The sequence below is a fragment of the Ochlerotatus camptorhynchus genome, unplaced genomic scaffold, assembly GCF_037179485.1.
Source record: "Ochlerotatus camptorhynchus isolate MF236.1 unplaced genomic scaffold, CSIRO-AGI_Acam_v1.1 ptg000221l, whole genome shotgun sequence".
Classification (NCBI taxonomy): Eukaryota; Metazoa; Arthropoda; class Insecta; order Diptera; family Culicidae; genus Ochlerotatus; species Ochlerotatus camptorhynchus.
In genome coordinates this window covers 221,830-366,008 of record NW_027040711.1, presented here as the reverse complement: position 1 = coordinate 366,008, position 144,179 = coordinate 221,830, and the positions used below count along the sequence as shown (strand labels likewise).

Here is a 144,179-nt window from a genome sequence, read left to right as displayed (position 1 = left end):
TGGACGGTAGCTAGAAGCTTCATCTGGATTTTTATCTGGCTTCAAAATTGGAACAACTTTTACATGTACAATTTCTCCCAAGGCCGAGTCCAGTGAAATCTTCGGGAAAGTTGGGAAAAGAGAGAGTGTGGCTACACCCGACTTTGAACGAAGGACCAGCGATCAGAATAATCTCTCGCATTACCGATCTCGTTCGAAGAAGTTCGCGGGAAAATCGAACTTCCGTTAAGTTCGGCCGAGGTCACCTTCCCTAATCTGAGGTCACGGTTTCGCTTCACTTTCGTCCGAACCGCAGATTGCAGTGGAAGTGTTTCATTTTGTTCGCGTGATTGTTTCGTTTTGTAAAGTGAGTTAAAGCAACGTGGTTGTACTTTTAAACTTCAATTCTAATTTCTCCTCGTCGTTTGTTTAGTTATAGTTATAAATCTAAACGTAGTGTGCGTCTTAGGCTAGACTTTGTGTGTGCGAAAAATAAGCTAGACCAGGTAATGTGCTCGTTAAAGGAAATCTGTGCATTGTGCTTAATGTTCTTTTCATCAGCCGACGGCTACGTTTACGCTTCCAACGTCATCATCTGCATCCCCGGGGCGAATAATCCCGGCAACCGTCACCTTGTCCGGTGGACAGCGATCCGTATCTACATCGCTGAGCGGGGAAATCGTTGGCCGTTCAACACCAACGGTCGAACGCGCATCGATTGAAGTAGCATCGTCGCCGCGCCAGTAACAGCAGCGCAGCAATCATCAGCAGCTAAATCAACTGGGGTGAGTTTTTTTCGTCGAGTGTGGCGTCCGGCGAGGGCGCCACGGAGGACCTTTTTTTGCCGACCATAAGGTCGAAGAGCATGAATTGCTAACATTTGGAGAAGTCCAAGAATTGTAAGGTTGGGTGTCGGCAAGACAAACGTGTGCACGTAACGTCATACATGGATGCCCACCCAACCCATCAATGTTAGACACCCGGGTGCCAAGCTTTGCCGTTCCCCGCTTGCTGCATCGTCGTGGGATTCGTCAGGAAGAAACACAAGAGCACAGCACAGATAGAAGGTAGTTACGCACACAAGGATAGGACTAGATAGAGAAATAGAATAAAGAGGAGTAGGAAAAATACAAGCAATGGAAATTTCGTAAAAGCATGTTTTAGTTAATAATAAAATCTCAACTTACCGTTTTCCGTTGTGAAACAAATGTTTGATTTGAAATTGATGTAATGTTGTTGATCAGTCCTATCAAAAATTAGAATGAGAGGAAAAAAGTATCTTAACGTTGTTTTCGGGTCCGTGTACTTATGTTGTTGTCTTCCGCGTGGTCGGAATTTTACTGTTATGTTGCGTACCTCTTTTGCTGCAGCTGCGCCTCTGGCGGAATTTAAGGGAAACTACCGATGAGGAGAACTTGACGTGGGACGTTTCTCAATAGAGGTTTCTAATCGATCAAATTCGGTAGTAGTCAAGCCTGGCTCGATCTCTTCTTTCTAGGAAGATTTTCACTTGGACTCGCCCTGGGGCAGTCTTATCCGGGCAAACTCAACGTGGCCTGCGGTCTCCTTTACCGGACTGGTGCTTAAGCCGCAGGCTTAACCGAGATCGGCCAGTGTCGACTACAATATTTTCCCGAGATGTATTCAGATAATCTCGAGCAACCTGATTCTCAATAGGACTAGTATGACACAAACTGAAATTATGGGAACTCTCGAATTGCTTAGCAAGTTTCTGAGCTTTTTCCGAATTTGTGATCAAAATTTTACCACCTTCTTTAAGCGCTGGAATAGGCTTTGAGGTTTTTTTTTCAAAAAATTTCTGAGTTTCCAATAGGATTCAGAACTTGGTTCTAATTTAGATTATTATTTTCAAAAGTTTTGATCCTCAGGGCAGGATCACTCTTTAATTTTTTTTTGTAAATCCCGCCAGATAACTTTCATGGCAGGATCGCGTGTTCTTTGATATTGTCTCCTACCCAAGTAACAATTTTGGTTTTATGAGGGCTCTGTAGACCATTATTTAGACTTCTAGAATGCTATAACACCTCTATAAAGCTTGCAATGTTACTTGGGTACGGACATTTTAAAGACGGATCAAGAGCTGGAGATCGTCGTCTATTATAATTGAATCGAATTTAACCTCGCATTTTGGTACAGATGCAACTCTTGCTTCAACTATAGAAGCAGTCAGAGTTTCAAGAGCATAATTAACATCATCTTTGGTTTGCAAAGGAATGTTTGGATCGAAGTTATCGATCGACATTGCTCCCAATCAGCTCTATGGTAATTGAAAATAGAACTGTTGGGATTATAAATTATTTCTTGGGATGTTTCAAAAGTTACTGCAAGGTGATCAGAACCGAAGTCAGCATGGGTAAACAATTGGCTACACAGTTGACATGAATCAGCTAAGACCAAATCAATGGTTGAGGGATTTCTTGCTGAAGAAAAGCATGTTGGGCTGTTTGTATATTGAACCGTGTAATAACCTTCAGAACAATCATCAAACATAATATTACCATTGGAATTGCTTGGAGCATTATTCCATGAGCGGTGTTTTGCATTAAAATCACCAATAATGAAGAAGTTAGACTTATGTCGGGTAAGTTTCTGAAGGTCACCCTTGAGAAAGGCAGCTATAGACGTAAGTTGTCCAAATTTTGTTTCAACAGAAACTCCCAAAGTTTCATAAACTTTGGTTTCAAATGTAGAAAGAATTTTATGTTTGATTCGTCTTTGAACAATGATGGCAACGCCACCACAGGCTCCATCAAGACGATCATTTTTATAAATTAAATAATTTGCGTACTTTTTAACCTTATGGTCAGGTTTAAGGAACGTTTCACTTATAACGGCAATATGCACGTTATGAACTTGCAAATAAATAAATTAAATAGCTTGCCATCTTTAAGAGATCGAGCATTCCAATTTAAAATATTTAATGATTTGAAATCCATTACTGAATTTCAAAGTCATGACAATATTGTTCGCAAATTTTACTCCAGTTTGAATAGCATCAAACATGCTGTGACAAAATACTAGCAAATTGATAAAACAGATGAACACGATTGCACATAGAGAAATACATTTGAAACTATTCCAACGTGTTTTACAGGTATTCAATAACAAAAAAATATACTGAGTACAGTAGGTTCGAGCAACAACAAGTGAATTCAATTCTGCCAAATAATTAAATAAAGATGAAATTTGGTTTGATTAGTAGAATTTGAAAAAAAAAGTGCCGAAAATTTAAATTTAACAAGTAAAGGCCTGTATAGGGATCGATAAAACGTTCGATTTATCATTTTCTCAAATTACTGAGTTGAAAAAACAAATCATTAGATAAAGATGATCATAATCTCGGACATAAAAAAATCCAAATTCTAGGGAAATGTGATTGTTCCTTCTTTAAAAACATTTTCAGATTTGTTTGTCACTATTGGAACTTGATTTTTTGTATTTTTTGACTTGTAGAAATGACAAAAAACACAAAAAAATCAAGATTCAGGATTTAGAGATCTTTTAAGTAGATTAATTTTTTAGAAATTAAACTTCATTCATTTTTCAAGATTTTGAACATTGAACAAACTTTTTCTGAACTTTGAATGAACTCAAATGAGATTTACGAAGCTTACAGATATTATACAGCTGGTAGCCACATACAAATTTCAAAGATTTTTTACGGTGATAATACAGATTTAAATTGGAAATAAATGTGGCAACACTGGGACAGGGCCTCGTCTTTTCTCTTCGAATCGTTCGCTGATGGTGCTCGGTACTTCGGCCATACACGCGGTTTTTCGGATGCCGAGAGAAGAAAATGAACGGAAACCTCGTGTGTGAAAAATCTCTCCATTTGCCGAAGGCAATACAAGAATGAAAATAATCGTAGGCAAGGTGTGTAGGCAAGGGAGGTGTTATTTTTAGTGTACTGGTTTTCAGAGAAGGTTCTACCTGATACTACTAATGACTGTAACTTACTGTATAAAGTCAATTTAATCTAATAATCTTATGAATTTTTCACTACGTCTATAGACAAAGGTGATCCTTTCTGCTAATACGTGACGATTGTAAACAATTCGAGCTTATATATGAAAGGTATGAACTAAAACTTATAAACCTATATTTGGGAGTTACTCAGTGCCAACTGTCGATAATTAATAAAGAAAACCATGCGTTTCCATTACAAAAATAAAATACAAACCGAACTACAAATTATAGTTATTTAACGTCATTAATTCTATAAAATACTCACATCACTGATATCTTGCTATGTAGAAACCTGCTTCCACATTTTTGCGAAAAAAGAGGCCTGTCTCGCTCGCGTGTACATATACCTATAGTATTCCGATTGGAATCGGTTGTAGCAAAAATGAGAAATGCTGCTCTGACTTCTGAGAGGAGAGCCCCTCTTATTAACATTGCAAAGAAATCGAATCCAAGTTAGTCGATACCCGAGTGCCGAACAAAACTGATGTGTCTCATGTGAACCTATTGCAGTTTCGACTCGTCCGGTTGTACTTAACCGACTGCCAATTTCCTTCCTGTCTGTCTAGCACCAATCGAACAGTGGCATTAGTGTCCTTAATTTGGCATCTAAGTGATTGTTGCTTTTAGCATTGGTGATAAAAGTGAAACATTTGGAAGCAGGAATCGCCAAACGGGTGTCTTGTGCGTACATCCTGATATCATCGAGCGAGTATTCTAGTGCAGTGATAAGATGAGAAATCTACGAGTTCCAGTTGCTTTTGCAATTCTACTTTTAATTGGTTATGTCACAGCTCTCGAATGGGGTAAGCAACCAACCGAAAAAGTAGCCAAATCATGTGGTCTTTGCGAAAAATGCTTATCTATAAATAATACCTTTTTTTTTATCTTACGTGAGCACATCGAATGTGATCGGTCATAGAAAACGAGTGAAACTCTGTCAAGAAGAAGTGATTGTAGTTGTTCGCCTACGTCAGTGGCCAAGGATATGAAGAAACAGTCCATTTGGACCACATCTTATCATATGAACGAAATTTTCACCATGAAGATCGTAAATTTGTTACCACCACATGATTGCGACAGCAATGTGACGACAGTACGACGTACGAGTTATAGCTTTTTTCAGTGTCTCTAAACAATACCCACGGCAAGTGTTAAAGAGGTTATGAATTACGATGTAATCGAAAAACCGAATCTATCGACGAGTTCTATTTAGTGACGTAAATGCTATGACAATCTGTCAAAAAGTTGCGGATATCCAATAAATGTTCGATAGTAAAAATATTAATTTGATGTATTTTTGTTATATCCCGTTTCGATGGCTATTGGAATTCAGTAATCAATATGTATTTGACCGCATTAGTGTAAAATGTCATCAAATCATATTCATATTCAAATGAAAAGCATACACCAAAAAGCTGCGTATTTTTGTGACCGGCGTTTTTGGTGCGCAACAAAAACACTTTCACCGAAATGGACAATAACAGATTCGAAAAAGACTACACCCATGCGCCATCGTAGCATAGCGAGAAGTCACGTAGACTGAAATCGTGCAGAAACTATGTTGAATGCTTTCGGTGCCGTTTTTCATACGAGTTTGGAGTAATATTCCCATAAAATCCAAACTTGATAAAATACGTCACCGGCAAGGTAACTAGTGCATTCGTGAACAGTAGGGGAGATGGGGGAAACTTTTCCATGTTACGGTAGATCTTCATTTAATCCACAAAGTGTATCGGAATTTAAGTGCAATACCGTCCAAATGTTGTATTAGGCTATTAGCAATCCCCCTTATTCTGCGAGTCACGTGACTATCTGTCACCGGTGAGGTGACAATTGTCACCTCGTGTGAGGTGACTCTCCGTGCAAATCAAATGGAGAGTCACCTCACACGAGGTGACTATTGTCACCTCACCGGTGAGAGAGAGTCACGTGACTCGCAGAATAGGGGGGAATGTATTACCATTGATATGCTTAGAGAAAATTGCAAATTATTGAAAAGATTGGAAAAATAAAAAAGGCCACCTGTCTTCCAAATATTGCGGGATAAATTGCGCATTCTGATTTAATTTTTAGAAAGTATTCCGCATAAACGCGAACCATACTTGTAAAAAAAAGAACCATAGAGGTACAATGAAATGTACTGTAACCATACAATATAATTTATGGTATTTACAATAAATCGTTCTGTCCACAACGATAAAATAATGTTTCCACAATAGAATCTATGGTACATGGAGAAATCATCAATAGAACAAGGGGGTTGATATGTATCGCAACCATACAACAAATCACTTTTTCCCAAACAAACTTGAGCCATTTACCATTAATTTTATTGTTTTTATCGAAGGGCGAACAACTTCATAAAATACGTAAATGTGTATACACGTTGAAACTAAAATACCATAGTAAAAATATTAAAAAATAACTCGAAAATACATTGTACACGAAAAATACATTTCATAATGAATTGAATACACATTTAGCACCTTTTCACTTCTGGTTTGAGAACTTTAATGGTAATGGTTATGGTAGTCAGTAAGGTCCATGGATAGTTTTGTATTGTCGGTTAACTTTACGTGGAATATATAGCGAATTGGTAAACATTAATTAACAGGCACCTATTCGCGATATATTCCACATAAAATTGATCGATGTTACAAAACCGTACATGGACCTTACTGACTACCATAACCATTATCATTAAAGTTCTAAAACCATAAGTAAAAAGGTTCTAATATAGTTTTCTTTCCGAAAATGTATGGAGGAAACAAGAATTTTGAATGGTAATGGTTCTTAACAGCCCATAATGTGTAAGGTTCACTTCCAAAAAATCATAATACGTAAGGTTAAAACTTTATCACTCAAACGTTCATGTAAAGTTCCATAACCGTTTCAAATAAAGTTTAGCAGGGATTATAAACAATTTTTAACCATTTTTCGTAAGGTCAAGCAATGGTTTGCATTTATGTGGGATAACTTTAGGTTTTTATCCCTATTTTCTATTCCGTTCGAAACGGATTTCCCATACAAAAAAAAAACTATGAGAATCCATTTCGAACGAATAATAAGGGTGATTACCAATGTTCTTCCTCTATTGAATTTTCAAATGTTCACGGTTATGCTTTCCACAATACATTTCACACGGCGCATTATGCCCCAAATACAGTACTATTTTTCTAATAAACTTCCAGTTGAGCAGCAATTTTTAACCGCCATATCAACTAGCACTTAAGATATGAGGAGGTGCATTTTTATTCATTTCTTTATTTAATTTGAGTTAATTTTGCCCGCCATGGGCATTTTACCCCCATCTCCCTTAATTTTGTAACAATGCATATAAGCTGTCAAGTGCGTCAAGATCAAACATTGGTCATCGTAAATAGAATTATGAAATAGCTGATCTAGAGGCTGGTGCATCTTTAGACTTCTTTTCTAGTAGGTATTTGTTACGTAATTCAATGGAAGCGGACTTATTTCGTTTGTATTTACTGAATGCAAACATCCTTAAATAACGGTTTAACTGACGTTTGTTGGTTCAACGGGTTCAACCGACTACACAAATTAAGTTCAATTAACTACATGGCATGTCTCACCATCATAATGACAGTTGAAAAGCTCCAATTAGTCCCAACATCATCCTCACAAGTCACTTCTGTTTGCGTTTTTATTTCACTCGCGAAGGAACTATACCTACCAAGAAGTGCAAAACCAATCGAATATATCCATGGCTGAATAATTGGCGGGTTCAATTAATGGAAGCCGAATTGATTGACCAGTCGATTGGTAGTTTTGTCTGTCTTGGTGCTGCTGTATGTTTGAAGAATGATATATAGAACCCAAACGATTCAGTCTACGAGCCTACAAGTGTTTTACGAAAGTTTTTAAATGTAATTCACTAGCCTCCGCAGTCCGTCAGTTTTCAATGTTGCAACGGTTGACTGCTCTGAGCCAGATCGGTTTGACTTTGACTGAGAGTGAGTTAAGCTGTCGAGGTGCTAATGGTTTCGCAAGAGGCTTAACACCGCTTCGTAAAATAAAGGAAAATTTTCAGAAAACACCTGACACTACTTGGAAATTGCTCCCATTATAATAAAAAAAAAATTCTTGGCTACCAGCCACTTACATAATATTATTATGTAAGTGGCTGGTGGCCAAGATTTTTCTTGAGATGGGGTGAACCATTCTCATCTTAAGATTTAATTTCCGTCATACTAAGCATCCGCACTTTAGCACTCCTTTTTCGAACGGATTTGTACACTGAGGAAATAATTCGTACGAATTTCATACGAAATGCTTATGGAATTTAACCAAAAGAATTTATTTTGTATTTCATAGGATGACAATAGGAACGCAAACCTCTGTTATCATTCAATAATTCGTACGAATTTCATACGAAATGCTTATGGAATTTAACCAAAAGAATTTATTTTGTATTTCATAGGATGACAATAAAAACTCAAACCTCTGTTATCATTCACTATTTTTGCAATAGAATACCTACCATAGATTTCATTGAGTTGTCGTATGAAAATGATTCGTAATGAGTATAAAATTTATATTTCATTCGTATGAATTGTAAACGCGCGGAATACGAAATGCAATCGAAATGAACATGAACTTTATTGTAAATATTCCTGTGCATCAGATGTTTGTCTATTGGTAGCAAATTAGTTATATTAATAAATTAAAACAAAATTAACTTAATTCGAATTGTTTGTTTTATTTTCATTAAACAAAATTAAACATACATAAATTTATATTGATTATGCTGCCGTTCTACGCATATCTGTCCCATGTTACTTTTGGACGTTTTTCACTTTTGCTCATAAAACAGTACTTTCGAATGAAAATAGAAAAACTTGTTATTTGTTGTGGGCTTATTTTAAAACAACATCAAGTCTAATTGTCCTATGTTGAAATTCTACGCATAACTGCCCCACATTTTTTTTTACTGTTTTTATTAACGATTTGAGTGCACGAATGATTGAAACAGGATTTATATGATCAAAAGAAACTCAATGAGTCATTTCGGGAAGTAAAAGCTTTATTTTATGATGAAAAACGGGAATTCATATTAAAACACCAGATTATAGTTTTGATTTCAAACTGTTCATTATTAGAGTAATGATAATCAATTGATAAGAAGCAGTGTAATGATCTTAAAATAAACCAAACACAATATAGCATGATTTAAAATTCATTTGTATGTAGCAACGATGTATAAACATCTTCCAATATTGGCATGATTAAAAAAGTACGTATTATTATCTAAAACAACTCGAAGCAACGCAGTTATCAATGATGGCATTTTCTGTCACTTGATGTGCACAGCAAAAAAAAAAATGTAATATCGATCAACGTAATTCAAGCTGATGTATGAAATAACGATGTTATAGCAAAAACCAGATACAATATTACATCAATGGATGTAATTTTGTTCGCAAAATCGATGTACATCGTACAAAGTAATATTACACAACCGATGGAATGATCTCTGTGCAGCTGTTTCAATGTAATATTCAACAACTTTTTTTTTCTGTGTGCTACCATATTTTGTAGTTAAAATAAGGTTCCTGTTGACTGATTCAGAATATCCGTTGTCGTATAGTCCTTTCGTACATTTAGTCGTTAGAATGTTCTCAATATACTGCCGTGGATGCATTTGGTTGAATATAATGAAATCCTTATATGTTAACTTTTTCAAAGTATTTCTTGAAATCATCGAAGTCCACGATCGACAATCTTATTGTCTTCTACACATCATTTGTTTCTAGAGATGTCTATACTTCTAGGCTTTATAGATGTAGCAAACTACGATTGCAGCAATGTCAACTCACTTATTGTTGGTTTTAGTTAATGATGCAAACCTATGCAAATTATCCAGTTTCACGGAGAACTCAAGTACGCTCATGTAAACACAACCACAAGAGTAAAGACGTCAAACGCAACGTGGCCATCAAAGCAACACGGAAAGTAATAGTTCTGGCCCACGCACATTAGATCCGGATCGGACGCGTTGCGGCAAAGTGAAAACTAAATCTATTGTCTAACTGTCAAATTTACGTCAACGCAACGCAAACGGATCTAATGTGGGTGGCCCTTTAGTGGGACTGATATGCGTAGAATTTCCTACTTCATAACAAATTTCTCGGCATAACAGTCTCACTGAATTGTTTTCGTATAAAAATAGGCTTGACTAATTTCATTGAAGGTAATTTCTGTAGTTTTTTCTATTTGTTTTAACAAATTGATTCTGTTGAAATGTGAACAATGCACTAACTTATTTTAACTTATAGGGCAGAGAACTACTTCGGTCTAATCGCCCATTTTAGGCCTATCGAACAGAAAACTTAAAATATATCTATGATTTCAGAGTTAACAAGTCAATTTTGCGTTTGGTACGATACTTTAGTTAATAAGCTACGGAACGAAGTGAATGAGAACGCGTGATATGAAGGTTTGCACCCATTATTTCCAAAAACAAAAGAAGCGCTCCAACCGAATCAATTTTTATCTTCATCCGATAGGCCGAAGTGAATTCATTGGCGTTTCGATGCGTTAGGCCGAGTTTAGAATCCGTAGGCCGAGTTTGGCGTCAAGAAGCAGTGTTAGACTGTTGACAATATCTCAACGATTGGTTTCTCTTTATCAAATCTTAAAGGTAAATAAATTTGGAAGCCATCAGTAATAATAACATTCCGTTTGGAGCTAAACTGCGCTAGATTAAGAAAGACTAAGTTCGGGTTGTGCTTAATAGGCCGGAAATGGGGTATGAAGATCACAAAGACAATTATGATTTTTACAGTTATATTTTACAACATTTATTGATATTAATCTACCTGAGAATTAAATTTACAAATCGATACAACTGATAGATATCGATAGAGCTGATTGAAACATAGGTTTGTTTTTATTTTGAATAGATGAAAACTTATTGATAACATTTTTTGATTTTGAATCTTAATATCAACCCATAGATTTCAAAACATTCAGATTATTAAATTTGATATCATGATATCAAAGTAGTAACTAATTTTTTTTTTGTTTTCCTTATAATTAGCATATAGATTACTTATTTTGTTTATAATTTATGAAATTACTGATAGCAAAACGTATACATGGAGTGGTTATCAAGAAAACATGATTGAAAACATGATTTGTTATCTTTTTAATATCCTTCATTTACCATTTAGATCTAATTTTTGTTATGATTACTGTTAACTCGAACGTTTATATCCTCTGCTCGGGATGCTATCTCTGTTCCGCAATCTAGTGCCAACCACCGACGGACATCGATTGCCATCCATTGACGGCAATCGAATGTGCAGGAATCCCACAATCCAATCGTCGTAGTTTCTTATACAAAAGATGATCATCCGAACTTTAAGCAGCATTTAAAATACCGTGAATTTCGGTTTTGTTGGAATTGAGTGAAATTTTTGGTCCAATGTTACATACATAGCTGGCAATATAATTTGTTCCTGCTTTTATCGAACACGCTACACAGGTTTCGTTATCAGATATAAAATATAAGGCACGTGTTTCTCTTACTCGGAGCACTTGTAGCTACGTGTGGGTATAGCCTAAGGTGTACCTATGTGAGGGTTTGTTTTCACCTGGTGTGCTGCGGCAGTTTGACTTTGAAACCATGACAAGGAAAGTTGTGATTGAATGATACGATTCCGGTTAATAAGTGCGCTGCAATTGCTTTGCAAGTAGAGTTTGGTAAAACTAGCTCCATTGAACGTTTTCTTATAGCTAGTTTCTACATGTTTCCACGTGTGGTTTTGTTATCGCTTGCTCGTGTTTTCGTACGAACGTTACTTATGTTTATTTTCCTGCATAAAGATATGTAGTTGACTTTTGTAAAGTTGTTGCATGTTGGGTGCTCATGTTATTGAATGGACCTGAAAGATAAACTATAATGTAATTATGCTATTGCTTGCCCGTACAAACAATAACCATAAGAAGTGCTTAACCACCAATTCGGGGCATCATCCCAACTCCATACGGTATAGTTTCACCATCTATGATAGCGTTTGTACATGGTACCCATTTGTTAGGTTGTGTATCATTTATTGATAAGCTGTGGAGTCTTCATTTATAATAATTCCACATCTCTAATTTACTTAGTATGCTCTCACAAAAACTATCTTCAATGTATATGTTTGTATAAGAAATTCTGAATGAAAGTGTGTAATTAATTTCAAAAGCTTGTGTTAAGATTTATTGTTTATACATTTTACGTTTTTATTAGCCATATTTTTGCTTCTTTAAAATATATGTTCAAGTACACCAAATAACCGCGTCTTCAAACTTCATGATACAAAGTTCTAGTGTATAATATCTGAAAGTGAAACAGTTTCCGCAAATCTCTATATGTGCTATTTGTTGCGGAAATAAACTACCAATCCTTCTCACAGGTGCTCATTCCCCAATACAGAAACATTCCACCTAAACGGAAGAGAAAAAGAACTTCATTTGAATACAGGTTTGTTAATGGAATCATGTAACTTGTACATCTAGATCGGAGAGTTAACGTCCACCTAAAACGCACGACTTCATTAATAATTCGCAGCATTTGAGCTTTCAGTAAACCGTATGTAAAAGTCGTGAATGAACATGTCTCCGCAAAGCGCACCTTTCAATTACTGTAATGAACATGATGTTTTTTCTCTCTCGGTTCCATTGAATAACAGTGCCGTTGAACCGGCAAAGTTTCATTTGGATACTTTGCACTGGATTGGACTGTTGATGCTCTATCTATAACGAGACACAAAGAATCCACAAACTTGGGGGCTCGTATCTTACCAGTTGAGTAGAGCTCAACAAGTGCATCAGTTTAGACCACAAAGAAACAACAAGAAACTAGTTTACAGCAAACAAATTCAGGAACCGGACCTGTGCATAGAGTGGCGGTAAAATGAATGCGGAAGTTTATGCGATTAAAAGAAGAACGATGTTTCTGCGTGCCGGTGGTTCGGAGTCCTCTACGCTTCCCCGTTTCTATTGAATGGATTCAATACTACAGTAATGGCCCAATTTTGTTAGCCGCTCAGCGCATCAGATTTTTATATTTCAATAATTTCACATAACCGTAATTGCAAATCTTTCTCATTGATCTTCTAGATGGATGTTTAAGGTATACTTGGTGCAGTAATACCTTTGATAAGCCCACTGAAAAAGCTCACGGGTTTCGTAGAACATTATAACAGATTTTCAAAAAAAAAAAAACAATGATGAAAAATTCAGGTCATTACTGTATTACCATTCCCAGATGATTGGTCACGAAATTGGTATGATCAGGTGAACGTAGTCTATATAGATTCTTTTGATCTAACCGGTCCAATTCATTTGATGCGGCTTATTTAGGATTATAAAAGGTTCCTTTTCGTTCAACAAAAAACGTGTGCTCTGTCACTCACCGGTGCTGTCCGGTTCGGAAGTCACTTTAACTACACACTTAGAAATTTTTACAGAAATCTGTAAAATTTTACCGAAATCTCAACAGCTGAACGTTCGGTAAACAGTTTCACAGATTTCCTGTAATTTTTCACAAATATCTGTGATTTTTTCACAGATATCTGTAAATAATTACAGGAAAACTGTAAAATTGTTTACCGAACGTTCAGCTGTTGAGATTTCGGTAAAATTTTAAAGAAATTTGTAAAATAATCTTAGTGTGTAAGCAGCCTGAGCAAGTTTTTTGCTAGTACGTAGTATCCTTGATCATGAATTGCTAAATCTGTAGAATGAATAAGCTTCACATTGCGCAACGGTGATTGCTTGGATATTGCGGGTGAGCTTGTGGCACTTAAGTTATATCTTATCGTCCATAGATAATGGTGCGTGGCACTCTGATAAGATAGCTTTAGTTAAGTGTGATGAAATGCAGAAATATTCGATTGAGTTTCTTGGTTTTTACTGCCCATACCAGTCCCATCTTTACTTGATTTCCTATCCATGTATTTGGTTAGGGGGTTAGGTTTGTATGAACTTGATATGTGATGTGATTATGGTTTTGATACATTGTTATGTTAACTCATGCATTACTTAACTTTAACATTGTTAACTCAAGGCTAAATAAAGTGAATCATTATTATATAACTCTAAAGGTGCTCGAACTGAAAATAAACTTTAAAAATTTAGATCAATAGATCCAGTCTGAACGAATGCTGTAAGAAGTGAATATGAACCCGAGCAAAAACTGAGATCAAATTGAAAACTAAGTTTGATATTGATTATTTAGGTTCCTGCGTTCCCTCCCCATGGACATAGTGGTTGACGGTACTGAAGTAAAGGGTTCCCGAGTAAAGTCTGAGATCAAATTGAAATCTAAATGTGATGTTGTGATTTCGCTGATAATGATTACACAGGTTGCTGTCGTTTTGGTCATTTTAACGGTTAAAATATCAAAATTGAGGGCAAAAAAAAATCTTCCTGTGACATCACATTGAAAACTATTTCTGCTTTTAGTGAGAGCAAACTGAAAACTCAATTTGATATCAATTTTTCCTGTTGATAACAAAACAAGTATTCAATTTGATGTTATGCTAAGGCAATGAAAATAAACCCGGAACAACATATTTTTGAAGAGCAAATGTACAGCAAAATGAAAACAAATTTTGGTATCAAATTTGTCAATTGCATAAACTGAAATCAAATTAGGATTTCAGTTTGATGTTGATATGAAAACTTGAATTCAATTTGCTGTCATTTTGATGCTGGACTTTCGTCGGGTTATGTTACACACTTAGAAATTTTCACAGAAATCTGTAAAATTTTACCGAAAGCTCAACAGCTGAACGTTCGGTAAACAGTTTCGCAGATTTCCTGTAATTTTTCACAAATATCTGTGAATTTTTCACAGATATCTGTAAATAATTACTGGAAAACTGTAAAATTGTTTACCGAACGTTCAGCTGTTGAGATTTCGGGAAAATTTTACAGAAATCTGTAAAATAATCTTAGTGTGTAGTCTCTTTATATCTGCAACTATGGTGATTTCCCATAATGAAACATATCACCTTCATAATGCTTCCGTATGCCTCAAACGATTAATTCTTGGTTGTTAATAGAACTTCAATGATGAAATCGGCTGCTTCATGCAGACTGAACAATTCTGATTATAGAATCACACACTTAGAAATAACTATTTTTACACGAGATGTAATCCATCTTTGACGTAAATAATGGAACGTAAACAAACATGTCATGTAAAATTAAGTGTTCCCAAAACGAAAAATACGCAACTCGACGAAAAGTACGTTTGATTGTATTGATTTTCTCGTTTCTTTCAACTGATTCTTATGTCATTTGGGCCGCTTGCATGTGTCGGTCTCAGGGCACGGAAATTTACATTACTTTTTCGTAGTGTGCAGATTTGTTCGGTATACAAAGGAACTGGGAGGGCTTATTAAAAACTTCTCACCAATAAATTTGTGATCTTCTAGTCAAATTTTTACATGACATTTTATTAAGGTTCAATTTACTTTGATGCTTTTTGGAAGATTTCAAAAGCAGTTTTTTCCGACGTATTATTTCAGATTGCAAAAAGCTCGCACTATTCGATTCCTTTTGATATTTTGCAATCTAAAATAATGCGTCGAAAAAAATTGCTTTTGAATTTTTAAAAAATGCATCAAAGTAAATTGAACCTTAAAATTTTATTTTATTTTTGCATATTATTTTTGTTACAGACAATTAGCATACGATACAAGAGATATTCGTTTTCGCGAAAAATAATCTTTTTTTTTTCTTTTCATTTATTAGTTTTCATGTGAATTTGATGTGAATTTGATGTGATTTTTAGTTTTTGTTTTCTTTTGTGATCTGTTGTATTTCTCAGTTTGGTTAGAAGTTTCGAAGCTAACGCATGTTTATAGGCCTAATAGAAAGATAGGTAGAAAAAAGTGTATCCTGAAGAATAGCTACGTGAAATACTTTGGTGAGAATATCTTGTTGAGACCATGACTAAGACTTGTAGAATGCTTTAAAACCTCCATAAAACTTGCAATGTTACTTGGGTGTAGTCACATTTTGTTTGCAGTCAATAATTTATTTTATGTTTTCCTGTAATTATCGTAAATAATAGTTATTCAATAATAGATAATTCAGCCATATATAGGAGTAAATTCGAACATTCGTGTGAGACCCTTCCTTTTTGTTTGTTTATATTTTATTAAACAGGATTGAGATTAAAACTGAGGAGCTCGACCAGCTTGATCGCTACCGCTTTTGCTTACTGAGTAGAAGATCGTGGGTTTATGCCCAAGCTCCTCAAAAAAAAAAACAATTACTATGGTCACATCGCCTGCTTATGCGAATCCTGACACATCCACCAACCCAACTATCTAACTCCGTATACGTTAAAGTAGATACATGACAGTTGCCAGTATGCAACCTAAGAATTTCTCCGTTAAAATTAGGAATTAACTACTCAGAACTTCTGTAAATGGATTCTTGAACCATTTTTCGAATTCATGTAGAAAAATAGGACCAGGTATTAGAGTAAATGAACGTCATTATGTTAAAATCAAGGTTGCAAATGCTATACAATTTTTTTCGGAGGTGTAAAATCATCAGATGATGATATTTTGTGCTTGTCAGTTACATGCAGGTATGTAAATTACATTCACTGAAAACAATAACACGTTCTGCCTGCTCTAGTTCGTCATGCATAAGAGATACAGACTTCAGTAACGAACAAAAGTTGCAGCTAATATTAAAACAGGTTTTATGTGTCAAACACATACTTTATAAGCTGAAGTAAAAGCCAATCTGCTTCCTGCATGGGTTAACTTAAACTTTTGTTTCTGTTAAACTTTATGTTTGCAGTTTTACCAACCGGTGGAAACTAACGATTTTAAATTGGCTCACTACTTGACTAGCCTATTGGTCCCAAGCAAATCGATTAACGTACCCCATTCTAGTCGAAATTCTACTACTAAACTAAGTTTGTTTTGATTCGCTATGAAAGTTTGACAGATAAAATGAGGGGTTAGTGGATTTTCCTATAGTTCGAGGGGTGAATCGATTAGCTTGGGACCGAAGATAGTACCAGTGCTGAGCCAAAAAGTTGAGCACGTTTCTTCGGGACCTACTAGTCTTAGAGTTACCTCTATGATTTTACACGATTTACATTTATATTTTACTTCTATATTTTATCGATTTTGGCGCCCGGAAACGTGTGTTAAAATATGCTGTGTTTGAGAACAAACTAGTTGGTATTTCAGACGTGGAATTTGGTGAGATTTATCTGATTATTCATTAATTATTGCTACCGTATTCAGCCAGCAACGTTTACCAAACGTATCCTGAGACTTTACCTTCCCCTCTAACAAGCCCTTAACACTTATGAAAGGTCATAGAGTATTCTACATCTCTCTTAAGTAAGTGTTCAACTAAAAACCCTTTCCCATCCTAAGTAGTTGTAAGGACGTGGCCAGGACAGTTCTCAATTGCTCTATCCGGTAACGGACGGAGGTGGCACTACTCTCATACAATGATCTAGAATTTGTACCACCTGCGAATTTGTGAAACTAGCTCAATTTGAATGGGAATGCGAACACATGCTTTAGAACTTCTTCTGGTAACTCACAAGTAAAAAATATCATCATACGATTTAATGATTACATAATCCCGTAACACATTTTTATAAGTAACATGAGTATATGCAACCTTGCTTAAAATTATGAACAAACAAACATATTTTTTATTCTATTAGTCGATAATTCTATAACTTGATGATCCCTTCAATATCGAGTTATGGATAGTTGACTGTACTTACAAATTGTATGTTTATACATAAACGGTGATATTTTACTATTATCAACACCAAATAACTGTAACTGTAATAACCATCTATTGTAATGCATGATTACACACGATTACAACATGCAGGAAAACATATATTTGATTCAAGGTTTTGTTGATTCAACAATATTTTTGTTGAAATAATGATACGATATTTTTGAATTAGATTAGAGCCTACTTGGAAATATAACAGGAAATCAATAAAACCTTGAAAGAGAAAACGTAGTCTTAAAATTTTATTTTACAATATACAATGTTGTTCCACATGAATGGCCAAAAATGATTTTTCACTTCTATCCGTCTTTTATCATTCTAGGTATATCTTACATTCATCTTCAAGATGGATGTTTAAGGTATACTTTGGTGCACTCAAAAACGCATGGGTTTCGTAGAAGAAAAAATATTTCCAAAAGGAGAGCTGGCAAAATCAGATCATTACTGTGTTTCAACGACCAGGTAAGGTCAGGTTTATGATGTAATGTAGAGGCGGCTGAGCGAATCCAATCTTTATTACGAACTCCCCGATAGTGTTTTTTTTTTGTGTGTGTCTATCAACCATCAATCTATCTGTTTCAGTCAGTGGTCAAAGTGGCAACTTTTTGCGTCGTTACGTCTCACGATTGAAGTAGAGACGCAAGTGCCGAAACTAAAAATAATCCCCTCAAGGCATCTGGCTAGACACTTCCAATCGCCAGGAAATTTTATTTACCAACAAATCACACTTCTCTACTTCGGTTGTTTAAGTTTTTGACGGGTGTTGTAGTCAATAAAATTCTTTGGAAACTTTGTTTGATCCTAGGTTTGATCGCAGCATCCTGTGCTTCTATCAATATACCGAAAGCTTTTCGAACCAATAGAATGCATCACGCAATGTTTGCATGCGAAAACTTGATCCGGTGTTTAATTTTTGCGTGTCTCATTTCGTATTCGTCATCACCATTCATTTCGGATCTGAATTCCGTGTGAAAAATGTCTACGTGACTCCACGCGGCATATCACCATTATCTACAACGATTCCGATTGCGTTTGTTTAGCAAAGGTTGTAAATTTCTTGGAGATTTGATTTTTCCTCGTCATAGTCTTGCCTTGCCGAGACAGTTGATAAACTTTAGTCGTTTTGACGCTCGTGCTCGGGATTGTTTTCAGATACCGGATACCTTCCTTCTGTTGGGAAGACTTTGCGCATTTTTATTCAATCAACATTTGAATCGTTTGCTTATGTAAGCTATAAATTAATACAATTACAGAAATTTACTAAAATATCACGCTCCAATCCGTTATTTTATTGTTCTTAGTTTATTGATTTGGTTGCAGATTGTTTCTTTTTCAATGGATCAATGTGATTGGGAAATCAAACATACAAACGATTCAATTAGAATTGGCTTACTTAGAGCAGGCAATATGCTTAATTTTATAAAACGTTTCGGTCTCCACTTTAAAGATCCTTATACAATTAAATCACTTTACGTTGCTTATGTGAGGTCAATTTTAGAATATTGTAGCGTTGTTTGGTCACCCTATATGAAAAAGCATGAAGAACGAATAGAGTCAATCCAAAAGCAATTTTTATTATATGCATTACGTAAGTTAGGTTAGACGGCTTTTCCTCTCCCGTCATATGAAGCACGTTGCTTGCTGATCAGCATTCAAACATTGAAAGAACGTCGGGATTACGCAAAGATTTCTTTATTAAACAATATCATTTCGCAACGCATTGACTCAGCTGATCTATTGTCAAGGTTAAATTTGTATGCACCTTCCCGACAATTACGCAATCGACAGTTGTTCGCAGTAGATCGCCATCGGACCAATTACGCTAAATTTGGACCGGTAAATCAGATGATGACTGTTTATAATCATCATTGTGAAATGATTGACCTAAATATGCCCTCAACAGAATTAAAAATATATTTCAGAACCCTGCGAAGTCATAGAACATAAGTCTTAATGTTAATATGTAGTCTACGATTTGATTGATTGACGAATAAATAAATAAATAAATAAATAAATAAATAAACTTTATCGTTTAAAGTGGCAGTTCAAATAATAAGCATTTTGACTAAACGTGTCGTGTATTGTTATTGCTTTACTTAGTAATCTTTTTATTTTATCTTCTCCTCTAGATGCCGTTATCACCACTGACAGTGGCATTTTGTTTTTTGATAAAAAATGGACCCAAATTTCTTCTGGAGGACACCAGTTTCATCACATTTCAGCCTTCGCATACGATGAGGTGAAACGAAAAATATACTTCAGCGATCTAAAAGATCCGAATTTTAGAATATTTTCGATGGATACAAATCCCGAGGAGGAGTACCACAAGATAGCAAAGCTACTACCAAAATCGGACCAAACTGGCTATATAACGGGGCTGGCGTTCGATCACCTCGAACGGAAGCTATACTGGACCGAGAAAGGGACACATTCAGTTTACTCAGTCGAAGTTGATAAGCTGGGATCTAGTACAAACGCAACCGACGGCCTTATCAACTTGGTAGCACAGGTCGAAGAAAATCACGACCTGGCAGCCTTGACAATCGACGAATGCCGTAGGCACCTTTACTGGACTAACAGCTACCTTCAATCATCTAATATCGTTCGCGCAGCGATGAACGGCACAGTGCTTGATTCTCATAAGGAGGCCGTCTACGAGCCGAGGGGCATTTCGGTCGACCATTACAGTAATCGCATCTACTGGGTAGAGAAAAAGTACGGTCGAGCATTTTCTGTCGAGAGCGCTAATCTAGAAGTACAAGACAAACAAACATTTCTCAGGGGTGACGATAAAACTCCAACGCACGTGTCACTTAACAGTCAATATGTCTACTGGATAGACCAAGAAGATGGTGAAGTTCATGAAACTTTGAAATCCGACTCGAAAGTGACACGAGTCGTTTACAAAGGTAATCGTCCATCAGCAGTCATAATCCGTTCAAGCCTTCTGATGGAATATCAGAAAAATAATCCAAGCTGTAAAACTGTTATTTCCAAGATCATAGACAACGTGAGAATTGAATCCAGTGGAGAACTGTCGCAGGAAGACAAAGCTGTAGAATCTAAACCCGAAATGATCATCTGCTTAAACAAAGGCATCCTCAACCACAACACCAATAGCTGTATCTGTTTACCCGAATATCAGGGTACATTCTGTGAAATTCCTATTTGCAACAATTTCTGCGTTCACGGTGAATGTGTGGTGGGTGTTGATAGCCGACCTATGTGCAAGTGCCATGCCGAATTCGATGGAGAGCGATGTGATCGCAACAAATGTGATGGCTACTGTTTAAATAATGGACGATGTACGCTTGGCGCTTCCGGTGACAGGTCTTGTACTTGTTCAAAGAACTTTAGCGGTGCTCGATGCGAGACCGCAATCTGTACGTCAGACTATTGCTATAATGGAGAGTGTTTTGTGGAGAATGAGGTACCAAAGTGCAAATGCAACGTTGGCTACCGAGGAGACCGGTGTGCGGAATACACATGCAACAATTACTGCCTCAATGACGGTAAATGCGTTCTCAATAATGACACGATGCTGGTGGAGTGCCGGTGCAGCTCAGAATATACCGGGAAGCGATGCGAGATTCCGAAGCGATTCTGTTCGCTCGACAACGGCAATCCAGAGTTACAGCAGTATTGTGAGGGGTGAGTTGCCTTCCTTATTGTTGCGATCCGATTATTTGAAAAGGATTGATCATAACGATCGACATACAAATTCTTGTGCGTTAGAGAGAATTACTGATGAAAACAATTTAAGTTCATGTCTTTTTGTGTTATTTTGGCACGTTCTGCTTCATTGTATTGAGGAAAACGGATCAAAATTGAGTTATCTAATTTTGAAAAATTTATCGGTTCAGCACGGAAAACAAATCAAGGAAAAATAGCGTTTAGCATACAACGCCTTCGCATAAGTTTCATGATCTTTAAATAAAAAAAAGTTTTGAGACTGGAAAATTTTCAATATCTCGTTGAATTACCTCAATTCTGGAACTCAACCAATTTGGTGCATAACATTTCTTTAAGATTCTTCCTTAAGTGTTTAGATTCGGAACATAACGTTCTAATAACCCTTTTTTTATTCACAGAGTCCTCGTTGCAAAGCACCTCGTAGAACCACAGGTTACGTACTGTAAGAATTCCTTCAATCGCACTGTCGTATACGTGTCACTGGCCTTCACCGCATCGTTGGCCATTCTAGTGGCAATTCTGTGCACAGTTCGCCGTATTTACGAGCGGAACCGACCACGCATTACCAAACGATTCAAAGTGACGAACAACACGCAGATGACTTCTCGACCTGCAACGCAGTGTGAGATTACGATAGAAAACTGTTGCAACATGAACGTTTGTGAAACGGTAGGTTTCGATTTTTGAATGTGTTGCTGAAGAAATAATGCTTAATTTCTCATTACCTACTTGCAGCCATGTTTTGACACTAAAATGCTGCAGAAATCGTCATCAAAGACGGAAGATAAACAATTCCTCCTGGACGATATCGAGAGCATAGCGGGTTCGTATCGTAAGCTTCCGAGTTGCGTTGCCGACAAAAACTAGCCTTTTTCATCGCGTGAGACTGAAACTGCCACCACCACGTGGTCAACACTCCTCTCTAGAGCGGCAGCTGTAAAAGTGCGATTAAAAGAATGTGTAAATAATTCGTAGGTACAATGGTGACGAACCATTGACAAAACTGAAATCTCTCCAATAGCAATATGTCCTAGCTAGTTGTGAACTAAATTATGTGATTAGTTTTATGATAAATTAGATAGTATCGCTGCTTGAGAGCGCACCTAGCTGAAATATTAGTCCGTTTGGTTATCGTTTTCGTCTAGAGGTGTTTTGTACGCGTTTTTGAAATTGTATATTTTAATGAGTTTTGTGTCTATTTGTAGTCAAATTAAGCAGCTATGTATATTTTAAAGTGTTTTCAAAAAGTTTTCGAAATTCGTAAAGGTATACACATTTTGTTGCAACCAGAACACTTTTTTAGACACGATAGAGTGTCAAACCGAGAATCAGATGCTAGCAGGTACCGTGATGTAACGAAAACAGACCGTACACAAATGCAGCCATACCACATAAAATCAAATTTTGCCCAGACGTTACCGATTTCAAGTTTAAATTAACCGAAAGATGTTTTGCCTCAGCAGCCATCAACACCAAATCATCAGCAATGTAAGTGTAACAATTATAAATCTACACGAAAAGTTTCACTTGCTGTTAGTAGAGAGCTTAAGTGCATAGCAGGTGTTAGTTTCAGTTTATCTGATAGTTCCTTTAGTTTGTTAGTGTTTTGTTAATTTGTCTAGTTGCCAATCAGATGCCGCATTAGCTGTGCTCGATACGATAAATATCAAATTGATATTACTTCAGCCAATCAAGATCCAGATTGTGATTAAACATTAATTCAGCAGTCCAATAAAAACCTGATTTTGGAGAAAATATTACTTAATACTATTAGTCATCAAGAAATTGCAAAAGCCATATGATTAAAAACCGGTCATGAATCTACTTAAGTAAAACCTGAACAAACACATTTATTTATGAGAAGAGACAAATCTTAGAACATGTAACCTCTGTTGATGCGGCTCAATCTGTTATTTAACACTGCTCATTGATTTTTAAGTGTACCTTCATCTATTGTTTGCTTTCATTATATTAGCTTTTTAAAATGGAAATATAAAAATGGCAAAATTGTCAACTCAGCGAATATATAAATAACTTGAAAAGGCAACAAATTTAAGTTAAGGCAGAAGCCGAGAAAGTACTAGTAGTTTTTATATGTAGTCGTAAGGAAACCGTTGAGACTTTATATTTAATATCCACATAAGAAATGTGATATTAATATAAATTTTACTAAGAGCCATTCATCGAATGAAATCTGTTGTTAGCGAAGTGTAAATAGTATGAAAGAAGGAAATATATTTATAGTAAGATGTGTACGGTGTACATGTGTCGACTAAGAACTGACGTGTTATCTTTTGAAATCCGAAAATTAATTTACTGATTACTAAATAATTACTGCATTTTTTCCAATTCGTTTATTAAAAAAAAACTTCACAGAGTCGAGTTACATCGAATTGGCGTTGACGGCACCGTCTCTTCTGGAAAAGATTGACAGTTTCTTATGGGATTTTTCGGTTGAGTGAAAGGATAGTACAAAGTTCGCCATGTTTCACGCACAGCCTGACGTTTGCTTATGGATTTTACCGTAGGAGTAAAGAGCTACAGAGTGACGGTGACGCCAATAATAAATATATACCATCAATGAACCAGTCTCCGCTCATGCTGCATATAGGTACCGCTCACTATTTTTCGGATCAATTGCAATTGCAGGTGGGTAAATTTGAATGTAGTATGCATGCCTCAAACAATGTTTCTTGAGAACCACAGTGCTTTTACTTGTTTCTGAATCAAAATTTGTTGGTACACTGCAAATGTGATGTGTACCAATTACCGCTCATTTCATCACCTTTTTACTTTGGTCTTATTTAGGATTAATGTAACTGTAAAGGGTTGTCCACAGATCATGTGGACAGATTTTGAGAGGTTTTGGACCAAACCACACCCAGCCCGCGCCTTGCGTGGACAATCATTCATACATGTTTTTAGAATTCGTATGGACAGTCCACATCGTGCTCTCTTCCTTTTTGCTGAAGGAAGTGTTACTGCTACCTAAAGCTTTAACAAATTTAATAGCACTTTTCAGCGCTACTTCGTCGTAATCGCCCATTTCCGTTCTATCGAGCCGAAATCAGCAATAATATCCATGATTTCACCGTACAAAAAATAAATAATACGTTTGTTTCGATACGTTAGCTCATAAGCTACAACACAAAGCCTATACGAGTGCGTTGTATGAATATTTAAACTCATCCATTTCTTCTGTCTTCATTCGTAGAACGAAGAAAAACCAATGGCGTTTCAATGCGTTAGGACGGAATTGAAACTCGTAGAACGAATTTGCAAGCAAGAAGCAGTGTTAGATTTCTTACAATATCTCAATAATTTGTGACTCTTTAGCAAGTCCAACAGTATACCGTATACGTATAGAAAGTTAAATAAATTAGGAAGTCATCTATAGGATAATTACTCCATTTTTGAGTTCATATCCGTTCGAAAAAGAGAGGTTAAGTGTGGGTTATGCTTTGTAGGACTGCGTTCGTCTGCGAGAATGCCATACCACTCAATGATGAGTTAAATGAAGCATGCTCGAGTTCGACTGAAATCACCACGTCAGAGATTCTCGCTGCAATACGAGCCAGCGCATCCCGTAAATCCCCCTGCTGTGATGGTCTCCCGAAATAATTTTACTACCGCATGTTCGACGTCATCCACCGAGAACTCAATCTGGTGTTGAACGAAGCGCTCACTGGCAACATTCGTGTATCATTGTGTTGGTCAAGAAGAAGGGTGGCGACGACACAACCCGCTCGTATCGTCCCATATCGCTACTAAACACGGACTACAAACTATTTTCTCGCATTCTCAATACCCGGCTGGAGGGTGTGATCAAGGGGGGTAGGTGGCTGTCAAATACGAACAATCGTCGCCTACCACGCATAACTGGTTCCAAACGTAAACAAGCCATAAGAAACCTACAGCGTTTGTTTACGTTTGGAACCAGTTTCATATAAGAATGATCAGTAGGCTGATTTGACAGCACGTTCTCCCCCAGGGTGTGATTCGAGCGCACCACATACTAATGGGGCGTTTACATCTGTGCGGATTTACTCGCGCTAGTGTACTCGCCAACTAGCACGAATTTCAGTTGCTCCTGCAATGTCATGCTAGTAGACGCTGATGCCCTGTTTACATTATGTTTGTGAGCTTTTTTGCTAGCAGCTAGCTCATTAGCGCTAGTGAAATAGCATAAGGTAAACACCCCATAATGGGGTGTTTCAAGGGGTAGGTCACTCCGCACACCAATCTTGGGTCAACTTTTTTTTCAGTGTGCCGCAAGTGTGCCGATTGTGCCGGTCATAAAGCAAGCTGCGATTGTTTGTAAAATACCCATCCCGGTAACCCGGTATTTCTGACACCTTGAATGTTTTAGTTAGAAATCGCAAGGTCTAGCGGCATTTCGGATTTAAATCCACACATAAGTGAACCGAGAAGTGAACTACTGTTCTGAGTTCCTCTGGTATATTTAATTAGAGAATGTTCTTGAATACACAGCCAAACAGCACGTAATGTTGTGAACAACCTTAGTGACCAGCAGTGCTCACAAATGCCTACGAGATTGTGCCGAAGGTGTGCCGATGGATGTGCCCAAACTGTACCGAACCTAATTGCGGCATAATGTGCTGAGTGACTTACCCCTTGGGGTGTTTACACTTATGCTATTTCACTAGCGCTAATGAGCTAGCTACTAGGCAACTACTGTACTCTCGCTCTTAAAGATCGGATAGCTAGTCTCTGTCATCATCTTAGCGCCGGGAAACTCATCAGCTTTGACTTAGATCACGCTTTCGATCGGGTCCGGCACTCTTTCCTTTTCGAAACCATGCGCTCGCTTGGCTTCAACCAGCATCTCGTCACTCCGAGATCGCTTCCCGCTCCACCTCTCGACTGCTCGTGAACGGGCATCTCTCACGGCCGATCGATATCCAGCGCTCGGTGCGGCAGGGGGACCCGTTGACGATGCACCTCTTCGTGCTGTACCTTCATCCGCTTGTGTGCAGACTTGAGCAAACATATGGACTTGATCTGCTGGTGGCATATGCGGACGACATCAGTGTGATCGTCACATCAACTGCACAAATCGATTCGATTCATGGGCTATTTACGCGTTTCGAAATAGCCGCCGGCGCCAAGTTGAATGTACGCAAAACTGTTGCCATTGACGTTGGATTTTGCGAAGGCAATCAAATCGACGTCCAGTGGCTGCAAACAGCCAGCACGCTTGCCAGCACGGTGAAGATCCTGGGAGTGATTTTCGCCAACTCGATCCGGCTGATGACGACGCTGAATTGGAATGCGATGGTTGGCAAGTTTGCGCAACTGATGTGGCTCCAGTCGTCTCGAATCCTGACCCTACTTCAGAAGTTGACTGTGCTGAATACGTTTGGCACATCTTGGATTTGGCAACTTTCGTCCATTCTACCTCCACTAGGCGTACACCTAGCGAAAATTACGTCAAGCACGGACAGAAAATTGTTTGCATTGAACCAAAAAAAAAACTTTAGTTGTATTTAAACAAACAATTCCGGTTAAAATTATATTGCATTTTGTTGTTTCAATAATACTTATTCATATTAATTCAAAATATGATTATTTTTATTTTAATAAGCCACTTTTCAACTGCATCTATTGTAAAAATAACAATATTCTATTATTAATCCAACAATAGTTAATTTTAATTCAGCATTTATTTGCTGTGTCCATTCCCCAGGCCATAAATGCAAAAATAACTACCAACCATTCCCTCGTTTTCACCCGGAGAAAAATGTATACAATAATAAAACTTTTCTCGTTTGATTCCGCTCTTTTCCGCGTTTCACGTAAGTATTGTTTTTAATTGTGAATTTCGGGAAATAAGTGCAAAATTTCCTAAAATCTTGAGACTTGAGGTAAGTAAGTATGCTGCAGTTTGAGCTGCTTTTTTCCTTGAATTGTTTTCCGTCGATCTTGCTTTCCTTACTGAGTACCAATGCTCCCAACGCCAAGAAGGCAGCTCCCACACCTGGACCCTACATATCGACCCATCAAATAATGAACCGGGGACCAACGGCTTTACTTCCCTTCCGAAGGAAGGCGTGATCAGTGAAACAGAAAACAAAACATAAAAAAAAATTGGCCATATTATTTTTAAATCAATAAACATATTTTTATTTCTACTGCGTGAATTGTCAGACTTCATAAAATAAATATGATTGAATCAACAAGAAATCTCTTTTTAAAACAAACATATTTTTGTTGTTGACCTAGCTGCCAAATTTTTAGCTAACGTCAAAACCATGAAAGCTCTTGTAAATTCGAAAAGATTTTCTTTTTGATTTAACAATCCATTGGTTTTGAGGAACAAAAATACTGGATTGTTGAAACAAAAATGATTGTTTTTGCAGCCAAAACAAAATTAAATTCTTATTGATTTTACGTCAAATATTATTACGTTTAAAATATTTTTTTTCTGCGTGAGTATAGGTGCCCACCTTCCTGTGGAGTGGTATAGTCGCCCGTGTACCATTGATACAAATGGCGCGCAGCCGGGAGCATGGTGTTCTGAAGCTGCAATTACCGGTGTTTAAGTGTAAGTCGCTCACCATTCACCGACATTTGCGAGAGATCGATTCCCTACCTTACTATAGATCCCTCCTTTTCTACGATAATCACCGCCCAGCTATTTCTATAGATCTTCCTATCCTATCAAATTCATCCCACCTCCCCCTCCAAATCCGATATAACCCCTCTGCCGATCAAATCCACCAGTATTTTGTCCCACAAGGTGCCAAAGGTGGAACACAACTGTCCGGCAAACGACTGGCCACGCACGTGGCGAAACATTGCAGCAAAGCAGTTCTCTTTAACGCAGCGGAAACTCTACCTGGTCGTGAATGGTAAAATCGAGCGCCGAAAACTACTGTTTGTAATGCAGCGAGTACCGGACGATAGCAATCAAACGGGTGAAACTCTTCTCCATAAATTTTGTGCTTGTGCTCGTGTCGGCCCGGCTTGGACGGTTCTACAGCAGAGGATAGAAGCCATCATGAATGGATGGAAACGGCTCTCTTTTGAAGACTTGGTGAGACCTGCCCTAGCAGGTGTACACAGAAAAAGGCGCGTGGAAGTGCTTAGTGTTTTTATTAAATACATCTGTATTTAATTGTTTGTGACTGTAACGATATAATGGATGTAGATGCACTGAAATTTCACCTAGATCTAGAATAGCAAATTGTTAATATTGTTAACAAATGAACTGACAAATAAAACCTACTTATTTACAAAAAAAAAAAAAAAACAATATCGTCATGACTTTGAAATTCACTAATGGATTTCGAATTATTAAATATTAAGACGAGCTACATACATATTGCCGTTATAACTGAAACGTTCCTTAAACCTGACCATAAGGTTAAAAGGGACGCACATTATTTTATTTATAGAAATGATCGTCTTGATGGAGCCTGTGGTGGCGTTGTTCATAGACGAATCAAACATAAAATTCTTTCTTCATTTGAAACCAAAGTTTATGAAACTTTGGGAGTGTCTGTTGAAACAAAATTTGGACAACTTACATTTATAGCTACCCATTTGCCATTCCAATGCATTGGCCAGCAAAAGAATTTTCTCAAGGGTGACCTTCAGAAACTTACACGTCATTGGTGAATTTAATGCAAAACACCGCTCATGGAATAATGCTCAAAGCGATTCCAATGGTAATATTCTGTTTGATGATTATTCTGCAGGTTATTACACTATTCAATATCCAAACAGTCCAACATGTTTTTCTTCAGCAAGAAATCCCTCAACTATTGATTTGGTCTTAACTGATTCATGTCTACTTTGTAGCCAATTGGTTACCCATGCTTTCTTCGGTTCTGATTACCTTCCAGTAACTTTTGAAATATCCCAAGAAATAATTTCTAATCCGAACAGCTCTTCTTTAAATTACCATAGAGCTGATTGGCAGCAATATCGAACATTTATGGAATATAGCTTTGATCCAAACATTCCTTTGGAAACCAAAGATTATGATAATTATGCACTTGAATCTCTGACTACTTCTATACAAGGTTGCAAATACTCATTTTAGCTAAAACAATGTTTTTTTTTATTTGAAATAATTAGATGCTATGATCATATTTTGAATAGGTAAGATACAAGAAGAGGTTGCAAAGAATGTGTTTGACATATTAAACCTGTTTATTTCACTTCATGAGAGTCACAATCAGCGATTTTTCACACACTCACTCACTCACTCAGCGATCAGCAAATCGCTGATTGTGACTCATAGAAAGCAAAATTTACAGGTTTTATGTTTCAAACAAACTTTATAACCTCTTCTTGTAAGTTACAAGTAAAACATGTCATCATACCATCTTTTGGTTTTATTATTCTAAAAACATTATCTTAGCTGAAATGAGTATTTGCAACCTTGCTTCTATAGTTGAAGCAAGAGCTGCCTCAGTACCAAAATGCGAGGTTAAATTCGGTTCAATTATAATAGACGACGATCTTCAGCTCTTGATCCGTCTTAAAAATGTCCGTAGGAGGCAATATCAAAGAACACGCTATCCTGCCATGAAAGTTATCTGGCGGGATTTACAAAACCAAATTAAAAAGCGATTCTCTGCCCTGAGGAATAAAACTTTTGAAAATAATGTTTCTAAATTAGACCCGAGTTCGAAACCCTTTTGGAAACTCACAAATTTTTCGAAAAAAAAACTCAAAACCCTATTCCAGCGCTTATAGAAGGTGGTTAAATTTTGATCACAAATTCGGAAAAAAAAACTCAAACTTGCTAAGCAATTGAGAATCAGGTTGCTCGGGATCATCTGAATATTTTCTCTCGGGAAAATATTTTTGATGATTCCTGGGGGACTGATTTGGACAAAATAAGGTCTACAACTAAAAAGTTTCATAATATGAAAGCTCCAGGTGATAATGAAATTTTCTATATCCTCTTAAAAAACTCCCAGAGGGTACCTTGTCTTTCTTGGTAAAATTATTTAACAGATGTTTCCATTTGGCATACTGTAATTGTAATTGTAATTGTTCAGTGTATAGGCTGTGCCAACCGCTGAGTTGGCTTATCTACACACCCATTTTTATTGCTGGAATTCAGCAATATTTTGCTGGATTTTGCCGAGCTGGAAGTTCAGCAATCTAACCAGCAAAATACTATTTGCTGAACCACCAGCAATTAGGCCCAAAGTCAAACTGACAGCACTTTGCTGTAAAACCAGCAATGTATACGGATTATCCAGCATTGCGTAATGCCAATCATTTTGCTGGAAGAGCAGTAATTCTCAATCGTTTAAATTGTTTATAACATTCTTGATAGAATTTTAACTGAAAAACACTTTATTACACTGCTTTACTGTATTAGAATCGTACAAAACTTTATTATTCTCATATGAAGAGACAATTTTTGAACAAACGATAAAAAAAACGACTTATTTTGAGCACATTCCAGTGGCCATTCTATAGTTTTATTCAGATGTAAAGGCTATGAATAAAGAGAAAATAACCTTTTAAACTTAGTCAGCGAGACTTAAAGTTAAAAATACTTACTCCATGATTTTTTTTTCTTTATTAAAGAGACTTTCAGCCTTGGGCTGGTTCGTCTCTGGTAAACTTACTCCATGATAAAAATACCATTCATGTAATTCATAGGATGATTCAAAAGTCGTACACTTCTTGACTCGAAAAATAAAAAAAATGAACTGCAGAGAAGTGAACGATGACCCCGGTCGACTTTGACGTTTCAAACAAATTACTGTAAAAATCCAGCATTTTTATGGATTACTGGTTGTTCAGCAAGAAATGTTTTTGCTGGAAGCAGTTCAGCAATTAATTTTGCTGGAACTCGATTCAGATTTTTGGTGTGTAGGAACTAACCCCCTAGTCTACACACCTACTGTCCTTCCCGTTGCACTCGTCAGCTCGTGCGATACTCTAGACACACATGGGTGGTCGTATCCGGGTCCTCCCCTGGGTAGGCTCGTGTCCGTCCAGGTTCTGGTACATTAACTTATATCTATGCATGTTAATTATATTTCGCAACTCACCTTTTGATTATAAATGTCGATAATGCTGAAACTATATGAATGTTAGTGATCATTATTAGGTGTGTGCTGCAATGGAGTAGTAATTGAAGGAAATGAGGTTCTCATGTGGCTTATAGGTAATTCTAAAATAGGTAAATCATGCAAGCACACACCTTTTACAATTCTTATCCTACTTACCAGTTCCGTCCAGTATAAATTGGCTGTTTCCAAATGGCCTAATCCTTTCTGACTGCTTACTCTCTTACGTTTTCTCGCTTTTTTCCTTCTTCCTATTGAAAATCTGGCCGTGTTCCCATTTGTTCTCAGGTAGGTAATATTGGTACATGAAGGGAAGAAAGAAATAGAACAAGTTAAGTGTGAGCCGCATGCGTTGGTTAGTCGTTTGGGTCATGGTGTTGTGTTCCCTATTTTATTTGCCTCTATTCAGCTCTCACAAGAAAAAGAACCCATATTTGGTAACCTCTCGCGAGCTGCAATGCATAAGATATGAATAACAAACAAATCTAGAACGGGGCTTAAACATATATAGTATAATATAGTATGAATAATGAGAATTGTATGAAGAAAAGACGATCCCAAAAGAAAGTTCACTAGCAATAAAACTATTACTCTGTGCTAATATGAGTTATTTCAAAATGGGCATCCATACTCAGAAACTATACCCTCAACAAACTGTACCGAAATCAGAACAGCTAAACTACTCGGTAAGATTTTGGCATTTCTATTCAATTGTATTAAGCTATCTCACAGAGACCAGATGTCCAAGTTCGGTCAGAAACTTGTGTAAAGTTAAGTGGAAACGTTGCCGTTACGTAGCGCTAGCATTTCCTCTATAAATTTATCTCTTCCGACCAATTTGGCGCTAGTATCGATAAATTATCTGCTGAAAATTGCCACTTGGCGCTACCAACACTTAGTGTCTAGTGTTAGTTTTGCAACGCCAGGACCATCATGTTGTCAAAGAGTTTTTTTAAGTGGGGAAGTCGCCGTTAGTGGCGCTTAAGTCGAATAGGAATCTTTACACAAGTTTTTAGATAATTTTTGGAGCCTCAACGTCTGTTCTCTGTGGCTATCTTATATCGAGCTCTTTTCAATAATTGCAACATGTGAATAATGCAGAACAAGTTTAACATTGTTCTAGAGCCAAATTGGTTTTGAAGGAAGGCAAAACTACAAACGAACAGCTCAGCCGCTCTGAACCCTATGAAAATTATGCTTTCCCAATATGGTACATTCTCTCACTATAAACCTGTCATTTCTAGCCTATCTGAACTATTTAATAAATGCAAACCATAACATGGGTTACGCTCATCCTTAGCGGGCCCTCCGCATCCTATCTCTGTCTTATCTCAAATGCCAATGGTGTGAATGTATCAATATATGTATACATTGGACAGTGCGCTCACTTGGCCAGGCTTCAGAATCGTCCAGTGGGCAGTGCGCTCTACACTCCAAGTTCTCTTTCTTTCAAATTTACCCCAAATTTTATATTTTACCCCTTTGAGTGTTGATTAATCACAATGAAACATTGTGACAGCGCACGGACTTCAGGTTGCTAGAGTATTAAATAATCTAGGCCCTATTTACGATTATATCTGAAAAATCCAAATTTGGTCAACGCCCACCAACAGTTTGCTTTCTTCAATAAGTAAACTTTTTGAAAAGATAATAATCAACTCTTAAGAGTTACCAATTTAATTCGTTCAAACAAATCTGAAGGCCACTCAACTGGAGTTGCTCTTCTAGACATAGAAAAAGCATTCGACAGTGTTTGGCATGAAGGTTTGATTGCTAAATTGAAAAAGTTTAATTTTTCACTTTATATTATTAAATTAGTTCAGAATTATTTAACTGATAGAACTCTGCAGGTAAATTACCAAAATTTCAAATCCAATCGACTACCTGTTAGTGCAGGAGTTCCTCAGGGTAGCATTCTTCGGCCTATATTGTATAACATTTTCACTTCAGGCCTCCCTGATTTGCCTCAGGATTGCCACAAATCTTTGTTCGCTGATGACACAGGCATTTCCGCTAAAGGTAGAAGTCTTCGTGTTATTTGCAGCAGACTGCAGAAAAGTTTAGATATTTTCTCTTCTTATTTACAAAAATGGAAGATTTTTCCCAACGCTTCCAAAACTCAACTTATAATAATGCCACATAAGCCTAGAGCTTCGTTTTTGAAACCTAGTAGTAGTCACATAGTCACTATGAACGGAGTTCCAATTTCCTGGTCAAACCAAGTGAAATATGTTGGATTAGTACTTGACCAAAAATATATAAAATTTTCGTATCCTCTTATAAATAGGAAATCCATGCTTTGCCTGACGAATAAACTTCTAATATTTAAACAAGTTTTTAGACCAGCCATGCTTTACGCTGTGCCAATATGGTCTAGTTGTTGCACTACTAGGAAAAAAGCACTTCAAAGGATTCAGAACAAAGTTCCGAAGATGATTTTGATGTTGCCTCTCTTGTACAGTACTACCGAAGTACATAGAATTTCGAATGTTGAGACTTTAGAACAAATGTCCAACAAAATAATTAATAATTTCAGGCAAAAATCGTTGCAATCCTCAATTGCAATGATAAATTCCCTTTATACTTAGGTAAGATGTAGTGTTAGTTTTTAGTTTTAAGATGTAAATTGTCGCAGGTTTAAAAACCTGTTTAAAATACTGTATTGTCAACACAGCAAAAAAATAATTTTGATATCACATCAAAGTGGATGCACTACAATCATGTCGAAAATTTCATGTAATTTTTATGACCACATAAATAAACAAATGCAGTAAAAGCTGCGTAATGTCAGTTCATGCATTGTATTAATGATAATTTTGTCCTTTTTAGCAAGTAATATTACACCATATTTTCGACATGATTGTAGTGCATCCACTTTGACGTGATATCAAAATTATTTTTTTGCTGTGAAGGCAGGAACAATGTAAAAACACTTAGATAAATATCATAACAATTAAGGCTTGTAAGTTACTGTAGTAGCTGGAGCACCTAGGTTAAAATGAAATGTAATTTATTTTGAATTTGGAGGAAAATGTATGGACCATGAATTTGCCCCTCCCCCTAGAGTGGCCTCGTGGAATATGAACAGCTTAAAAGAAGAATGTACACACTTAGAAATTATCGCCGACTTCGGTAATTTTTACCGAAAAAAAAAGATCTTAAAATTTATGCAATTCAATTAAATTGCTTTTCAGCTACTTTGAAACTAAATCTCCACTAAAATGACAAGATTTGATCATTTAAACAAGGTTGAACATGCTTTAAAGTTATTTTTAAATTCAATAGCTTTTAAAGGTCACAGTTTTACCGAACATTTAGCTGTTCTGATTTTGGTAAAATTTACCGAACACGGAACCAAAATCTTAGTGTGTATATTCTGCGAAGGCAATCTATATTGTAATGCACGCAGCAAAACGTGGATTGTCAGTGCTACATGCTGCTACCCACTGCTGTGATCTGGCCGGAACATTGAGAGATAAATTGCGGAGTAAATATTGAAATGAAAACCCTGGACCGTTGACTGTTTTAACTCCAGATGAAGAAGTTTGGATTTGATGAATTATGCCACCCACACAGTTAAGCATCTTAAACTGAACATTGTTCTCGACATTGTTCGAAAAATAAATAAAAAAGTTGAGAAAAAACAACAGTCCTCGAACATAAGTTGAAAAAATAACTATTAAAAGGACAATTGTGTCGATAATGTAACATTAATATAATAAAATTAAGTGTTACAAAACACGCTAAATATTTTTCCGTTCAAAACAATATCAAGAAATACAATTAGAATCAAATAAATATGAGAGGAAAATTTGATAAATAATGAGCGCTAATTAGAACACATCATCAAAACTATAGATACTATAGATTCCATAGATAAGCGGTGGATAAGGTTAATGTAGCCAAACAAGCATGACGTCAACATGGTGTTGTTTGACGGAGAAGTATTGTAAAGGGTTATACCACAAACGAAGTGACAGACGGAGCGGCTCGAAAACTTTGGTGACTAACCTGCTATTTCAATTTTTCAGTGTATCACATGGCAACACCACTACTACTGGATTGTACCACATGGCAACACTACTACTAGATTGAACTAGCATTTTCACCAAATGTACTGGAATGTTTTGGTTCTATCTCTTTCACTCTACTCAAAACTGAAATGCATAAAAAAATGACAAAATGATACGCACTCTTTGCACACTGTCAAAGAATCATTGTACACAAAATCAACTTTGTTCAAATCAAAACAAAAAAACTAATCCATCTGGTGGATGATGGCACAAGCTTCCAATATAATTCTATTACAGTGAACCACATTATTTTAATGGATTTCTTCGCCAGTTAGTCGTCTGTCACTTCGTTTGTGGTTATACGGTCAAAATTTGGTCAATATCAACTTGACGTATTTCTTTCAATTTTGCATTTAAAAAACCTGAACACCCCTCATTTTGAAGGTGTGTGTGTGTAGAATGTTGCTCCTATTTTGATTTTGGAATTCACTCTTCAGTTGTCAAAATGCCGTCCAAGCAAGAAGAGCAGCGTATCAAAATTTTGCTCGCGCATCGCGAAAATCCGAGCTACTCGCACGCAAAGTTGGCAAAATCGCTAAAAGTTGCCAAATCAACCGTTACAAATGTAATTAAAGAGTTTGGGGAACGTTTGTCGACAGCCAGGAAGTCTGGATCGGGGGGAAATCGAAAACCGGAAGCCGCTGAGACGACAAAGAGAGTTGCCGGTAGTTTCAAGCGAAACCCTAACCTCTCTCTCCGAGATGCCGCAAATAAGCTGGGTGTATCGTCTACAACCGTGCATCGAGCCAAAAAACGAGCCGGACTATCGACTTACAAGAAGGTAGTGACTCCAAATCGCGATGATAAACAAAATACGACGGCCAAAGCACGATCCCGGAGGCTGTACACGACGATGCTGACGAAGTTTGACTGCGTGGTAATGGACGACGAAACCTACGTCAAAGCCGACTACAAGCAGCTTCCGGGACAGGAGTTTTATAGGGCAAAAGGAAGGGGAAAGGTAGCAGATGTTTTCAAGCACATGAAACTGTCAAAGTTCGCAAAGAAATATCTGGTTTGGCAAGCCATCTGTACCTGTGGCTTGAAAAGCAGCATTTTCATAGCTTCCGGGACTGTCAACCAAGAAATTTACGTGAAAGAGTGTTTGAATAAACGTCTGCTGCCTTTCCTGAAGAAACACGGTTGTTCCGTACTGTTTTGGCCGGATTTGGCATCTTGCCATTACGGTAAAAAGGCCATGGAGTGGTACGCCGCCAACAACGTGCAGGTGGTTCCCAAGGACAAGAACCCTCCCAACACGCCAGAGCTCCGCCCAATTGAGAAATACTGGGCTATTGTCAAGCGGAACCTAAAGAAGACCAAAAAAACTGCTAAGGGCGAGCAGCAGTTCAAGGCAAACTGGCTTTCTGCGGCGAAGAAGGTGGACAAGGTGGCTGTACAAAATCTGATGGCAGGGGTCAAGCGTAAGGCCCGGCAATTCGGATTTGGAAAAGCGGAAGCCTAACTGAATATTTTTCCTGAATTTTATACTAATTGAACTTGAAAAAGAAATTTAATTTGATTTTTTAAATAAACGATTTCACCGATTTACACGCGTTTTCCCTTGACCAAATTTTGACCGTATCACCCTTTAATATATGAGTACAAAACGCTTTCCACACTCCACATTCCGATTTATTTCGTGGACAACGGAAGAAGAAAAGATAAAGCAAACCATTCCTCGATACATTGTTGCAAAGATTTGCTTTGCACTTAATTTTGAACTTTTACGCACGAATAAAAAAAAACTGCACAACGAAGAGCTCTATGATGGCATGAACTTTTTTCACGGATGCCAGTAAGATCATTTATTTTTCATTGCTGCCAAAACAACTTTTTGTGTCTCCGCTTATCTATGGAATCTATAGTATCTATCAGTGGCGTCTCGTGAGAAAATTCACTAGTTGTGCACCTATTTTATTTATATTTTGTCTGTAACAGTAGAAGCCAATTTTGATGCAGAATAAAAAAAATGGGATACAAATCTTTCGACGGGGGTACCTGTATAAAAAATAAACGAAATGATGATGGGAAACAGTTCTGCTACCAGTTTCGCTTACTCTTGCATAGAAACATTGATTTTCTTTTTAAGTCTCATGTTTATGATATTTGTCATCGTTACTCACCGTTTCCTAAGCAGTAGCGTAGAGTTGACGCCAATTGCGATTTCCTCGAAATGCTCCACTTCCCACGCAATTTCCTCGAGCATGACACAACCAACAATTTCCACTTGTCCATTTTCGGCAAAGTTCTGCGTTATGATTTTACCATTTCTTTTACATGTCGTTTTCAAGTTGTCCAACTTTGGCCGTGGGACGTCCATTCTCGCAATAAGCATTTTTGATCTTCTGGAAAACGGTCTCTTCAGGAGGTCATCAACAATATCCTGTTCCATGATTCCTATTTAATTTTGCACTATGTTATGAACAATATTCCATCAATGCGCTGAGGCTACTGAATAAAATGCAGTCAGGCAGTGAGAAAATTTAAAAATTTAAAAATTCTATGTGTGCGTGTAGGTAGGTATACAACGAATGACGGCTCTCCAAGATTCAATCAATTCAGAGAGAAACTCAAATGCGACGTAGCCTATACGTGCCAATTTATTCTCTTCTCTTTAAACTGTGCAAAGATAGAAGTGCACAAAATAAACACTAACACATCGGCAATTATGCTTACGGGACTTCAATACATATACAACTGATCTGGTTGTAAATACGAGCGTTTCTGGTGCACAAGCAAAAGTGCTCAGACTGGGAGAACTAAGCATGCGGTGGCTTTGGTAGAACGAAGGCATATATATTTATTTATTTTCCTTGCTTGTTTTGTGTCGCTCATTCTCCACGCCATAGAAGTCCAAAATGAGTTGTCTGCACGTGGTAAAATCCCAGCGTACCCGTACGTGAAAACAAGCTCGCTATGCCTCGCTTCTGTTTTTACTTATAGCGAATTCGTTTATTATCGGGGTTGGAACCAGTTCCAACCCAGTGCGAAACCGAACTTTTTGTCAGTGCGAACCTCAACCTGAGCTGGGTTTTAAAAACAAACGATCAAACTGACGTTTGTCAGAAAACAAGCAGACCCAATCTTGATACCCGATCCAGGTTGGAACTGAATAATAAACGAATTCGCTATTACTTTTCTTTCAGTGGCGGGTAAAACGGAGGTTGAGCAGCAAAAGCTACTGGTAAGCAATTCAGCTACTATCCAGTGATGTGGTGGACAATTCAGTTACTATCCATATGAAACCAATAAATAGGGAGGACAAAAATGGTTTTGATTGAGTATTAAATTTTTGCCTTTTAAATATTATGAAATATAAATTTTACTTTTTGAAAATTCGAGACTGTGCAGTGCACGAGGTGCACATATGGACGAGACGCCACTGGTATCTATAATCAAAACGTGATCGGTAATTGGTACATGTGACTGAATTTAGTTTTCAATTTGTTATTGCTGTTCATTTTTTTCTTTTTTTTTTGTCACGACGCATTGAGCGAAAATCCAAAATATTATAACTTTAAAAAATATAACTCAACAACGAAAAGAAAAACATCATGTGTAAAAAAGCCCTAATTTTCAAGGATAAATATAAAAAACATATTGTGCCCTTTGTTTTTTTTTTTTTTTTAATTCTTTATTTAAGAGATTTTTAGCCTTAGGCTAGTTCATCTCTATTGTGCCTTTTGTCTTAAAACCATGAAAACCATAAAAACAAATACAATCAATTGTTTTTCTCAATACAATGTCTCAATTTTTTAATATCATCATGTGTTTCCTAAAAAGTATTTTTAATTACCACACTGAAGGATTTTTTTTTGTTTAAGTGTTATTCTAAAAAACACATCGTGATCAAGGATGTCATCAAATATGATTGAAAGCTTATATTTTTATTTGTGAATATCTTCAGCGGGAAAATATAAATATGTTTTATTTTATCTGGGTTCCTTAAATATCTTTTAGATTGTATTCACTCTCAATGATCTGCACTAGGTACAAAAAAAACATGTCTTGATGAGTAATATTTACTGTACAGTACATGTTCGCTAACTGGGCGTTCATTATACGTCAAAAATGGACGCCGTATTTAGTTTAACATTTCGTTTTCATAATTGGTGAGGGACATTCGAATGGAATATTAGGTGTTAATAGAAATAAAATTGAAATTATTATTATTTCGCACTGAAATCAAAACTTGAAAACGTTTAAAAAAAAAGCGCGTTAAACATTTCTAAACTCGCGGGTGAAAATAATAATAACAAATTTACACTGTTTCAAATCAATGCACGTGAAATTTGTTTAAGATCGAACAAGTTCCCTCAGTATTTTTAGCCCAGTTAATGAACAAGCATGTAGTTCTAATGTATTATTTTCAATATATATTTATAATTTGGGCATCCATCACTTAACCGAACTCTGCGACGAAACTATTAAGACTAGAGTAACCTCTCAAAAATAAAAATAAAAAATAACATCAAATTAAAACTGAAATAAATTGTTTACTATAATGGAGAACACAGAAAACATAACGGATTGATAATTTAATTTAAATCTATCCACAAACTTTCCGAAGACGAACGATCACTTCAATGTTTTATATTATTTTGATTTATCAAACTGCACCACCATCATTAATAGCACGGTGTCTCTGGCAGATCAAAATTAATATAAAAAAATCAGTATCGCTAAAACACCTATCAAACGAAATCTTAGGAGCTCCTCTTTCATTTGAGGCTAGTTTTAAAATGTGATTTACATATAAAAAATACGAAAAAATAGCATTTCGATACTAATTAGCCTCATATGAAAGGGCAAGCCTAAGCTACCGTTTGGTGGGTGTTTACGATACTCATTATTCTCTAATAAGGTTTTCGTTCATAGACACCGTGAATAGTTAATGATTAAATATAAAGAAATGTTGGAAGGTACGGTTCACAAGGTACATGTTCTAATGCGTTTTGTCATAGGTATTTTTATGAGAGTAACCGGTCACGTATCCCGAACCTTCTGGCTGATCCTTTCGCCCGGCAATCCCTTTTCCCTTTCCGGTCTCGTCAAAGCGTTGCTTATGTGAGCCCGTGTATTTCGATGTATCCGTCAACCGCGCTACCGTCTCGCCTGCTTTCCCGGGCTGCAATCAATTGAATGTAATACGAAAAATTTCCTGTCAAAAGTTACAATGCTACCTACCGTTGCGTTGTGAATTCCTGGAGCTCCACAATTAGCCATTTTACTCTTAATTTCATCCAGCTCCACTTTTTTGGTTTTGGCAAGATCTTCCAAAAATTTACTGTAGTCTAGGAATGACAGTTTCATTGATTTAAGTTTCTTGAAATGAATACCAGTGTCTGTGGTTGTGATTTTCTTGTCGATGACCTGTGACGAGTTAAGAGAATGTGCTTTATTGTAAAGGACATTTTTTATAACTATTCTTATCGTGGTAAGCTTCAACGCGGATTAACTTTTAATACCGACCCTGTCCCATGATTTTAAAAAATTCAGAAACTAATTGAATTTGGGACATTTTTACATAACATACATAACTAATCTAGCTATTAAATCATATGTAAGAAAATATATATGAAATGTTGAAAGCCCCCTTACCCATCTTCCCTTACATAATTTGTGGATTGCCCCTAACTAAATTAAATTGTATTGAAAAGGATAAGTAGTGTGTTATGAACAAACATTTTGAATATTCACTAATACTTTTAACTAGCAATTGCTTTGAAAAATAACATTAGCAATAGGGTAAATCATTTACCCCAAATATGATTAAAGTATTCAAGGTAAATATTAGTTAATGTAATTAACATTATTCCATCAATCAACTTTTCTGAATGCCCAGATCTTAGTGTAGAAGTTGTGGTTTGTCCAAACTATAAGTACAATAAAACCGAGAGCTGACCCCTAGCACTCACTATCATGCATCACAAATCATTTATATTCATTTCGTGCATTCATTTAGAGTAGGATGGTGCAAAACGCACCGTTTAAGCAAAATCGTCAATTGCTGGCGAATGGAAGCTAAAATCAAGAAAAAAGTAATGGCGTTTGGTTTATTACCATGTTTTCTACGAAGATCGAGTTATTTAGAACTACAAAAGGATGATTATCCATGACTTTCAAGGTATTTTATAAATTGTTTCCAAAATGATAGCGGGGCAAAACGCCTGATTCATGATGCAATATGCACCACAACATTGGGGCAAGACGCACGACAACAATGGCCAAAACGCACCACAACATTGGGGTAAAATGCACCCCATGGTAAACAAACCATAACCCCTGCAAGTAGATAATGCAAAGGGATGCGGTATTTCAAATGATTATTTCTTTATGTTACATCAGAAATAAGGTCTCAAAATCTCAATAGAATGTTAAACTGTGATTCATCAAGTAAAATATCTAAAAAATATACGAAAAGTAAATTCGTCAAATTTTTTTGTGATATATGATGTTAAAAGCTTAATTTTCAGTCGATGATTTTAACAACTGTGTCCTGTTTTGCACAAAATGCTATTTTTTTAAAGGAATCAATAGGTCAATATATGATTTTATGATCAAGAATTATTTGTGAAACCTCCAGTTGAAAACAATCACAAACCGTTACCCGGAAAACGCATCTGAGGAAAAGTTATCGATGTTTTTCAATAAGTGGGCATTTTACCCCAGGGGTGCATTATGGGCTGTTCTCCCTTACATTCATTTGCCTCTAACTTTTTCCATCAACAGAATACCGTAAAATTACTTTTGTAGGTTTTAATATTAAGTACAACTTTTGTTACCAGCTGTACCTCTTATGCGTTACGAACTAGAGTGGGCAGAGCTTGTTATTATTTTTCAGTGAATGTAATTTACATTCACTGAAAACAATATTGGGTTCTGTTCGCTCTGGTTCAGCATGGATAAGATATACAGGTTTGAGATATTGATAAAAGTTGTAGCTAATATTAAAACCTACAAAGACTTCATACATCATTCCACGGAATTCTGTTGATGAAAAAAGTTAGAGGCAAATTAAAGGTAAATTAATGCATGAAATGAATGTACATGGTTTTCCATGCCTGCGTCACACTTAAGCATTCAACCGGGCATTCAACAATCGTCTGAGAAGTCTATAGGATTCAAATCATCATTTAACCCAGAGATGAGATTTGCATAATCGGTGCAATAGCCCCTAATGCTATGCAGAAGAGACAACGGCAGGACAATTGGCGAATCCAAGCAAAGCTAAAACTGGTCATGCGACACATACTTAGTTGTCAGATCCGCAATTGCAAAAAAATTTATATTTTATTAAAATAAAATCCTTGCAATTTGAAATGCGACTCTAAATTATAAGTGCAAGAAACCGTGTACATATACGCACTTATACTTTGGAGAGTTGCATTTCTTGCACTAACACTTGGGCATTCAGAAATCTCTATATATACTCTCTCCACACAATTATAATAATGTAAAAATGGTAATAGTAGAGATGCAACAAAGCCAAAGCAGAAGAAGGGTCACAATCTGCAATTTTATGTTTCAAGAGCGCTCACTTTGAGTGAAAGCTGACGAATCATTAAATCGCTGGTTATGACTCTCTTAAAGTGAAATTGACAGATTTTATTTGTCAAACACATACTTTTACAGCCTCTTGTAGAATTTTTGGTTTTAATAGAACATGTACCATGAATGAGATGTGAGCACATACACACTTAGTCTTTTTTTGCCAAGATTGTCACCGTCGAGCAGCTCGGCATTAATTTTTACTGAGATCTCAGCAAAATTCTCGTGGGTAGATAGCACAACTATTTAACTTGAATTGTTGTACCATATAAACTCGATCTGCCTTTTCTTACAATCTTCCAGTGTCATGTCGCACACATATGTACCTACTTGCTCAAAATCTCACAGATTTCTTATGAAAGTACAAGTGATTCAATGCCATTTCATAACATATTCAAACAATTTTTCATAACTCACATTTGCTAGGCTTTGCTGAATAGTGACAACCCTCGCTATACTCACCTTGGCTTGTTTCATCCACTTATCACTCTGCGAAAGGGTTAAGTGTTTGCCATCAGATTTGGTGTCACCAAATTTTGAAAATGCTTTGAATTGCTCTTTGAAGGCAGCATTCGAAGCAGGTGCTGTCTTTGGAGTACCATTCTCTTCTTTTTTAGTAGCCCCTTTGCTGCCAGTAGCTTCTTCTGTTGCTGCCGTTGAAGTTTGAGTATCCTTGGGGTCAGCCATCGGAGCCGGTTTGGTGTCGTCTTCGTCTTTCGTTTCCAAAGCCATTTGAGCTACTTCCACCGCAGCTTTGTCGACCACATCGGTACCATTCTGCTTGTCGTCGGCCATAATGATCGACCTAAAACATATGATAATTAATATAAATAATGAAAGTACATTTATGGTTCCTATGATTATGATCACCAACCGATGAACTGCGACATGAGAGTACATATTTTTTAGAAAAATTAATGCAACACACACCGGTGACCGGTTCCCAATTTCAAACTAGTAGCAAAAAGCTGCTTTACGACGGGTACGTGATGTGAACTTGAATGTTTTAGCACTTAGTACACTGTCAATATGAGCGTCATCACATTCAGATATGAGATCATACATAAACGTATTCTGTTTGACTTATTGCCACCTTGGTGTTAATTCAAAAAACGGTTAGCTCTGTTACTCTTCTCGACAAATTTGCGTCCTCAGATATATAGAAAGCTATAGGCAACTGATAAAATTGTGCAAGTTCAGCGTGGGGTTTTATTTGTTATTGTCAAATTTTGCTTTATAAATAATGAGTGGCCCCTTCCTTATCAAGTTGAGACGACATAAAGTATATGTGAGTTCGCTTCAAATTTCAAAGGGGAAATGTGTAACAATCACCATCGTAGATAACTATACATAGTCAGTTATATGAACATGATTGAACCTTATAAAGCACATAGTCTCACGGCAAGCTGTCGATCTACGTTCCATATTCTAAAGCAAATGACAAACTGTGAAGCATGTAAAGCACGAGAACTTACCGCGCGACAAACGGATTCCATTTTTCGCCTTTGCCATAATCTACTCCCTGTGAGACTAATTTATCGTAAGGGAAGCAAGTGTATCAGTCAGTGCAATTTATTACATAATTTATATCACCAACAGAGTCATAGATGGTCTCCCCTGCATCCTCCGAGCATGGCATCGGGTATACGTATAGACTAGGGTGGTTCATGTATATGGGCACACTCAGATTGCTATTTAAATTTTATAATGGATAAAGTTACTTGTTTGTTACAGTCTGAAGACATTTTTTGTAAGCAACATATACAAAGGATCTAAGAAGCAGATCCCCATACCTAATGCATGTTCAGTTTAGCTTTGCCGTTAAGTTTGAAGTTTTAAATCAATCTATTATATACACAGCTAGGTATACCTCCAGTGCATCAGATATCGATGACGGTGACGGCATGCTTGTTGGTTTATTGCTTGTTGGTTTATTGACACTCTGTGCATTCACTTTGCTAATTTATGAGATAACACACTCATATGTCCTCTAAGGATCCTTCTTAGTGCAGGTGAGTGAGATAACACATCTTGTGTCAATTAGTGCCTAACACGATTGGTGGATACTAAAAGTCGCTTGGTTACCAAAAGAGAACAAAACGATCAACTTAAAATACCGTAAACCATTGCCGCTCATTCACTTTCGCTAGATGCTTAGGATTTAGCTGTGTATGTTTTCGGTCATACAGTATATCGTCATCTTTTAAATTTAATGAGCATTCTGAAGTTCAAAATAAATCAAACAAATTTAGACGTTACTTCATGTTTATATACGCACCACATGATGTTTGGCTACCAGCTTGAATAGCGTTGGATGAAAATTTTCGTATACCCGTCATCCATTGTATTAGATTGCATGCATGTATGTACATACTTCTAATGTTTACTAACCAGCCAATGGAGGTGCGCGATGGCTGGTTATTGCGCATTGCAAGCCATTTTTTTATTCATAAGCTGTGCCCAAACGCATATAAATCTACGGTTTAGTGTCTTCGACGCACTTTTTCCTTATGAGCCAAAAAATAAATGCTCCGATGACACCAAAAAGATTTAACGTAAAACCGTAGTTTAATAAGCGTTTGCGCAAAACTTACAAAATTAAATTTTGCTTACAGTGCACAGCATTACAGCTGTGGGAGCTAATGAGATATGGTGTGGCATAAGAGAGTATTTGTTGAGTTAAGCACGTTTCTTCGGTACCTTCTAGTCTTAGAGTTACCTCTATGGTAGTGGCGTAGAGGTAACTCTAAGACCAGAAGGTCCCGAATAAACATGGTCAACTTTTTGGCTCAGCTCTGGTACTCTCTTCGGTCCCAAGCTAATCGGTTCACCCCTCGAAACAGAGGAAAATCAACGAACCCCTCATTTTATCTGTCAAACTTTCATAGCGAATCAAAACAAACATAATGTAGTACTAGAATTTTGACTAGAATGGGGTACGTTAATCGATTTGCTTGGACCAATAGGCTAGTCAAGTAGTGAGCCAATTTAAAATCATTAATTTCCATCGGTTCAACCGGTGGTAGCTGAAGCTAACATCAACGTGCAAGCCAGCGCAAAGACTAACACGAAACTAACGATTTTAAATTGGCTCATTACTTGACTAGCCTATTGGTCCCAAGCAAATCAATTAACGTACCCCATTCTAGCCAAAATTCTAGTACTACACCGGGGCGACCCCGGCGTAGTGGTTAACATCCATACCTCTCACGTCAAAGTCACGAGTTCAAATCTCACCCCCGGACAAGTCACGAATGACCCAAGAGTGTTAAAGTGACTATAATAAAAAAAAAAAATCTAGTACTACACTATGTTTGTTTTGATTCGCTATGAAAGTTTGACAGATAAAATAAGGGATTCGTGGATTTTGCTATGTTTCGAGGGGTGCATCGATTAGCTTGGGACCGAAGAGAGTACCAGAGCTGAGCCAAAAAGATGAGCATGTTTCTTCGGGACCTTTTGTTCTTAGAGTTACCTCTATGCTACCACCACTTCATCTGGGTGCAGTTTGGACGTGTGGTTGACAGAGACATCGACGAAGATCCGCCGCTTGACACCGTAGATGACATCAACCGGGCGTTGGAAGGACTCCAATAGGCCATATCCGTGGCTGATGAGGCATGCTTTCGATAACTTCCTGTGAGGGGTAAGTTTGTTGCTATTGATTCCCACACGATTACTGATTCGCTTAAGAAATGTGCGTAGACGCCAGTTTCAGAGGACTGGAGATCTGGACAAAAAAACGTGAAATGGCCGATCTGAACATCGATTTGATTGCTTTCACACCGAAATGATAGTTTCGGGCATGTTGTCCAGAATCTGGACGACCGCTCCAGACCATTCTGGAAGGTAGCCAAGGTCCTGAAAACTCATCCCAATCCCGTTCCACCTCTCAGAGTCGAAAATGATGACAAACCGGTTTTAATCACCCCACAGGAGAAAGCAAGTGCGATCGGAGAGTATGTCGCTTCATCGCATTTGCTTGGCTCGACTATCCAAATACCGCTCGAAGATCAGGTTGCGCAAAGCGTTCAACACCTAGATGCCTCCCCTTGTTTCATGCCTCCGGCGGATAAGATTACAGTACAACAGATTTGCCCAGCGCTGAAATGTACCAAGAATATGAAGGCTCCCGGGTTTGATGGTATATTCAACTTGATCTTGAAAAGACTCAGCATGAAAGTGCTCCAAGCGTCTGGAAGGTATCAAAAATCATACCAATCGGCAAAACCCGGTAAGGATCCAACATTGCCTTCAAGCTACAGACCAATCAGCCTCCTTACAGCGCTGAGCAAATTGTTCGAGAAATTCATTCTCAATCGTTTGCTCAATCAAGTTTGTCGAGGAAAACAACATTCTCCTTCCGGAACAGTTCGGATTCAGGAAGGGGCACTCCACCAATTACCAGCTAGTACGGGTGATGAATAACATCCGAAGTAACAAAGCTGTATCCAAGTCCACAGCCATGGCATTGGTAGACGTTGAAAAGGCGCTTGACAATGTTTGGCATGACGGACTTGTGTACAAGCTTTGTAACTTCAACTTCCCATTACATCTCGTTAAAATCACTACCTCCAGTAAAGGTCGTTCAAGGTATTGTTGAATGGTTGTCTTTCGAACACGTTTTCCATCCCAGCAGGTATTCCGCAAGGAAGTTTGTAGGGCCCTTTGCTTTACAGCATCTACACTTCCGACATTCCTCCCCTCGGAGACGGTTGCTTGTTTTTCCTGTTCGCGGATGTGTAATTTGTTTGAAAATTTTTCAGGTTCTATAATTGATTTTGTCTCCCAGGAGCTCCAGTATCGACATGAAATTTTTCACTTCTGAATGAAAGTCATCCGATGCTAACGCAAAAAAAAATTGGTTGCCGTTAGTCCAAGAAAGTCTAAGAAACTTTTTCTAAAAGCTTATAACTATAAAGAAAAATATGTGTTTTAATGGCTAAAATATTTTCGGTTTTATTATGTTTTCAAAAATATTTCACTTTTAACTAATTTTCTCATGGCTCACTTTAGAACGTCCACAAGAAGAATGTTTACTTGCATTTTCAAAGTTTTTGTGCAGTATAATACTACTAAAAGATGTAAACTTCATGCTAGCATTAATTTTATTCAAACGTTTGAATACTCAAGTATTCCAAATTTATATTTGTGTCATGGTTGGACCTAGTTGTTTCCTGCCAGGTGTGGCCAATGTGGCACTGCCACCTCCCCCCAAAAGACTACATTTGAACTAGTTTTTCAATTCTAATATGATTTGAGGTGTCACATGAGTAGTTTTATTCAATTAAGGTCCCAATTAGCCTCATGTCCCATATAAACCGCAGCATGTTCCGGTCATATTTCTGGAACCGGGTGACCGATTTCAAAAAATATATACTCTATGTGACCATGATACCTTTCATTAAGCGGCTGTTGTTTGGTGTATGACACTGGGCCCTGCGGGCTCTTAAGCATAAAAGTGGTACTTTATATAATAGGTGCAAGCATGATTCAAATTCATTACTGTTTTGGCAATTGTTTTATCCCACAACATGCATGGTGTCTTTGTAGATTATAGAGATTAGTGACGTTTAACGCACGCACACTAGCGGGTGCATCGCCGTGTAAAGTTGTTTATTATTTTCCTCTGGCTAACCTAAAAAATGTATGAAATTATATCTGTCAAAACTAGTTTGACAGCGATTTGTTATGTATTTTTCTCGGAATTTCACTAGCATGCTCTCATATATCGTGAAAATCTCTGTACTGGGGTGATTTTATTGTAATGGACAAAAATGTCCAACTTTTTGACAGTAAATATCATGGTTACAGTAACAGTGAAATTCACGTCCGGTTATATTGGTGCGATATGTGAGAGTGTGTTAGTGAAAATACATAACAAATCGCTGTCAAGCTCATTTTGACAGATCTGATTCCATACATTTTAAAGGTTAGTCAGAGGAAAATAATAAATATATATTTTTTTTTTTTTTTTTAATTATGGTCACTTTAACGCTCTTGGGTCATTCGTGACTTGTCCGGGGGTGAGATTAGAACTCGTGACTTTGGCGTGAGAGGTATGGATGCTAACCACTACGCCGGGGTCGCCCCAAATAATAAATAACTTTTCACGGCGATGCACTCGCTAGTGTGCGTGCGTTAAACATTACTAATCTCAATAGAGATTAGTGAAGTTAAACGCACGCGAACTACCGGGAGCAACGCCATGTAAAGTTTTTATTATTTTCCAGTGACTAACCTAAAAAAATTTTTGAAATTAGATCTGTCAAAAAGAGTTTGACATCGATTTGTTATGTATTTTTCGTGGGTATTCACTAACACGCTTTCACATATCGCACCAATATAACCGGACGTGAAAATCTCTATATTGAACTTTTTTTGGGCAATGCAAATGAGATCGCAACCAAATGAGCTCAGATTTTTGGAGAATGTTCAGGATTTAGAATCGTTCTAGAGAGGTGGAGCAAAATCGATATTTTGCATGTTTTGTAAGTTTTACATCCACCGATGCCACTGATATTCAATTATTTTTTTGAATATGAAAACTCATCGTTCGAAAAAAAATATAATAAAGCAATGATTTTTACAGTTGAATTTCGTGTACAGTAAAATTTATTGTTAAATTGTTAACGATAATTTATAATAAATTAAAAACGATACAATGCTTTATTTGAACTTTACTGTGAATTTCTCAAATACCAAGATTTTCATTGTTGTGAACCACTATTTTCGATGTGATTTTATGGTAAGCGACAAAAATTTCCAACGACAGTAAATATCATGGTTACAACAACTCCCCGGCAAGGTGACAGATAATCTTAGTTTCACGTACCCACTTGCAAATAGTAGATGTCGCCACACAACGTAAACAAAGGGACTGCCCTTCACCGCCGCAGTGGTATTTCTCTATGGGAAGGCAACTTTTTGTTTCACCATGTGTGGATGTCAAGCAACAAGCAAGAATGCCATGTGAAAAGAGCGATTTATGATTTTCGTGGTGAAATGAAATAAATCCAAACAAATTGGAACAGATTGATGGAAGTTTTTCTTATATAATCAAATAGAAATAAAAACACATTGGTTAATTCTATTATATTTTGCTCTTGAATATTATCAGTCTTGAGAATAATGTTTCTGAGCATACTTGTGCGGTGAAGACTTGCAATAAAAAGCCGTATTATTAAAAACAGTTTACTTCCCCATCTTTCTATTGAGGGATGAAAAAAAATACAAAATTGATTCTTATTCGCGGTGAGTAGCAGGTTTGCTGTGTGAACACTAACATTTCGTATATTCATTCAAACATGAAGAAATAAATAAAATAAATTAAAATAAGCGTCTCTCAACAAAAGATATTCATAATGAGCTTCTAAAACGAATAAATTTCAGTGATTGTCTTTTGTTACACCCGTCCGTTTAATTAACATTGTTCCCCACCAACTTGAAGTTTCAAGAAACAGATGAGGCTATCTGTTTTTATGTTCAGTATTTTATTTACTTTATTTACATATCTGCATTCGCCCTATTCAGATAACACTTCTGAAATTTGTGAGTTTGACAGAACCACCAGCACCAAATTTTCGGAGTACACTGGAAATGTACTGGACTTGTCAAGTTGCCCCCGGGTTGGGTTACAATGACAATGAAAAACATTGTATTTTTATTGTTTTTTTTTTATTACGGGCGGTTGATATCAGTTTATGAAAATGAAAAATCATCGGTGATTTTTGTGCTGTTGAATTTCGCAAGGGAAAACTCGCAGGCGAAATCAGGCGTGAAATTAGAGTTTTTAAGATTTTCCGAACACTTAAATTAATACAATTTCCTCGAAAATGTGTCAACCAGTCATATAATTTCACCAAATGTTAATCGACGGTTTTTGCAGGATATAAATAAAAATGAGTCACATCCGACCAGACTGGAATATGACGCACTTTCCTCCGGCAGTTTCCAACAAAGAAAACAGGATGTGTGTTGGTCACATATACCAATACTCTTACAATCGAAGGATTCTTCATGCAAAACAAAATACTCTTAGAACTAAACTAACACATCCTATCCAAGTGACTCACATCCTAGATTTTGTTTCTTACTGTCACGTTCCACATCACTTTCTCTTTCGCATGTCTTCAACATATAATTTTCTAAAGGCGCATATCTGAAGGGATAATAAGGAAGCAAAGGAACATAACAGAGTTAACAGAAGAAGGCGCAAAAAACGAGGTCGACACTTCGGTGACACACCCCTGTTGGTCTAATCAATCTGCACATTCGGCTATTAGTGAGCACGCCATTCCATGTTGCGTGACGACGCGGGAAAAATCGCCAAAAACTTTCATTTAGCAGACCATGTTGGGTAGAATCAAGCTTGACGTTATGACGGACCCGTGGTCAGTATAGTAAATAAATAGTGCTACTTTAGGATGGGGGAAGGCATCTGTACCTATGTAGACGATATCAGATTCACCACCAACATTTCCCCATGTAAAGGGAGGCCAGAATGCGCATGAACAATTATTGATCCACACATTTGAGAATCATCATCATCATCGTTGTCATCTTCCGTTTCGTAGGTGATGCTATTATACATGATTTTATCTCATAAGATGAGCCTTCTTAAAGGATGCCAAGCAATATTACTTTATATATGTTCTCTTAATTAGTTCATCGATTGTAAAAATCTGTTGCACTTTATTCATTAAGCTCATGTTTCACATTCCGGGAACATTAAAAAAAAAATCATTATTTTCTCAGAGCCCAAAATAGAACATTACCTCAATAGCACTTTACTTCACAACTATCCAGATAAAACCACTGAAAATGATATCAGATTTCCTTCCTGTCCACGTCTAGTTAACCTTTCGGCACCGTTACTGGTAAAAAAGTGAGCCGCAGAGCGTCTAAAATATGCTTCGATACTCGTCAATTTAGATAGCAAACTCGCGGGATGAGATCAGCACCACACAGTTCCCCACAGGGAAGCTATATTTGAACTAGTATACTACTGCGGACGAGTGCTTGGAAATTGTCGCGCGCGCACTGGAACTCGCCTGAGACCAGACTGAACGGGGATGTAAGCGCGAATGTTTGCCATGCCTATAGGTGCATACATGCCAGAGAGCTATATAGCTAGATATTCATTGGGCAGTAGTTGTACACGTTGGGAAATCAAATACTTTAGGGAAAAATGAACGATTTGATGCTAAAAGCAAGTTGAAAATTGAAAATACTAGATTTGAAATGATTTCTTGTTAAGAGCGTTGTCAACCATCATCCATAAAGTAAAACAAAATATCATTTCATTAATCTAATTTTACCGTTATCACGAAATAACAATCACTGTTCTACAAACAAAGAGTTCATTTTGATCTTTATATAGATTGCTGTGTAAAGCGCGTTGTTATCATAGATAGCTATCAAAATATATTGGCCCAGAATGATAAAGTCACCTACGTTTAAGTGCACCAGAACAACTTGCAATAATGTATTCAGTTGTGAGGTAGTATTTTTTTTTGTAGGTACAGAGGAAATTCGCGAAATTTGGATTTGACCGTGAAATTTCAGTAATTCAATGAAATTAGTTGAAATTGGCTCTAGTCGATCAATTTTCATTTCGTTTTTTTGCATATGCAAGGCAGTGTTTTTTTTATATTTATTGAATTATATTCAGTTTGGTCTTATTACACTAGTTTACAGCATATGTGAACTTTGTACGCTGATGGCCATTTCTCATGTAAAATCATGCGTTGGATCGAAAAATGTAGTCAGAAAAAATCTCAGTAGGGTAGTTTTACAGATACCGCTAAAAAATAAATTTCACGTAATAAAAGTTGGTTCACTAAAATTCAAATATCTCCGGCTGTAATGAAGCTACATCAATTAGGGGAAAAGTTGGCTTCGGCAATACCTTAACCTATTATCGTCATGGGGGTAAACAACGTCCTTGAGAGCTCAATTTTGGCATGTGGATACCTTGTGTTTCAGAGCAACTATTGGCCAAATTTGAGTGCTCTAGGACTTTGTTTCCCCCCTGACGATAATAGGTTAAGGTATTGCTGAAGCCAACTTTTCCCCTATTTTAATGCCAAATTTAAAGTGAGAAAATTTGCTTTCGATCAACTTCACCGTTGTCAAGAAATCGTTAAAAACGTACCGTGTAAAAAAAAATCGCGAAAAACCGTGTTAAAAATCGCGTTAAAAGACTTCAGTGTATCTAGAAAACTATCCTACTGAGATTTTTACTGATTACATTGTCGGATTCAGCGCACAATTTTACATAAGAATCATAGGTCAAACATTGAAGTTAATTTTTTTTACTTTTATTTGTACACACTTAATCTAGCTCGGTAAAATCTCCAACAGCCGATTACCTCGGCATTTACTTTTGCTGATATCTCTGCAAAATATCTTGTTGTTAGCTGAGATCTCAGCAAAATTTTATTTGTTAGCTGAGTCTCGGCAATTTTTTTACCGAATCTCAGCAAAATAAATTGCAGAACTACTCGGATGTTGGAATCTCGGCGAAAAAATTTAAGTGTGTAAACTAGTGTTATTTAGTTATTTTATCATCAATCTGATATATTGTTTTGTATCATTCTCCCAGTTCTAGTGACCAGCGTTTTGTTGAAGTTTTAGAGAACTGGCTTGAGACATTCCTTGATTCTAGTAAATTAAATATATTGGCTGGTGATTTTAATATTAATTGGTGTGATAACCATAATTCGAATCATTTGAAGCGTTTAGCTGAGTTTTTTAATTTAAAGCAAACGGTAAATGAGTATACGCGTATTTCCAGGCACAGTAGAACTTTAATTGACCACGTTTATTCCAATTTTGATTCCATTTGTTCAGTTACGGATACTGATTTGAAAATAACCGATCATGAGACTTTAGTGATTAATGTCTTAGACCATGTTAACGATAACGATAATTTTGTAAAATTGAAGTGCTGGAGGAAATATTCGAAGCAAGCTGTTTCAAACCTTGTTGAGAGAAGCCTGGATTTTCCATTCGCGGACGGTAACTTAAATGAATCTACAGCTGTTCTTAATAACGCTTTGAAAACGTGTACCAGTCAACTAGTTGAGCAAAAGTTTGTTTCTTTGAAAAACTCGAACAGCTGGTACAATTTGGATCTTTTGCGTCTTAAACGGAAAAGGGACAAATGGTACAAAAAGTTTTGTAGATCAAATAATGACAATCATTGGACTAGGTACACAATCGCGCGTAATAAGTATTCACAATCGATAAAGAAAGCTCGTTGTGAATATGTTCAAAGGAAGATAGATCAGCATCAAAACAACAGCAAAGAGTTATGGAAAATTTTGAAATCTTTATTAAAACCTAGTAATTGCAAACCGCGGTCCATAACTTTTAATGGCACATTAGAACAGTCAGAACAAGTAATTGCAGCTAAGTTTAATGATTATTTCGTAGATAGCGTTTCATTGATTAATCTATTGAATTGGTCGATGAACCTGACGAAATAAAACAGCCAGTTAATAGTAGTTGTAGATTTGAAGTTTTTCACCCAATCACATTAGATGAACTTAGAGTTATTTGTTTTTCATTAGGAAAATCGGCTGGAGTAGATAATGTTAATGCTAGAGTTATTCAAGATTGCTTTCATGTCATTGGCCACATCTTGCTGGACCTTATTAATGAATCATTACAAACTGGACATGTGCCACAAATTTGGAAGGAATCCTTAGTGGTCCCTATTCAAAAAGTTGCTGGAACGATTAAAGCCGAAGAGTTTCGTCCCATCAACATGTTGCACACATTAGAGAAAATTTTAGAACTTGTTGTTAAAGGCCAGCTGTTGGAGTATTTAAATAGTAATAGTTTGTTGATACCAGAACAATCGGGATATCGAGAAGGTCATTCTTGTGAAACCGCGTTGAATTTGGTATAAGCGAAGTGGAAAAATAACTTGGAGTGTAAAGATACGATTGTTGCTGTTTTTTTTGGATCTTAAACGCGCTTTTGAAACAATTTCTAGGCCCTTATTGTTAAGATCAATCAAGCGCTTTGGAATTACGAGTACTGCATATAAATGGTTTGAAAGCTATTTGTCTGACAGAACTCAACGGACTGTTTTTAATGATTCTGTTTTCAGTCCCGTGGGGAATACCCTTGGAGTGCCCCAGGGAAGTGTATTTGGGCCCCTGTTATTTATTATGTATATTAATGACTTGCGACGTGTTTTACGATTTTGCGACATTAATCTTTTTGCAGATGATACTGTGTTATTCATTGCAGCTAAGGATTTAGATGATGCCGTTTTACACTTGAATGAAGATTTGCGTTCTCTAAGTAGATGGTTGAAGTATAAGCAGTTAAAATTGAATACAAGTAAAACTAAATTTATGGTTATTTCGCGGAATCGAGTAGACTGTTGTAATTGATGATGAGACTATTGATCGCGTTCGGGAGATTAAATATCTTGGCGTGATTATTGATGACACACTTAAGTTCAACTCTCACATTGACAATGTCATCAAGAAAATTGCCCAGAAGTATGGAATTCTATGTCGACTGAAAAACGATTTAACTATTGCCAGTAAAATACAGCTATACAAATCAATCATCTCTCCTCATCTAGACTTTTGCCCTTCCATTTTATTTCTGGCCAATGCAACACAAATATCGAGATTACAGCGCTTGCAGAATAAAATAATGCGTCTGATTTTGAGATGTAATAGATTCACTTCCTCAACTTTGATGTTAGACGTCTTACAATGGTTGTCGGTGAAGCAAAGAATTGTATATTTGACTATGGTGTTCATTTTTAAAGTAGTTAACGGTTTGCTGCCTCGATATTTGTGTGATCGAATTGAAAGAGGAAGTGACTTTAATAGATATAATACTAGAAACGCGGTTGAAATAAGAACACCACATTTCTTGACTTGTGCTTCACAAAATTCATTGTATTATAAAGGAATAAATGTTTTCAATTCGATGCCTAGACATATCAAACGTTTAGCAACACTTACAGAATTTAAAAGACACTGCATTTCACACGTTAAAACTGTCTTTTGAACAGTTATCCAGTGATTTTTTTTTATGAATTGACAAATTATGTATCTTGACGAAGTTATCTCTAACGGATTATTTTATATGGATAGCTGTCATAACGACTTTTTAATAATTATTGTAGCACTGCAAAAACTATTTTGTTCGCCACGGATGATGGATGGATTTTTAATATTTGATTTTATAGTAGATTAATTAAAAAAAAAAGTAGTCTACAAAGGTTTGAGCCTCGCGCGCGTATTACGGATATAGAGGACTGAATTTAACATTTGATGAAAAAAAAATGCAATTTTGAAGCTTATTTGAGAGATACTTTGAGTTAGTAGTAAGTTTTCTGGCAAATGTTAGGGGTTCGTGAGCATTCCTGACATTGCTGAAAATTATGATAGCATCATATTGCGGGGTTGCTAGTGTAATAGGATGCTTTGTTGATTGTTCATTAACTCTTGATTGCTTGTAATACTTATGAATATTTTAGGTGGACAAAAAGGCGAACTAAGAGGTGGACGCTTGAGCTTTTCCACATTTATATCGCTGTAAACTCTAGTGGGAATTTATATCTGTAACTGAAACCAGTTCGATTTTGTTTGCCAACCTGGTTAAAATGTCATATCTAATTATCTTAAAGATAAATCGTCCAGCTCAAACCTTTGTAGGGGTAAGAGGTGGGACCATCATCATCATCATCATATCAGCCATATGCCATCAGCCATTTGAATAACTTTTGCTTCTATCTTTGACAATACAGCAGAAGGACTAGCCTATGTTGGCAGCTTGAACACTGGATTCCGTGTGTATTGTTTCAAGATAGTTATGAAATAAAAAATACTGTGACGAGTGCGCGATTGAATAAGTAAATCCGTTTTGAACGAAATCTCGAGTACTTTTTCAAATGGACGTAAGTCGCAAAATGTAAACAAACCGGGTTTTTATTGTATATGATTTAAAAATTTGCAATATGCCCACTAGTTTGATTAAATTTGTGATAATCGATTATTTAAGTATTTTGAATAATGTTTACAAAACGACTTAACATCCTTATTTACACTTTTTGGAATTATTGCCAATACGCTCTTTTGGTTTCAAATCGACGTTTCTGTCAAATTGATTGACAGTGCAGATACGCACTTACAAAAACGTCATCAGTGATGTATAAAAAAATCTTTGCACCAAATCGACATACGCCATTTTTTTTTTCATCTGTGGAAAAAAAAACGCGAGTGACAACGTGGAAAAAACGTGTGGAAAAGTGTTGCTGATAAGTTCTTTTCTTATTCAGGAAGAAATGGAGAGAAAGGTGAAAATAGAAGGAGGAAAGTGTTCTGGTTTTCAACTGCTGCTGGGTAAGTGGAATTGTGATTGTGAAAACACGATTAAAGTGATAATGTTGTTTTGTAGATGCCGCCATACAACTCGAAGTGAAGAATACTTATCACGATCCAGGCCATGACCACCGATATGCTCTACCAATGGAGCCGTCGACTTCCAGCACCGGAGCTTGTTTGGGTATCATGGACACAAATACCAGCATAACCTCTTTTGCAGTATCGGAAACGCTTAGTGCTTTCTCGATCAATCCCGATAAGTCTGACAGTCTTTTGAGTGATGTTGAGCCCGTTCGGGTAGGAAGTAGTTCCACCAAACGTCTTGCACTTTCCGATGATTCTAGTAAGTATTTTCTTTCGTATTCAATTAAGTTTGGTTTATAATGTCAAATTAATTGTCAATGTATTACTCTATTTACGATCAGATCCCACTAACCACCCCTCTTCCTTGCCCTGGATTCAACGAAATCAAGAAAGGGCTGGCATGCCATGGCCAGATGTCAGTAGAGCAGGACTACAAGTTCCCGATAATCCACCCAAGCCTTGGACCTCATCCTCGTTGAAGCTGCAGCTACCAGCTCCTGTTGATCGGTCCAAATCACGGATCTCACCCTATCCTCTGCACTCTACGAAGCAATTTAAGGGAAAGGCAAGTGGCTTCTCCGACCGTTCTGCACATTCCAGCATTTTCCAGCGGCTAGGTTATTCAGATCCCGTGCGTTATGATGTTTATGAACGTGGTTTCGATGTTTCCAACGTTTCTGGTAGGTATAGCTACTGGCAAAAAAAAAATAGTATTTTTAACATCACAATAACATTTTAAGGGGATTTAATTTGCATTTTATACACCTTCTAGGAAATCTTCCCGACGTCTCAAGAACTTCCCACCAGGATAGTGATGTATCTTCCCCGTCGTTCTATAAATCTATCTTGCGAGCTGCAACATCAACGCCGTTGCCGACACGTCAAAACACAAAACCGTCAGCACTATGTGTTGATGAGACACCTCTGGATTTGTCAGTTCCAAGGATTAGTGTTGAATCAGACATGCCTATTGATCTTGCGATATCCCAAAAACCCAACTCATTGAATTTATCTTATCGACCTATGGACTTGCGCGTCGCAAAACATTCGGATAACATCAACAATGCCTGTGATGTTGATGACATTTACGAGGTGGAAGAAGAAGAAGATGTCGAAGGAGACCCTACTCTACTGAACGAGTTTTCAATATACGAATGTTTTGAAGAATACCGCAACATGCATACCGATGATGAGGAGTTTCCCGATTCAGACGATGAGTATGATTTTCAACCGAGACGCCGAAGCGGAAAACCAAAATCTAAAATTACCGTTGAACATGGTCTGATTTTCATGGAATGAATATTATAATGTGTGATAATATTGTTATTTTTTTCTAAATTACAGATGAACTTGGGAAAAATGGGACAGGACTGGAAGAAAAAGAGAATGAAACAAATAATACAACCCACAATAATTTTGAAAAAGAGCTACATGAGGCGAAAGTGAAAAAAGTGTCGTTGAGGAAGGTAAACAAACTGCTTAGGCAGAAAGGGATGGCATACACTAGGCCTGATGGAACCGTAGTCCCCGCACGTTCTGTTAAGAAAGGATGCGATTGCAAAATGAAATGTGCCGAAAAATACCCTGACACTGTCCGAAAACAACTGCTTCAAAATATTTTGGATCTCAACTTGTCCGGACAAAACCAATTCATTGCTAACCATATGATTATTACTAAAACAGCTCGTCCACAGGTATCTAATAAGAGTATTTTATGGATTTTGATTCTGGCACTCTAGTGTAACCAGTTCCAACTTACTCAATATGAGTTATTAATTGTACCACAGACAAACAGACGTAGCTATTTATCCGTAATCATCGTACACGCATTTAACGTTCATCACTTTGACGTTTTTATGCATTTTATCAAACTTGTATGCAGCATTGATTGACACTTGGCAAGCAAACTTATTTCCGCGAATACCTCGCAAGATGTCGCTTATGAGTTCCACGACGATATGTTGTAAGGAATATTTATTTAAAGAGTTACGTCTGTTTGTCTGTAGCTGTACCTCTCTGATTCAAACAATATGATATGTCGTTAATTAAAACTAGCCAGTTACTACTCTTCTACCTTATTTCATCCTTATTTTTCACAACCAATTCACGTGTACCTTCTATTATCATTACATAATAAGTGTTGTTTTCCTCTTCCAGGTTGTCAACTCCAGGCGTACTTTTTCCAGGTCCTACAGGCTTCCAGGGGTGAATGGTATGGTGAAGGTTTGTAAGGTCATGTTCATAACATCGTTTGACATCACGGATCGGAAGCTGAGAAATCTGGCTGCGAAAAAAATGGCTGGACATGGCGTTGCAGAAGATGATCAGCGGGCATTCAATTCCACAAATAAAAAAGTCAGCCAAGATCACATCGAATACATACAAAAACATATTGATAGCTTTCCTGCTTACTCCAGCCACTACTCTCGTGAGGGTTCCGAAAAGCGGTATCTGTCGGGTGATCTCAACATTAAGGTTATGTATGAGTTGTACCAAGAAAAATGCAGCAGGGACAATTCGTGGATACCCGTACATTACGATACCTATCGGATCATTTTCAAAGAGAAGAACTTGTCATTCAGAAAGCCCAAAGTGGATGTGTGTGGGGAGTGTGAAAAATACAGGATTGCTTTCAAAGGAGAACTGGACAGCCCTACAAAGATCGCCTTGACAGCTGCTCACGAGATGCATCAACAAGCAGCGCAGCGCGTATACGAGGAAAAGCGCAGAGATAGGAAGCAGACCAAAGAGGATTCAAGATATCGAACCGTATCTTTTGACTTGCAGAAGCAATTACCAACACCGCACCTTCGCTGTGGACAGGCTTTCTATGCGAGACAATTGTATACGTACAATTTAACTTTCTTTTCATCCTATCTCGACAAAAATACAGCTACCTGCATGTTGTGGGATGAAAGAAAAGCCAAAAGAGGATCTCAGGAAGTGGCTTCCTGCCTTCTTAGAGATCTTAAAAAGATGCCTCTTACTATTCGCCACGTGACGTATTACAGCGACCGCTGCGTAGGTCAGAACCTCAATAAGACCGTAGTGTTTACGTTTGCCTACTATGTCGAGCTTGCTGCAAGAGATGGCAGAGAACTTATAATCGAACATAAGTTTATGCGCACTGGCCATTCGCATATGGAGGTAGACACTGTGCATTCTGCCATCGAAAAAGCGAAGAAAAAAACTACAATCGATATTGAAACACCGCACGACTGGGTAGTGCTCATCTCTGCCATAAGAAGATCTGTCCCATTTGACGTAGATGAGATGGAGCAACGCGATTTCTATGCCTTAAAGGATTTGTCGGTCCGATATTGCATTCCTAAAAAGAATGAAACTGGGGAATCAATTAAGATTACCGACATCATGGTCTTCCGCTACTCTACCAATAGTCCTGGAACTGTTCTTTACAAGCACGATGTGGGGGATGCTGAATTCAAGCACATGAACATCATCTTCGGCGTAGAGCTTGAACAAATCAAACTTAACACTATAGAAGATGAACCCATCATGTTGCCAGACGCCAAATTGGCAGATCTCAAATCATTGCTACCATTCGTTAAAAACAAGGAATTTTATCAAACCTTTCTCAAGTCTCTTGTTCCATCGAAACGTGGTCGAAAACCCAAATCAAATCAAGTGGATGATTTCGAAGGTGACATGGATCCGCCAGAAAGAGATTAAGAAAAAATAAGTCATAATGAAAGCGATATGTCAAAGGAAAATGCTGAGAAAATAAAATAATGCTCATTAACTGTACCAACATAATTTTACTAAACACAACAATCTGTTGGTTCCGAAACCTGAATGTATACTGTTTTATTGCTGATTGCATTTGAAACTAGACTACCCCAAAAATACAAAAAAAGCACGTTTCCGTCATATCGTTTTGGTGTCTTCTAAACACTTATTGCTTACATCAAAAGGAATAAGTGCATCGAAGAAATCAATAAGATTAGACGGAAATGCGCACTTTTGTTACATGTTTTAATTTTATTTGACAATTTTTTATTTGTTGCAATATTTCTTGTTCAGTTTGGAATGAAATGCACAATAATTGGTCGGCTAAAGATATGCGATTACGCTCTGTTCATCTAGATTTACTCTGTTCTTTATTTCATCTGTTTGTCTGTGATTGGAGTGTTGGCTGACAGATTTTATTGTGTCCAGCAGGAATTGGAAGTGCAGTCTGTGTTCCCTTGTATCTTTTTTAGATAACAAACTATTGATTGCAGCATCGAATAAGATAATCCGACAGTCGTCGAAGTAACCGGATGTTGACCGAAATTTTTGCCGGCGAATTCGACCAGGATTGAACTGCACTTGAGTGGTTGATGATGATGATGGTCCCACTGCTTACCCCTACACAGGATTGAGCTGGACGATTTCTCTTTAAGATAATTATGTACAACTTTTTAACCAGATTAGCAAGCAAAAATGAACTGATTACAATTACAGGTATAAATTCCCTCAACACTTCTCAGTTACTTCACAGTGATATAAATGTGAAAAAGCTTAGGCGTTCACCACTTTGTTCACCTTTTTGTCCACCGTTTTCAATGTTTTTAGGCCACACAAATTTCTAAAACCTAACGACGTAACTGATTTTAGAAATTATAAACAGTCTTATCTGGCTTGACGTATCACACAACATAAATGTCAAAACGACGAATCTGAGGGAGCGTAAGTAATAGTTGCGAAAGCAAAAGGGCGTATGAAGATTATTTCTCAGTAACAGTATGATACACGCAACAAACGTGTAAAATTTTAACGCTACATTATAGCGCGTCAAAATAATGTTTCGCATGTGGAAACGGTATTGGAATTCAACCAATATTTTTAAAATGAGATTTAAACATTTCCGCATGAAACATCAAACCCGTTTTTCTCAGATCGTGTCAAAAGTCACTTACGTCCATTTGAAAAAGTACTCGAGAAATATCTAAATTATGTAGGTTACGAAAACCGCGCGAATTCCGAAAGCCGTGCGAGACAACCGAAGCGAGAAAAAGGCTTATTATCATTTAAAGAGTGCCACGAAAATAAATGTGATAGCCTATGTTGGCAAGTTGATTAATTTTGGTTTCCTCCCTAGATATTTTTATTTACTACTGAGCTTTGTATCAAATTAGGTAATTTAAAGAACGTATAAATCATTTCAAGATTTTGCGAGCGTGCCGAACAAATTTTATACTACATACGCTCAAAACACTTTTGGCAAGCTCTACCAAATTACGAATCACTTCTGCGTAAGCTCCGTAGACGTAGGAGCGTTGAATGCGACAGCCGTCAAAGGTTTAACCTGCACCAAAACCGCTTAAGAAACGACCTCGAGTCAGTAAAACCAACAATCAATACGAAACTAACGATTTTAAATTGGCTCACTACTTGGCTAGCCTATTAGTCCCAAGCAAATCGATTAACGTACCCCATTCTAGTATAAATTCTACTACTACACTATGTTTATTTTGATTCGCTATGAAAGTTTGACAGATAAAATGAGGGGTTAGTGGATTTTCCTATGTTTCGAGGGGTGAATCGATTAGCTTGGGACCGAAGATAGTACCAGAGCTGAGCCAAAAGTTGAGCTTGCTTTTTCGGGACCTTCTGGTCTTATAGTACGTTCAGACTACAGAGTTATAACATGTTATAGCGCTATCTTGATGGTGGTTTCCGTGTTGCAATTATTTGACAACCGTTATAACATGTTATAACCATAGAGGTAACTCTAAGACCACTGGGTCCCGAAGAAAATCATTATTATTTTTGGCTCACTCAGTACCAGAACAACGGTCCCAAGCAGTCCCAAGCTATTTCACTCACCCCTGCATGTTCTGCATGAATCCACACACCCCTGATGTTATCTGTCAAACTTTCATAGCGAATCAAAACAAACATAGTGTAGTAATAGAATTTCAACTAGAATAGGGTACGTTAATCGTTTCCCTAATAAAAATTGTATGGTTAATTTGCTTAACGACGTGTTCTGGGTATCATCCAAACCATTTGTGGAATAGTTCAATGATTTGGGTTATCGTTCGTTTATGGTTATTTTTTATTAGGGTTGCTTGGGACCAATAGGCTACTAAAGTGGTGAGCCAATTTAAAATCGTTAGTTTCGTATTGATTGTTGTTATAACTCTCCAGTCTGGACAGCGTTTTAGAGTTACCTCAGTTATGGTAGTAGCATAGAGGTAACTCTAAGCCCAGAAGGTCCCGAAGAAACGTGCTCAAATTTTTGGCTCAGCTCTGGTACTCTCTTCGGTCCCAAGCAAATCGATGTACCCCTCGAAACATAGGAAAACCCACGAACCCCTCTAAGTAAAAAAACACGGCAACAGTAAATCTGAGGACACACCAAACATAAAGCGGTCAATTTAAAACAGAAATTTAAAACGCACTGTACGCAGCCAGTTCGACGAGTAAGTTAGGCTTTTATAGCAAAACATTTAATATTTATATTAATGTTTCCGTGTGGGTCGAGACCGATGTCAATCATACAAGGTCTGGAAAAACAGGCAGCATGCTGGTATTAGAAGCAACATTGCTGAGCAAGCGACGATGTCACAACAGCACAACATATTGCGAATAGCAGACGTGTCGTCACAGAAAACAGCTGTTTCGTGTAAAAATATAAACATTGCGATGAAATACGAACACCACTAAAAATTTCCACATATTTCATATTGCGCAGTCCTTTTTTATTTATTTATTTTCATCAACCGATGTAGAGTCTACATTGTAGACTAGTACAAATACATATACAAATTTGTTTCTCTAAAGAATATTAAAAAAAATGTTTGCTATTATATTTTTACTTCTTACGAGTTATGATTCCGTATGGAGTTAAAATTTGTTTTAGTTTATGCCGAGACATTGAAAAGTCAATGGTTTCGCAGTATTGATTGTAAGACACCATCATGCGATTTAATGGCCCAAATTTTGCATAATTTGTGCGATGATGGGTTATAGCAAGTAAATTTCGATTTCTGAGTTGTCGAGTTGGCGCATAAAAATTTAATTTTGATAAAAGTTCTGCTGAGTTAATGCGCTGCGAAACGATATCGTTTACAAACGAAACCATTGCATATTCACGTCGCTCTTTTAATGTTTGTATGTTTATAAGCATGCAGCGTGCTCCATATGATGGAAGAGGAAATGAAGTCCAACTTAATTTACGAAGGGCATATACCTAATAGAAATTGCTTTTGTACTGATTCTTATCTTTTTTCATGCGTGATTGAAAATGGAGACCATATACAATGCTGCAATATTCCAGTATTGACCTCACATAGTTAATTTTGGTTTTCACTAATACCAATATGCTGGTTGGGGCAGACATTGACATCGGGTTGAGAATTCTGTCCAATTCATATACAAACAGTAAACAGCTGAGAGCTGCTGAAACACCTCGTAAATAATAACATTTAATTTCAAAATTTCCAAGCAAAAACCGTAAAAACCATTAATCTTTTCAAGTTCAGAAAGCAAAATTTGTAAATATGAAACCAGTGCAAAAATGCATCATTCCAACTTGTCAAAATCGGCTTGGAACTGCAAATTGTGTCGATTTTTTCACCGTTCCGTCGACCGGACATAAGGTTTTCAAATGTTGGACAAAAATCGTGAACCTATCAGGAGAGCGGATAGAAAAAATTTGTGCCGATCATTTTACCAAAAACGATTTTATTACATGTAAGAAACTTACAAAAGTTATAATTTGCTTTAATAGAGCGCGATATTAATTATTCAATACTGTGATTACAGATACTCGTACAAAACTGAAGCAAGATGCTATCCCTACATTGCAAATCCCAGAGCAGGGCCCGATACTGCCCGATAGGGCCCGATCTAACGCTGTTCCGTCGAAAAAAATTCAACGGCAAATTCGGTTACCCCAGAAGCTGAACTTTCCTGATCGTACGATCCACAACTACACTGTCCACGCTTGTAAATCAAGGAGTAACAGAATATGCTTCGTTAACGGATGCCGGTCTCGTAAAATAGGGAATATAAAGCTACACAGTTTTCCGGCACAGAGTGACACCAGGTTCAAAGAATGGATCCGTATTTTGAAATGCACTAAACTACCAACGGTCAATTCTAAAGTGTGTAGTCTCCATTTCAAGAAATCTGATTATATTGGGGGTAAGTTTCTTCAGCTTCTTGATTTTAAGATGATACTCTACGAAAGCCTTAAGGGCCACCCACATTAGATCCGTTAGCGTTGCGTTGACGTAAATTTGACAGTTAGACAATAGATTTAGCTGTCACTTTGCCGCAAACGCGTCCGATCCGGATCTAATGTGCGTGGGCCTTTAGCGTGAGCACAGTTACTGTAGTAGCGGTAAAAAGTTCGTAGTAGATCAGCAAACAAGGAGTAACAATTTCGTATTTGTGAGTTTTTGTGGAAGCTGACATTTGTGCTTTTGAAATTTCACGCTGATGGGCCACCCACATTAGATCCGGAATGACGCGTTGCGGTAACTTGACAGCTAAATCTATTGTCTAACTGTCGGATCTAATGTGCGTGGGCCTTAACATTGGTGCTCAAAAGCAACAACTTTCGAAATGATGATGGTTTCAAAATTACTTTACGATGAGGTATGGGAGATTTTTTTTTTTAAATCTTGTAATTTTTTTCCGAATTGGATCATGATCAGCAATCCAACTGAAAAACAGCAAACGATATTTTTAACCGTCAAAATCAGCTAGCATAAACTAACACCCAGTCAAAGAGCTGTCAAACTGTTAGCATCACAGTCGCAAGTATTTTTGCATTCATAAGCGCCCATTACATATGTCAATATATTGACAAACATCGTATTGTCAATTTTCCTTACAATATAATCAATATATAAATATTGACAACATTAATGACAATACACTAAAGCGTTTGTTACACAGGTCAATATATTGACAATAAATTGACATACTGACAATATTATTGAAAGATAAAATTGATGACGATGGTTTGATGACGAGTATTGTTGAAAACTGATTTTCATTTCACTTTCTCAATATTCTTCCCCTACCCAAGAGGAGGGAGAACGTACGTCATTTAGACCGACTGACTCACAATGCACCTTCACGCATGCAGTGTTGGCATTTTGTTTAAATCTTCGTGTGTGATATAAAATGGATATCAAACTAATTAAAAAAGTATCTTTTTACAGTCGCCAATCACTACCAGGCTTCGTCTATATCGATGTTCATTTTCTACAAAATCACAATCATGTAATTTTGTTTTTTTTACTTTAAAATAAAATAAATACTATCTGCGTTTCACATGCCTATACGTAACGCAAATTCAATAATATATGCAAGTTCTTCCTTTAGGAATGTTTACCAAAACATCAGCATAATAGTTTATTTATGGGAAACTGCATACCATGAACGTGCGTTATTCAACACGAGTGGTAATTCCACGCAGTCGACAATCGATTTCCTTCAATTCCATTAATTTGTTATCATGTTGTCCTGTGTATTTTCTGTGTCTTGTCAAAAAGTTACAACATTTGATATTGGCGTTGACGGAACCGTCGAGAAATCATCTCTTCTAACAAACATTGACAGTTTCTTATTGGAACTTTCAGTGGAGTGAAAGGATAGTACCACAAACGAAGTGACAGACGGAGCGGCTCGAAATTTGGTTTGACGCACTTACATTTGAAATTTTCGAGTGTACCTCACGGCAACACTATCTACTCATATGTACTAGCTTAAAGTAGTTGATGCTATTGGGGCACCGCCTGTTATCTCTTTTTCTCTAACGAAAATTGAAAGGGAGAGCCTGTTGTCAAACTGCATGTCACTATGTTGTGTTCATTGTTATCTGCACTTCTTTTGTATAATGAAAGACCTTAGGCCAAAATAATTAGGAGTAAACACATCGGGTTAACATTTGCTTACAAATAAACGATGTTGAGCTGTCAATGACTCGCGCTTTTTGGCGGCAATTGTTGCTAAAGATTTCATCAGTCGGTGCTCCTAACCAAAGCCATGGTCATTCGCGACCGAGAAGATATCGTTGTTGGACGCCAAACAGGACCCGCCCGTAAAAAAATCCAATAAAAATACAATGATTTTGAATGGAGATTTTTGTTGATTATCATAAAATCAAAACGAAAATCATGGTATATGAGAAAAGTACAGTAAAAAAGGGGGGTTGTTAAGCATCTTAACAATAAAAAAACTGATTTTTCTCGAACAAATTTGATCTCATCAAATTAATTTTCATTGAGAATTGTATCTTTTAAAACGAAATTTATTTTTTCACCCGTCCAATAATTTAACAATAAATTTATAATGTGCCCGAAATTCAACCGTAAAAATCATTGTAATTTCGTGGCCATACTTGGTATGCATGTGCTCCTCCGTAGAGGAACTGAAAGCTCTCGACGAGGGCGATCTGAAGAAGGAAAATTTACTCCAAAATCATGCCGAAATCCATCGAATCGATCGACGTGCTGAAGGTGAGATGGTGAGAATGAAGGAGGATCGGATGAAACCAATTTTGTTCAATTTATTATTTATTTCGGCTAAAGATGCTGTATGTCACGCGTTTGAGCATGATTGCGGTACGATGGTGCGATGCTCTATTCTGGACCGGGCTACTAGACGTGGCAAAACTAGTCATTATACCTGCTACGTGTACCTTGTTACCTGAAGACGAGGAGGGAATCTTCGGATTCATGGAGGAGGACATCAGAAATGAGGAAGCTCGTATCCGAGGACAAAAGTGTTACATCTGCAAGGAACGGTATGCAAACGTTTGGTGTTGCGCGAAGAAGTGCTTCCGTTCATTCCATACGCTTTGTGGGATGCAGAATGAGTGCCTGTCGCATTACGTGGAAACGTTCCAGTCGTGGTGCGATAAGCACGTAGCGCTGGTGGATAAGGTGAAACACTCCGAGACCGAAGCCTGTGGGATTTGCTACGATTATATGGGACCGTACAGGAAGCTAGAATCGATTCGTGACCCGTGCTGTCAGAATGGCTGGTTCCATCGGAGCTACGTGGCACAGTTTGCCCAATCGGCGAGGTACTTTTTCAATTGCCCTTTGTGCAACAAGGACGACTTTAGTCAGCAGATCCATCAGCGTGGCATTTATATTCCGGAAAATTAAGCGAAGCGGCGGAGGTGGGTGAATCGGTATTTGAATACTGAATATTTTATTTTAATTGTTCGAGGGATGCCTCGTGGGAGCTGAAACCGAATGTATTCAACGATCAGTTGGAACGTCCTTCGGAGTGTGACGCTGAAGAGTGTCGCTGTCGGTATGGGCGAGATTACGACGATTGCAAGCGTTGGGATCTGATCCTTTGTGCAACGTGCGGTTCGACTTGTCGCCAAGATCAGTGCATGGAGGTTCCCTCGAAGAACTATGTTTTCACCTTTTGTCGTCCGATTGTCCGAAAGACGCCGGAAGCGGTTTTGAAGCTAGCCGAGGCTTCCCGAAGAGTGGAAGCAGCAAGATGGGGGAAGCCGGTAACGATAGCAGAGAGGGGAGTTCTAGGGGCCGATCTAGTGGCAGACGTCAGATTGAATCGGATGATTCAGATTCTGAAGAGTCAGTTGCATTGACGACCAAACGCAAATCTCAGAAAAGACGAACCGCAATAGACAGTGACGACAGCGATTCCGATCTGGTTTCTACACGAAAGAAACCAACGTCGAAATGACGGCTGTCCACGTCTTCATCTAGTTCTTCCTCGTTCGTTTCTTCGAAGCGAAGAAATCAGTCTGGAGGAACTGGTCAAGAAGATTCCACTGGCACGAGGAACTTCCGTCGAAAAATTACTTCGAGTCAAACCGGTCGTAAGGCTCGAGAAGCTCAGCTCGGAAAAGATCAAATCGTTGACTTCTTCGGAGAATGAAGACGAAGCATCCTCCGCCGGATCGTCGACCGTGTTCGATTTCAACTATCGTGTGAAGTTAAACAAAAAGCAGGGCCGAAAATCGATGGTAGAATTGCAGCCGATCAAACAGGTCATCCGCTCCGACACGAACACGCTAACGGATGCCTCGGTGGAGATCGTGCGTCCCAAGACGCCTGCCCAGAAATCTTTTGGAAAGCAGTCCAAAATGAAGCTTTTTGGGTCGAAAACCGTCCCACGAAAACGTTCCACCAGCGAGTCTGATCCGGAGTACGTTACAGCGAAGAAAAGTTGATTTAATTTTAATGACGAACTTGCAGAATTTTCCAGCACTAGTGCACTAAGCAGGTCTTTCCCACGGCGCAATAGATTACTGCCAACGGTGCCACTTCAAGCGGAAATGCGATTCGAGACCGGGTTGACGTTGATGCTCAAAAGCGAGAAAATGTTCCGGATTTCTCTACCCATGCGAATGTCAGCTGGTATCACACTGCTTACAGGTACTGAGGGAGAACGGGGAGAACCTTCCAAAACTTCTAGTGTTTGGACTGGTGGTATTCGCCTTGACACCAGTCCCGAAGTGACGTTTCTTCACACACATTTTGACAGTTCCTTATGGGGTTTTGCGTTGGAGTGAGAGAATAAAAAAAAGTCCGCCATGTTTCACACATAGACTGACAGATACATATGAGATTTCTCCATAGGAGTAAAGAGTTACAAAGCTCTCGTCAACGCCAATGGCACAAAGAATGCACAATGCACCACGAACCGACGGAGAATCGTATGTGCTGTGATCAATGTGATTGGTGAGGCAGAAGGAAACAAGCCAGCACTTGCATTATCACGACGTTCTTATGCATAATCTAGTGTGACGAAACGTTGGATCATGCGTAAGAACACCGTGAGAACGACAGAGTCGACTACATTCCTTCTGCCGCACCTATAGTAACGCACACGGCTCCCGCGCTGACTGTTCCTTACTTTCTCACTCTAATCAAAATTTCCTTCGATGAGTGAGAAAACAGCACCCCGTCAACACAAGCAAGGACACGAGTTGCCAGATCATTGCACACAAAACCAACTTGAATTAATTCAAAACAAAAATACTAGCGAACCTGGCGGTGAGGGGCGGAAGGTGGACTAAAATTCTATTACAGAGAACCACATTATTTTAATTCATTTCTTCGGAGAAAGTCGTCTGTAACTTCGTTTGTGATAGTACCAACTAGAAATACTCAGAGGGTGTGATAGGCGGAGAAAACAAAATACAATACGGCAGCAAGGATTTGTTCCTAAATTATCTTGCAACCCTAGCTAGAAGCTAGCATTTCAAATTACTTTTATTTTTGATTCGATTTACATGCAAAATAATAATTGATTGCATCGCAATATTTTGCACATTTCCTGGTGCCATTCATTAACCAACGAAGATCATTTTGTATTGTTTTTGGTTCCAAAACCTAGTTGAATTTGAGAAGCACACAAAACATTAAGGGGATTGAATTTCTGTTCGATTGCAATACTTTCAAATTTATTCTAGAAAGAAAAAGAAATCCTCGGAAAAATTCTAATAGGAATGTTCGATTGGCTCAGATTTTGACAGTTCATTTGGCTCAAAACATTCTCTCCGCCCATCTCTTCCTCTCAGTATTTCTAGTACCAACCAATTCAACAATTTTGAAATTTATTACGAAATTGTACGGACCTATTTAAAACCGTTCAATGATAATGTGTCGATTTTATTGATTTCTTACGAGTGATGGTAATTTGAAATTTTACCGACTCAGGTTATCCGAATTCAGTGTGTAGTTAGTATTTTCCACACTCAAAAAATAAATCACATTTCCAATGGAAAATATCCATTAGAATTTCACTTAACTTTCATGTGATCTCATAATTGGGAATCGCATCACAAAATCACATGAACCTTATGTGTCCAATGAAGTTTATGTGATTTGTCATATACAATTCATGTGATCGTATGAACGTTATTTGAATTTCAGATAAAAATCATTAATTTTGTTATTGGAAAAATATCATGTGCGTTTCCAATGGAAACTATATGAAAACTTTTTTCAGTGCATAGGTCCAGTAACGACGTTTCTCTTTTGACCCGCTAATCCATGTTTCTTGTGTGGGGAAATTAAGACAAGTAATATTGACTTTATTACATTGAGGTTAAAAGGCTTCAAACGTATTGCCATTGATGTTGTGAATATTCGTATATTGATGATATTGATAGAATTGACTGTTTTTTTTTGTCAATATATTCTGAGTATTGACAAAGTGAAATGAAAATCAGCTTTTCGTCAATACTTGTCATCAATCATCTTCATCAATATCACCTTTTCAATAATATTGTCAGTATGTCAATTTATTGTCAATATATTGACATGTGTAATGGGCGCTATACACCACCGGTCAAACCGCAGGAGGAGAAGAGGGGAGAAAACTACTAATCAATAAAATTAAGTAGGTAAGGACACTGGCTCGGACACTGGTTATATTTAATGAATGATACTTGGAAAAGAGTCTGGAGATTTTATCTTTATTATTCGTATATTTGTATCAACGATCTGTTACAGAAACTGGAAGCTCATATAGTGAAAACAAATTCGATTTACTGAATTTAATAGTTTAATCAGCAAAATGCTGCCAAATGTCAGAATTTTGAATTGCTGAAAGACCAGTAAAGAAATATAGCTGATTTTCAGTAAAAGGTTATTAATAAATTATGGTTTTATGAGGGTTTTGTAGACCAAACTATACAAATCATGCATGATTTAGACTTATAGAATGCTTTAAAACCACGATAAAACTAGCAATGTTACTTGGGATGACTTGAAAAAAATACGTTTTCTCCACACCAAATTGTCATTTTCAGTGTGGTTTATGAAAGTAAGATAAAAAAAAAGACACAATTCCTGAGGTTAACTCAAAAGTGGTGATGAAAACCCAAATACGGCTGATACGCGAGTATCGGCAGTATAGCTCCACATCGGGTTGTATGGAGTTGACTGCGTATTGTAAACTAACTACTTTCAATTTATTACAGGTGGACCACGATTGAAACCATACGCAAAGCCTTCAGTCGAAAGTCGGGGGGCTCAGATAAATTCCATTAACCAAACCGAAGGTGATTCGTCGAGTTCTGCTGAAATTAGCTTCACCCATAGTAACACACCAACCCTGGATTATCCCGAACAAAATGAGCTTGAAGAAGTTCATCGTCCTGCGTATCAATCACCCATCCCACATGATTCGAATAACGGCGAACATACACCAGATGGTGAAAGCAACCAAGAAAGTAACTACCTATCGATCGAGGAGACCACAAACGATAACGTGGAGTTCGAGTTTGTTGCAGTTTAGTTTAATGTTACACATGTTACTCTCAACATCAATTCATTATATGTGGAAACATAATACAATATGCAAAGGAATAAATTGTACTGCAATTTAAAAAATACACATAGATTGTCATGAAACAACGTGTCAATAGTTAATTTTCTGTGCACTCCTTATTCGCGGCCAAATTGAGTGACCGGACTAGCATTAACTACACCCAGACATGTTCTGGGTGGACCCGGGGTTTAATCAAATTCCATAATTTCATCGGAATTTAATCCTTATGTGCGTGAGGGTGGGCGTTAGCCAATTTTTTAATTTTCAGATTTGCTAAATGGCAGCTGATGAATTTGGAGCATTTGGCTTGATTTATTTATAATGAGTCAACCAACTTTAATAGTAAACAGTTAGTACAATACAGTTATAAAGATTGAAGGTTTCGTGTTGTATTGGAGTCATGATGTTTGGGTTGATAAGAGTGTACGATTTTTTTTAATAATATCCTTACGCCCTTTGGCGATAATGCTTCGCAATGCGAACGTTAGTCACACCTGTGGCCATCGGAGGGATTGAAGCCGATTGACATTCACTAAGAGGAAAAGGGGGCCCCTTTTTTGAACAAATTTTCTGTCAAACGCGAACCAGCGTCTGATTGGTCAGGTGAACGTATAGAAATGCGGGGATTTTTACACCAGTGAATCTATTTTCTTGTATTTTGACAGTTGTCGCCTGTATGAACGGTAGTCCGGTTCGGTTCTAGTTTCGTCTGGAGTTCGATCGAGACGTGGGGACAAGACAAACAAAAACTATTAACGAGAGACAAAAGACAAAGAAATTTTTTTTTTTTTTTTTTTGTAGTGATCCAGTGGCAGCAACTTGCTAAAACTCTACACTGGACCCCTTTTATTGATAAATTTTGCTTCTATGAGCCTCTATTTTAAATCAACACACAGACGTTCCTAGGCTATGGTGCCCGTTTGGTCACTGTTGTTTTTGTGCTGATCCAAATAGTTTTGATAATATAATTGCGCATTTTTTTTTTTTTAAAAGGTTGATTTTCGTCCCAGTCTTGTCTTCTGTCGTCACTTATTTTGTCATTTTGTCTTGTGTATTAACCCCCACTTGTCTTGTTTATTGTGTCAACTTGTGTCTATTGTCCTTCCCCATCTGTTACTCTGTCATGACTAATTTCATTGATATATAAAAATAGTAATATCAATTACAGGATAATATGGTTATTTCTCGATTACTTTTTCAAAGGGAAGCACCAGCTCCTGCAAACAATGCATCCGATCGTCGATCCGGCGCAACCGGCATCTCGCACACGCTTATCAACACCACCAGCAGGTAGAGGAAAATTTCCCCTATCTGATGATAGTGCCAGCACGCGCGAGCAAGCCACCAGTTACGCCAAATCGACGACCAAACGCACCGCCTACAAAAACCGATACGCTCCCTTGAAAAAGTTATCGAGATTTCTACTAATTAATGAATTATTCACAATTACCTCTCATGATCCTTGGCTCTGATTTTAACTTACCACTTTTTGATTATTTATCAAATACCTCTCCCAGAATATATAACTCCCCGATGCTTTGTTGGTTTCTGGTCTCATTTGGATTGGTCCTGAATTTGTTTGACATCCTGTTCGAAGTAATTCTTTGAGTTCCAGCTTGTACGTGTCTCACGTCATATGATTCGCCATTCATAAAGATAATGGGTTAAAAGGGAGTAAAACATACATAAAGGTAGATTAGTATTAGTTGTACTTGATCCAAACAATAGAAAGAAGCATAGATGACTTAGTAGAAAAATAAAACTAATAAATAACCAAAAGTGCAATGGATAAGTGTTAGTTCCGGGATCATTTTAGTGTTAGTAGTTATGTTAGTTTTGATCCGTATTCAGCCCTGCTGGCACTCAAGCACTATTTGCAGCAATTGTTATAAGATTATGCGACACTGCTACTACTACTATGTTAGATGTATGACTTGTCAATTTTCGCAACGCAATGTCTTTCAATAAATCACTCAATCAATTTGATGTTTGAAAATTTGCTCAAAAGGGCTTTGTTGACACATCATACCTTACCGAAAACTAAAGCACAACAATCCTAATTCTTATTTCAAACCTATCAACATATTTAACACATCTTTCCTAAAATTTCACTTGTTCGTAAGCGCCTGGTTGTAGATATGACTTTCGCTATTGACATTGTCTGTAATTAACAAATACACTAAATAGGAAGATTTATTATACAACTTCATTGGCTAGTCGCCTCCCTAAGCGGACCCCCCGCGTTCTATCTCTTATGTTAATTAACTTTCTGAATTCTATAATTGAAGTTTATTTAATAAATAACTGAAATCTCTAATCTACCTACATAACCCATGCTTTTAAACTACAATTTAACGTGTTTCAAGGCTTTTACATATCTTATCTTATATCTTTGTTCGTCCCAGATGACACCTTCAAGTGACTAAAATGCTTCACTTTGAAGTTAGTTTCCAAGCTAATTTTAAATTGTATATTGTATAGGGTAAATGTTCCAACTACGCTCTCACGTTTCCACTATGTGGCACCACAAAAATACATATGGGTATGTCACAATAGAAGCACACCACAGTGGAAATCCCGAGCCATAGTTCAAACACTTATCCCAAATCAAAATGAAGCACATATAAGATTAGTTACAATACCATGTACAAAAATGATGTTTAACATTGTTTCCTGAGTAATAATTCAATGAAAACAACAATGAAAGCTTGTCACGCAAATAGAAGGAGCACTGTTGGGCACTTTCTGAAATATTTCAATAATATAATTCCCTTGCAAACCCAAATAAATCTATCTGCGTAAAAAATAAATAAAATAAGAGTGATTTGCGGCAAAACCCGCCAGTATCACACCCAACGTCAGTGCCTATACGTAAGCGTACTACGACGCGGCTCTCAATAAAAAGAGTAACAAGTGTGATACTATCACTGCTAGACTAGATCTTTGGTTCTCTCATGCAGCGGTTTATCAGAGAGGGGAAGCTTAGTAATCCCCATCGCCTGCCCATGTCGCCATTCTATCGCGGCATGAGCCAGCAACGCCGACCATAAACCTACCGTCTCCAACACTCCACTATAAAGCATGAAATTAAGCCCGCCCACCAACAGCAAGGTGCAAAAACTAGCCAAGGGGAGGGATCGAGAGACAAAAGACAAAGAAATTAAATTCTTATACTAGACATTATCAAATTTTGAAGAAACACATAAACCGACTGCATAATAGCAGATATCACGAGTTCCCAAAACGTCTCTGATAGGAACATAGGGTTGTCTTCCTTGGGCCTCAAGGGTATTCAAAAGTCGCTCTCTGTCGGCGTCATTATCCGTACATTGCCAGATTGCGTGATCGCCCGAAAAAAATAACAACAAAAATACATTAAAAAACAATGTAACAATAAGACGAAAATTATTGTCTCAACAATGATTTATATTGTTACGTCTACAATAATTTTACCTTGATTTATGTTGTACATAACAGAAAATTTCATGGTAAATGGAAAATTTACAATAAAAAAGGGGGGTTGTTAAGTATCTTAACAATGAAATTTTCGAGATTTCCCCATATATTTTTTTTTCAATAACATTATATATTATTGTTATTTTACTGTTGGTTGGCGAATTTATTGATAAAAAATAACAGTGTAAACTAGAGTGTATGTGTTGGCTTGACAGATCTACTTTATCGACTTTAAAAATAAATAGAAAAAATAAAACATCGCCCCGGGAAGGGAAGGGGGGTAGTATGTCTGTTACGGGTGAGTCCTTTTTTACTGGTTTTGGATTGAGATTCGATCCGGAACTTGTGAGAAATTCAGGCCAACTCCCCTGCACTCGATCTCCCTAGATCACGCCTCCTTGGTGGTTGAGCGTCGTTGATAAGTTAATACATTCGACTGGAGAGAATCGCCCATGAAGTATGCTTCCACCTGAGAATTCCTTCCTGACATCTTCAAGTGGTGGATTTTTTTTTAATTATTATTGTATGATTATTGACTGCATGGAAAAGGTCTGCATTAAGCGGGATTTAGATGAGGCAGGTGAGTTGAATTCAACTCAACCCGATCTGGTCGTTGACTTGGCAACGAATAGAGCAAGTCCGATATCGGTCAGCCAAACGAACCGTCAAAGCCAGAGCCGTACGGGCAGCGTCTATCTTGATTACATTGGCAGTGTTGCTGACCCTCTCATAGTCTGCATGCTTCAATTAGATTTATTTGTATTGTTCGTGACGTAACCTACAATGAAAACACATCAATATTTAATGTAACAACAATTTTTATTGTAATATAGTTGTTCATTATTGTTCATGATCGAATCATGTTAACAATAAAATAAATGAAAAATACGATAAAAATCATTGTAACAACATTTTATTATGTACCTTCATTGTACATCTAGGTAGCACTTTTGCCGTTTTCGGAAGGGTACAACATTATAACAATCATTTTTACTGTCGACAATAAATATTAATGTTAGAGCATTGTTTCCACTGAAAATTTCACTGTAATTTTTTTTTTCGGGCGATGTTATCGTAACCGTTTCCACACCGACAGATGTTGCTGTTCACGAGGTTTATTCTATTGAGATGAGCATCTAGCGAGTAGGGGTTGGACATAAGTCTACTCATCACGCGAGTGAAGTCACGACTTAAGTCCAAGCCTTTAAACCACGCTCTCGAAGAAACATTAGGAATAATTGAATGTAACCACCGTCCAAGATTTCCATTGTCCCAATCGGTTTGAAAACTCGAAAGGGTACACTGACGCACTAAATGGTAAAATTCATCGTGTGAAATTTCCCTGTCATAAAATTCGCCTTCCTGCGCGCCCACCTTTGCGAGAGAGTCCGCCTTCTCATTGCCTGGGATTGAGCAATGTGAGGGGACCCATACAAAGGTAATCATATATGATCTTTCGACCAGCAAACTCATCTGCTCCCTTTGAAAGGAAATAAGATGAGTGCCTACTTTGTTTCATCGACCGAATAGCCTCAATCTAACTGAGACTATCCGAGAAGATGAAGTAATGGTCTTCGGGCATGTTGGAAATCATCCCCAAAGCGAAGTTGATTGCTGCCAGCTCAGCAACAAAAACGGAACAATGTTCCTGGAGTTTGCGGAAGGCGCTAGAGTTTTCATTGAAGGCAACGGAACCTGTGGATCCACTGAGAAACATTGAATTATAAACTAATGAAATCTACAGATAAGGACACATGCATTAATTATGTCACGCTAAATCGAGGAGAAATTTAACCCCCCCTATCGTGACGTTTTTCCTATAGCTGCATCAGGTGCCTGTCCAAATACTCGTTAACTTTTTATTGGTGATGTTAATGATGCATTATTGCTTGTCGCAAAATCGGGTCGGGTTTGACATCAATATTTCCAACTGATTTATATGAATTTAAGTAAGCAACCATATGTAATCGGTAAAATGAATACATTATTAAGATTTTCTCGGTACAAGTAACTTTAATAACAATAAAAGAGCTTGTAATTACTATAAACTTAACACTCTCACGTTCTGTCATGAAGAAAAATTCGATGAGATTTTGAAGCTTTTGAAGAAAATCTCTATCCTCGTTTTCTCATCCGATGATAGTGACTGAAGTATCTCTGTAAACATCGCGGGAGGTCTTTTATTGAAAATGGCATTTGCCAGCCCTGATTGTAAACACCAGGCATGGAAAATCATTTGCATTCATTTCGTGCATTAATTTACATTCATTTACCCCTAACTTTTTTCATCAACAGAATTCTGCAAAATGATGTTCGGGACTTTTATAGGTTTTGTTATTAGCTACAAATTTTGTTAACATTTCAAATCCATATCACTTACGCATGACGAACCAGAGCGAACAGAAACCACTACTGTTTTTCAGTGAATGTATTCTACATTCACTGGAAAACAGTAACAAGTTCTGCCCGCTCTAATTCGTTATGCATAAGAGATACAGATTTGAGTTATGAACAAAAGTTGTAGCTAATAACAAAACCTACTAAATCCTCACACATCGTTTTGCGGAATGCTGTTGATGAAAAAAGTTAGAGGCAAATGAATGTAAATGAATGCATGAAATGAATGTAAATGATTTTCCATGCCTGGTAAACACTACCGCCATCTGTTGTTTACACTCAACAGATGACTGTAGCGTGTAAACGTAAAGGCCGGCGCACAATGCATACGTTTTCGGGTTTTTTGACAGATAATGATGGGCTAACTGTCAAAAAACCTCAAAACGTATCTATTGTGCGCCGGCCTTAAAACGCAAGGGAATTGATTATGCACGCCACAGGTGGCGGTAGTGCCAACTAAGCAAAATTAAAATTGACCGTTAAAAGCGATTTCGATGACCATCTTAAGCATGTTATGTCTGCTTGTCTGTGATCATACCTTCACCCCTTCTCTATCGCAACTCCGGGTAGTCCTCGAAAGAGCTTGCATTTTTCTCAGGCACTTTTGATCTAACTGCAATCACTCTCTAATACTCGAAATGTGCCACGACCAAATTGGCACAACGACGCCCTATACACACTAATCAAGCATTTAGTTGTTCGGTATTTTTTTGTACTGGGCTTGCACGGTAAAACGAAAGAGTTGCCGATAATAGAACAGCTGGTTAACACCGAGGTTAACACGCAGTTCAAATGGAAAGGTTGCCGAAGAAAAAGTGGCTGCCGACAATAGTCAGATTCACCTGAGAAGGTTGAAGCGTCATAAAAACGTTTTGGGCAATTGGGTTGTTTAACTTCGAAAAATATACCAATTTTCATACATAATCTGATAGAGCCTCGTTTTCTGAGCACAACGATGTTTTTAACGATCCCGTGGACCGGATCAAGATTTAAATTTTTGATCGTTGACACTAAATCCACCCTAAATCTATTCGTTGACAGCTCGCTCCAATGTAAAGTCCCACCATGGGGCGCTAAGATGGTGATTTTTCCTCTCTTAGATTTTTCCTAATGTAATCGTACTTATTTAAAATAGTTCCAGGGTTCCATTTTTAATGCAGATAACAAATATGTATTTACCTCAATACCCCTAAACAACCCAATTCTGTCAACTATAATGGATAAAATAGCAAGCAGAAATGTAAACAAACAAACACGTCATAATTATAGTCTGGCGTAGAGTCGGTGTATAATGAGTCACGCCAAGAGTGAAGCCAAGTCTACCTATTGAACTGTCAAATCGGCTACCTATCGTGCAAAGTAAATAAACATTACGATGCTATGAAAGGTCTACGAAAGGTATTGCAATGAAATATAAAATAAAATTGAAGAAATCATCGTAAACACGCAGCGAGCATTAAATGGTCATGGGATACGTTTGGTTTTGATCAGTAATGAGAATTTCTACTATTTTTTGATAAGATAATTTGACAAAATCACTGATATTATGATTCACTACAGCCGTTATTTTTGGTTCTCGCTAGAAGTCATTTAAAGTTGATGTAGAAGTCCTCTGTTGCCAAGTGAAAAGAAAGGGAATCCTTCGGAAACCGTGATGCGAGTTCAACTGCTTTTCTCTTGGCGTGACTCATTATACACCGACTCTAGTCTGGCGGATACAATTTCGATCCATCAAAAAGTGGAACCAATTCAATAGAGCTTTTTGAAGTTTAATCGGCGCACACTACTGTACCATTTAAAGCGAACGAGTGCAAGCAAGAGGGAAACAGTTTAGTGGGAAAACAAACCCTCCATTCATCCATGTGTGCTAGATAGAGAAAAATGATTAAACGTCAAAAAAGTCTATATTATTATATATCCTATATATTGTAGACCAACAATTGAAAAGGTACTATCAACATTTATAAACACAACGTTGATTATTATTTTCTCGTCAATCATTTACATTTTCATTTTATGATGTACAAAGGGGTCAGGGGCCATGTCACCGATTTGAATATTCACACCATCCATAATACACCAGGGAAGGGGAGAGGAGTGAGCAACACAGCATCTTTACCCATGGGGGTTAAAAAAGTTCTGCGAGATACACTTGTGGTGAACCAGCGGCTCAGGGATTGTAGAAAGGAAAAGGGTTGGGTAGGTTTAAAATGCAGAAATAGATGCCGTCACGATTGAATGCGCATGTTTAAATAACGTTGATCCAGGTACCTATCATATAAATTTGCATATAATCTAGTTATGATTATTGTCAATAGTACTTACATTTCGATAAAGATGATGCTACCTACTTTACCTGTTATGTGATACTTATCATCACAGAGTCCAACCTTGAATCGCAGACCAGGTCCACTAACAAAACACTCGTTCCGAGAAGGGGCTTATGATCTTCTTCTTCTTCTTCAGGTTCGCTCACCACCCGGAATGAAGGCTCGGTGCGGTTAGTAATATCAAACAGTGTTACATGCAAACGAAAAAGAGATACAACCAGGATTAGTTTTTTAAAGTAATAGTTTCATCTGAATACCCAACTAACCACCCTAATAAAAAATAACCATAAACGAACAATAACCCAAATCATTGAACTATTCCACAAATGGTTTGGATGATACCCAGAACACGTCGTTAAGCAAATTAACCATACAATTTTTATTAGGGCATATCTCAGTGACATTGTCCCACTCTGAACCCACACCAAAAGCTATTTTGTGATTATATGGTTACTTTGGTACTCACATGAAATGTTGTGCAAGTACCACAAGTTCAACAACGCGCAACTATGGACAGCTCAATGTTAATACCATTTACTCTTTGAATCAGCTTACACCAACATGATAATTTACTAAGAAAAATCTAAGAATGTATAGAGATAAAGTTCAAAAATACAGTTTTAACTGATGGTACTTTATAAACAAGAAACTGTCCAATATTGGACCCTGCCAACACACGGCGCCTGCACGGCAATGTGGGCCGTCAGAATGGTTCATCGGTTGCGAAGTGAAGTGCTTCTCAAACTGAAGCGATACATTTCTCAATTTTTCAACGTTATCCTAACGTAAACTTAATATTATCACCCATATGCCCGTCCAAGCCCGAAACCCATCCACCACACAAAATCAAATAAAAATGTTTCTGTATGGCAAACACGTCCAGACATAAACGAGAATATGGGTGAATATCTTCACTGTAACAACTACGGGTAATCATCGAAAATACTTGCATTTTCCTCAGGCACTTTTGAGCAAACTGCAATCACTCTCATACTCGAAATGTGCCACGACCAAATTGGCACAACGACGCCCTATACGCTCTCTGACCAAAGCGCAGGGTGATTATTATTTTCTCGTCAATCGACCGCAAATTACCAGCATCATCGAATAGGGCAAATTTTCCCCAACCCAAAGATGGTGTTAGTTTGCGTACGCAAGCCTTGAGTCACGAGAAAAGGGTTTCCGATGTTTTGTTCGCAATAGCCGATGTGCCCTTTTCTGTTGTTGGTCGTGATTTGCTCGATTGGTTCCGCTATTTGACAGCTCAATTGGTTCCCTAGACTCTATATCCGTCAGACTAGGAATACAGCGACTATATAGTCATAATATGTGTGCGTGACGCCGATAAATTGCTAATAGAACGAATGCTGCTTAGATTGACGAGAATACGTAAATTCCCCCAGTAAATCTTGATATTCACCCATATTCTCGTTTTCGTTCGAACCGTATTTTCCATACAAAAAAAAAGTTTTTTTGTATGGAAAATACGGTTTGAACGAAAACAAGAATATGGGTTGATTTGATATTCTCGTCTACTTGGGGAAGCAAACGAAGTCAAACTTTGGAAGGCTAAACTGGACCCAATCATGCTTGGCATACACGATTTTGGTCACGAACTGCTCATTTGCTAATAACTTTGCACACAGTTGACGTAACGTAGTTCTTTTTGAATCAGTAGATAGAATAGAGTTTAAGCTTGTTATGTATATACGTAAAAAAGTAGATATTTATTCTAATTATAAACTGTATTTGTTTTTGCGTTGTAAAAATGAAGTGAGAAATGCTCGCTGCACATCTCGGACTTTAAGTGTAAAAAATCATTGGTGTTGATTCAAATTTTAAGATTTACCTGCTCTTTGCATATCTATAGTAAACTATGATCCTAATCTATCAATTACTTAAAAAAAAAACAAATTTCAACAACTAAGTGAAAAGTTATTAACAAATGAGCAGTTGGTGTGTACAACTGTGTATGCCAAGCATGGACCCAATTGAAAACGGTTTAACACTGTCCAGCAACAATTTAAAAATTTGCATCTAATATGCACACCGTAGATGACGTTGCATTCTCTTATAAACATGTACTGAAACAAACAAAATCAGCAACAATTTGTATTTTATTTTCGTCGTTCCAATTGGGTTCTATATACTTTGTGTTTGATTCAGATAAACCTACAACAATAATCATTCCCCTACGTTTTTGTCGCTTCCGTTGGCTTTTTACTGCTCGAATCTGCTTCCTCTACGGGCACTTTTTCCTTGTTCCAGCTTGCCAATCCCTGCGGTAGTGTGGTATCTTCCTCGAATGACCCCGTTCCTTCTACAAAATCTTCGTACGTGGATTTCTCCGGGAAAGGTCTCTTTCCGAGCAGTTCAATCATGTCATCCCTGCTTAGGATTTCGTTCTTCAACAGCCGTTCGGCAACTTTTTCCACATTGGATTTATGTTGGATGAGCAGATCCGTTGTTCGTTTGTATGCTGTATCGATCAACACTCTTACCTCTTCATCTATCAACTGAGCCGTTTGTTCTGAATAGGGCTTAGCGAACATAGGATCGCCGGATTGAGAGCTATCAAAGCTGACCTGACCAACCTTCTTGTTCATACCGAAGCGAGTTATCTGGAATTAAAGATCGAAATGCATATATTGAATTAATAAATACTCGTGGTACATGCTAGATGATACATTACCTGGGCGTAAGCGCTGTCGGTGATTTTCTTCAGGTCATCCTGAGCTCCAGTTGTAATTCTTCCGAAGAAAATTTCCTCCGATACGCGGCCACCAAGTGTCATACACATGCGATCGAACAGCTGATCGGTGGTCAACAGATACTGATCCTTGGGTAAGTACTGCGCATAACCAAGACCCTTTCCTCGTGGAATAATTGAAACTTTTAGTAGAGGATCTGAATGCTCTAAGAACCAACCGGACACGGCGTGACCAGCTTCATGATAAGCAACAGTGCGCTTTTCATCCGGCGACAGGACATTAGTTTTCTTTTCCATACCAGCGATTACACGCTCTATTGCTTGTTCAAAGTGCTTCAAGATGATCGATTCGTTCAGATCACGGGCGGCGATCAGAGCAGCTTCATTACAAACGTTAGCAATATCGGCACCCGTAAAGCCGGGGGTCAGAGCTGCCATTTTCCTCGCTAGAACTGCTTTGTCCACATCAGTCTTCAATGGACCCAAATGCACTTTGAAAATACTGGCACGACCCTTGATGTCTGGAGCGGGGACAAAAATCTGTCTATCGAAACGACCTGGACGCAGAAGTGCCTTATCTAGGATGTCGACTCGGTTGGTAGCGGCTAAAACTACAACGTTAGTAGTCGTGTTGAACCCATCCATTTCGACAAGCAGTTGGTTCAAAGTATTTTCTTGTTCTGAGTGACCACCGAAACTCTTTCCGCCACGCTTTCGACCAACTGCATCGATTTCGTCGATGAACAGAATACAAGGAGCATGCTTTCGAGCCATTGCAAACATATCACGCACACGAGATGGACCAACACCGACGAACATTTCCAAGAATTCCGAACCCGATACGGTTATGAAGGGCACATTTGCTTCACCAGCCGTTGCCTTGGCTAGTAGGGTCTTACCAGTGCCGGGGGGACCGGTCAACATGGCGCCCTTGGGAATCTTAGCACCCAAGTTGATGTATTGTTGAGGATTCTTCAAGAAGTTGACGAATTCCATGATTTCAATTTTGGCTTCCTCGCAACCAGCGACGTCCCTGCAAAAGAAATATCAAGCTCAATAGAGACGCAATAAATACCTTTAGTGATTCTATAAGACTACCCCGAATGATCCTATAATCATTGAAATACTCTACATTTGTCAAAGCACGCAGTGTATCCTTTAATGCAGATACCTAATGGTTTATTTTATCATCATTTTTTCAGAAGGAAACAAATAATTTATTGGGTATTTACCCTTCTTAGAAACCTAGGAAGAAAGTTCTCTTACTTCGCAAAATAATGACAATGACATATTTTCAAGGTAGTGATGCTGGTGATAATATTATGGCAACGCAAATAGTTGAAACTCACTTGAATCCAACGGTGATTTCATTTGCATTGATCAATTTGGCAGTAGATTGCATAACACCACCAAAAAGGCCACCTCCTTTGCGACCCCCTCTACCACCCATCATTTCCGATGAGCGTCGCATCATGTAGATTAGGAAACCAATGATCAACAACGTTGGCAAGAGTCCGGTAAGACTGGCAGCTTCGATTTCGCTACGGTAAATGACTGGGACAAAGTTCACCGGTTCTATATTCATATCGGTCTGTGCATTCTCCAGATTTCGTTCAAAAGAATCCACGCTGCCAATGTTGAACCAAAGCGTACCCTAAAACAATAATACATCATGACATTGAATCGACAAAAAAAATTGCATTCCAACGATAAATACCGCTGAATCGGAGCTGTTTCCTGCCGTTAATCGAACTCGAACCCATTTCTTGTTGACCACTTCCAGTTTATCCACGATTCCACGAGCTAAATAACTGTACGACAAATGTTAATTAAACAATATAGAATCTATCGCAAATCACTCATACTTATTGACAAATTCCTTCCAGGCAATCTCTTTGTAGCCCATCTCGAAGTAAGCGATTGCGGAAATAAGGGCAACGCCGGCTAGTGCTCCAAAGACCAGCATTTTCTCCTTTTCTCCACCCTCACCTCCGATAGGACGACCGCTTCCGCCACTGCTGCTCGATCCGCTTCCTTTGCCCCTGGATGGCTGAGGTCCAAACATTCCCAGGTTCCAATCATTTTTCGGTGGCTGCTGCTGGCCTGATGTATCCTTTGGTGTTGAAGATGCCGGCTTGGCCTCCTTGACAGCTTTAGCTTCTTGTTCTTCTCCGGCGGCTCCTTTATTGGCACTGCCTGGTTTGTAGTACTTTTCGAATCCCTTCGGTGGTTTTTCGCAAAAAAGCTGAATCCGATGCAGGAATTCGTTCCATACTTTATTTTTACTTGATTGCAGGTAGCTTAAGCTACGAATTAACTACAAAAGGGTAGAGTAAATAACAAAGCTGTATTCACTGAATTATTTCAGCTGCAGAAATGATGGAGTAGTTCGTAATGTTGTGAAATACGCCACACACAAATATGTATTCAAACATGAATAGAAGATCTGTTGAAACAGTTTTAAGTTTATAATATAGCTATTTGTAACTTTTCATATTTTTCCTTACATGATTAAACTTAATCATGGTTCAAATCAACATAATACAAAATAGTGAAGCAGTAAATATGTTCTAACCTGGTCGCAGTCGGTCGAGTTGACGGTGCGATGTTGTCGACTGAAGCCAGCTAGAGTAGATTCTAGCTTTCGGGCCGTTGTTAGCAAGCGGTATGCCATTTCTGCACTATTTTCAACACTCTTCCAACTAGCAGATCCGGTTCATTCGTTTATACTTTCGTAATAAAATGCACAAGAACCATGTTCCGGATTTATTACACAATCTTTTCGGCTGCTTTTCGTCGCTTCAATGAATGGAATACTTTTTTGCTGGCGTGATGATTTTTTTCCACCGTGTGAAATGTCACAATGTTGTCAAAAACAGTGTGCGGTGTTGCCCGATCCGGCAAAGGCAGTGATGGCAGCCTGAGAATTAATTTAATGTTATATTATAATAATTATTATAATATTAAATTAATAATTATTCTCCAGACTGCGAGTAATAGACCTTTTTGACGTTTCATCGTCTTTCTCTATCTAGCACACATGGATGAACGGACGGTTTGTTTTCCCACTAATCTGTTTCAGAGCTGCCAGGTGGTTTTATAAAAAATCTGTATCCACTCTATTAAAAAATCTGTATTTTCTGTATTGACGATTTTTTTCTTAATTAATCATGTTTTGTTGTTTTACAAATACAGTGCATACAAAATAACCATAAAAAGTGCTTAACCACCTATTCGGGCTATCGTACTTACCATACGGGATATAATTGCGCCATTTGTGATATCGTCCGTACTTATTTATAAGAGTGATATGAAGCCGTTTGAAAATGTATGGAGATTTTAGTTTCTATTCATTATCTTCCTGATAAGCAGTTTTAAATGCAAAAAAGTGCACGAGTTCATTTCTATTTGATATTTTTAATATAGATGAATACAATTAAATTACATCATTTGTGTGGTAGTTACACCGAAAAGTCGAGAGATGTCGCCCCGCCAGTGCACTATGGGCAAAAATGGGTCCAAAATTACCCAAAATTCAATATCTCAACAGCACGCTGAATTCCGGCCATGAAAAACGACTTTTCCGAAAGGAAATTGTCCGCGGAATCGATTGCACGTGGTCCCATAGACAGGAGAGCCTTGTAGATATGTGTTTTGGACTATTTTACCCCATTTTCCCCTACTTTTTGGAGGAAATGTTTTTTCACAGCTCTATTTTTCGTAAAACATAAGCACTTTATGCATGCTTTTAGAATAAAATGTCATTAAACAACAGTTCATGAGATATTAGGGGAATATGGGGTACACTTTACAGGGGAGTAAGGGGTATAAGTGAAAATACAATCAATGTTTTTTAGTACAAAATCCATTTTTTGTAATATCATAATATTTTTTTCTAAAAAACACCTTCAATTAACTTTCATTTGATATTTTGAGATCCGTCATCGGCCAAACAGTTCAAAAGTTATAAATTTTTGAAAAAAATCGAAAAAACAAATTTTTTTTTGGCCGCCCTAATATATAAATAGTCACCCTAATGACAAAATAAAAAATACGAGTCTAATATGTTGCGATAAGGAACAAAACTACCATTCTGAGAACTACTATATCGTTTGGCTGTATACATACAAAAAAAGTGAAAACTCTTTTTAAACAGATAGCAGTAAATTAAAACTTATTTAACCCCAATTAACCTTAAAATTTCGAGAAAAAAAATCTTATTATTGCAGGCAACCTTTGGGGTCATTCAAACAATCGCATCGTTCAATATTTTTATGAATTAAAATAAATTAAGCGAGGGTTCACTTTCACCCCTTACTCCCCTATAAAAGGTACCCCGTATTCCCCTAATATTTCATGAACTGTTGTTTAAAGACATAGTATTCTAAAACCATGCATAAAGTGCTTATGTTTTACGAAAAATAGAGCTGTGAAAAAACATTTCCTCCAAAAAGTAGGGGGAAATGGGGTAAAATGTTCCAAAACACATACCTACAAGGCTCTCCGGTCTATGGGACCACGTGCAATCGATTCCGCGGACAATTTCCTTTCGTAAAAGTCGTTTTTCATGGCCGGAATTCAGCGTGCTGTTGAGATATTGAATTTTGGGTAATTTTGGACCCATTTTTGCCCATAGTGCAGTGCTGGTAAAATCATTTTTGCAGTATGGAGAATATCAGAAAATCCGCAATTTCTTACGAAATACATTTTCAATGCAAGTAAAGTGTTTACGAGTACTTGTATTTGTACCATTTTAATGTGCTCGGGCACTTTTCTTGTATTTAACATACATGCTTATATTGGAAATATTCAATTAATACTGTAAATCCCCATACAATCAAAAAAGTTATTTTGTTTTTATAAATTTTGATTTTTTTTTCTCAAGCATTTTATAAAAATCTGTATAAATCTGTATTGTAATTTAAAAATCTGTGATAAATCTGTATTCTGTATCGGGTCTGTATTAAGATTAAAAAATCTGTATAATACAGATAAATCTGTATAAATGGCAGCGCTGATCTGTTTACCTCTTGCTAGCACTCGTTCGATTTAAATGGTGCAGTATTGACGAGTGCACGGATGGATTTGAGTTCACTCACTCGACAAAAAGTGACACAACAGCGGGGCCCTGTTTACTAAAAATGAACATATATGTGTTCATTTTTAGTAAACAGGGCCCCGCTGTTGTGTCACTTTTTGTCGAGTGAACTAATTTTAGCAGCCCTCATCATAACGCAGCTACCGTATCGGAGGTTGCAATTGTAACCGTTCTTGAAATTTTTCTGAGGTTTTGATTTAACTCAGTGGCTTAAGCGCCACTCTCGATTAGGAGAGACCACTGGTCGTGTTAAAGCTTTGCCCGACAAATCAGTGCCAACATTTCAAAGGGGCGTAATTGCTTTTGTAAACAATGACTTTAGCCGTCAATTTCTGGCGAATGAAATCTTACCTCTCCAAAATTACAATGCTAGCTGGTAGAGGAAACATTCCTCTACCCGCTGGTGTCATTATTTTTCATGAGTGAGCTTTTATTCGCGAGAAATCGACGGTTAAAGCCATTGTTTACAAATGCAATTACGCCCCTTTGAAATGTTGGCACTGAAATGAGACTTTTCTCTCAGAGGACCTCTTGAACGGTTGTTGGTTACTAACGGCAATGAAAAAAACTATTAACTTTCTGGAAATGCCAAGTCCTTCAGTAATACAGGAATGGAGCGCATGAACCAAATAAATAAACCAAAGGTATTACTCTGACTCACCCCCGAAACGAAACGGAAAGAGAACGAAGGAATGCTGACTCAACTGAGCGGAAACGAAAGAAAACAGAACGTAACGTAGTAAGTGTGTTTTATTCAGGGAGTAGCATTCAAAACGTTCGAAAAACTAATCTTCAACTTTTTCTTTAAACTATATTCTAGCATTCATTCGCATTGGATTTCTGAGAGGGGTTTACGGGAAAAAGCAAATCATGGCCATGAATTAAACATGCTCTCACATACCTGCGCAGGTTTTACTTAACGCTGACTGCTGTCCGATGAGGGCTCGACTCGATGATGGCGGCGATAGACGACCTTCCAGGCGGTGTAGCGATGGCGGCGTAAACGTGATGGTGCCGCTCACGTGCTGCAGTATGGCGCGTAGCAACGGAAGGTGACTCGTACGCGGTATGGCCGAATTAGAGTTGCGGAGGGAGTGGCGGCTGGACGGAAGACTTCCGATTTGGCAATCGAGAGCTGAGCCACGACGAGAAGTCGTGCTGTCCCGGGAGATTCGCTCCGCAAAGAGAAGAGGCCAACTTAACTTTGGACGGCTTCGCGTACTTTGTTTCCGCTATGACCATCCGTGATGAAATGAACCCCCTCTCCCGTTGGATTGAATCCGGACCGCGGCACGCTTTTGGTGACGCACTCACACGGTCCGAGCTCTCGGAAATAATGGTCCACGGGGTTGTAGTGGAAGGGATCTCGTCGACGGATGATTGGCGACCGTCGGAAGATATTTCGCTTCGAAGATTAGCGAACTTCACCCACCTCCGTTTAGCTACCTTCGAAAATGCTGGCCTTAGCAGAGCGCACGAGTCACGGGAAATGTCCGTCTCCCACGAACGATGATGGCGATGCCACAGATGGAACCCCCGATTCGGCGTTGACGATAGCCGAACGGAACGTATATCCAGCCCGTACAAAAAAAGCGCAAAGCGCTGGAAATCCAACGCGAACTCACATTACTTATACAATTCTAAATTTTAACAAAATTCTATAAAATTATCTTTTTTGTACAATTTCATAAATAAACGCACTGAACAGACTACGCGGAACTTAATACGGACTTATGTCCACTGTACAAAAATAAAGAAAACGTTTAAAAAACCACTGGTTGATAAAAACTCACTCACTACTATTTAGTACCTTTAGAGAAACTTATCGCACAAAATCAATTTGATTTAATATAACTCGAAAACGTTAAGTAATTCGCGCACTTCTGTTATCCAGCCGATTCGAAAGCGAAATGGATGAGTCAGAATAATTTGGCAAGCAGGAAAATTCCTAACGACCTTTTCCTATTCAAATAGGTCATCTTTTAAAAACTCCCTCTTTATTCGAGAGTTGCGCCAAACCTTTCGAATGGTGACGGACTTCATGGCGCCTCCAGAAAGCATGTACAATATAATACAGCTCACTATAAGTTGAGCTTTTATGGCGAAGTTGTAGCCTAGACACAGTAAATATGGCAAAGTTGTAAAATCGACACAGTAATGGTCTGATTTTATTAACACGGTTGAAATATTTCATTTCTTAGCAAACTTGACATAAAAAAAAGATTTAACTGTTAATTAAATTAGATTTCAACGAAAAACTATTTAAAAAAACGTAAAACGTTACACCATACGAGTAACTAAAATAGCAGTCGGCTTCTCGATGAGAAGCACGTTACCAAATTTAGCAGCGCGGAAGAAATGGTAGCTATTCGTAGAAATGTCAAAATGCTCACTACCGGTACGGACTACGGTGAGTAAATTGATAACCGCGATAGCAGCGACCGGTGTGGAGAAGACAGACTAAACTAAAATGAGAGCGCTGTGCGCTGTTAAAATAGTCGCGCAAATGACAACGACCGTTACGGTTGCTCTAAACGTCAAAAAGCTCTAGCAACCGGTCGAAACTAGAAATACTCAGAGGGAGAGATGGACGAAGAGAGTGTTTTGAGCCAAATGAACTGCCAAAACTGATATTGTTTTCACATTTTTCATGATCACAGTTCGTAGTTTTATCACATAATATGAAAGTAGATGCCAGATGATAGTGGATATCGTTAACTCAAAATTTACGAAAATCCATATGGGACTGATATGCGATTATAGGCAGCTGTATATTGTATCATAAATCACGCCTCCATATAGAAATCACCTCGGAAATCACAGACGATATTTTTTTACCAAAAATTTTAGGTAATCGTAGCTTAGAGTGTTTGTCTACAATTGAAGAATCAAAGTGACGATTGGGTGAAAATGGTAATGACGTTTTGATATCTGTCAAATTGCATGACATTTTTTTAGGTACATCCTAGGGTACATCATCATTTTTGTAATTGCGGATCTTAAAACTAGGTGTCACATGACCAGTTTTGGCTTCGTTAATAAACAAATACCATAAACAAACTGTATCCCGGATGGGTAAACTATCCCACAAATGGATTGGATGATACCCCGAACACGTCGTTAAGCTCTCTTTTATGGTTATTTTTATTACACAGAAAAAAAGTTGTTGAATATTACATCCAAACTGCTGCAACCAGGTCAATCCATCGGTTGTGTAATATAACGTTGTACGATGTACATCGATTTTGCGAACAAAATTACATCCATTGATGTAATATTGTATCTGCTTTTTGCTATTACATCATTATTTCATACATCAGCTTGAATTACATTGATCGATATTACATTTTTTTGCTGTTTAGGGTTTGCTTTGATTCGCCAATTGGCGTCTTGCAGTGAAACTTTTCCAAGCTTTCGCCACCTACATTTCGAAGTGAGAACTGCTAGAAGGAGGATAGTTTCCAAATTTTCCAAGTAAAACAGACGATTTTTGGGGCAAATCGGTACATAAAGAAAAACTAATAATTTCCGGTGGAAACTTTTACTTGAATCGTGTAAGAAAACGTGTTTGCAAACTAACTGTTATTATTTCGGTATGGATCGGAGATGTTTTCATGGAAAATTATGCATAACAAGTTTGCACCCACAGGTAGAGGTTACTTCCTGCGCAGCTGCATTTTTCGGAAAATGGTGAATATTTGTGATTTCCACTACGATGAAAGTGGAAATTAAGTGAACTTACTTAGGAAAGATCATGCTGGTGATAATGGAGAAATGGTTGTATAGGACGGCAATATTCAATAAATGTTCATTTTAGCCTTTTTCAACGGAACTTGATTTACTCAACACGCACCATACTATAAAATGGTGCTCGGTGGTTTATAAAGTGATAACAAGATGACAAGTCATCTTTATTTTGAGTAATTGAGCAATTTACTTTTGTTTACATCATACTCGATCATATGTACGATACAGCATTGATGGAGCTGTGGAATGAAATGAATATATCTTATGAAAGTTCATCTGGAAAAGTCAAAGATGCACATCAGTCTGATCGTGAAAACATTTTCTTCTTCAATTCGAATGTTATATTGGAAGGATTTTACGCAGGCTTGATGAAAATAATGATTTAATGCTAATTATCACGAATTATATATGCAGTCTGTCAACATTATCATCATCATGCAGTGGCGACATCTGCGTCGAGCTTTTACGGCAATCTCCCAATTATGCCATGTCAGATTTACACCAGTGTGTACGCTATTTCAAAACTACCCAAATTTGCGGAAAATCCACCCAGATAGGTCAAAACTGAACCTATCCAAAAATGGGTAAACTATCTTGGAAGTGACAAGTTGACAAATAAACAACATTGACATGAATCCGATCGACGCTGTTCATTTGTCAGCTTGTCACTCCCAACCGAGCTCCCAACACAGTTTACACATTTTTGGGTAGGTTCAGTTATGATCGATCTGGGTGGATTGTACCCAAATTTGGGTAGTTTTGAAATAGCGTGTTATTCGTTACCAACAAGTTTGCCGTGACTACGCTCAGGGTGGCCAGATATTTTTTTTATTGGTAGCTTCTCAAAACTGTTATCAGTATAGATATCGGTAGGCCGTCTTAAGAAAGCGGGGTGGGGGGGGGGGGGGGGGCGGTACTCTGCTCCAGAACAATACACTGTCCTTCAGTTCTACTGCTTTAAACGTGTCGAAATGAATATTTATAATTCTAATGCTAATTCTGACTACACGTAAACAAAACATTGGTATTGAACATTTTTTTAAATTGCAAAACATCTGTAATTCTCGGTAGGAAAAATGAAAAATCGGTAGTTTTTAACCATTCGTCTGTGAATCGGTAGGCATCCCGAAAATCGGAAGGACTACCGATAAATCGGTAGGTCTGGCCACCCTGACTGCGCTACCGGCGAACATGTGACCAAAACGGAAAACAAATTTACGAGCAAATGTCAATCGAGTTCATAACAAAAATCGGCAATTCTTGCATGTGAACATATTATTTTCTCGCTCTTCGTCCCGGATTCGTATTTGAATAAATGGATTTCTATTGTCCTTTAGTATTTTAGTGCCATTTTGCGTAGTTATTCTTAGTGTTAGATGTAGGTATAATTCATGTGCCAACCATAATGGTGATTTCGGCGGACCACGAACGCAATGGGATTGCGGATTTTTTCACCCAAACCGATCCCGAGGTGCGGAAAGTCACACTGACTATAGGAAATATCATCTCTAAAAATACTATCAAGGAGATTACGCTCGAGAGTGAGTAGCCACTAGTTTGTTTGTGAAGCATGGAACAAAGTTGTTTAGCATTCATTCTTAGAAATGGTTTGGGAGGAAGTTGCTATACCTTATCATTGACCTCTTATCTACTATTACCGATTTTTATTCGTACTCTCTTTTCGTCTATCAGCTATAATGAAACAGACAATCGCACTGTATACCTAGTCATTTAATTGATTAGATGTTTATGCGAAGCGTCGTACACGAATGAGTGCTAAATTTATCCTCAGCGAAAATTTATTGTTTATTCTCAATTGGTTGTCATCCGTCCGTCCTTTGTAATGGCGACAATTATGATTTATTACGAAAGATAGACGCATTTTAGGAATAAGGTTTCATAGTTTTATTATACCGCAGAACGTTACAAAAAAAAAATGCTCAACTTCGGACGAACAGGTTTTTTTTTTTCATTCTCTGGTGAATATAACAGTGACGTCACTTTTGTGCTATGCATGATAAACCGGTCCAACTAAAAGAGCAGAACCAGACGTCAAGTTATCTAATGCTGCTTAAACATAATTCGGATCTGCGTGACTATATCCAATTTTTAATGTATGGGCTCATCGCGTTGTATGCATTTGAATTTTTAATCTAATAGATTTACTTTATAGGAATTTATCTGGATACAAATCAATTGTGGCTCTAATTTTTTTTTAATGCGAAGGTTTTTACATAAAATGTGGATAATTGTGTTTTAGCAAGCCATTATTTGCAGTCGATCAATTTATGATTAATTTATTGTTTACGGAACTAATGAGTGCCAACTGGCGGCTTTTCGAGGATTAGGTGCCAGTACGGTCCGCTATGCAAGCATGCTTGAATCAAAAGGTCTGTTCCCGTACTTGCTTTTCTGTTAGATTCTGTACAGTAAGAAGCAAAAGTATTTTCCCGTACGTTCTGCACCATATTATTTTCTTACAGCAACAAACAGAAAGCTGCAGCAATACACCAAAAGCAAAAAAGCAAGTGCGGGAACAGATCTAATGTGATGCAAACAGATGAGGAAATGTCCATTTGTCGTCCCTTTCGTTTTCCCGCTGTTTAAGGTAATTCCTTGAAGAATCCAAAAATATCACTTCAAGTTTTCTAGAGCACAAATCTTGGACACTGTATTGATATCGCTTATGAAATTGAAAATCCCTACTTGCTGCACTGCAGTACACATGGAGTTCCAGTTTCATTGTTGTATGTTTTGTGAGAGCTGATATTTGTGCTCTTGAAATTTCAAGGCGATAATAGAAATTATGTTTCCACGGCGATTCGTCTTAAATGGACAAAACAGGCGTTGAGTTCGAGCTGGGAAATCTCTCGGAAGATAAATTTAAGGCTCTGATATGCGTCTGCGGTTTGAAGTCGGAGTCAGATGCAGAGATCCGAACCCGATTGTTGGCGCGCATCGAGGAGAAGACGGATGTCACTCTTGAGCAGTTGTCCACCGAATGCCAACGCCTTTTGAATCTTCGGCATGACACTGCGATGATCAAGCGACCCAATAGTGCAGTGAACGCTATCAAGCAGCGGTTCCGGAAGTAGCAACGAACGCGGCAGGAGCATTTCAGTGCTTCATCGTCGTTGCGTAGTGTAGTTCCTATTGGAAGTGTGGATCGATGCACTATAAAAGGGACTGTGAGTACAAAGACCATAAGTGCGCGAAATGTAACCAATATGGACATAAAGAAGGTTACTGTGAAAGTGATCGAAAGTCCTCTCGGAAGCGGGTGAAGAGACGAAAGAGAACAGTGCCTACGAAGGCTGTCCAGGTTGCTGTGAAGAATATGCGAGGGAGAAGAAAGTTTATTCCGGTGTTTCGGTTCGACTCTGCTTCGGACATCACCATCGTATCATCTGAGACCTGGAAGCAGCTAGGAAAACCACCAACCAGATCACCGTCAGTGAACGCGAAAACCGCATCGGGCGATCCTCTGATGCTACTATCGGAGTTCGATTGCTCGATCACCGTCAACGACGTAACGTAAGTGGGAACGATCTACGTCGTCGCACAAGATCTACACATCCTGGGTTTGGATTTGGTGGAAGCATTCCAGCTCGAGTCCGTTCCGATGAACGTCTTCTGTCTACAGGTCAGCAATTCCTCTTCATCCATCGTAGAGCGGCTCAAGGCTGCCTACCCCAAGTGTTTAGCACCAACCTCGGACGGTGAAACGGCGCCGGTGGTGTAGTGGTAAGCGTGATTACCTCTCACCCCAGCAGGCCTGGGTACAATCCCAGTCGGCGCCGCCGGGATTTTCTAAGGCATAACATCTCTGATCACGCCTTCCTTCGGATGGGAAGTAAAGCCGTTGGTCCCCGGTTCATGAGTTGATGGGTCGATAGGTAGGGTCCAGGTGTGGGAGCTGCCTTCCTGGCACGTCGGTAGCATTGGTGCTCAGCACGGAAAACAAGATCGACGGAAAAAACAAACCAAAGGAAAAAAAAAAACCTCGGACGGTGTACCAAAGTAACAGTGAAGCTCGACCTCAAGCCGGGACAAAGGTCAGTGTTTCGTCCAAAACGTCTCGTGGCCTACGCCATGTACCAGGCTGTCGATGATGAGCTTGACCGTCTCGAGCGCTTGCGGATCATCACGCCAATCGACTATTCGGAGTTTGCTGCTCCGATTGTGGTGGTTCGGAAGGTGAACGGTCTTGAACGACGCTCTCCAGCCGCACCAATACCCGTTGCCGTTGCCGCAAGACATCTTCATCAACCTCGCCAACTGCAAGGTATTCAGCATCATCGACATGTCAGAATCGTACCTGCAGCTTGAAGTCGACGAATCATCAAGTAATCTCGTCAACACCCACCGGGGCATCTACAAAGTCAACCGACTGGCACCCTTCGGCAACTATAAACATCCTCCGCAGTATCTCCGCACGCCTGGGGATGCCGGAAACGTTGGTGTCAGACAACGGCACCCAATTCACAAGCTTGGAATTCGCTCAGTTCTGCAAGACGAATGGAATCGACCACGTAACAACTGCACCGCTTCAACCACAATCAAACGGCCAAGCAGAGCGATTTGTCGACACGTTCAAGCGACCGATCAAGAAGCTTGAAGAGGGGAGAAGTTCGACAGACAAAGCCTTGGATACGTTCTTGCTGGCCTACCGAAGCACACCTAACCGGTCAGCGCCAGAAGGTCTATTACCGTCGGAGATCATGTTCGGACGACGTTTACGCACCTGTTTCGAACTGCTACGTCCATCGCCAGAACGTCCACTGCCGGAACCGTCACCGGTCGACCAGAAGAAGTCCAGAATGAGGCTAGGGACACGCAATAACCTTTAACTTCAACGCAAGCAACGACTGTAATTAAATTTACTCCATTAACTACTGCTTTAATTACATTAATTACACAATATAGAACATTAAATACTTTTTAACTCCTTTAATTACAGTTGAAATTTCGTAATTAAAGTACATTAATTACATTTTCAATACTTTTAACTACATTAATTACGGATAGATAATTTTAATTACCGTCAGTACTACTTCAAAACGCATTAATTACTTTAAGTCCTTTGATTGCATTTTAACTTCAACGCACCGGTTCTTTGTATTGCGTGCCCCTCGGAATGAGGTCCTTTAGCCCAAGCGATCTCGTCTACGCCAAGTGATATACAACGTCTTGACCGATAGTCGTTTAGTTCGATAGTACCTGAACCAGTTGAGAAGTTGAATGTCAACTAGCTCGGAGCAAGTTTCTGGATCCAGCCAGTGATCTAAGCAGAAGCAACTCCCACTGCAAGCTCAACTCGATACGTGGGATCCGCCAACTACGACTGAAAGCGATATTATTCGAACGTCAACGTTGTCACCTCCTACCTGTCCGACTACCAGCTCGGATATGTCGTCATCGTCCTCTACGTCGAGCACCACATCTTCCAGTTTCGAATCGGCTGCTGCAAGCACACCAACGGTGCAGCCTGAGGTACAGCTACCAAGGCGTTCTTCGAGATCTAGAAGACCGCCCCAGCGGTTCAACCTGTATTACCGGTTCTAGAGGGGAGATTTTGGGGCAACGAAAACAGAAGCGCTGGGAACACTGCTTGCGATCCATAACGTTCGTTCCATCAGGTTCCATTGCTTTCCTGCTGGGCTCATCCAATGAGTACAGAGAGAGGTGAAGCAGATAGTGAAATATGGTTCTATTAGTAATCCAAAAAATCAACGTAAACGCAATCAGCGACGTCACTAATTGCATGTATCGTACAGGGGTTTTACTCACACAACTTAACCGACTGCTTCACCTCGGTAATCCAGCTCATTGGGCTCATCGTTGAGCTGAGCTGTCATACGAAAGACGTCATCGCCACTGGATACTGTCCTAAACTTACACACTTAAATTTTTTCGCCGAGATTCCAAAAGCCGAGCAGTTCTGCAATGCTGAGATTCAGTGAAACATTTACTGAGACTCAACTAACAAAGGACATTTTGAGAAGAATTTCAAGAGAATTCTGAGTAAAATTCTCATTCTGTGGTTAAATCCAATTAAATTTTAGAAGAATACTTTTCATAATTCTAAATGGCGTACCAAGAGCTTTCCGAAGAACATTTCAAACGAATTATAAAGAAAATTATGGAGAGAAATTAAAGAAAATTCTTGTCAGACTAAGAATGCGACTGTAATGGAGCAAATTTCTAGGAAATAACGGATAGAATCTGATGTGTTCTAATTTAGAGTGCAAACGATAAATGTCGTTAAACGAAAACACCATACGATGTTACGTATGACAGTTGGATCAGGTCGACAAGGTCTGATCGTATGAAAAATAAAGAGGAAGATCATTCCAGTCTGAAACATCAAACGAAGTAGAGTTTTTTTTATTTTGCTCCGCAAAGTCCCGGTTTTCTCCAATATAAGTATAAGATACTAAAGTTGACGACGAGTGATAAAGTGAAGTTAGTGGTGAATACGGCCGTTTTCTCGTTTTCCACTTTATGCGGTGGAATAAAGCTTCGTCGGTGATAAAGCTACCCGTAGCATATAGCGGTGGCATCAAAGGACGCCTGATACAAAGCCGACGGGAAGTTCGCAACCAATTTACTGCTCGCTGCAGTTGTTTCCTTGCCGGCTCAGTTTTGCCGTAAATCTCGCTGTTACAAAAGTGTTTGTCCTTTACAAGGACATTTGGCCATTTTGTGGAAGGTTGCCATCAAGGTGAAAGGATTTTTCGGTGGTTCAGTTGGTGATTGCGAAGATTAATTGATTGGGTTCATCCTTTCGACGTTGGATCCAGATTGATACAGATAGGAGCCAAGTAAAAAAAAAAAAAAAACAAGCAACGTCAACTGACGGCTCGTGTGGCTGCCGAAGGGCTGTGAACAACGAGTTGAAATACCTCAACTTAGACGGCAAAGGCTGAACAATCTTCACTGATTCGAATTGGAAACGTGCCAACAATGGCGCATCGAGGACAGCTTCGCATATGTAACCCGCATAAACGCGAACCATAAATTGACCTTACCTAAAATGGTTAAAAATTGTTTATAATCCCTGCTAAACTTTAACTGAAATGGTTATGGAACTTTACATGAACGTTTAATGATAAAGTTTCAACCTTATGTATTATGGTTTTTTGGAACTGGACCTTACAAATAATGGGTTGTTAAGAACCATTACCATTCCAAATTCTTGTTTTCTCCATACATTTTCAGAAAGAGAACTATATAAGAACGTTTTTACTTATGATTTGAGAACATTAATGGTAATGGTTATGGCAGTCAGTAAGGTCCATTAATGGTTTTGTATTATCGCTCAACTTTACGTGGAATATATCGTGAATTGGTAATCAGTAAATTACAGGCAACCAATTCGCGATATATTCCACATAAAGTTGATCGATGTTACAAAACCATTCGTGGACCTTACTGACTACCATAACCATTACCATTAAAGTTCTCAAACCATAAGTTAAAAGGTTCTAATATAGTTCTCTTTCCGAAAATGTATGGAGAAAACAAGAATTTGGAACGGTAATGGTTCTTAACAACCCATTATTTGTAAGGTCCAGTTCCACAAAACCATAATACATAAGGTTGAAACTTTATCATTAAACGTTCATGTAAAGTTCCATAACCATTTCAGTTAAAGTTTAGCAGAGATTATAAACAATTTTTAACCATTTTAGGTAAGGTCAATTTATGGTTCGCGTTTATGCGGGAAGGATCGGGACTTCTCTGGGAAGCCAAATGTGTTGTTAAGTCGACGACAATTGCAACCCGAGTCAAGTGACAGCAACGAGGCATTCCATGGTTTTACTGAAGAAGAAGTTAGAAGAGGCAGGAAACGTAAATACGTGTTCGAGAATTTGAAAAGTGAGGTTGAAAAGTCAACAGATTTCGCCCCTAGGCGTTCTAAAAGAATAAGAAAGGTTAACATTGATGTCGCCGCCAAAAGCTACTTTCTTCTCCGGTTAGGGAGAGTCTTTCGCTTCCAGGTCAGACACTGTTTCTCGATTCTAGGAGCTACTTTTTTCCCCGGTTAAGGAGAGAAGTTTTCACTTCTAGGCCGAAAGTTCTTTCGGATTCAAAAAAGAGAAGAATCTGGAGTAGCCTATGAAACTTAATTTTATTCAACAATATTGTACAAAGTGATCTTACAGCTACGTGTTGCATTAGCAACTTATAATTATGTAAAACTTTTACTTGGTTCGTCCAGGGTTTTACATATCCCTTTCAATACCGGACTTTTGACCTAATTTTGCCTATTCTATTAGCTAGGATTTCGATCGCCCTTGAAAGGGTAAATTTGTGTTATTTGGATCTTATATACTATGCCCTCTCAGATCTGGGATTTCTCGGGTTATCTTGTAAGTTTATTTCTTTTTGTAACTCAGATCTGATATGGCTCTACAAATAAGAATGAGACATTTGTAACGTTTAAACATTATAATTATATCCTTCGTTAAGGATAAACAGAGAGGGAAAGCTAAACGTAACCTAGATGCGCAAGCATGCCATGCGTGGGCGTGTTTATCCTACTTGAACGCAGAAACGTTCCTAAGTAAATACTGCAGTTAGATTATGTAAAACGAGCTCTCGCTCCTTTTGCCCTACTTTTCATTTCATATTCTTGGCCTTGGTATCAACGTCAGCTAGGGCTATGCAAACGAGATGCAACTATGTGGTTATCTTATGGTTTTGGTTTTAAATTAATTGCCTCGCGGTAACATTCCGGAGCCCGTAAATCCTTCTAGGTTTACTTATATATGATCGTTATTCCGCGAGTGTTTCGTCATTTACTTTGTGTATCATTCCCACAAAGCAATCTTTTTTAATGATAGTTTCAACATCTTGGTGTTTCAACACCCGTTTTGATGCTACTTGTTCTTTTTTATTGTCTTCATTTGAAGAAGCTTCTCCTGGCGGCTCAACATCCATAATAGCCAATTTAACTACTGGTCGAGTGTATTCTCCAGAGGCTGTTTTCACAACAGCCGATCTTACCTGACCATCCTTGCCTACATGTGTTTTCAAAACAACTCCCTTTTTCCACTTTGCCTTTTGATCATCTTCAGCAATCATAACGATGTCTCCTTCCTTTACATTTTTCACAGCTTCCGACCATTTTGATCTTTTGGCTAATGAAGGAAGGTATTCGTGTAACCACCTATCCCAGTAAGTTTTAGCCATAGACTGCACTTTCTTCCATTGTTGTCTAGTGGCCTCTGCCTTCGACACATCATTCAATGATGGTTCGGCACCGCTGGCACAACCAATTAGGAAGTGGTTTGGAGTGAGTGGTTCGTCATCCGTGGCATCTAAAGATATTTTCGTCAAAGGTCTACTATTTATTATATTTTCGATTTCTGTTAATAACGCACGGAATGTGTGTTCTGGCATAGTTTGATTTGGTAAAAGACTTTTAACTTCTTGAACCAACCTTTCCCATGCTCCACCAAAGTGTGGAGATGATGGAGGGTTGAAATGCCATTCAATTCCTCTTGACGCAAGTCTGTGCTGAATCTTTTTTAGTTCATTGTCAGCTCCTACAAAATTAGTACCGTTGTCGCTATAAAGGAATTTTATTCTGCCTCGTCTGTTCTGCACTGAGTTCAAGCATAATAAAAATGCATCTGCAGACAGATCATGGGCTATTTCAAGATATACTGCCCTTGTTGTCATACATGTAAACAATGCTCCCCATCGTTTTTCTGTTCTCCGTCCGATGGACACATTGTACGGCCCAAAGTAATCTACTCCGGTATGGGTGAATGGTTTCACGAACGGTTGCAATCGACACTCAGGTAGAGGTGCCATTTTAGGGGTATTTATCTTCGCATTTTCATTTTTACAATGTTGACATTTTTTTATTGTCCTCTTCATTCCAGCATCTATTTGGATAACATGATATTTTTGTTGCACTGCTGCTATCGTAGCCTTCATTTTTTTATGTTTAAACTGTTCATGTTGATTTTTCAATATTAAATCAACTACATGATGCTTTGTTGGAAGTATGTAAGGATATCGAGCCGCATAAGGAACGCACTCTGCATCCTTATATCGTGTTTCTGATTTTATTGTACCATTTTGATCTAGGAATGGTGTTAGCGTTCGTATTTTGCTAGATTTGTCAACCGTCTGTTTAACATTGAGTTCCGTTAACTCATCTGGAAATGCATCCCATTGAGTTTTCAGAATCAGCAAAATTTCTGCCCTTTCCATATCAACAGCACTGATGGTCTTATCGAATCTCAATTCTTTGTTTGTTTTAGACCTAAGCCACTCTATATATTTTATTGTAATGCATACAGACCTCTTTAAACGGTCCCAATCCGAACACCATTTAACGTTCAGCCAATCTAAATTTGGTTTGCTTATGCCCTTTATCGAATGTACGGGACGTAATTCTTCATGACTTAAGTCTGAACTATGATTGTCCCCATTCACGGATGGCCAATGTTTCTCGTCCAGCTTCAAAAACGCGGGTCCTTCAATCCAAGACGATTTCGATTGCCTTACTTTAGTTCCTTCATCAGCCGGGTTTGCTGCTGAACTAATATATTTCCATTGTGATTCAACGGTGCTTTCGAGGATTTCACTAACACGGTATTGAACGAATTGTTTGAACTTTCTTAATTCAGATTTGATCCAACTTATGACTGTTTTTGAATCGGACCAGTATATAACCTGGTCTATTTGTAGTCTTAATGCTCTCTGTACTGTATTAGATAATCTTGTCCCTAATACAGCAGCTTGTAGTTCTAAACGAGGTATTGACATTATTTTCGTGGGAGCAACCTTTGATTTGGCAGCAACAATCGTTACATCAATGCCGTCTTTGCTTACTGTTCTCATATATATAACAGTAGCGAAAGCGTTCAGTGAGGCGTCGCAAAAAACATGAAGTTCTCGACGTATCACGCCTTTAAAATAAGAGTAACATCTTGGGATTTTTATCTTAGATAGGGAAGACAATCTATTAATCCAGGTTTGCCAAGTCTTATTTATGTCATCGGGAATTTTATCATCCCAGTCTATACCACGTCGCCATAAATCTTGCATTATTATTTTAGATTGGATTGTTATATGTGCGATTAACCCAAGAGGATCATACACACTCATAATAAAAGACAACACTTGTCTTTTTGTCGGTTCCAACATTACTAAATTGGGAATGTTGATTTTAAATGTAAGTTTATCGTTTTGCGTGTCCCAATACATACCCAGGACCTTTTCATATACATTTTCGTTATCATTCAGTTTCACTTCCTTTATTGGAGAGATTCTATCATTTGGTAATTGCTTCAAGCAGGACTTCGAATTTGATATAAAATTCCTTATTCGGAAGTTAGCTTTATCATGTATCTGAATGATGTCTGATACAGTTTTTACAGCTTCTTTTACTTCGTTGAAGCTGTCTAAATAATCATCTACATAGTGATTTTTAATTATAGCCTCAACTGCTTTAGGTCTTTCATTTATGAATTGTTTAGCATTTTCATTCTTGACAAATTGCATACAAGCTGGTGAGCAAGTAGCTCCAAAGGTCATTACTTGCATTTCATAGATGTCCAATCTTGTATTAGGTTGCTTTCGAGATACCATTCTTTGTGATTCTCGATCTTCTTTTCTGATTTTCACCTGATGGAAGGCCTCCTGAATATCCCCGGTTATTGCTATTGGACCTTCTCTAAATCTCATCTTTATATCAAGAGCTGACTCTGTCATGTCAGGTCCTGCTAATAATTGTGAATTTAAAGAAACTCCATCAATCTTAGTTGCCGCATCAAATACCATTCTTGGTTTAGGCGGTTGTTTACTTTGGTTGATAGTTATAAAATGAGGTATGTAAAAGGTTCTCGCAGTATCAATCATATACTCATCAGGACTTAACTTTTTAAGATATCCTTTCCTTACATACTCATCAATTTGTGTACTATACCATTCTTTTAAAGAAGAATCCTTCTCTAATTTCTTTTCTAATAACAGAAAGCGATTCAGAGCCGTAGAAAAACTATTTGGAAATTCGACCTTATCATTTTTCCACAAGAGGCCGATTTCGTAACCCTTATCAGTTGGTTTCCATGTTTCTTGCATAATTTTTAGAGCGCGTTCGTCTAATTTTGATATTAATTCGCTCTGAGGTACCTTTACGCCAAAGGCTTCTGTAGAGAAGTAATCTGCCATTATCTCCTTCATTGTTTTTTCTTCTTCATTCACCTCATTCATTACAAACACATGATTTTTGTTTTCGGTGTTATTTCGGCTGGTACCGAATATAACCCATCCCAACTTTGTTTTCTTGGCAATAGGTTCAGAAAATCCACGCGATCTTTCTTCAATACCCTTAAAGAGATATGCATGTGGTAATCCTAATAATATCGTTGGGACTGCCTTATCGTAAGATTGCAGTTCTATTCCCTTTAGATATGGGAACTGTTCTTGTATTTGTTTTGAATCAATAGATTGCATGGGTAAAGCCAGTTCATTAATTGTACGTAAATCCTTAAGCAAAAACGATTTCTCGTTTTCACCTTTGATATGGACTTGAACGGTCATACTCTTAGTTTCTTCTTGGACCTCTCCGTTTGTCCAAGCTATAGTCATAGGCTTATTAAATCCTGAAATATTCAATCGTTCAACTACGCTATTATGAATTAAGCTTACCGATGAACCTGAATCGAAAAATACGTGAGTTTTTAAACTGTCTTTTCCGTTGTTCAAAGTAACAGGCAAAATTTGATAATACACCATGTTGTGTTTTTGTACGTGACAGTTTACTTTGTCAGACGCAATAGTGGTTTCAGAACTTTTCCTTAATTTTTCTTTTTTATCAGTTCTTGGATGTAGCAATCGATTATGTTTACTGGTACATCCGTCAATATTGCATGGTCGTGCTACTCTACAATCCTTTAATATATGATTTGGATTGCAACATGAAAAACAAAGTTTCTTCTTCATTATAAACTGTCTTCTTTCTTCGGAAGACAATCCTCTAAATTCATTGCATCCTGTTAATCGGTGATTTTGTCCACACTTAAGGCACTTAGGATACCCTGTACTGTGGTAGTTCACTCTATCGGGTCTTTCCAATCTGGAAAACTTTTCATTTTTAATCCCCTTATCAGCTATCAACATTGTAGCCAGTTTTTCTTGGGGCTTTAACCATTCATAGAAATCACATAGTGTTGGAGCGATAAATGGATTTAATATAGTTGACAATGTCTTATTTTCATTTACATGCATCAACCATTGTTGATGCAGCCCATTGGGTAATTTTCCCGCCAGATCTCTAATTAATCTTTGATCATTTAGATATTCCTTATGATCAAGACACGTCATATTAATTACCAAATTCCCAATTGCAGAGATGAAATCCACCATTGTTTTTGGGGTTTCAAAACGAGGATTTCTAGTTGCAAGAACCTCTTGCAATAATCCAGAATAAACCAATTCTACACTTCCAAATTGGTCCTCTAATTTTCGTATTATCAAATCCACATTATCGGAGTCGAGAAGAAGTGCGCTAACCGCGCGCAATGCATCTCCTTTTAGACTTTTCTGTATACGGTGTAAATTTTCAAGGTCCGAAAAATTTCCCCGCTGTGTGGTTTCGAGGTATGTTTTTTTAAATCTTGGCCAAGCTTTGTAGTTTCCATCAAAATATGGCAACTCCAGTAATGACTGTCTTAAAATGTATTTTTCCGTTGTGTTTTGTCCGCTAGCATTGATACCATTAATTTTTTTAATGATCGCTTCGAAAGCTTCTACTTGGCTATCTGCATTAGTCTTGTATTCTTTCCTGTTTTGAAGAGTTTGTATTTGCTCTTCCTGTGTAGCCAAATGGACTCTAATCTTAGTACATTTTGTACATGTCCAAGGCTCTTTTTTCTTCGGTATGTGATCTAATCCTACACAGGTCAGGTGGAACCAGCGATCGCAATCGTCGCAGGCCACCATGTTATCACTGTCGTCTTTCTCAAAACAAAGACGACAGTGTCCGTTTTTATTAACAACAAATTTTTCACTCATCTTGTTTTTTTTTTTTTTTTTTTTAATTTATAAATTTCTACCTGATTATATAATAGCGTCAACTCTGATTTTACTCACACTTTAATCTGAACTTTGTTGATATTAATGGCCTAGCAGCTCGCCATTGGTCTGCTCCTTGCCACTGGACGTCCTTCTAGGATTTCGGTTGGCCTATAGCTTTTGTGATATTTTCGGCCTTCAGCCGTGGGAGTCCGGATTTGATGAACTTGTAGCCTTGTTGCTTGTGGTCTGCTTCTGGCCTTCAGCCGTGGGAAAGTGCGGCGTTTTATTACTCTGGCTTGAGCTACTTCTTTGTGGCGTGGTGTAAAGTGAATTTGCTAATATGTTGCCGGAACACTTTTTCTTTATCGGTACCGCGCCACAAGGTCACTGGAAACGCCTTGCTTACACAATACACTCCCTTTGGAAAGGGTTCATTTAGACACTTTTTATATTTCTTTACTTTTTTTAATTTTGCAACCTGAATGTCGATTTCGTTGAAATACTCGACCAATTCATCAATTTCTTTTTGCAAATCGTTCATGTCCACTTCCACCGATGTCCGGATTTTCTGAAACTTTTCAGATCACTTGGCTATAAGCCTACTTGGCTTTGACGAGCCCAAATGTTCGCACTATCTGACCTTTGTCAGATTTGCACTTTGGCTCAACGGCCCACTTAAAACGCCAACTTTGCGGTTCTTTGCAGTCAGATTTCGACTGACTGCTATTTGGCTTAACGCCACACTATTTGGCACAAAGGCCCACTGGAACTGCCAACTTGCGGTTCTTTACAGTCAGATTTCGACTGACTGCTATTTGGCTTAACGCCACACTATTTGGCACAAAGGCCCACTGGAACTGCCAACTTGCGGTTCTTTACAGTCAGATTTCGACTGACTGCTATTTGGCTTAACGCCACACTATTTGGCACAAAGGCCCACTGGAACTGCCAACTTGCGGTTCTTTACAGTCAGATTTCGACTGACTGCTATTTGGCTTAACGCCACACTATTTGGCACAAAGGCCCACTGGAACTGCCAACTTGCGGTTCTTTACAGTCAGATTTCGACTGACTGCTATTTGGCTTAACGCCACACTATTTGGCACAAAGGCCCACTGGAACTGCCAACTTGCGGTTCTTTTACAGTCAGATTTCGACTGACTGCTATTTGGCTTAACGCCACACTTTGTCAGATTGACACTTTGGCTCAACGGCCCACTTAAACCGCCAACTTTGCGGTTCTTTGCAGTCAGATTTCGACTGACTGCTATTTGGCTTAACGCCACACTTTGTCAGATTGACACTTTGGCTCAACGGCCCACTTAAACCGCCAACTTTGCGGTTCTTTGCAGTCAGATTTCGACTGACTGCTATTTGGCTTAACGCCACACTTTGTCAGATTGACACTTTGGCTCAACGGCCCACTTAAACCGCCAACTTTGCGGTCCTTTGCAGTCAGATTTCGACTGACTGCTATTTGGCTTAACGCCACACTTTGTCAGATTGACACTTTGGCTCAACGGCCCACTTAAACCGCCAACTTTGCGGTTCTTTGCAGTCAGATTTCGACTGACTGCTATTTGGCTTAACGCCACACTTTGTCAGATTGACACTTTGGCTCAACGGCCCACTTAAACCGCCAACTTTGCGGTTCTTTGCAGTCAGATTTCGACTGACTGCTATTTGGCTTAACGCCACACTTTGTCAGATTGACGCTTTGGCTCAACGGCCCACTTAAACCGCCAACTTTGCGGTCCTTTGCAGTCAGATTTCGACTGACTGCTATTTGGCTTAACGCCACACTATTTGGCACAAAGGCCCACTGGAACTGCCAACTTGCGGTTCTTTTACAGTCAGATTTCGACTGACTGCTATTTGGCTTAACGCCACACTTTGTCAGATTGACACTTTGGCTCAACGGCCCACTTAAACCGCCAACTTTGCGGTTCTTTGCAGTCAGATTTCGACTGACTGCTATTTGGCTTAACGCCACACTTTGTCAGATTGACACTTTGGCTCAACGGCCCACTTAAACCGCCAACTTTGCGGTTCTTTGCAGTCAGATTTCGACTGACTGCTATTTGGCTTAACGCCACACTTTGTCAGATTGACACTTTGGCTCAACGGCCCACTTAAACCGCCAACTTTGCGGTCCTTTGCAATCAGATTTCGACTGACTGGAAGTTCGCGGGCTCAAAACGTCGGAAAACGTCCTCCAAGATTCCTCTCTGGAGCCACCATGAAATGTCGCCGCCAAAAGCTACTTTCTTCTCCGGTTAGGGAGAGTCTTTCGCTTCCAGGTCAGACACTGTTTCTCGATTCTAGGAGCTACTTTTTTCCCCGGTTAAGGAGAGAAGTTTTCACTTCTAGGCCGAAAGTTCTTTCGGATTCAAAAAAGAGAAGAATCTGGAGTAGCCTATGAAACTTAATTTTATTCAACAAAATTGTACAAAGTGATCTTACAGCTACGTGTTGCATTAGCAACTTATAATTATGTAAAACTTTTACTTGGTTCGTCCAGGGTTTTACATATCCCTTTCAATACCGGACTTTTGACCTAATTTTGCCTATTCTATTAGCTAGGATTTCGATCGCCCTTGAAAGGGTAAATTTGTGTTATTTGGATCTTATATACTATGCCCTCTCAGATCTGGGATTTCTCGGGTTATCTTGTAAGTTTATTTCTTTTTGTAACTCAGATCTGATATGGCTCTACAAATAAGAATGAGACATTTGTAACGTTTAAACATTATAATTATATCCTTCGTTAAGGATAAACAGAGAGGGAAAGCTAAACGTAACCTAGATGCGCAAGCATGCCATGCGTGGGCGTGTTTATCCTACTTGAACGCAGAAACGTTCCTAAGTAAATACTGCAGTTAGATTATGTAAAACGAGCTCTCGCTCCTTTTGCCCTACTTTTCATTTCATATTCTTGGCCTTGGTATCAACGTCAGCTAGGGCTATGCAAACGAGATGCAACTATGTGGTTATCTTATGGTTTTGGTTTTAAATTAATTGCCTCGCGGTAACAATTGATGAAGAATTTGTATATTAATTTGTAATAATTTTTTACGTTCTGATTTGCATTGTATGAAGCTTTGAAAAAGAAGATTATAAGAAATTGTTGTAGTAGTGAATTGAATTGTAAATGCTTTCTGAAGAGAGAAGAGCTGATGTGTTCTAATTTAGAGTGCAAACGATAAATGTCGTTAAACGAAAACACCATACGATGTTACGTATGACAGTTGGATCAGGTCGACAAGGTCTGATCGTATGAAAAATAAAGAGGAAGATCATTCCAGTCTGAAACATCAAACGAAGTAGAGTTTTTTTTATTTTGCTCCGCAAAGTCCCGGTTTTCTCCAATATAAGTATAAGATACTAAAGAATCTATTATAAGATTATTGAGGAGAATCCTGAAAGTAAAAGCAATAAGGTGTTTTATGTTGCTTCTGACAGCACTCACCACCAGATAGAAGCAAGGTTATTACAGCAAAGTATTATTGAATATTTGCTTACTCTTTTCAATTAGGAGAAGCTCAGGAATCGGATTTTCCCTGCTTGTTTCATACGCAAGCAAAACTTTTGTCATGTTCTTGAATATGAGGGGGTTAGAAGGAAAGGGGTGTAGTGTATTTGATCGATTCTCCTCATCGACTTTTTCTTTTGATAGCCACAGCTTTATAAACAGATTTTGCGCTATTTCTGCCTTCTTCTTCGCATTTCAAGCTTATTGCATATCGCATATTAGCTTATTGCGTGCTCTCAACTTAGTGTTCTAGTGCTTCCACAGTTATTAATTGAGAGTTTTCGATGCCTGTACCATTTTTGCATTGGTATAATTGTGCGGCAAGTCCAATCATACTTCTATGCCCAGGGAAGTCGAGAAATTTTCCAACCCGAAAAATTCCTAGACCGGACCGGGAATTGAACCCAGCCACCTCCAGCATGGTCTTGCTTTGTAGCTGCGCCTTTACCGACTGAGCTGAGGCCCCACATAGTTTGATAAAGGAGGTTCTCATCTAACATCCAGAATGGCACACGAATCAAGGAATGTGTTTGCAGCTGAATTATTAACGAAAGAGAACGGCGATGAAGAGAATCGATCAAAGTCAGTTAGGGGAAGGAGGGGCATAGTGAGCTTCCTGTGATTCAGCCTTGGATTTCTTATGGTTCGAAACAAATTAATTGGTCATTAATCATCGCAATGGTGATATTGAACCTCCCTAATAGAAATAACCATAAAAGAGAGCTTCGACGTGTTCGAGGTATCATCCAAACCATTTGTGGGATACAGTTCGTTTATGGTATTTGTTTATTAGGGCTACTACCAATTAAAGGTTTGGGACTGGTTTAAGGGATGCTCATTATGCCCCACCTGCTCACTATGTCCCTCTTTCCTTCTAACCCCCTCATATAGGACCATTCAATCTTGCTCTTCTCAAAAGAAGCCTCATTTAATTGTGGTGTTCGAAGAGTTTGTTCTGGAATCTCTTAAAAGGTCCACAGTGACAAAAACTAGCGATGATACTGATAGCATGCATCAGCATGTCTAGAACCGAGTCTCATAACCTTTAGGACGACCAGAGTTCGACGTGGTAAATCTAAATCTTACTCCTTAACGTATCACTCGAAGGTGATCTATCAGCTGCCCTTAGAGTTCATCTGATGTTAATCTTATAGCGAATTTGTTTATTATTCAGTTCCAACCTGGATCGGGTATCAAGATCGGGTCTGCTTGTTTTCTTGCAAACGTCAGTTTGATCGTTTGTTTTTAAAACCTAGCTCAGGTTGAGTTTCGCACTGACAAAAAGTTCGGTTTCGCACTGGGTTGGATCTGGTTCCAACCCCGATAATAAACAAATTCGCTATTAGAATTATTCCTTGTTCTTCCTATTCTTCCGATATTTTCCAAAAGCTACTGGTACAGTCAGGCCTATTATGCGCGGCGTGTGAGGTGAGGTGACACGCTGTTACTTTTGAGTTCCTCCTAAAATCGTTAATCGAATGGTGTTTTCTTTCCAATAATTCACACATAATGTCAACTATACTGGGTCAGTTTATTGATTAATTACGAAATCACTTCTCTTTCACTTTCAGAATCACTCAATGTCATGCTGGATAATTGCCACGATGCCACTTCGCTGCTCTCGAAGAACATCGTTAAGCCAGAGTTTATCTACAGATATTTGCAGAGCTATAACATACAGCTTCCACCGGAGAGTACAAAATCTAGTCTGATAAAACAGTGCCTTCATTTTTGGCGAGTCAAATATAGAGCACCACCAGAAAACACACCGAACTCCGATCCACAGACGATTGTCCTTCCGTCCACTTCGGCAGAATCAAGTTCTTCCAATAGCACTATGCAAAATCTCGTAGCAACGGGTGGGCCAATGGGAAACCAAACAAATGGACCAGGGTACGATACGACAGATCCGGGGCAAGAACAGTATCCGGTCAACCTGCTGGCACTGGATTACACAACTTGGTATTATCTCAAATGGAATCGCAACTCGCTGGATGAGAGCGCATTCTGGTCCGACGCCGTTTGTTCAGTGATGCTCGAAATAAGCGAAAGTCAGCAAGGAGTCGAAGAAGTTCGAGGGAATAGGGACATCATCAATCTAATTTTAAGTCTAAAGTTTCAGTACAGTTTCCAATTGGTGCCAAACATCATGTTCGATGGTTGCCAGGGTCGAATATCGGAAAATGGTGTACTGGTGCTGGCCGTCGGTGTGGTATACAATAACCGAAGGGGATTGGACAATCGATTGACCAGCCTAGGAGAGTTTGAGAGTATGATTGGATTGCGAAGAGATCCGCATGAGAACAATAACTGGAAGATTACTATGTACAAGCTATACATACGATATAAACCTGTAGACAATTTACCTGCCTTGTCGAACAGTAGAATGCTTACCGAGTGTCTGCTGATTCCGCTTACGTTAGATAGTGTTTGAGTGCCTTTGTAAAGATGTAGGAATAGCTAACTGAAAGCATGTGGTGGAGTGATACTGATTTTTTATGTCGAACTAAGGATAAATTTGAAAACTAAAAAGTCGACAATAAACTTTGTTACATAAACTGAATATTAATCGAAACATTTTACTGAACATCCGAAATATACTAGGGGAAACGCTCCTATAGTTGCGGTATGTTAGAAGCGTTAGGTTCCTATAGTTGTGCATGTAGACTCAATACACTACTATAGGAACTTAACGCTTCTAACGTACCGCAACTATAGGAGCGTTTACCCTATAGGGTTTAATAACACTAGCCCGATTACCAATATCCCGAATGTAACACTAGCCCCGAATATAATAAAATTTTCTTTCAATCATGAGCAGTTTTTTGTGTTATAGAATTCAAATGTCAATTGGAAATCAAAGGGGAAATGGATGTAATGTCGGCTTAAATGTCCCTAATATGGGCCCATACATAAATTCAACAATAGACCAAAATTTTCAATAGCAACCAAAAATATCCATTAGTACCGTCCCAATGACGCGTTTATCTAGATAAAATTGATAAATAGCAGATTTTTAGCGATGGGCCCAATCTTAGCTTAGGCCTTAGATTAGAGTCATTTCCCCTATTTTAATAATTTTAGGAGATTTTTCCTGTTTTAAAACATGAGCAGTTCTTTCGGGCTGTAGGGTGAGGTGGGGCAAGCGTGCCACCCCCAATAATTTTGAAAATAAACATTTTTTTAATGCTAACTCGCCCGTAACGTGGGTAGATCACCTTTTCGTGGTACGTTTTGGAATGTAAGATCTACCACCGATTCCTAGTCTTGAGTACTTCGAACTAGAGGAACAGGATTTTTTAGTAATCAAAGGGTGTTCCTTTGATTCTTAGTCCTTGTTACTTTTTATGCCTTGTTGATAGTGATAAGTCTTCGGGTTGCCTGGACCGAGGATGATCTTGAAACAAGGAAAAAAAGAATTAGTTAGTCTTCACCTATGTGATTCCTAATCTTCTATTCGTTGTTCCCTAGTTTGAAGTGGTTAAGGCTAGGGTTCTGATGCATGGTCATTATCGGTGTCATAGCTTATTTTTGTTGCTAAGGAATCCAATTTTGAGTGACAAACGGGCGCGTCTTTGGAGGGTGTTTCAACACTCCGAAGGGTATAAATAGCGGGACCTTTCAATTAGAGTCGATTCCTTGCGATGAAGGTAAGAATGACAACTGTATCAAAACCGAACACTTCATCATTCCTCAATAGTGATGGACTAATACGACATGCACTAAACTAAGGACACGGGATATACTACAATAGATCAAATTACTGGTCGCAGTGGTTTTATGTCCCGAACAGAGAAAAAAAAATACTAACTCACCAATGAAACTATGAATGTTTTTCCTATGCAGCATTATGAAAAGTTCTGTCCAAAATGAAGTCTTACAAAAATTAAAGGTAAAGGTAAAGGGAGAGAGATTTGAATTAAAGTATCCTATAGGGTGTCCCAGAAAGTATAAGCACATTTTCAACGTGCCGCCATATCCCTGCCCTTTGGTTCAGTGAAGGTTAGGGCGCGTTCTGCCAGCCCAAGTAACAATTTTGGATTTATTGTGGTTTTGTAGACCATGATTTCGACTTGTAGAATGCTATGAAACCTCTATAAAGCTTGCAATGGTACTTGGGAGGTTGATCGTTGGGGATTTCATGTGTGAGTAAGCGATGAACATTGTTATGTGCAATTCACTTTAAAAGGTGCGTTTCATATTTCATCACATCTAGTTCCAAAGAGCCTTAACGAAATGTGGCGCTTGCGAAGATTACTTGAAGATACGATATGACAGAACATTGATACTAATTGTATAAAATACAAGTAAATTCTTCCAGACATTAGTTAAGATAACCACTTAACTTATGCCGGGTAAAGCATAAGAACGCCTATCAATGGTTGTTGGGTTCTGCCCTGACCGGCGATTTGCGACCTCTGTGCACCTGCAATCCGATTCTTACCTCCACGCGGTGCCCGGTGGGGTTGCTGGCGGTGATATTTGCCGTCAGTAATGCGAACAAGAACGGGGGATCATCGTTGTCACTAATGCACTATTGTTTATAAGTCGCTAGTGTCAGTGATGACGATGACAGAGCAAATAGGTTATAGCCAACTCTAAGTAGCCCGTGATTATCGCTACCTGGGGATGCTAATCGGCTCGGTGCTGGTTGCGACTTGGCCGTCCTGAATGAACTATTTCCATCTCTTCAAGGTGGTTTGTTTAAAAGGACGTTAATAAATGGAAGCATGGAAGCACTTAACTTATATTCTCATTTTGGTTCGAACCGCATATTCCATACAAAAAAAAAAGCTTTTTTGGATGGAAAATACGGTTCGAACAAAAACAAGAACATGGGTGACATATTGAATAATGTGTTAATTGTTAGTGAACAAATGTTATGTTGCATTGAAATTCTTTAAATCGTGTTAAATTTAAATGTTCCCTCATTTCACATCCGTTGAACCATTATGAACGGCCATCCCGTTGGGGTTATATCACATCATTGCTAATAATGTATATACATATTTATATCTTTCCCGATACCATGGAGTCAACAAAGTAAAAGTGAAAGAAGAACTGCAAAATGGAGCACATTCGATACGACAATGGAGTGATGCTCGTTAAGAAAATACCCGGAGACACTGTCCATTTTCCGCATTGGTGTTACGGTAAATAGAAACTCAACATCATCATACAGAGATAATGGATTTCGAAATATCGTAGAACACATCAGAAATAACATGGGAGACTTTCGGGAGACTAGTAGCGACTAGTAGTGATGCAGAGAAGGACAACGAGTTCACAAATAGGGATGAAAATTGAACCAAGGGTGAAGAACCTCTTAACGGAATCCCTTTATGAAGAGCTTTGAGTGTGTTGGTTTATTTCCTTTGAATTCCGTTATAATTGCCTATCTTTTGACAGATACGCGTATTTCGTCTACAACTTGCAGACTTCATCAGTGCCAAGTACTCAACACCAGTTCAGATAAGCAATTATAACGGAATTAAAAGGAAATAAACCAATACACTCAAAGCTCTTCATTTCAGCTTCAATTTGATTACATTTTTACCACTAAGAAAAAGTAATCTAGCAGAGTTTTCTTGAAATTGTTGTTTATTGTTTATTTAAAAATTCAACTGACAATTATTGTCTAAATGAATAAAACTTAAACTAAATAGTTACGGTAAACGGTACGGAAAAGGCCAAGTAGCCGATGACGAAACACGTCAGCTGATACATTGAAGTCGAACATATAAAAAAAGTTGTTGAATTGCCGGCTGATTGCTCGAATTGGCTCGTGTTGTGTATAATTCCGGCTCCGTGCATATTTAGCTGTGACAGCAGTGTTGGACAGTCAATGTCACCTGTAAGCAGCTTTCCAGCGAAAATAGCTTGAGCGACCGTCCGTCTCACCTCTAATGGTTAGATTCCCAGGAGACGGCAACGCTACTCGTACGGTGGCAAGTTCGTTGGGTCACGCCAGTTGAGGAAACGAAGAGCATATCTCACAAACTTTCGTTGAACGGATTCAATTCTAGTTATCCAGCTAGCATGAAAAGGGCACCAAACAACTGAACTTGACTCCAATAAGGATCGCACAAGCGAGCAGTAAAGTGACCTGAGGCATAGCGGGTCACGAAACTCGTCGGCAATTTTGAAAATAAAGCCCAATTGTCGATTAGCTCTGGAGATGATGTCATTGTAGTGGATTCTGAAAGTGAGTCTGCAGTCCAAGGTAACGCCGAGATCCTTTATGTGCTCTAAACGAGCAAGACAGCGTCCGTAGAGAACATAGTCATTTTCGGTGATAGGAAATAATGTTACATTTTTCTATGCGACTCATCAAATTTCTTGAGCACCAGTCAGCAAAAATACTTAACATATTCTGGAGATCCCAGCAGTCCGAGAGGCTTTTAATAATTTTGTAGATTTTCGTATCGTCTGCATAGAAAACGCGGCATCCTGATGGTATCAGCAAGGCGACGTCGTTTAAAAAGATCGAAAACAGTAGCGGTCCTAGGTTACTGCCTTGCGGGACTCCCACAGCCGTTGACGAGATGCCAAGTATCTCCAGCTTGGCCAGCAAGATATTATGGTCCACTGGGTCAAATGCAGCTTTTAGATCCATATACGCAGTATCGACTTGCCATCCTGAATCCATGTATCGCAGACAGTTAGAAGTGAACTGCACCAGGTTCGTGGACACGGAGCGCTTCGGGTAGAAACCGTGTTGTTCTGTATCGATATAATTTTTGCAGTGTGCGAACAGAGCACCATTTATGATAATCTCGAACAGTTTTGAGCAGGCACACAGGCAGGTGATTCCACGATAATTAATGACATTCCGTTTATCTCCTTTTTTGTGCACTGGGAACAGATAAGAAAGTTTCCAGCTGCAGGGGAACTCACATTGCTGTGCCGAGAGATTGAATAGCCTCGCAAGTGGAAGGCAGAGATTGGCTGCACAACGTTTTAGAACTGATGACGGAATGCCGTCAGGTCCGGCGGCGAACGAGAGCTTCAGATTGCGTGTTTCGGCTACCCGGATAAAAATAACCATAAAATTACAATAAAATACCAATAAAATACAATAGATTCTATTGTTGACAATTTATCTTATTGTAATTCTATTGTATTGGCCAGATAATCAAATAGTCACCACAATAGGTTTACAACAAATTCTATGGAATCAAAATTTTGCACAATAAAATAACAATAAAATTTATTGTAATGAGATCAAATTTGTTAGAGAAAAAATTGATTTTTTTATGGTTACGGTAACTAACAACCCCCCTTTTCTATTGTAAATGTCTCATAAAAAATAGATTATATTGTAAATAACAATAAGTTCTATTGTATTTTTATTGTTTTTGACAATAACATTTATTGTTGCTACAATAGATTTTATTGTATTGTAACAATAGGTTCTATTGTTTTTGTATGGTAAATTTTTATTCGGGTGACATGGTGATTTCTGAAATGCGCGGAATAACGAAACTAAACACATCACGTGGCATCCCAACAGTAGCGGAGAAATCGTGGAACACTTGCTTGAAATGACGAGCAAACAAGTCGCATTTTTCTCTTTCACTATTAGCCGAGTCATTCCCGAGAAACATGGAACAAGGCAACCCGGATTCCTTCCGTTTGGAGTTGACAAACGACCAAAAACTTTTCGGATTCGTGCGAAGGTTCGCTTCCGTGCGTCTCACGTGTCGATTATAGAGAAAACGATTGTAATTTCGATAACTACGACTCGCAAAATTGAACAGTCGTTTGTAGTACGGCGAGCGAGAGTTACAATACTTTCGGAGGGCGGCAATAAAACACACGCACTACAAAATGCAGCTGATTTCGAGTTGCCGAACACAGCTGCACACAGCTGTTTAACACGCAGCTCAAATAGAAAGGTTGACGAATAAAAAAATGTTGCTCACAATAGTCGCTTTCACTAGAGAAGATTGGAGCTTTGTAAAAGCGTTTCAAAACAGTTTTTGACAATTCTGTCGACTGAAATTGTTAGAGCAGCTGGCAGCAAATGATTGTAAACAAACCAATACTGCATATGTGTGCATTCCTTAGAGAAAAAGACTATAGAATGATGATTGCTGCTTAAGTGCCGAGAATACGTAAATTCCCCTAATTGCATCTAAATTTAATGATTATTTTGTTGAAAGTGTTTCATTGATTAATCAATCCATTGAATTGGTCGTGCATTAATTATGTCACGCTAAATTGAGGGGTCCTCCACCTTATCGTTACGTTTTTCCTATACCTTATGCATTGCTTGTCACAAAATCATAGACGGTGGGTTTTGTTTTCGCTGGCGCAGATTTCATTTATTTTCCGCATATTTTTTAATTGTACCAAGTCAAAAAATATTAGTTTTCGCGTGTGGATAAGCGTAAATTAAAATCTATCACGTTTTAATAAGCTTTTAGTGATATTGTAATTGTGAGATCCATCTGATTATAAATAAATCATAAATGCATATTTCCAAATATTAATAAATACGCGCCAGATTTCGAAACCTGGAAGTGTGTTTGCAGTACCATTGTTCATATGATAACGGTAGTGTTTACACGCGGGCTTATTATATGTGAAAGTAACCTTGGAATAGACATGAATTACCAGGCATTCTGAAATGGGTTGCTGAATCTGCAGTAGCGCTATCGCTTTCTAACTCCCGAACTAAATTTGCTTTAACTTATTACATCAAGGATTGTTGTAAGCAAATTTCTTCCATAATTACACTGCCGGCCAGTGGAGGTAAGATTGAATACACACACACACACACACACAGCATTGCCACACAAATTCTACGCTGGGTTTGTAATTTAAGGCTGGGTGGCGATTTTGCTTATATATTTCTAGAACAACCTACTTTGAAGAAAGGTCGTAACGTATTCGAATTAACCAATTTAAGTTATAGCTATTTATGTTCCGGCACCATCCCCCCACCTTTTCCCCTGTGGCAGCTAATTCACGAATGGCCATTTGGGTGATTTGGGGTTACTGCAACTAGCCCTGTTGCACATTCGTGAATTACACAGAACTTATTTAACCTGCTGGTAAAGATGCTGTGACCCCCTGTCTACTGGTATAGCATGCATGGTGCCTAAACACACCAAAGACCTGGTCCTTGACCCCCTTCTATACTACAAAATGAAAAAAAAAATGAAAGTAACATAACGTTGTTTTATTCCCATAATAAAGTGTGCTCATACTTTCTGGAACGTCCTATAAGGTCTATATAGTTTTCATTTGATTTCATCGGTAAACATAGTTCATTTGTTGTGTAGAGATGACATTTTGCGCTCATTTTTATCAAAACAATCACACCAAAATCAGAGATGTCCCATTTTTTAATTACTCGATTAACAACTAATCGATTATTTTTTTGTTCGCTGTGCTGCCATTTTTCCACCAATGAGAGTGCAGCATGTTTGAAACAATCGGTGATGATCCTCTGGAGATGTTAATGCTCATATCGGCATGATATAACCGATTACAAATATTTTACTTTTCGGTTCGTTAATCGATTAATCGATTATTCGAATGAAAATCGGCCATCACTAGATGAATGTGAAACGTCATTTAAAATATAACGACCGTACATAAATAATGATACAATTTGAAAGGGACCGGGGCTAATCACAAATCACGTCCCACGGTAACTGAAATAAACACGAGTGTTCACCGGTTGGTTAAATTGAGTAAACAATAACTTTTTTACTGTGATACAAGTTTGCATTTGAGAATGAGGTTCAAAAATTGACTTTGAGAAAGTTTGTGAGTTTTAGGATTTGAATGAATTTGATGAGAAACCATAATCTTATACAGTATAGTAACGACCCGATTTTGTCAGCCTAAAACCGAATACTTCATCATTTCTCAATAGTGATGGAGTAAAACGACATGCATTAAACTAAGGACACGGGATATACTATAATAGATCAAATTACTGGTCGCAGTGGTGTTATGTCCCGAACAGAGGAGAAAAAATGTAAAATGAATGAAAGATAAAAGTTTGATGCAAGGACAAAATCGGGTCATTGATGTGTTCTTAGAATATATTACCTTCTATTACCGCGAGGCAATTAATTTAGGATCAAGTCTATAAGCCAACCCGCATAGTTGCATAAGTCTTAGCTGATGTCAATACCAAGGCCAAGGAAAAGAAATGAAAAGAAGGGCAAAACAACGACAGCTCGCTTAAATAATCTGACTGCACTATTTACTTAGGATGCATATGCGCTCGAGTGGGATAAACACGCCCACACGCGACATTTCATGGTTGCTCCAGAGAGGAATCTTGGAGGACGTTTTCCGACGTTTTGAGGTACCTACGTGAACCCCGAAAGCTTCTGTGGAAAAATAACTTGTCATAATTTCCTTTATCGATTTTTCTTCTTCGACCACTTCATTCATCACAAACACATGATTTTGAATCGTCATGTTATTTTGGTTGCTGCCATACATTACCCAAACTAATTTTGTTTTCTTAGTTATAGGTTCGTTAAACCCCCGTGATATTTCTTGAATTCCCTTCAATAGATAAGCGTGGGGAAGACCAAGTAGGATGGTTGGCTTTGCATTTTCATAGGAGTTCAAATCCACATCTTGTAAATAAGGGTAATTCAATTTTAATTTTTCAGAGTCCATCGATTGAGTAGGAAAATTTAGATGTTCAATAGTTCTCATGTCTTTTAACTTAAATTTTTTTTCTATTTATTCCTGAAATAAGTATTTGTACGGTTTCGCTATTAGACAGTTTGTCCAAGCTAATGTAATTGGTTTCTTTTCTCTCATAAGTTTAAGCTGTTGGACGATCTTGTTTTGTATCAAACTGACCGATGGCAACCGATGCAAAGGTTTAAATTTCATAACCACCATTTTTAAGGGTTACGGGTATGATTTGATAGTAAATTGAGTTGATTTTTTGCGTGTGGCAATTTACTTTGCCAGCTATAACAGGTGTTTCTGCACCATTATCTTTTTTGTTATTTCTTGGATGTAGTAAATGATTATGTTTACTTGTACATTCGTCAATATTGCAGGTTCTTGCAATTCTACAATTCTTTGACGTGTGATTTTGATTACAACATGAAAAGCAAAGTTTATCTGCATAACAAAGTGTCTTCTGTCTTCTAATGACAATTTTCAAAATTCTTTGCAAGCCAACAATCTATGTTGTTGTCCACATTTGATGCAAATGTTAAATATTTGGCAGATCTTTGGAATATTTCTAAATTCTTATAAGAATAATACTAATAATAATAATAATAATAATAATAATAATAATAATAATAATAATAATAATAATAATAATAATAATAATAATAATAATAATAATAATAATAATAATAATAATAATAATAATAATAATAATAATAATAATAATAATAATAATAATAATAATAATAATAATAATACTATAGTATTAGATAGATTCATAATCCAATGTTTTGGAATAACTTCAAACCTTTCAGAAATTTTATATTTTTTGTCTACTGTGTTACAAATACCGTGCCGCGCAGCACCTAATACCGTGGGTTTGACAGTTAACCAGACTTGGGAAGTGAACGAGGCTGCACCGGATCGTTTGTATTGCGGTTCATTTGAATGTATGACTTTTTTATGAATCCGATGTTTATTCGTCTGATGAATGTTCAACAACTAGCGTGGTGCAGAAATTAGAACATTTAACGTAAGTCCTCGGTTCACTTCCTAAGCCTGCAGTTAACATTAATATCTGGCTATGCATAGATTTTATTCAAAAAATATTACTCCAAATGTTAGACGAGATGAGTTATCGCTAAGGCATTAAACATTAAATTTCAATATTATTAGTTTCGCGGATCCCTCACCACATCTGTACAACGGAAATATAATAGGGGAGAGCGGACACATTTTGCTGTTTTTGCTCAGGCTCTCTGAGAAATATCGTATACCACTTTATAAATACTTTAAGGCTTCGAACGTGATAAATAAAATCTCAAAAGTACGTTTTTTTCTGAAAGATGCCCAAAAAAGCATTTTGAAAACTTGGGGGAGACTTTTTATTGCATGCATTTTTTGTGAGGGATTGTGAACTCAGGGACCAATCATATGATTTGCTAAATACTCTCGAGCTTCTGACATGATATATGCATTCTAAAAAGTAGGTTTTTCTAAAATTTGCCGGAAAACGTATTTCTAAAAATTGGAGGACATTACTAGATAGAGCTGGAATTAGGGCGTAACAGCTTTTGGTAACAATGATTTCTCTCGACGATTTCTAAAAAACCAAGGCTCGCCCACTCAAATAATCGCCACCATCGGGTAGGGGAACACTTCCCCTTCCCGTTGGTTATGTTGGTTTGCGTGGGTTTGCCTTGAGTTTCGAGAAATCATCGACAGAAGTCATTGTTTACAAAAGCTGTTACGCCCTAATTCCAGCTCTATCAAGATTATATCTATATAGGGTAAATGCTCCTATAATTGCGGTACGTTAGAAGCGTTAAGTTCCTATAGTTGTGTATTGAATCTCCATGCACAACTATAGGAACCTAACGCTTCTAACGTACCGCAACTATAGGAGCGTTTCCCCTAATGCTTGCGCAAAAAAAAAGACTAGGGTGGGAAACGGATTTGAAACTCAAATGTCATTAGCCAAATACATCCGTAGACCATAGGTCCACCGTTGTATAATTTGCAATGCACCCGTGTACTGAATGGGAATTGTGGGTTCGAATCCCACCGGTGCCCTTAGATTTTTCGCAAATTTTCTCAGACACACGTCTCTTACCGATGATATGTGCTTACCTCTCAGTATGTTCAAACTTTCTCATAAACAATTAAATTGACTGCAAAGTCGCTAAACCGTAAATCAAATTATATCTATATATACCGTAAAACGGGGTATCTTTGATAATGCGGGTAACTTTGATAGTATAATATAAAGAATAAATTTACTCGCTGCGCTTTTTCCAAATTAGAAACATTGGTTCCATATTGTAGCTTAGGGTATTTCCGTTGATATCGTATATAGTTTTTATATAGTATGTGTAACATATTTTACAAACATATTAAAAAACAATTTTCGTGTTTTTCACCTGTTTGAAAAAGCACTGGTACTGAGAATCCATTAGTTAATTTGTTAGTAATATGTTTAACTGCACTTTATTATGCATTTTTTTTATAGTCACTTTAACGCTCTTGGGTCATTCGTGACTTGTCCGAGGGTGAGATTTGAACTCGTGACTTTGGCGTGAGAGGTATGGATACTAACCACTACGCCGGGGTCGCCCCCCTATGTTTATGGTTAACGGAAATTTAAGCATTTACACTACTTTTTTTTAGTTTTGTGACCGAACTTCAGTATTTTGATTTGGGGTTACTTTGATAATGCTCGATGAATGTAGAAAACAAATTGGTGAAACTGAAACAGATAAGTTCTTTAAATATGAAACTTTGAATGAGTAGGGGAATTTACGTATTCTCGGCAACCTAAGCAGCGACCTTCTTTCTATAGCCTTTTTCTCTATGGAACGCACACATATGCAGTATTGGTTTGTTCACAATCTTTTGCTGCCAGCTGCTCTAACAATTTCAGTCGAAAGAATTGTCAAAAACTGTTTTGAAACGCTTTGACAAAGCTCCAATCTTCTCTAGTGAGAGCGAGTATTGTCGGCAACCAGTTTTTCTTCGGCAACCGTTCCATTTGAACTGCATGTAAATCTGCTGTTCTATTATCGGCAACTCGAAATCTGCTACAATTTGTAGTGCGTGTGTTTCATTTCAAGAAAACCCTGCTAGATTGCTTTTTCTCAGTGGTAAAAATATAGTCAAATTGAAGCTGAAAGCATAAAGAATCGTTTGCATGCATTCAGCGAAGTGTTTTCGTAAGAAAATCCAGTGAAAATAGTGTTTCAATTTGGGTTGCCGAAAATAGTCTGTCATGCCGAAGCCGTCATTTCCCCTATCTAAAAAGTTATTACAAATTTTCATGCTGGCAAAAAAAGTCTTAAGGAGTGAAAACATAAGAACTGCTATCAATAATATAAACGATACACAAACTGACGCAAGTGTCAGCATAACACTACCATAGAGGTAACTCTAAGACTAGTAGGTCCCGAAGAAACGTGCTCAACTTTTTGGCTCAGCTCTGGTACTCTCTTCGGTCCCAAGCTAATCGATACACCTCTCAAAACATAGGAAAATCCACGAACCCCTCATTTTATCTGTCAAACTTTCATAGCGAATCAAAACAAACATTGTGTAGTACTAGAATTTCGGCTAGAATGGGGTACGTTAATCGATTTGCTTCGGACCAATAGGCTAGTCAAGTAGTGAGCCAATTTAAAATCGATTGTTTCGTATTGATTGTTGGGTTATTAGGTTTATTAGGTACAACAAAAGAGTCTCGTTCACTACGTTATTTGTGGAAAAAATGTAAATAAACAAAGTGCATGCACAGCAAAACCATAGATGATATGACTAAAGAGCCTGAATTTATAAAGAGACGACATGTCAAAATTGGAACAATCGAATATCTGTCAAAGTCACCAGAAAAGTCATTCCAATCGAGCAGAAGACCTGTCAAATGGATAAGATGTCGCCTCTTTATAAATTCAGGCTCTTTAGATATGACCATAGAGGTACACTACCGATCATAAGTTTAAGGACACCCCCAAAAAACCATGCAAATATGTATTGTTCAATGATCTCTCATTTTACGTTCAATTTTCGATATCCAAAGGTTATTTGAATGGTATGAATGGTATAGCATAAGTGTTCTACTACTACTTTTATTTCAAAATTTGGCCAAACCAATTCTGAAAAAATCAATCACGATTCTTCATAGTAAATTTTGAAAAATATTCGAGGGGGACGACTCTATCTACGATGCAGGAAATATTGTGATTTGCTGTGGCTAGCTGCGCATACGCTGAGCAGACAGAAAGAAGATTTATCACGATTTTGAAGATTTCCTGCAAAAAGATGATGCGCGATGCAAGTAGATGCGAGAAATGAAAGAAGATTTTTCGAAGATTTATTCGCTAGTGTGAGATTTTTTGAGCATCTAGAATTGAGATTTAGATGTGTCGCCCCCCTCGAAAATATTGTACGTTTGGGTGAACTTTTAGCACACAAAATTTGAAAATTATATTGAACAAAGAGGAAAGTCCCATTCAATACCTTTCAAATAATCTAAAGAGAACGAAAATTGGACGTAACATGACAGAGATATGAACATAACAAATTTGTCATGTTTTTTTTGGAGGTGTCCGTAAACTTATGATCGGGAGTGTAACTCTAAGACTAGCAGGTCCCGAAGAAACGTACTCAACTTTTTGGCTAAGCTCTAGTACTATCTTCGGTCCCAAGCTAATCGATTCACCCCTCGAAACATAGGAAAATCTACTAACCCCTCATTTTATGTGTCAAACTTTCAAAGCGAATCAAAACAAACATTGTAGTACATACTAGAATTTTGACTAAAATGGGGTACGTTAATCGATTTGCTTGGGACCAATAGGCTAGTCAAGTAGTGAGCCAATTTAAAATCGTTAGTTTCAACCGGTTGGTATGACCATACCACCTAAAGTTGGGATGATAACTCGAAATGATGGTTAGGCGCTTTTTATGGTAATTTTTATGTGGGTTGTTCAAACTACAGAGTTATAGCATAGAGGTAACTCTAAGACTAGAAGCTCCCGAAATAACGTGCTCAACTTTTTGGCTCAGCTCTGGTACTCTCTTCGGTCCCAAGCTAATCGATTCACCCCTCGAAACATAGGAAAAACCAATAACCCCTCATTTTATCTGTCAAACTTTCATAGCGAATCAAAACAAACATTGCGTAGTACTAGAATTTCGACTAGAATGGGATACGTTAATCGTTTCCTTGGGACCAATAGGCTAGTCAAGTAGTGAGCCAATTTAAAATCGTTAGTTTCGTATTGATTGTTGGTTATAGCATGTTATAATAATTATCGACAAGAAAAGTATGATTAAGATAGGCATATAACATGTTATAACTGCTCAGACTAGTCAGTTTTTAAGATGCAGGAGTAAAAGTATTGATTAAAAAAAGTTATAATATAAATAATTTTACTACAGTTTTGCCTCAAATTAAACGAATAAGTTATTTGTAAATATATTAGAAAGTTTGTTTACAAATGCTTTTGTGCCGTTATCAAATGTTATGCCTGACTTGTGATAAAAATTTATCTTTTCAGTACAGTGAACTCTCTACAACTCGATATTCAAAGGACCATCGAGTTATAGAATTATCGAGATATAGAATAACAATCCCATTCAAAATCGCTACATATATGGAAAGTGAGGAGTCGATTAATGAGAACGATAACTAGCTCTAAGCACTTACTTGGAACTAGATGATGCGCTCGGGCCTGACTGGTCCGCCGGCAGCAGGCATGCATGTCCTTGGAACCTAAAAAGAGTCATAAAAGAGAAGAAAAGAACAGCAGAAGATCAATCGTTCACAGCAAAGTCCTATGGAATGGCTAGGTTTTCTCTCAGTTTGGACAAATTTCAAAAAGGTGAGACAAAAAGTATCGAAACGAATATGCAAATTTAACGGATGAATGGAAAAGGTTCGAAAATTAAAAGGATCAAACTAAAAAGAGAATTGTTTTGTAAATGTCAATTATGTCACTACCTCTTCTGGCGCCACAAAAAATAGGCACTGCTCAACCTTACGCGCACACACACACGCTCTACAACTCTGGATAATTGGGTATTCATTGGATTAGAATTGTGGTAGTAGCTTTTGCCATTTTATGTAAAAGCTGCAGGATTGAGAGCAATCGCGTGTGGTGGCTTGAGATTGACAAAGAGAGGCAGGTGAGTTGGGACTGCACTGCGTGGCCGTTGGTGGGATGACTCGTTTTTGATCCGGTCCCGTTCGCGGCCAGCCAGCCTCAAGCGAGTGATCGATGTGCTGAAACGAAGATTGAACACTATAGCAAAATACTAACACTTGATAGTGGTTTGGTTTGTTTTGGTTAAATGAATGTTCTATTTTATTTTTCTTAATTGTTTTCGCCTTCTGATCCTATGATATACTGTTCTATAAGTTGATTTTATTTTGTTTGCTTTTGTTTTGAACTTAATGGAAATATTTTGTTTCGAGTCAAACAAAATGTTTTCTTGAAGGATAATTTAGCTATTTGTTGCAATTTGGTTGAGATAATTCGGTTAAAACTGATTTTAACGATCTAAATAACTTGCTGAATGAATCACATAATAACTAATACTTCTACAGAATTACATATTTTGAAATCATAATTTAAACGGATTGTTTTTCTACAGTTAGTTTCATCTTGCATATTATTTTTTGTTTTGTTTTCAACTACGAGTTTCAGTTTGTTTACCTCTCTTATTTTTGCATCGTAAAAACAAGAGATCATCAACGCGTACTTCTATGCTTATCACACACACTGATCTATTCTTTCATAATACGAAGATGAGTCTTCGTACGAGCGCGTCGCTTCCAAAGGCGGTCCTACCGCTTTTAAAGCAGGATTATCCTGATTAGATCTTATCCTGAATGAAGGGATGCGCCAATGCGTGGTTCAAAGAAATTCGTTTTGCCGGGTCCAGGGCGAAAACTTTGTCCAGTAGATCCTTTAGTTGGGAAACCTTTCGAATCTGGTCATCCGGAAGGTTTTGACCGGCGATTAATTCCTGCTGTAAGTCTCTGTTCGGTTTAATCACCGAAACGACGACGACTTTTTCCTTGAAAAAGGGAAACATTTGATGGGCTGAATGCTTGTTTTTAAGATATATAAAAACTTACCCGCTCCGTAATTTTGTCGATCTCGTGCGATAGGAAGTTGCAGTTCTGATCGAAATGCTGGTCTTTGAACTGTCCTTTCCGTATGATCTTGTTTGGTATCTTGCCCTTTAAATCCATAAAAAATTTAAGCATTTGATTATTTGATTTACCACTAAATAAGATTTTTCCAGTATACAATTCATAGATGGTGCAACCGGCAGACCACATGTCGATTCCATAGTCGTACGGAAGGCCGAGAATGATCTCCGGAGCACGATAGAACCGTGATACCAGATACGGGGTGATATCGTTATCCGTGATCGAGGAAGCCGAGCCAAAGTCACACAACTTCAGCACCAGATTGTTGTCGTTCACTAGGATGTTGTCTGGTTTGATATCTGCGTGCAGAATTCCAGACTTCTTGAGCAGCTTCAGCGCCAGCAACAGCTGTTGCGTATAGCTGCGAACAGCTTTAATGTGGAGACCGACGTTTTTGCCGTACTTTTTAAGTACCTCTCGCAGATTCATAGAGAGCGGTTCCAGGACCATGCAAAGATGCTGTTTCAAGAGAATCCAAAAATTAAACGATCAATCAACTGAAAAAGATAAAGAATACAAACCTGTTTATGGAAAAAGTGACGATACAGACGGAGACAGTGGTATCGATCCTCAGGATCAGTGTCGTTGAGTTTCTTCAGTGTTTCCAACTCACGGAGCCCAGTTTTGTGCCTGAATATTGAAACGAAACTTGTTAGTTTTCTACACTCTAGATGATGACGAGCAAAAAAAAACATCTTACATTATTTCATTATTCCTAATGATCTTGACTGCAACCAACGCATTTCCTCGAGCTTGATCTCTCGCACGAACTACGGTGCTGAACACACCCTGGCCCGTATAGTTAGCGACTACGTAGCGATTATCCAGTACCTCTCCGATACGCACGCGGTAGTATCCTTCAGCGTCGTCCCAGTTGTCGGTCAGGGCAGGGTTTTCGTTGCCTTGCTTATTGGCTACCACCGTACTCGGTGAATCAAAGTTAGAGTCAATATCCTGCTCGGCAAACATGTCCCATTCGGCACGTTTGCTTCCCCTGTCCTGTTTGGATTTTTCATCGTCTCGGGACTCTATACGTTCCTCCGCACTTACTCTGGTAATTGGAATCGGTGGGGTTAAAGAATCATCAAGTGAATCTTTAGCATTGTTGGAATCTACTTTGGACGGTTCTTCAATGACGAAAAAGTCGTCTGATTTTCTGCGGGATTTGCCGATATGATTACTGTTACGAACATGCTTCGGAGCTTGTTTCGGTTCAACTTTGGCTTCATCTACGATTGCCTTAGGTGCTTCCTGGGGTGGATTGCTGTCTTCGTTTGTGACGCCAAGTTTCTAAAATATAATACAAGATTTTACTAAAACTGATTCTCTAAGCAACGACCAATTACCTTCAAAAGCTCCTCTCGTTGCTTTCTTCTCTTTTCGATGATTTTCTCTTCATCCTCCTCGTCGTCGATGTCGATGTCCTCCAGTTCGCTATCGCTACTAGATTCCTTTTGCAGCTTGAGCCCTTCACTCAACGAGTCCTTGAATTTGTCATCCTCAGGCCTGCGCCTTGCGCCACCTCGCCGATCTCGTCCGTTGCGATCGTTTCTATCACGATCATAACGGCCCCGATCATCACGGTCCCAATCGCGATCTCGGTCCCTACTCCGGCTGCGACCACGATAACGATCACGTGAACCAAACCTCCTACCATTGCCTCCACGATCCATCGAACGGCGATCCCTTGAGTTCCTCCGATCCCGGTAACGCTCCATGGAACGATCTCTATCCCTTTGTCTCGCTCTGGCGCGATCCCTTTCACGTTCACGATCTCTTTCGCGATCACGAGCCCTTTCCCGTTCATAACGTTCCTCTGCCATTCGCCGATTGTATTCTTCATGCTCACGCTGCCGCCGGTTTTCATCACGTGCCCGTTCTCGTTCCACTTCCTGCTGCCTTGCACGAACCTTTGCTTCCACTTCTCCTCGGCTGCTGCGCTTATCCGAATCAGAGGTCTTTCTTTTACAATCCTCGTGACCTCGTGAACGACTCCGTTGGCGGGCTTTCTTTAAAAGACGGTTAACATCTTCAGCGCTAGAATCACCCTCAATCATAATTACGTCGTCATCATTCTTCTTATTTTTCCGCTTATCACTCGTTCCTGAGCGTAATTTACCATCCGATGTATCATGGGTTTCGCCTTCCTCTTCCTCTTCTTCATCGGAAGCAAACTCTCCTAATCGGGCTTGGAGCAGTGCTTTTTGTCGCATTAGATCCTCCAGATTCAGCTCATCTTCAATAACGGCAACATCCGGACTGGGAGCATCTTCCACAATCGTTCCGTCACTGTCACTCTCGATGGACACCACATCCAGCTGAGCTACCTTCTCCGCAGTCGGCTTATTTTTGTCCAACGATTGCGTCAAGATAGCGACCAATTTTTCAGGGTCGGTCGATATTTCCGGCACCGAAAGCTTGCGCTTTTCTAATGAAGCTTTCAAATTTCCATTATCCTTCGGTCTACTATCGTCATCCTTCGGTTTCACCCGGATAGCATGCTCCAACTTCCGGATGTCAATCTTTGATCCGTTCTTTCCGCTCTCTTCATCTTCATCATTGGAATCAGAGACCTCTCCCTCCTCCTCGCGGTGCTTACGTTTGTGCTTTTTATGCTTCTTGGATTTAGGTTTGTCGCCCTTTTCGACACGGCTAGACTTCTTGTGCTTTTTATGTTTCTTATGCTTTTTAGCCTTTTTAAGATCCAACTTTTCCGGAGACTTCACCTCCAGGTCTGAAGACTCGGAATCGTCCGACGCAATACTAAAATGAAGAAAATTTCAATTAGAAAACTTTCACTTTCGCTTATAAGAGATCCCCACTACGGAGCACCCATCCACTGTCAAACATGGAGTTTGATGACACGCTTGGAAACGTTTGTTGGCTAAAACGAAAATCCATGTTTTATACTTACACTATCTCCCTGGAAGCCATTGGTGGCACTTTTTCACTTCACTGTTTTAAGAGGAATAAGTTTATTGGTAATTCTTATAGTTTTGATATTGTTTGCAAAGCGAAAAATTAATTTTATTCAGCAACAAACGCGCACCACTAGAGGCAGGTCGTCATCGTTGCGAAAATTAGAGTTTTCTTCTTTTCGTTCTCGCTGCTGTCAAATCCGACCAGGGATGCCAGGTGTTAAAAAAAATCTTAATCGAGATTGACGAATGAATTACACGACCAATGAGATAAACCCATATATGAGATCAGTTTACTCATACACGGAGATGAAAAACTACCCAAAATTAAGTACTTTTCCCTCGATTCCGGGGTTCAGCCCAATAACCCAAATTTGAGTAAATCGCATATAGTAGTTTCCATTTAACACCAGCAAAAAAAAATTACCTACTCTTAAGTATATTCTACCCAAAATTAAGTTTAATTCACGTAAATTTGAGAATATGCATTTTACTCAGAAGTATAGCTTATTAGGCTGAACTATATCGTTGGGTCGAATCTCTTGTTCCTTTTTTGACAACAATAACGAGTGCAAGGGAGAGGCTGAAGTCAATATTAAGTAAAAAGAACTCAAATTTTGGGTAGTATTTTTTCTCCGTGTATATCAAGCTGAACATTGCATTAGGTCCTAAGTAACATTGACAGATTCTCTTCGACGACTTTCTCTTTGCATCCTTACGGCCATGTTTAGACATTCTCAGCTATTTTCAGCTCACAGATCGACGAAAAAAGCTTTTTTCTATCTTCTTCTACGACAAAAATTACAAGAAACGGTTCTATACCCAAGTTAAGTTATTAACGAAAGAGAAAGTCGATGAAGAGAATCGATCAATGTTACTTAGGACCTAATGCAATGTTCAGCTTAAAATCATAAAAAGTCGAGTAAAAAAGTACCGGAACCAAAGGGTTTCTACCGTGTTTCTACGTGTAAGGTGATCGGTAATCAAGAATTCTCGCGTCACTTTTCAAATAGACCAATGTAACAAATGTAAACAAATCGAGTTAAGCGATACAAACTATTGCTCTTCTATCATTGTATGTGATACAAAAACATCCATCCAAATTTACTTTCATTTATTTAAGATAATCATAGGTCAAAAATTGTCCAATGTACAGTTTGAAATGATGGGTACATGTTTGTTACTTCGGTCATTTGGACTGCCTAACATGATTGGTGCTCATTTTCTAAAGGCGGGGCCAATCTAAAGTTAGGTACTCTACTATGACATTCGTGAAAGGGAATCTAGTATCATGTAAAACAAATCGTCCAATGTAACACTCATTCTAGACAAACATTTCAAAAGGTCCTATCTGTCATTGAAGCTGATTGGAGAAAAATTGATTTGAATTTTTACAATATATTTTTAAATGCCTTTTTTAATTACGACATAAAACGATAATATTTTGTATTCTCAAATGCATAGGAAACACATAGAATTCGACTGAAGTGTATGTTTCTTCGTTTTATTCATAATTTTCAGGTTTAATTCGTGGTTTTGTTACATAGGACCTTTGGCTTTTTTCTGTATCAGTTAGGACCAAAGTTGCAAAGTTAATGTTACTTAGGACCTTGGTAAGAATACGGTTTAGAGGTCAGATAATTACAACTACATCATTATTTGTAATTGTTGATGGGCTTAAAACTACTATTCTGCCAATTTATTAAGTAAACAACGTTTATAATAAGAACTTGTCTATTATTTTTTCTGATGTATGCAGGAAAAATGTAAGTGTATGGAAAATTTGCATATTTTTTAATATTCGGTATATTTTTATAAACAAACTCTTTTTTTTTCATTCTACATCATTCGTTTTACATTTATTAGCTCAAGCTGTTCATCAATAATTTACATTCATTCATGTTATTCGATCAAATCTACATCGCTGTCCTCCAGTGGATTGAGATCCACATCAAAGTGGTCTACAACCGTATTATTGTTCTTCTTCCTGTTTTTTTCTGTTGCAATGTTGCAAAATAATCTTTTTGCTTGACATATGGCATCAGTTTGCGTAAATCGTCCAATTTAGCACTTGGCAATTCAAGTGGTTGATCCGCAATTGGATCGAAATCCTCGTCCAAATTCACGCTTGTAATATCGTATGTCGGATTTGACAGAATTTTGAATAAGCTTTTGCCTTGGTATACGCCTGGAATCGCAATTAATTCGTCAACTCCATACCAGAAGCAGAGCGATTGATTACAGGCATCGTAAATTAAACTTTCTCATATCCCACTTCCCAGTTAGATCTTGGATCCATAGGAATTTCTAAAACTTCATGTTCATATTAGTATAGCATTTCCAACTATGAGTTTTAGTTTTTCTATTCCACGTGAAACACAAGATGAAACAAAGGTCCTAATAGCATTTTTATTTTTTTTTTGTTGAATGACAGATTGGACTGTAAACATGTTTAAGGTCCAATCAGAGAGCTGTGCGATATTATAAAAACTTTCAAATTGGACGTTTTTTTCACATATTTTTATAATTTTCTGAATATTGATAATTAAAATTTCTAGAACAATACTTAGAGATGGTGAGCTCTGCAGTACAGAGAAGCATTAAACTCGATTTGTTTACAAATGTCAGATAGGACCTTTTGAAATGTTTATCTAGCATTGATTATGTCATTGAGAAAAATCGTCCAATGTTACATGTCCGATGTACAACTCGACTTGTCAAAACGTCCTATGTGGTTGTTTCTATGTTGTAGCATGAAAATCAAAGCAAAATTGTGATTTAACCGTTTCTTCTGAATTTTCATCGTTATTATACACTGACTACATTAAAAATAGTATTGCATAATGTATTGTTTTTGAACAGTTAAATTAATAATCTGTCGAACTTTAACTTCGATTTTCTCAAAATGGTGAATTTGTTACATTGGTCTATTAGAAAAGTGACGCGAGATATCTTTCATTATTAAGAAATTGAAAGTTTTAATATATGCTGACGACATTTAACTTTTTTTTGGAAATAAAAGATGCCAAAGACATTATGACATTCAAAAAGGAAATACAGATATTCTATACTTGGTGTCAAAAAAGCCTGCTACAATTAAATATAAAAAATGTAACTCAATTACCATTAGTAGAAAACGAATCCTACCCGATATAACAATCACTTTAGGAAACCAGATCGTAGAAAAGTGTGATAGAGTCAGGGATCTAGGTGTTATTTTGGACTCAAAACTTACTTTCACCGATCATTATAACACAATTATTAACAGAGCTAACAAATGCTTGGTTTCATAAAACGTTTCAGCTAATTGTAGGTGTATATCCGAGCGTCCAAACATTAAAAGAGCGTCGTGAATTTGCTATGATTTTTTTCGTAAACGATATCGTATCACATCGCATTGATTCAATAGAACTATTGTCATCCTTAAATGTATATACACCATCTAGGCATTTACGAAATAGAACTATATTTGCTACAAATCGTCATCGCAAGTCAAGCAATATTTTAATTAGTCGCATAACGTCAACTAGAAGTAATGTTTTAACTTGTTCTTAAGACATATTATAAAAAATATACAAAATTGTAAAAATAGCACTTAAGACAACAATTGTAAAACCGTCTACACTGATTGACGACAAAAAAAATATAGACCCTACCTATCGACCTATCAACTCATAGACCGGGGACCAACGACTTTACTTCCCTTCCGAAGGAAGGCGTGATCAGAGATTTTGATGCCTCGGAAAATCCCGGCGGCGCCAACTGGGATTGCTTTGATGTTGAGTTTGTGATTTTTAAATCGATTGCCGTGGTGGAAAAGGTTTAGCTATAACGGCTATAACTATATACTGTTCCTCATAAAAGAATAACATAATAAGAATGCCTGAAACTTTTCGTAACTTACTCGGTCCAAACTTTACCAGATACGCAAAACTTTTGGGTAGCAGAATCATCCCCATGGGTGAAAGGAAATTAAAAAAAAAGCTGTAAGACAAATTGTTTTCTCTTATTCCTGCTTGGTACCTACTTCCTCGGAAATGCATCCGGTTTTAATTTTCCGCGTTTATTTTACTTTGATGAAACATAAGAAGAAAACCAATTAGTACATTGATGATTGAAGAATCGACATGAAATTGTTTACATATAGGGGAAATGGATGTAATGTCGGCCTAAATGCCCCTAATTTGGGTCCATACACGAGAACAAATCCAATCACCAAAACGAAAAAAATTACTCATGATTTCATGAACATAGCGTGTTTTCATGTTATGAAAATATACCATGAATAATATTCATGATAGGGGTTCGTTTGGGCTCAATCTAATTTTTTTTACAAACTTGTTGAAAATGCTTCTAATATGCATCTCCATGAAAACCGTATCAAAATTCAATTACATCTCTAAGATAATAATGGAAATGTAACATTAGCTCAAAATCTTCAGAATATTATAAGATATGCAGTCATGAAAACAAGCATTGCATTCACTATATTACATTTTACTGATCCGCTGATTCTACAGCGAGCAATACACGTCACTGGTGCTAAAAGAACTTATGTTTCTAATTCACATGATTCCTGAATGTTATTTTCTAGTGAAAACCTGTCAAAACGTTAACTTTTACTAGGGTGCTCATATTGCCCCCTCATATTGATCGGAGCAAAAACTGAAATTTTTCAAACATATTAATTTGTCCAGTCTATCATATTTATCCATATTTTGAACATTGTACCTATATTATCAAACATATTCCAAAGCATGAGCATGAGCATGATCACAGCTATCATACATTTATGAATGTTTTTCATGTGAATGTTATGATGTGTTTTTCTTAGGGGGGCCATATTGCCCCTATCTACCCTATCATGAGCTATTTTTGCGTCACGCAGTCAAAATTCCTAAAATCATGAATCATCCTAGTTGAAACCATGAACTAAGTTCATGAATTTAACTTTCAACTTTTAACCAAAACATGTAAAACAGAATAAAATAAAGCTTCAGAAAGGATTCGAACCAATAACATTGGGATCATAAAACCCATACTTCAACCACTAGACTATCAGAACTTGTATAAGGAGGAAGAAAAAATGCGTATAAGAGCTAGGGGAAAAGTTGGCTTCGGCAATACCTTAACCTATTATCGTCAGGGGGGTAAACAACGTCCTTGAGCGATCAATTTTGGCATGTGGATACATTGTGTTTCAGAGCAACTATTTGCCAAATTTGAGTGCTCTAGGATTTTGTTTACCCCCCTGACGATAATAGGTTAAGGTATTGCCGAAGCCAACTTTTCCCCTACCTATTTAGTGCATTTTATGAATACGGTTTGGCAGGTACGTGTAACGCTCGTAGCGGTCATGATTCCGCTGTATTATGAAATCATGAAATTCCATCATAAATTTGTAGATCATTGTTATGATTTCATGGCATGGAACGTTTTTTTCATTTCATGATTTTATATTCATGTAAATGGAATCGGATTTCTTCCCGTGTGTGTGTGTGTGTGGATACAATCCATCGCCCACTGAACCGACAGTGTTTTTATGGAAGAAACCTGTCTGCATCTATCATGTATCATAGGTGCAAACATTTTTAGCCCTGGAGATGGAATGTGACAGCTCTATTGTACATCCAGTGACGCATTTCAAGAAAAATGGAATCGGATTTCTTCCCGTGTACATAAATTCAAAAATCGACTAAATTTTCAATAGCGACCAAAAATCACGTAGATCTTAAAAAGTTATTTTTATTGTGAGTTTACCTAATGCAAGTAGAATTTAGTTGTCAATACTTGATGTTAATAAGGAACACACTTCATATCCACGTTTTTATCCCATAACACTTACGTAAAAATCATGTGCGTTGGAGACACTCTGTTGACAGCTCGACTTTCACGTACATGCTACATGTTTTATACGAATGAAAAAAATAATAAAACATGGCATTTTTACAGTAAATACTAAATACAAGAAGTGATAGCTAGTTATTCATTGGAGATTTTCGACGGTAAAAAGTAATTGTATTGCATAAATAATTAGCTGTAATAGGGAAAATGCAGGTAATGTCGGCCTAAGTGTCCCTAATTTGGACCCATACATAAGTAACTTATGTATGGGTCCAAATTAGGGACACTTAGGCCGACATTACCTGCATTTTCCCTATTACAGCTAATTATTTATGCAATACAATTACTTTTTACCGTCGAAAATCTCCAATGAATAACTAGCTATCACTTCTTGTATTTAGTATTTACTGTAAAAATGCCATGTTTTATTATTTTTTTCATTCGTGTAATCGTAATCGACTAAATTTTCAATAGCAACCAAAAATATCCATTAGTACCGTCCAAATAACGCGTTCATCTAGATACAATTGATAAATAGCAGATTTTTAGCGATGGGCCCAATCTTAGATCCATAGGCCAACATTAGAGCCATTTCCCCTATTAAAACTAAATCGAGGGGCACGCAATACAAAGACCCGTTGTCTCGAAGTTAAAATGCAATCAAAATTATCAATTTTTATACGATAGTGTGAAGTATCCTGCTATCTGTCACTTGTGTTTCTCATTAAATTATTCAACTTCACTTGTTGATGGTTTATGTTAGATTGATTTTATTGTTCATGTTTAACTTAGCCTAAACTGGAGGTAATTGAAGTCATTATGTATTTGCTAGCCAATCAGCGATCGATACATAGATCGACAAAGAGAGGGAGAGAAATGCTCAAGAGAGAAACCGCGCTGCGGCTTTCCCACGTTTACATGTCGCATGGTGACAACGCCGCTTGGAAACAGACGTAGTGCATTGGCTTAGTAATTAGATCCTTTCCTCGGAAATTGATTATGCAGTACCTCGACACTTACTCTAGGGTCGATGACTGGCGACAGCTAGGGAATTTTGACTCAGCAGTGGCGCAACAAATGCGATCTGCTGGAAATGAACAGAATTCGATGGCGTCTGTTATGCAGATGCCACAATAGAATGAGGAGATGAAAGAATAGAATTGATAGTTCCATAGACCTTTTTGACGTTTAATCGTCTTTCTCTATCTAGCACACAGGGATGAATGGATGGTTTGTTTTCCCACTAATCTGTTTCCCTCTTGCTCGCACTCCTTCAATTTAAATTGTGCATTAGTGTGCGCCGATTAAACGTCAAAAAGCTCTATTTAGAGTACGGTAGTGTGAAAATTGCATACAGAGAGTAGAAAGCGAGCTAGGACAACTTTAGGAAGGTACAAATCGGTTTTATCATCTCTCTTCACCAAACTCCCCCTTTGGAGAGGGATGGTGAGGGGTGTCCCCCCCGCCACCACTGTAGAGTACGCCAGGCGAAAGAAAACGTCAACCAAACCGTTTGATTACATCAAAATAAGGATTTTTTTTTCCAAATATACTATATTAACAATATAGTTTACTCTTCGATTTTCCAAACGACACGCGGGGACAAAAACTTCCCATTCGATACACCACCTAACGTCAGAAAAGGCAAGCAACTTGCTTTTTATTACAGTCGAGGGGTGCGTGATATGCAAGTCTAATGCAAAAGTGACCCGAATTACATATCTTACCACAATTCCACAAATACAATGTATTGTGATTATGACTTTTAAGGCTATCAACATTTAATTTTATATCTAATTACCGCAAATACCGATTGAAATCCCTAACCTAATCTCTATATACAAGGAACACAAAGTTTTTGTATAACAACGTGTGGGATATCAAATATGTCGTACACACTACCATACATCTAATTCTAAAACGATCTTCAACTTTCACCCCTTATTCATCATGCATGTTTGTGTGCTGCTAGGGGAATTATTCCTGGATCCACTTAAAATCCTTTTTTGCAACAACAATAACACTAGTACCCAAGTACAGAAGTTACAGGCTTCCCTGCTGAAGAAAACAAACGAAAGTGAAATGGATTCAAGATGCTTGATAGGGTTGGCACTTACCAACTGTTTAAAAAACCGGTAATATGGTAAATAAAAACGCGATTAGACAACCTAATGTTCCAGTTCGGAATATTTTGGCTAGACGTGATCTGGGAGTTTATGAAACTCATATATGTTTTCTTGAATAATATTTACCTTAGATTGTAGTTTGATTAACTTTGTGTTTAGCGTGTATTTTGTGTGAGTGGGTTACTTGTTTTTGTAATAATTGTATAATTACACTGCTGGTATCAAGTTGAATAGAAATAAGTTCATGCTTTAGTAAAAGTGAAATATTTGCATCGTTATTCATATTTAAAATCTTCTTTTCCCTCTCCTCTTCCATAAAATTTTAAATCTCCAGTAGTAAAAAAAAGAGCAAATTTACGGTAAAAGCCAATAAAGTAAACACAAAATATGTTTAATCAAGTTGGTGTTAGATGATGGAGCATCTGATGACCACCCCTTCAATTGAATTCCTTAGCACCCATAGTAAAAAATCTAACTGTTTTGCGTGTCAGTCGATTGTGAAATAAATGATCCACAAAGTTGTAGAAGTTATCATTTAAACTTTCCTGAAGAACCGAATTCATTTTTGTCATTGAGAAATGGGTATTTTTTATGTAAGCCATGTACCATTGATTTTATAGCTGTAACATTTTAAATAGATTTTTATGGCATATGGCGGTTTACCAGTTTTGGCTATACGTTCCCATATGATGTGTTCCAATTATGACCTATAGAATTCCCATAGGCTATAATAATTACAACACACTCTCTTAATATTTGAGCTCATTTTGTTGTGATCTTATACTGCACTGGTCCTTTGAAGTTTATATGGAAAAAAGTAAACTTTTTGTAAACATATTGTGACTCAAATCAAACGGTACACATGAAAAAGTAAATAAAGTCACCTTAGTAGAATGTAGAAACATTAAGCATTTATTACAAATTCGCTAAAAACAGGAAATCTAAACTGGGGGTTTTTTCTGGTATTTTTTGGTATTGGCAGAATAAATATAATCAATCCTCAGACTAAGATTATTTCACAGATTTCTGTGAAATTTTCAGAAATCTCAACAGCTGAACGTTCGGTAAAAAATTCGGTGATTTTTCACAGTTTTCCTGTAATTGTTCACAGGATTTACAAAATTACAGGAAAACTATCAAAAATCACCGAACTGTGTGCTTGATGACGATGATGATGATAATGATGATGATGATATCTGAAAGTCTAAGCATTTCACCATAACAGCTTACACAAATGTATAACAAATGTATTCTGGTTGTCTGGACAGTTTAAATGAAGCCGGTAAAACAGTTTTCGGTGAATCCTGTAAACCAGTTACGGTAAAACCGGCAAACAAGTTATGATTAAACCGAATTCGATAAAAACATTTGATCAACCCAAGTGTTTTTTTTTCGGGATTCAAGAGTTGTAAAACTTGAAAGCAAAAGCAAGCCCGCCCACACGGTATCCATCAAGTTGGAAATATCGCACCAAGATGTTCAGAATAACTAAACAGAGATTGTATTGTGTGTGTGTAGGATAGAACAATGTAAAAGGTACTTTGAGTGGAAAATGGGAAAACTGGCAAATCTTGAATCCCTTTTCCCATTTCGAGAGAACTTGAAAGTCAGACGCCACTTAGTAGGAACGTGTGTCGTGCGTGATGTTGTGGGATTACATCAAGAAACGTTTACATGGGGAAAATCTCCGCTGGAGATTTGAATTTCACTTGATTGTTGACATGAAAACACATATACCTATCTACACCTATACGTGCATATACGTTGAATAAGAAAGCATTCGCTTTACATGGTAAACCGCATGTAATGTGAAACCTAATGTTAATACAGGGGTGTGGTAATGAACACTCTGGACCGGTAAAATTTACCCAGCAATATAAATTACTCCAGTTGTATATGGTATACACTGCACATAAAAGCATAACTGTCTCATATTAATAGGGAATCAAGCAGAGATGGGATATTTATGATTTGATGGGCAGTACAATCTACTTATTAATTTTCGAGTTTACTTCATACCAGATTAATTATGTTGATGGTATATGCAATACCCAAGCAACACAATTTTATAGAATATTTATTATGTTGAGTAAACTGCTACACAACCAAAGCCAGTCGTACAATGGTTTTATAAACTGTTATAGTGCATGTGTGTTGCTTGGGTAATAACAAGCTGGCTGCAGTACATTTATTGTGCATACGACTGAACATAAAAACGACATTTCTCGCTGGCATCAATGTACTTCCCATGTCTCTAATTTAAATTTTGACGTCAAAAGCCGCGTGTCCGAAACGCGCGTTTTGATTTGGTGGGCGTTCGATTGTATTTTTTTTTTCTCGGAAGAGTTTCTTTGACACCTGATTATTTGTACTTCTCCAGAGTTGGAATAAAGTTACAATACATAGTTGTTATTAGAGAGTAGCAAAAAAAAAAAGGCACAAAATATTGTCATGTACGCCTGACATTATGTATGTATTGGATATGTGTGTTTCATTCGAGTTATTGTCCATACTTATTGGCAAGTATCTCTTATGTCGTTAAAAAAGTAAATATAGTCGTCATTAGTTTGACACTGATTGTATATACTCGACTTGGTTACTAGGTACACAAATCTGAATCTGAAAACATCCTCAGTAAGCTTTCTTATCTACATAGCAGAGTATAATGTTTGGCATTGCTTGAAATAATGGCTATCCGGATAATCCTTTGAACGCTGAAGTAGTTTTTTTGCATTACTCGCAATCAGTTCAACCCTTTCGATTCACCAAACAAAGCATTGAGATAACTCTGAATACATACAAGCGAGGACAAAGGATGTTTTCATCTGCTTAACTGAGTTTTGCTTCTCGTTGAACGATCGAAATAATACATCATACGCTCTCAACATAATCAAACTGTTAAACATGTATAGTAAAGCATTTTTTGTGATCGAAAAAGAAGAACTTCACCCATGTGCTAAAGGCGTCCTTTAGGAAAATAAATTGATATTTATTACTTGTAGTAGTCAAATGTCGTTTTATTTTCATTGATTATGATTTTTATATTTGATATTACACGTAAATTGATCCAGCCCTAGTCATCTTTAATTAATTGATACATATTTAGTTTTAATGTTTTGTTTTTCAACTAGTTTACATTATTCCCCTTTGGTGGCATATTTTGCTTCAATTGAAAAAGTTTGATAACCTACCTAATTACAAATAGAAAAACTTAACCTAACGAGCAATATTTTTTTTCTGGTGTTCACGCAGTCAGTTGACTCTGAACTGAATTCTGCAAAATTTCGACCATAAATGGCGATATTTAAAAAAAAAACAGATTGTACGACTTTTCCCCGAATACCAGTTCCCCGAAAGGAACGTTTTCCCGAAAGAACTAGTTCCCCGAAAGATACAATTTACACTGTACGATTTATTTAAATATGATCCTAGGGTTTGTTATCTATATGAAATTGTGAAAAATATCTCTGCTGAATATTGATAAACAGTACAAAGTTGTTGAACATCCTAGATAAAGTTTGTGATTATGACTTGTTATGACATTTGGTGACGGCCTTTGTTAAAAGCTTGCGTTCGTATTTGTTTGAACAGTGTGTAAAGTGTACGAACAAAGTGGTTCCTATAAAATAATTTCATAATGAAGACTTCGCTAGAAAAACTTTGTAAAATATACCGCGAAACTGAATTTTCGTTAGAACCTTTATTCACGTTTCAAGACGTATGCGGACCAGCATACTCATGGCCAAAATACATTTAAAAAAAAATAATCTTGTCCGATGATACATTTACATACCGTGAGCGTGTGAAACTCACAGCTTTTTTCTATGTTAATGGCCTTCGAGATCCTGTAGAATGGTTAAAAATTTATTATTGGCGTTAAAGGTATTGCATTCCGGCGATATGATAGGGAAATAGTGTCTTTGTACAATTATTATTCCAATGAAAATGTGCAAAGGAAATACTTTTCGTATTGTATGTCTCACAAGCAATATGAGTTTTTAAACGGAGATGTTAAACGGTTAGAAACACAAAATGAGCATAGGGGAAACGCTCCTATAGTTGCGGTACGTTAGAAGCGTTAGGTTCCTATAGTTGTGTATGGAGTCTCCATACACAACTATAGGAACCTAACGCTTCTAACGTACCGCAACTATAGGAGCGTTTACCCTATCAGGAAATAAAATATGTTGCTAATACGTCTTTTCATTAATCGTGAACGAAATAAAGAAATGGTTTATCACATTGATATCTGATTGTAATAAGAATAAAGACCGAGCTTTGATATAATGAAGGGAAAATTGTGTCAGTTTTGTAAAATCTTTGGCTGGTTAACAACTTGTATCGAACAATACCGCAGTACACATATCAATGTGTGTCGAATTAGAAACAATAGTTTGACTTTCGTTAAAACTACATGTAAAGGTCAAACACTCCTGAAATTGGAGAACTCCATAGCACATGGGACAATTATATTTCCACTGGCAGTATAAGGAGTCGCCAAGTGACTATAGTACATATGTATGTCATGTGGACGCATGGTATCTTTTATTTATTAGTATGGATTTTTTTTTTATCGTTGGTACCTATCCAACACACATACATTGTATGCAATTAGCTCCATATACGTTAAAGAACGAACTAATACAAAAAGAAGGAAAAATTCTTGCAACAAACAAAAAATTTCCTTCTTTGTATCACAGCTCGTTCATTAACATTTTGAAGAATAAATATATAATTTGTACATCACCATTTATACAAAGAAGAAAAATGTTTGTTTGGTTTCAAGAATTTCCCCCTATTTGTATCACAGCTCGTTCCTTAAAGTATTGCATAATAACTATCTAATTGGTTTTATCAAAGGGATATAATTTTCTTTCTTTGTATCACGGCTTGTTCTTCAATTTTATTACGATGAGATATCGCTTTGTTAAATTAGTTAGATATTTATTCTTCAAAACGTTAAAGAACGAGCTGTGATACAAAGAAGGGAAAATTTTGTTTGTTGCAAGATTTTTTCCTTCTTTTTATCTTAGTTCGTTCTTTACACGCTAACTTGAAAGTACTCATTAATGAATAAAAAAGACCAATTTTGAAGACAAGTGGCTTAACTCATTATATGATAAAATTTAAGTCAAGTATTAGTGCAAGACACTGAAGAAGTCTGCACATTGTAGACGAAATACGCGTATCTGTCAAGGATAAG

General features: G+C 37.9%; 5 protein-coding genes, 1 long non-coding RNA gene and 1 pseudogene across 8 annotated transcripts; 4 read left to right on the top strand and 3 right to left on the bottom strand.

Annotated features, from left to right (window-relative positions):
• The first annotated feature begins 4,414 nt into the window (after nucleotides 1-4,414).
• cue (Protein cueball) lies at nucleotides 4,415-23,216 on the top strand. The gene is made up of 4 exons (XM_065225086.1): nucleotides 4,415-4,772; nucleotides 19,908-21,429; nucleotides 21,870-22,140; nucleotides 22,207-23,216. Exons 1-4 carry the CDS (start codon nucleotides 4,700-4,702, stop codon nucleotides 22,336-22,338), a joined length of 1,998 nt encoding a protein of 665 aa, XP_065081158.1. The 5' UTR covers nucleotides 4,415-4,699; the 3' UTR covers nucleotides 22,339-23,216.
• Nucleotides 23,217-39,513: 16,297 nt separating this feature from the next.
• ringer (ringmaker) lies at nucleotides 39,514-44,260 on the bottom strand. The gene is made up of 4 exons (XM_065225101.1): nucleotides 44,037-44,260; nucleotides 43,625-43,967; nucleotides 40,799-40,984; nucleotides 39,514-40,739 (listed from the first exon to the last, which is right to left on the bottom strand). Exons 1-4 carry the CDS (start codon nucleotides 44,060-44,062, stop codon nucleotides 40,557-40,559), a joined length of 738 nt encoding a protein of 245 aa, XP_065081173.1. The 5' UTR covers nucleotides 44,063-44,260; the 3' UTR covers nucleotides 39,514-40,556.
• Nucleotides 44,261-64,931: 20,671 nt separating this feature from the next.
• Nucleotides 64,932-72,953, top strand: LOC135703776 (uncharacterized). Its single transcript, XR_010517758.1, has 3 exons — nucleotides 64,932-65,310; nucleotides 65,383-65,763; nucleotides 72,551-72,953. It is a non-coding gene; the product is annotated as an uncharacterized LOC135703776 (long non-coding RNA).
• On the top strand, nucleotides 68,847-69,994 carry LOC135703756 (DNA topoisomerase 1-like; annotated as a pseudogene).
• A 10,316-nt stretch (nucleotides 72,954-83,269) lies between the features above and the next one.
• Nucleotides 83,270-86,622, bottom strand: Afg3l2 (AFG3 like matrix AAA peptidase subunit 2). The gene is made up of 6 exons (XM_065225085.1): nucleotides 86,369-86,622; nucleotides 85,659-86,110; nucleotides 85,511-85,604; nucleotides 85,143-85,447; nucleotides 83,776-84,826; nucleotides 83,270-83,704 (listed from the first exon to the last, which is right to left on the bottom strand). The coding sequence occupies exons 1-6, from the start codon at nucleotides 86,465-86,467 to the stop codon at nucleotides 83,276-83,278; spliced, it is 2,430 nt and encodes an 809-aa protein (XP_065081157.1). The 5' UTR covers nucleotides 86,468-86,622; the 3' UTR covers nucleotides 83,270-83,275.
• Nucleotides 86,623-93,898: 7,276 nt separating this feature from the next.
• Nucleotides 93,899-112,794, top strand: LOC135703772 (uncharacterized). The gene is made up of 2 exons (XM_065225097.1): nucleotides 93,899-94,179; nucleotides 111,785-112,794. Exons 1-2 carry the CDS (start codon nucleotides 94,044-94,046, stop codon nucleotides 112,645-112,647), a joined length of 999 nt encoding a protein of 332 aa, XP_065081169.1. The 5' UTR covers nucleotides 93,899-94,043; the 3' UTR covers nucleotides 112,648-112,794.
• Nucleotides 112,795-126,987: 14,193 nt separating this feature from the next.
• Prp4k (Pre-mRNA processing factor 4 kinase) lies at nucleotides 126,988-131,150 on the bottom strand. Of its 3 annotated transcripts, none has more exons than XR_010517757.1 (7): nucleotides 131,003-131,150; nucleotides 129,435-130,851; nucleotides 128,789-129,378; nucleotides 128,610-128,718; nucleotides 128,011-128,547; nucleotides 127,586-127,949; nucleotides 126,988-127,152 (listed from the first exon to the last, which is right to left on the bottom strand). XR_010517757.1 is itself a non-coding variant. In XM_065225084.1 (7 exons), exons 1-7 carry the CDS (start codon nucleotides 131,020-131,022, stop codon nucleotides 127,925-127,927), a joined length of 2,628 nt encoding a protein of 875 aa, XP_065081156.1. In that variant the 5' UTR covers nucleotides 131,023-131,150; the 3' UTR covers nucleotides 127,790-127,924. The 3 variants fall into 3 exon arrangements, 2 of the variants coding, with proteins under 2 accessions (XP_065081155.1, XP_065081156.1); XM_065225084.1 differs by lacking the exon at nucleotides 126,988-127,152 and having other exon boundaries at nucleotides 127,790-127,949; nucleotides 128,011-128,115; nucleotides 128,186-128,547; XM_065225083.1 differs by lacking the exon at nucleotides 126,988-127,152 and having other exon boundaries at nucleotides 127,199-127,949.
• Between the last annotated feature and the right edge of the window lie 13,029 nt (nucleotides 131,151-144,179).

What these genes read in the sequence shown, in the direction of transcription:
- ringer (XM_065225101.1), bottom strand. Translation starts at nt 44,062, where the DNA reads ATGTACTCTCATGTCGCAGTTCATCG. An exon ending in TCTCATGTCGCAGTTCATCG is followed by an intron (nt 43,968 to 44,036) that starts GTTGGTGATCAT and finishes CATATGTTTTAG; the next exon opens with GTCGATCATTATGGCCGACG. An exon ending in AGTGGATGAAACAAGCCAAG is followed by an intron (nt 40,985 to 43,624) that starts GTGAGTATAGCG and finishes AACTCGTCACAG; the next exon opens with GTCATCGACAAGAAAATCAC.
- Prp4k (XM_065225083.1), bottom strand. Translation starts at nt 131,022, where the DNA reads ATGGCTTCCAGGGAGATAGT. An exon ending in AACGAGAGGAGCTTTTGAAG is followed by an intron (nt 129,379 to 129,434) that starts GTAATTGGTCGT and finishes ATTATATTTTAG; the next exon opens with AAACTTGGCGTCACAAACGA. An exon ending in TCGACAAAATTACGGAGCGG is followed by an intron (nt 127,950 to 128,010) that starts GTAAGTTTTTAT and finishes CCCTTTTTCAAG; the next exon opens with GAAAAAGTCGTCGTCGTTTC.
- Afg3l2 (XM_065225085.1), bottom strand. Translation starts at nt 86,467, where the DNA reads ATGGCATACCGCTTGCTAACAACGGCCCGAAAGCTAGAATCTACTCTA. An exon ending in ACTCGACCGACTGCGACCAG is followed by an intron (nt 86,111 to 86,368) that starts GTTAGAACATAT and finishes ACCCTTTTGTAG; the next exon opens with TTAATTCGTAGCTTAAGCTA. An exon ending in GAAATCACCGTTGGATTCAA is followed by an intron (nt 84,827 to 85,142) that starts GTGAGTTTCAAC and finishes TTTCTTTTGCAG; the next exon opens with GGACGTCGCTGGTTGCGAGG.
- cue (XM_065225086.1), top strand. Translation starts at nt 4,700, where the DNA reads ATGAGAAATCTACGAGTTCCAGTTGCTTTTGCAATTCTACTTTTAATT. An exon ending in TTACAGCAGTATTGTGAGGG is followed by an intron (nt 21,430 to 21,869) that starts GTGAGTTGCCTT and finishes TTTTATTCACAG; the next exon opens with AGTCCTCGTTGCAAAGCACC. An exon ending in ACATGAACGTTTGTGAAACG is followed by an intron (nt 22,141 to 22,206) that starts GTAGGTTTCGAT and finishes ACCTACTTGCAG; the next exon opens with CCATGTTTTGACACTAAAAT.
- LOC135703772 (XM_065225097.1), top strand. Translation starts at nt 94,044, where the DNA reads ATGGTGATTTCGGCGGACCACGAACGCAATGGGATTGCGGATTTTTTC. An exon ending in CAAGGAGATTACGCTCGAGA is followed by an intron (nt 94,180 to 111,784) that starts GTGAGTAGCCAC and finishes TTTCACTTTCAG; the next exon opens with AATCACTCAATGTCATGCTG.